Source organism: Myiozetetes cayanensis, unplaced genomic scaffold (assembly GCF_022539395.1).
Source record: "Myiozetetes cayanensis isolate MyiCay16 unplaced genomic scaffold, myiCay2020 scf5-8, whole genome shotgun sequence".
NCBI classification, from domain to species: Eukaryota; Metazoa; Chordata; class Aves; order Passeriformes; family Tyrannidae; genus Myiozetetes; species Myiozetetes cayanensis.
This window is the reverse complement of record NW_026087742.1, coordinates 25,988,855-26,107,780: the sequence shown is the minus strand read 5'-3', so window position 1 is coordinate 26,107,780 and position 118,926 is coordinate 25,988,855. Positions and strand designations below refer to the sequence as shown.

The 118,926-nt window shown below is 41.5% G+C and overlaps 1 protein-coding gene across 1 annotated transcript; it reads left to right on the top strand.

Moving 5' to 3' along the window:
- Positions 1 to 4,359: 4,359 nt before the first annotated feature.
- TBX15 (T-box transcription factor 15) lies at positions 4,360 to 95,900 on the top strand. The gene is made up of 8 exons (XM_050332649.1): positions 4,360 to 4,647; positions 56,972 to 57,185; positions 65,355 to 65,456; positions 67,216 to 67,387; positions 67,752 to 67,919; positions 71,837 to 71,901; positions 79,317 to 79,414; positions 93,801 to 95,900. Exons 1-8 carry the CDS (start codon positions 4,446 to 4,448, stop codon positions 94,583 to 94,585), a joined length of 1,806 nt encoding a protein of 601 aa, XP_050188606.1. The 5' UTR covers positions 4,360 to 4,445; the 3' UTR covers positions 94,586 to 95,900.
- Positions 95,901 to 118,926: the final 23,026 nt, after the last annotated feature.

Here is a 118,926-nt window from a genome sequence, read left to right as displayed (position 1 = left end):
TTAATGGGGGGAGAGGCCAGGGGACATAGAGCTTTTTTTTTTTTTTTTTTTTTTTGCCTTAAGACCAGGAAACCTGCTGATTTCTTTCTGATCTGCCTACTCTCTTTGTGCTACCCCGAAAACAGGAGTAACAAAAAAAATGTAGGCGTCTTGGTCTACAGTGCTGAAACTAGGGCGAGAGAACTCCCGGTAAAATGAAGGGAAAGTAGTGGCTGTTTTTTATAGTCCAAGTGTATAATCGGATTTTTTTTTCTTCCCTGATAGAAAGCAGATAAATTTAGGAAGGGAGAGCTAAGAGAATAATTACAGGGTGAAGGTAGTTAAATTTTATTTCAAGTCCCAAAGGCAAAACCTGACATTTTATTGCAAACATCTGGAAGGCTTAAGAGACTGGCATGGTGTTTGTTTAAACACTAATAGAGATTTTTATTCTGTAAAACGCAAACAAAGCCCATTTAAAAACACTTCAGACTGTAAATATTTTGCAGTGGTTCAATTCTCAAAGCCTGAGAAAACCGGGAGAAGGGGAGGGGGAAGGAATCGACAGCATAATAAAGGTATAATTATGAATTAGTTAATATACGCAACAATACCGTTTGTGCAGACCATAAAAATAAATTGCAGGCGTATTTTTTTTTCCCGCAGTCACGATAACTGACCCCGCGCAGCACGGGAACATCACCTCGCTCTTGTTTCCAAGCGGCGACTTATGTTCGCTTTAAACTTGTCTCTTAAGAGAGAACCATCCTCCGATCCGCTTTAAAAGATAATCGACGCTGCGTTAAAGTCCAGTAAATCACTCGCTCACATTATCAGACAGCCTTCAACCCTCACCCACTGACTGATTTTAACGTTGTGTTCAATTACTAACTTAGAAAAAAGAAATAACAATAATAAATCCCCGGGCTAGGTCTGGATAAAGGACCTTCGGAAAGGTTTTCGTTGCTGTGAAGCAGAGTTTGAAACTGGCTCAGTCCCTATGAACAGCACATCTGGACAGCACTCCCACCCCGCAACCGGCTCCCCTTATTTCCTTTTTGCTCCCCCCACCCCCAAATATTTCCATATATAAACAAATATTTTTCAGGCTCTCTCTGCGGCAACTGGAAAGCAGGAGTGAATGATTTCTTTATAAACCCCGGGGCCTGGCCCTGCGACCCTTGCTCCTGCCACTTTATTCCAGGGAGCAGTTTCCTGGATTTAATGGGAGCTACCCCTGCGAGTAAGAGTCTGGAATAAAGACCAGGCAAAGGGACGCATTCATCTCTGGCAGCCGGGGGTCGGAGTCGGATCTGAATCCAGATTAAGCCCAGGCCTCTGGGTTAGCGGTGGGGAGAGGGGACCTTGGCCCCAGTGACGCTCCGGCTGAGAGGAGTACGGGAACCAGGTGCTGGCGGCGCAGCGCGAATGCGTTTTGCTCTGCCAGATTTTGGTGCAAAGGCTCAACCGAAATCTCATCCCCCGGCTTGGGGAGAATGGGTTATCTCTGGGCGAGCTTCCTCAGCCCAGTGGGCAGCGAACCCTGCAAGGGGGCAGCGTTGGTTCTCGGTGCCCCCCGCCCCCTCATCCCCATCCCTCCCCTTTCCCCTGGCACATCCTAGTGGAGCCGAAAGGCCGCTGCAGGGTCTGCCCTCTCCCTCCGCTCACACGGCGGAGCAGCAATGCCTCTGTGTTTACCACTTTTGCACCACCCGGTGCAGATGGGCAGAGGGAGGGAGAGCTGTCCTAAACCTGCCGGGCACCAGGGTAGGGGCAGGGAGGAGGGGGGAGAGGAGCAGTCGCCTGCCGCCGTGCGTCCCCGCGGTCCCGGGAGCGGTGTTTGGGACAGCGAGGACCTGCTCTCCCGTCCCTGGCAAAAGGGTCTGCTCCCTGGGGTCTGACAATTAGGTGCCGTATTGGCTTGGAAGCTCCGTTGTGTTTCTTCTCGCTCCTGCAGAGGCAGTTCGGCTGCCAGGGCCGGACGCGGAGTGCTCGGACATAGCTTGCAGACCTCGGATGGCACAGGGGAGTGCCCCAATGTAAGAGACCCAGAATGGGTCGGGGATGCTTTAAACTGGCCACCAGTAAAACCACACTCAATGCTATGGAAAACGGGCTTCTGAGTTCTTACATCAGCCCTCAAATTGCGTTTAAATCGCCCTGCCTTTCCAGCACCACTTCTCACTAAAACACTATAAATAATCCACTGTTTTCTTGGTCTCTTTTTTCTAAAATGCCCCTCCAACTTCTTTAAAAGCCTTCCTCGGTGTCTGTCTGGCAAGTGTTTTCGGAAATAAGGAAACGGATTTTTTTCCTTCTTCTTCTTTTTTTTTTTTTTTTTTTTTTTTTTTTTTTTTTAAAGACATTCTTTCACTGGGGGAAGGACACACAGCACACAGCCTGGGGACCCGTTGGAAACACATGTGCCCTCCTACGAGTCCCCGCTCCTCGTTCAGTACGGCTGCCGACTCTCTCCAAGCCCCTGCCTCGGCCGCTCCCTTCTTCCCGTTGCTCCCGCCCCGGCACGGCTCCCCGCGGAGTGGGGAAGTCGGCAGTGCAGGGATAGGGGACACACGACATCTCCTGAGGCAACACCGCTGTGCCCGGTGCTGAGCCTGCGGTGACTGACCTGTCAAGGAGGTGTACCGGAGCGGAAGGGAAAGGAGCGGAGAAGAGGAGGATGAGAACTGTAGCGCGGATGATGGAGACTCACAAAGCATGCTCCTCGGCCTAGATATCACGGTTTAGCTTTCCCGAGATTTAGCGAAGAAATGGCTTCTTGCCCGCTTTTCATCCGAAATCCGTTTCCGTGCGTGTGAACCTCGGTGCGCTGCTGCCAGTCAGCGCTTTAGGCCGTGGAGAGAGGGCTGAAAGGCTCCGCCGTACCATGCAGACGTGGGCACCTTGGATTCACTTTGGGAGCAAAAGGAAGTGTCTTGCCCCCTAGCACTCCCACGTGTGCTCCCTTCACTTGTGTCCAGCCCCATAGTGAAAAATCGTTTATGAAATATCTCACTCTTCCCCTGTCGCTGCCCTAAGCAGCTCTGCGCCTTCAGGGAGCAGGGGAGAAACACCGAACAAAAAATAATTTCTTCCTGAAAACTAGTCGATTTTCCACCGTCACTCGGTCCATGTTAATTTTCCCCCGCACTTCAAAATTATTTATATTTTATTTTGAACTTGTATTCGATCCTCGGGATCGAATTAACCCCCCCCTGTATTTTGCCTATATAGTGTTTTGCTTGACTTCACCTATTTTTCCGGGGTCCCATCAGTTAATGAAAACACACTCTTCCTCCACCTTCTCAAAAGAAGCGCTTATTGCTTTTCACTGAGAGCCCCCCCGCGCCACGCGTGACCGAGGGGCGTGGGAGCAGTTGCAGACCCGCCTCAGCCGGGAGGATTTCAGAGCAGAGGGAACAGGAGAGCAGAAATAAAATGCTGAATATCATTCAGGCAACCGACCGGGATCTGTACCTAGAGGGTTTGTTCTCGCTGTAGCTAAAGCGACAAAAACAAGCGAGAAAGGGGAAAAAATTATCTATATATAAAAAATCCCCTTCCCAAAGAGAAGGCGCTCCCACTACCAGTGTTTGTCTGGGTCTCTCTGCCAGCCCACGCCGGCCGGTCAGCCCCGCTGCTCCACGGACACGCATCGTTTTGAAGTGAAATTTCAACCCCCTCGAGACGTTGCTTCTGCCGGGCCAACACCGATTCCACCGGCAAGCGCAAGTAATACATGGCATAAACGACTTTTAAAAACACCCCCTCATCCTGCACTACTAGGCGGTAAAGCCCCTCTCGGGTACTTTGCGTGGGGATTAGCCAGCAGCAGTCTCTGGGAAATCTGGGTGCGGCGGCGAGAAGTGCGGGAGTTGTTACCTCTGCATTTAGAGCTATGGGTTTCCTACTGGCTCCCTGTTCTTCAAACAGTTAATTCTCCCGACCAGTGCTCCAGGACTCAGATGGCCAAAATTCCTCTCCCCGAAGCCCGAGTCTCCCTTCCCTCCCCATTGGGTCGCAGCTTTTGGGTCTCTCCCGAGCTCTCCCTCCTATTGGCCGGGGACAGTTGTTTCTTTTTTTTCCTGGTTTTTTTTTTTTTCCTTGACAGGCGCACACAGCCTGCCTAACTCTTGGAGAAAAAAAAAAAATCCCAGAAGTTTGGATCAATCAGAGAGAGACAGAAGGAAAGGGGAGAAGAAAAAAAAAAAAAAAAGAAATCCAGCCTGCAGCCCCTCTGAGCAAGTGCTGGGACCTGGGCTGAGCACACCCTCCCGGCTCTGCCTGCGGAGTATCTGCAGCCTCATGTAGTGCTTTCAGGAGACTGAGGGCTGGTTCTTCTGGGGGTGCAGCTGGGGAGGGGTGGGGGGGGGGAAAGAAGCAAGAGGCTCTGCCTCTGGTCCCCGAGCTGTGCGCTCCCAGCCACTGGTCTCTCCTCTGCCCAAGGGCCTGGGCTGGGGGTTAAGATGAGTGAGAGGCGAAGATCTGCGGTAGCCCTCAGCTCCCGAGCGCACGCTTTCTCGGTAGAAGCCTTGATCGGGACAAATAAAAAGAGGAAACTGCGAGACTGGGAGGACAAGGGGCTGGATTTGTCCATGGAAAGCCTCAGCCCCAATGGCCAGCTGGGGGACAATGAAGACCCGACTCAGTGCCTGGACCTCAACCCCGGTTAGTGCGACTCCTTTCTCTTCGGGACTCCCCCGCCCGCCCCGCTCCCTCCCCGCCACTCGCCGCTTGCTGCCCGCCGGCAGAGCGGTGCCCGGCAGCGTGTTCCGGAAAACATCCGGGACTGGGGGTAGAGGAAAAGGAAGCAGGATTTTTGCGGAGATATCTTGGATTTTTCTTCCTTTCAGTTTATGGGGACTTTTCTTCTACTCGCTGCTTCTCTTTTCCCCCCACAGCTCCATGATATCCCGGGAGGGGCGGCGTGTTCGACTCCGCTTTCTCTTTCTCCCTCTCTCCTTCCTCTCCGTGCCTGTCGGTCGCGATAGTCCTTTCCGGGTGTCTAGGGACACGCGTTACTCCTTGTCCCGGAGCTTCCCGGCCTCCGATCGCGGAATTGCCGGATGGGTCGGGGGCAAAGGAGTGAGGTGCGACATGCACCCATCTCCTCTTTCCGAGTTACCGGTCAAATCCCAGGGTCTGTTTCGCGGAGACCGTGCGCTCTAACCGGAGGTTTCTCTGGAGGAGGAGAAGGAGGTGGGCGCCCAGCATCAGCCCTGAGCCGAGGCGAGGGTCGCCGGCTCCTCAGAGTGACGGGGACGCGCTACAGACCCCTGCGGCCAGCTCCCACCCGAAGCCTCCCCGGGCCAGGCCGGGCCCGGCAGCGAGGGTGTGGGGGCCTGATCCTTCTCCCGGGATCGGGCCCTTTGGGGCTTGGCAGCGCGGCCTCGCTCCGCTCCCGGGACGGAGCGCACAAGCCACGGCGGAAGGGGTCCTACCCTCTCCTCCCTCTCCTACTGCTCCAGGCAGGGAAAAGGGCCTCAGTGGTAAGAGGGACTCCGAGGAGTCCGGCCCCGGGAACCGGGGCGTATGGAGCAGCGCCGGGGCCGCGGTCTCTTGGCCGGCGGTACAGAGCTAGGGAAGAGGGAGAATGACACTTCCCTCCTGGTGTCTGTACTTTTAATTTTAAATTTCCGTTAATTTATTCTTATTTAAAAGGGATCCAGTAGCTCGAAGCTATTATTTGGCTCCAGCGAAACCCCAGCTCCTCTTTTTCCCTCCGGTGTTTTCTCTCCGGCCTGAACGGACGGTGCTGCAAAAACAGCCGCGGACCCGCGACTACCCCGGCGGTGAAAACGCTCTGGGCCCCGTGCCCCCTACCCTCACTGCTCCCGCGCCCTTAGCACAGTCCCCACGCCCTGCTCCCCAGGGCCTTAGGAAGGGACGGAGGGACCAGTCCCGCGCTTACAATTGTAGTGTGGGGAGAAAACGAATTTTGGGTGGTTTCACTTTACTTTTAATATTCTGATAGGGGAAAAAAGTCAAGAGATTTATTTGAGCGACACTGTGAGAAAAAGTGCAGAATTTTCCTCCAATTGTGCCAAGTCCGCTCCACCGCACTTGAAGAGCAAAATTTTAAAATTTATTTCTAATTATTTTACATGACGTTCCCTGAGCCAGCAGTAGGCATCAGCTCAAGACCCAGAATTAAAAAGAAAAAAACAAACCAACAAACCACAACAAAACAAAACAAAAACAACCAAACAAACAAACAGACGGGATATAAAAAGAGAAATAATTAAAAATAGAGGTGTCAAAAATATTTGCTGAAAAAAAAATATTTAAAGTGGTTTTGAACGGAGCTAAACGACCGGCAACTCTGAAGACCTCGCCCAGCTCTCAAGGAACCGCATTTCAATTTGCTTTGAATAGCAGCAGCCTTTCCCGGTGCGGATCCCAAGGAGAAGTAGGTAAAATGTGCTACCAGGGACGTCTCTTCCAGCGGAGGGACGTGAGTAAAGGAGCGAGGACAGCAGCGATCAATCAGTAAATAGATAGCTTAGGGTTTCAAAGATTTCCCTGTTCAAAAGAAAAAATACGCGAACAAAAACCAAAAATCCACTTTCTAATAACAGAGCAGACCTATGCATCAGTCTTCTCTTTTTAGAACAGTCTTTCGTATTTTTTTAGAAGCAATAGGATATATTTTTGTACAGTCTAACAGTTTAACTTGCCCATTTCTCCACAAATTCGAAATGGAAAATTGGAAAACTCCCTCTGTGCCAAATTGGAGAGCAGGACAGAATGACTGCTAATGCCTGAAACCTCAGAAAGCAAATGTGATGTTTTTCATAAAGCAAAGGAAATCAAGAACAGTTTGAGAAATCATTTTTAGGAGGTTGATAGACTTTAAATAAAGTCCGAGACTGTAATTTGCACAGTCACTTCATTAAACCTAATTCCTCCGCGGTGTACCTTTGCTCCTGGGTGAAAATTGATTAGCGGCTCTATAATGACCACCAAATTCCATCTTTACAAGACCTAATTAAGAACAAACTTTACACCTAAAGTATTTTAAACTCGCCAAATCTCCAGCGATATAGGGAAAAAAAGTTAGAAAGGGGAATTTTTATAGCGTCCCAAAGGTTCAACACTCAAAGCCACTGCCCCCGAGTAGCGATGGGCTGTTCCTTCTGCTGTCGAAATTATTGGTACGGTGTACTCACTGAGAGTAGTACAGTACGGGCTGGAAAATTATGTGTTGATTTTGCTTGTGATAACGTAAATCGGGTTAGCCCCATTTATCGATCTTTTCGCGTAAAGTCCTTCCGTTTCAGCTCGGGAGAGTCTGAAAACCATTCGCCGCGGGGAACTAAACACGGCCAAGGGCAGAGTAAGGCTTAGCTCTCATTTTTACAGATCTTTTCCGTGCAGGCGAGTATCAGGATTTCTCTCCCACGCGCTGGCCACGTCTCGCGGGGATTTTCCTCTCCATCCTCCGGGGGTGGGGGTGAGGTGGGGCTGTCGGCGGGGTGGCCCCGTTCCGTTCCCGGTGTTGGGGTTTCGCCGCCTTCTGTGCGGCTTTGTGGTGGACGTGTACAAACTGCAGCCTTAGGGGTGCGTGGGAGGCAGCGCTCATCGTCTCCTCGTTTTGGTGAAATCCCTGCCCCCTTACTTGCCATTTTACAGCCGTGCCCAAACCCTTCGATGATGATATTGGCGATACTGACGCGCCCCGAGACACTTGCCCGCTCTCCGGGGCCGCATCTTCCTGGGAGAAGCGAGATGGCAGGCTGGGAAGTGGCGGGTTGGGTGTGGTGTGGGGAAAGGTGAGAAAAGCAAGCGGATAAATCCCCCAAGTTTGTAAAAAAATATCTCTCAAATATCCAAGTTATTTATGTCTCAACCATGAATCTTGTCGCCAGAGTTAATGCGCTTTTTTTACGAGACTCATTTAAAAAGGGGATAAATCTGGATTTTAATCACGTGCGGGTTCTAATCACGACGTTGTGAAAAGGAATTCGGGATTACAGCAGCTCTCACCGTCTGTCCCCCCACCCGATCCACCCGGGGCGCGCCGGGCATGGGGCCGCGGCCGGGCCGGCGGAAGGCAGGGCTTGCCCCGGGGCTCGGTGAAGCCTTCCTAGCTGCTGCCTCTCCATCGGGCTGGGCCGGGCTCTCCGCATCCTCTACCACTCCTCGGTTCTCGTCACCGAGAGGCGAGAGGAGCAGGAAGAATGGAGAGGTTCCCCTTCGCCCCTTGGCAGGTTTGGTTTCAGAGGGCAGCAAAACAATGGGCTCGGGTGTCTTCTGGGTATTTATAGATTTAACCTGAGCAGCTGAAAGGTCACGGGGGGCCCGGGCGTTACCTCCCTTGATGTCTATATTGTTTACCGTCATTTACGGCGGTGGCATTCGTCGACCCTTCCCTCCGCCATCCCAAGGGTCTAGGGACAGACCGAGGCAGAGACGAGAGCGCTCCTTTCCCTGTGGGCGCGTTTCCCACAAAAGAAACACGGTTGTCCCCCTAGTGGGTCGGGGTCACTTCGCTGTGAGACGAGAACAGGCGCTTCAGAGGCAGAACAAAACGGTGCGACTAAAAAGATGCAATTTTTCGGCTTTGAGACGGTCCTTTTCCTCGCAAAGAAACACACGAGAGAGTTTGTAAACGAATTTTGGCAGTGCAATCCTTGTATCACACATCCTATCGGCATTTTTGATTGCATAAATTAAAAGTGCCCATATCGCTTAAAAAAAATCCCAAACCACTTGAAAACAAACTAACAAACACCCAAACAACAAACTAAACCAAAAGAAAACAAGACATTGTTAGGAGTTTAATTTTTCGTTCCCTCTGTTTGTCTGAATCTACATTAACGAACTACTGCGAGGCTTTGACACGAGAGAAAACAACACGGCACACATTTTAAGACTTACAACGTGTTTATTACAGCTGCTTATCCATAAGATTAAGATCCGAGAGCTTGACAAAGTTTTCCGTGGCTGTCAAGAGTAAAACCTCCATCTCTTTTACTGAGGCATGTTCTCCTGCCTCTCCCGGCAGGTTGCACGGGTGTCCATCCCAATCCCTCTCCGCCGCAGGGCTCCTGCTCCTCCTTGTGTCCGGGCAAACCGCCTCCATCGGTGGGGCTGCGGAAGCCACGCAGTCCGTCTATCTTCCGGAGAGGCAAACAGATTTTAAGAGCGGGAGAAATGCTATTGATCATAAGTGACCCGTCTTTATTTTTTTGTTCAATACCTCTGCTTCTGAATGCTCATACAGATAAAGTCCCGTTCTTTGAGCAGTGGCTGTTACAGCCGTGAATAGGGAGCGACTTAATTTGATTTTTCACTTCAGCTTTTGTTTGAGTGCTCGGTGGATGGGACTAGGATTTCAAGTGCTGGCAGAGAACGTTTTCTGGTCTCGTCCCTGAGGCAGGGCGCACTGGTGTACATCGCTCTTTGCATGGTCCTGGAGGCTCGCGAATGAGCAATGCTCTGTAACAACGAGGTGCAAGACAGACTGTGAGCTTTGGCTTGGGATTGGGAGTTATTGATGTGAAGTCTTTCTAACAAATTCGTGTGTGACTGGGATTGTATTAATTCATTCCACCTGTTGAATCATCAGTTTTTCTCAAATCCATTGGTCCCTCGTGTACACGATGGAAGGAAATGCAAAAATCTGACTCTCCTAATGCCTCTGCTTCCCCCACGTTCCAGCCGCAGAGCTAATGCTCTCGCCCTTCTCAGAGGAGACAATCACAAGAGGCAGATGGAGCTGTCCAGATGAGAGCCAGGAGAGCCCTGTGGGGGCTCGGGAAAGGGTTGTCTTAGCCAAGTTCATACAACTCTTGACCTTGGAGCCAGGGGAGACTGAGAGCGAGAAGGATTTGTCCCTGTGGTAACATGTGTCTTACTGAATTGGTAAACTCCCGCTGCTGGGTTTGTGAAACTCTTCCTGCAGAGAGGTGAATTGCTCACACTGTATTAAGAGGGCAGGTAATAGAAAAATAGAGACAAACATTACAGGGCAGCAGAGCATTAGAAAAAGCGCAGCGTGTTAAGCAACTTTTCCCTCTCTTTCATACGTATTTCAAGTTTGCAGCATTTTTTACCCAGGTTTATTCCATCTGTTGGGAAGGGGAAAACTGCTGTTTCATAAGATGTTTCTTGCCTTGGACAAGAACTTCAGGAGAATCCAAAAAGCTTCTGTTACAAGTAAAAGTCAAGCAATTCCTTACGAACCATCAATCACTTCTCCCTCCTCCCATTTAGGACTGAGCACTTATATCAAATATCAGCTCAGCTAGCCTCTCCTCAATCAGAAGTGTCCTGCTTTATCTGTATCTGTCTTCAAGGAAAACTGATGCTTTTTTCAGATGGAAAAGGTGAAAGATGTCTTCCAAGAGCAGTACATTCAGGAAAGAACATTTGCATCATTTATACAACACAGTCAGTGCCACTTGAGTCACTTCTATTCACACAGATCACTGTGTGAACAAATTCTGTTACTCTTGTAATCAGTTGGATTCCTATATGAATCTTAGGTCTCCAAAGATCAAACCTTTTTTTTTTAACCTTTCTTTTTCCTGCCTTCTCATCTAGATTAATAAACTTACACTAGTTTAAATAGTGCACTAAAATCAATCTGAGAGTATTCAGAAAATTCCTGGATGTATCGAAACAGGATTATGTGGCATTTAGATCAGTTCCTTTTGCAAGTAAAATCCATTCAAGTGTGATTTAAATCACCCTGTACTGAGACCTGTACTTTACACTGATGATGTAAAATCAAGTTCAGTAAAAAAAGCTTACATTTTCTAAAGCTAACAATGTTTCAGAGACCAACAGAGTTTCTAGGAGACGCTGAGCCTTTTAGTACCTTCTGATGGAATTACAGGATTTTATGCTAACTCTTAGCTCTCTGACAGTGCAATTGCTTTACAATAAGGGATGAGAAGTTGTGTTTAAATCCTGACAGCAAAAGGAGGACGGATATACATGCAAATGGGCAGTAATTGTCAGCCTGGGAGCTGTGTGGCTCCACTGGGAAGAGCAGCAGTGGGCACCTGGGTGTACAGGAAAAGGCAGGCAACTAGGATCTTCCCAGTGCTCCAGTTCCTAATCTCACCCAGAACAGCTCTACGTAGCAGGAGATTGAAAGATTTGGCTTTTCTGGTTTTTTATTCGAACCAGTGTTTCCACAGGGAGAGAGTACCGTGCAGCACTGCTGAGACCTTTTTGTTTCCAGAGGAAAAAAAAGGTGTAGCTTTTTGTTGCTTATATCCAATACTGTTTAAAATAGGTTATGATTGCAACCTTTACGCCTCTGAAATATCTGCTGTCTAAAACTACAATCCTGTTGCATTTCTTGTGTTAAAAGCTGCTGCATGCTCTGGTGAGAAGTTCTAGGGAAAGATAACATAGTAGTATGGTAAAATTAAATCTAAATATCCTTGAAAGAAGATTAAGAATTTTTAAAACTCTGTAAGGAAACATAGTGCCAGTTCAAGTTCAAGCAACAATATTCGTGCCAGGGGCATCTTTTAATTGCCTATTTTGCAAGGTCAGAAAACAATGAATCAATAAATCAATCTAAGAAGTGACAAAAGCACTTGCTATAATAATATTTACAAAAATATTTCCATATACCGTTTACTCAATTGAGCTATTGATCTGACTGTATTTTGAAGATGGTGAAAGGACTGTCTGAGTCAGACCGCTGTGACAGTGGGTTCTCTGATGTTTGCTACATATTTGCAAATGCAGCCTTACAGTAGTTGGAGGGAAGGATTCACCTAGCAAACATCTTAGGCCAGAACATACCAATTTGCAGCAATAGAGGATTTCTGAGGATTTTTCATTTTGGGATGCATTAGAAAAAAAAAAAGTGAAGACTGTGAGGATTCATTTAGATTGAGTTTAATAAAAAGTTTTTTTTTTTTTTTTTTTACTTCACTGAGAATCAGAAAAAATTAGGATTTGGACAGCCTTTAAATATTTATTTTTGTATCATCAAACTACCTAAAATTTTTTTAAGTTATGCAACCATTTTAAAATTAGATATCAAACATCTTTGTTTAAAATAATTTAAAAATAGTATTAAAATAAATTATAAAATTAATTTTCAGTTAAAAAATATAAGGCATTTTTATTTATATATAGTATTCAAATAAAGCATTTGGCCCTTCAAAACTGCTTCCCAATTTTTATATTTCTAAAAATCAAAGTTCTTTGCCAACTTCTGCAGGATTTAATGAAGTTTTCTTTTCTCCAAAGCTGTGTTTTTGTTGTTGATTCACTACATACGTACTTATATACCTATATATATATTTATGTTCAGCTAAACTCTTGCACGGTAGAACTCAGTCCCTGTCATAGTGGATGGTTTCACTTCACTGCCTCTGCACCGCTTCATTCTTCTCAAGACTTTTGCTTTTTGGGAGGGAACTCTTCCAGTATTGTTAAATGGACATTTTCAGCTATGTGTACATGTGCAGTTCTTGGGAAAGAACTTCAGAAGAAATTATTGCCAACCACCTTTAAAAGAACCAATTTAGAGTTTCTAACAAGTACTTAACCAACTCGTTAAAAACTGACACAAATCATATTAATAATCAGCACATTTATATGAATGCAGCCACAGCAAAAATTGTTTGAAAATCAGTGGGCCAGAGCACACAGAATAGTTATGAATGACTTACAGTTCTTTGACTTCACTCAGGGATTGGATGTACTCTTGGCTAGCGCTGACATTTTTCCCATGACCAATGAATTAATAAACCCAAGCCTCTTCTTTTAGGTGCTTCAGGAAATAGAGAACTCCCTGATCAGAAAACTGCCCCAAAACTAAGGGGAAAATTGAAGACACCACGGTGTCTTTGCTTTTAATAAGACCAAAGAACTGTGAATTGTATACTTATTAAGATGCTGCACTAGATATAGCAAAATCCTTAAATAAGATACCAGCAATGTTGGTATCTTATGACACCATCATCTGTGAGGATGCCCATACATATAAAATAATTCTAATGAGAACACATGATAACATTTAGAAATTCATGGTGCATATGATGAGAAGATTAGGGAGTCTTCAAAAATAGGTTCTTCTTGGTTTATCCCTGAAATGTCTGTAGATCAGTTTTGTAAATCTGAGTCTGCAAGGAAGAAGGGACCTTGGGAATAGATGGAGAAATTCACTGATAGATTTTTTTTTTTTTCTCACCTAATTTGCTGCACTGGATTGTCCTCAATCCTTCTCTGATGAATTCTATTAAAAGGTCAATTATTAAATGTTCCTAGATGTTATTGTCTTCACATTTGTCCACTTTTACAAGCATCACTTCATTTGATGAAGAAATTATCCCGGTGTTGCTCTGTCATCCCTCTTTTATCTTTGAATGTAGATGCACTTTGCACAGAAAAATATTGCCAATTTATTTTTGTTATGCTTTAAGCAGTCTTTCTTGTCAGGGTGACAAAATAGTAGAAGAAGACCTGTTAAGCATTCCCTTGTACCCTCTCAGACCTTAATGGAAATACTCTCACTGCTTTTTTTGAAAGCAAAGTTCATCCTCGAGGTTCTGCTAGACTCTGCTGCCGCCTTAACTTGTAATAAAATACTGTGCAAGAATTGGGATTAACAATCTTAAATTTTTGGTTGACATATCCTCTTGTGAAATTGTGTATTGCCCCTGAGTTGGTTCTTTTATTTAATAAAGACCTTGGAAGTGTCCTATGACATTGCATAAAACAATAGCATGAAGGCTGTTGGAACCACGCTTAGGAGGCAGTTGCTAAAGGAGGGCCTGCTTCCATGAGATGCCAAGTCACTGCATTTTGAAGGGTTTTACAGTGCTGATTTTCAAGGGTGCAGCTTTTGTGACCTTATTTTCAGTGGTGTTAAGAACTTGTAATTGTCATGGAGATCTTGGCCTCTCGTTTGATTTCTGCTCTGAGATGCCCTAAACAGAACGTCATAGGCAGAAGGTAACTTTCCCCTCAGCACAACTGTCAGGACTGAAGTGATTTTGACTTATATGTGGGGATTTCTTTTTCATACCAATCTGTAGGAGTTAAATAATCGTGACAGTGAGGTTAATGCCTGGGACATCACTTTTATGCTATAGATGGATCTTGTTGGCTCTTCAGATTTGTTGCAAATGCCTGATGGTGTGAAAACTATTAGGTTGGATCAGATACAGGTTTCTGGATTATGCCCGTCTTTGCAATTTCTAAGTGCTCCTGCCCTTTCATTGTACAATAAAATAAAACAGTGCTCCATACAAGGCAACAAGGCTGTTATTTTTAAACTGAGAAGTAGTTTTTTTGCTTAAGAAAGCTTAATCTTTTTTATGCCAGAAGGTTGTAGGAAGCTAGGAAAATATAGAATACAGCCCATGACTGTGGGTGCCTAATGGTTTTTATTTTGCTCCAGAATTTAAAAGATAAATAGAAGATTTATTATTGTAGGATTTGGGGGTTTCCTGTGCCAAGCTCCTTGGAGCAAATAAAAAAAGTCTTCATTTACCATCAAACAACCCCTGTAAAGTCTCCATCTGCCTAGTGGCAAGCCAGGCATATTATTCACTTCAATGCTGGGGAGTGTTAGCCATGTAAAACTGTAACATCACAGTTCTGTTATGCAGGTCCCTGCAATGCTGACAGAGCAGCAGAGAGCCTACACTGCCCCATTAGAGACTGCTTGGATTATTCTGTAACAGTAATTCTGTTTACCCCATAACTCAGGAAATTGTGCCTGGGCTGGGGAAAGGGAGGGCAGCTGTGGAAGTGCCTAGCAGTGTGCAGTAACAGAAATGGACAATAATTAATAGCTTTTGTGAAAATATGGTCATATAATGCAACTTCAGGAAGAAAAACTCCCTCATTCTGCTTCTTGGAATCAAAGATTCGATTGTGAATCGACTGTTTATTAAGAGTGTTTCAAGATTGATTGCTTAAGTTACATTAAGGTGCTGAGCTTCATTTATCTGGGGTAATTTGGGAATAACTGATTTAGAAAAAGTGGAAAAAAGCTGGACTGAGTATATATGGGGCACATAAAGAAGTAAACCAGTATGGTTACAGCCCTTAACAGAAAAGCAGTTGAGACCCAAAATAGGTATTTTTTGGCTCTGTTCTTTTGCATTGTGAGATGCCCTGCCCTGGTCATGTTCTCAGACACCTTCTGGGTTGGGATGTCTCTGTGCTGCTGTAGGTGCTGACTTGTCCTTGGTCTGAGAAAAGATAGTAAAATAGTAAATCAAGAATAAGAGTGCTGTAGCTCAGACTAGATGAGGACTGGATGCCCCATATTGCTCCGAGGGGCTCACTCAACCAGGACAGGGGACATAATGCACCAGGGAATGCACTGGGTCACTGCTGTGTTTGCACTGTGCACGTTATCCTCCTAGGAATTAAGTGAAATCAGGTAAAATCAGGAAGAGATGAGTTAATAGGGGTAAAGGAGTAGAAAACCAGGCAGAAAGGGGAATCACCATTGGGAAAGCAGAGGAGAACGAGGCAGGAAAGGGAGTAGTTCAGGCCTTCATTTCCTACCCACCAGCTGCTCTCGGCATGAGGAGAAATTAGAAACTGTTTTCAGACTTTCTCCCTGCATCTGGGTACCTTCCTGGTTCATTTCCCCCCTGCCCCCCCGCCCCCAGAATAATGAATAACATGGTTCCTATAAATGAAATATACTGTTCAAAATGGTTTCTGAAGGTAACTTAGTACATTATATGAGTAAATGTAATAATTTGGTGTAGCTTAGATATGTAAGAGGGGGGAAACAGTAAACCTCTCAAATAAGCAGAATTTTTCATGAAAAAGAGCAGGGTTTCTTCCCATGGTCCTTGTTCTCCATGGTTTAATGTGAAAAAGTTAGGAATTTTAGGAAAAATTATAAAGGTCTTTTAGAGGAAATATTTTCTTTTACAGCAAACTCCACATGATTTTTTAGAATAATATTTAAAATCCTATTTGCAACTTTTATTACTTTATTCAGGCCTGCAGCCTTTTTATGGTCAGTAGATGTTACACATGGAGTTGTCTGCTATGCAGTTGCATCGGCTGTACATTATTGATTTCCACTGCATATAAACATCATATATTTCAGTAATTTATGGTATTAGTATTTCAGTTGTCAGTATGCAGAAGTTTTTTATGTGCCTGAGAGACTATGTTAGTCATTATTGCTACGAGTGTAGTTATTTATTCTATAGGTATTCCTAGAGGCAATTTCTAATTGCTAATTAAATAATGTGTAGCACATTTCTTACTGTTAAAGACATAATTAAACTCAGTTTATGATAATCAAGCACTATAGACAGTTTAGTCTTCTCCCCCTACTCAGAATTTCTACTTATTATTTTATTTCTGTGTTTTTCCTGGGGGCATGGTTGGAGGGAAGAGGGAAGGAGATTTTTTTAAGATGTCTGTCTGATTACGACCCCATAACTCAAATCAAGAGTTACAAATAGTAGTAATGGTTTCTTGTTACAATTATTTGTATTGGAATGAGAAATTTATTTGTGAGCTCACCCTCAATCATTTCATTTATGAATATTCAAATAGCTACTGAGTATTCATGAAAATGCTCAGTTGAATTAAAATATAAGTAATTACATCTCAGATAGTTGCTATTTGCTGTAGCATTTATACAGTGATGTTTACTTTGCAGATAAATGGGAAGAAAAACCTTATTATTATGGTCATCTAATGAAGTATATATCAGTTATTTTGTATTTCTTTCCTGAAATTGTGCGGGTTTTTTCAATCTTTTGTTTTTTGTCCTATTCCTGCTTCTTTTTTTTCTTTATTCCAAGTTCACAGTTGTAGTATTTTCGACTTGTCTGAGTCATGATTTTTCTGCTGTGTGTCAGGATGCTTGTCCAGCTCTATTTCTAAAGCAAGAGGTGATTCATTGTTAGCACTTGGGCCGTTGCACGTACTTAGACTGTTGATTCTTTGTGAGAGCCTGATGATCTCCCTTGCTTACATTTAGCAGTACAGCAGAGCATCAATTCACATCCAGGGCTTCAGGATACTGTAGTTGCACAAAGAACAATATTTTTAAGGTGTTGCTGATTACTCACCCTTCTTTTATAAGACAACACTCACACCAATGGTTTACACTGTGGTTGGCTACGTTTTTTCCCATGTACATACTAAGATGGGATTTTCATTGCACATGCCAGACTTTGCTTCTTTGAGCACAGCAGGTCAAACGCTCATAACTCTTCCCCTGTACCTCCACCATAGGGGAAAAAGGGACTTCAATCAGGGTTTGTCATTATTTTACTTGTGGTCTGAGTTTGACATAATTTAATAATAAATTCAAAAGCATGGTTGATGATATTTGAGTAGGAACTCAAATTTCAGTACGGTGAAAACCCTAAATGAAGAAATAATGAAAGTGGAGTTTTGTGAGGTAGAACAGAGGTCTTGTTTTGTTTCAGTGAACAATCAGTTACAGGTGAAATTGCCATTTATAAAGGAATATTTTGTTTAAAAAAAAAAAAAAAAAGAAATTCCTGAGCTGTGTTTCCTCATCGTATACCTAAAATGTTGGGGGAAAAACCCTTTTCTTCTTGTATGTTTTAACAATAAACCAGGGAATAGAAAACAGTAATTTCTTTTTTGGAAAGGCAGAGGAATCTGAAGATTAAGGTCTAGTTTGCAGAGTTTGTAGGGCAATTAAAAATAACAGGATTCCCAATTCGTATGGTTGGCTCAAAATGCAACCTTATTTAGGAAGGAAATCATAGGAATAAGTCAGTGATTGAGTCCCTTGCACAAGGAATTTGCCAAATTGGAGGTCTAACATTCTCATTTTCTTCAATTAATTTTTGACTACCCTCACGAAAATATAAAGTTGTGGGTTTTTTTTGTTTTTGTTTTTGTTTTTGGTTTTTTTTTGTTTGTTTTTTTGTTTTTTGTTTTTAAATAAGGACATGATTTTCAAAAGCTATTTTAAAATATTTTTTCTTTGTTTCACTTCAGAAGAGTGTGTAGATGCCTATTTGTGGCCAAATTCTGCAAGCAGCTGAGAACTCTAAGCCATTCTGTTTTAAAAACAAGCACAAGAGTGACAATGGCATATACAAAGTATTTAATACTCCCCATTTTTAATAAATATAGTTCTCCCTCTCTCCTTTTGCTTTTGTTCTAGGATTTCTTTTGTTTAAGAATTGAGGATTTTTTTTCAGGGACAACTTTCCAGCTACTCTTAACAGCTCAGAAAAAGTGACTGTTGAATGTTGATCAGAGTCCTAATTCCATTTTACTTGCTATACACTTTCTCCACATTGTACCCATGTATAAGTCTCTTTCTCTATAGATAGATTTATAGTATGTACATGTATATATTATACATATAATATATATTATCACATATATGTATTACATATGGTACTATACTAATATTTTTTTATAGGAATATAGTATAATCTTTTCCTAAGGCAACTAAAACACCAAATTTAATAATTTAACATATTTAAAGTATTTTAGAAATACCAGTCTTCTCTGTTCCTATTTTGCACTTACGGTTTTTTATGGCAACTAGTATTAGATACCCATGCTACATTTGGTGGCTAAAAATAAGAGAATCATGCTCTGCAAGAGGTTTCATGCATTTGATAATGAAAACTCCTTTCATTTTGCAATGGAATTTTCACACCTGGTTTTGTATAGAGCAGGAAAAGAAGGCCTTGCTTTTTAATTTGAGAAGCATTGTTTTATGTATTGATTTATCCAATTAAGTCTGCAGCAAGCACCTAATGTTCAGAAGTTGAGTCTTTGCTGTCTTTGGTGAGAAGCACTCAAAACCAAGAACATTTCCGTTCATCTAGCAGATATATTTGTGGCAACAAGGGTTTCCCTCTGGGCAAAAGTGTATTTGAAATCCTCTTTTAGAAGGGCAATTCAAAAAATTCTGTGTTAAACAGAAGTGCAAAAAACTCTTTTAATGAAAGACAGATTGTAAGCATTTGCCTAAGATTATCACGCTGCTAAACTGAAGCAGAGCAGCCGAAATTCCTGCATCATTTACATCCCATGAGCAAGGAGAGGGCAAAAGCTGGAGGGAAAATATTTGATAATGTCAGAGCAAACAGCTGTGAGGAAGAAAAAGCTGCACTTTCAGTCACTGAATCTCTTAGCAAAAGAAAATAATAGTTTAATCAAAGCCAAATGAAGCCAACCCTGGGCTGTGTGATGCCGTTAATCGTTACAGGGACACTCTCGACACTCTCGAAAGAAAGATTGATTCTGATTTCCTCCAGTTTCTGCTCTCTTTAAATACTCTGGCTGGCACTTAGAAGTGTATAAAACTTTAATTTTTGTTCCTGGGACCTTTCCCTCTTTATGTTTGCAAAGGTGGTTTCTGTTAGCCGGTTTCCTCCTTGCTATCTGAGGCCCCGATCCTGCCAAAATGTATTCATGTCCTCTATTGCAGCCAGTCTCCCATCCAAACCCTCCCAGCAGGAAAGGTGAGCTCACATTTATGTGTTTGTAGGAGCAGCGCCTAATTGTAAGGGAAATGGAAACTGTACAGAGTTCTGTCTGTGGCACAAAATAAATAATAGAGAATATGGAGGAAAAGGTATTTCTTTAATACTTCAATTATAAAAGCAATAGAATTAATTTGTAACTTTAGTAGGAGATACACCCTTCAGAGAGAAATGTAATTTTTCATGTTCTAAGTATATAGTTTTAAGCAGAAATACCTATTAAAATAGTATATATTGAAATTATTTTACTTGTGAAATGAGGAATCAGGTTCTTTATTTTCATCCTATATCTTCTTTTCAACGTAAAACTGTCAAGCCTTCTTGTTGTTTGCCATTGAACACCAGTGGGACTTTGATTTTATTTCCCTTATGCATGATCTTATTTTGCACATTTAGCAGTTCTGATGGAGGAACTTTAGTCCACTCAGAAATTGCAGTATTTATTAAATAATTTTTTATGGTAGTAACAAAAGACAGAATGTTGAAAAAATTTAGATTGCAACCCCTTATATGTCTCTGTGAGCTGAAAAGTAGATCAGATGCAATTTAAGTATTTACTTGAACCTAAAAGCCTAACTGGCATATGAAAATGGATGAGGGTCAAAAAAGAATGAGCTTAATTTATTTGCACACCTTCAAAATTACTATCAAGTTTTGAAGTATGATGTTGTCATGTATGACCATAATTGAAAAACCTAGTCTAGCCATGACATGCTACCTTTACCTTGTGCTTGATCTGGTTGGGATAAAGACTGCAAACCTGCCGTCCTCTTACAAAGCTTGGTAAAGTTACTCCACAAACTGCTATTAGACCCAACACGAAGAATGGGAATGATAGAGGACTGAGATGTTAGGTGAGAAATTATTTCTTTCTGGCTATCAGCCTGGGGTAGAAGTTGAGGAAAGGTGTTTTGTTATTACTCAGTGTTTGGACTGCAACTGCAGCAAAGTTATGGCAAAGAGAAGTAATCTTTGTTTCTTATTCTCTCTTCTTGCACGCTGGTGCAGCTATTTTACTGACAGTCATTTGCAGAGCACAGGCAAGATGTCATTATTTAGACCTTGTAAAATAAAATATGAAGGACCTCATAGCAGCACTCCAGTAAGATTTTATAAGCATTTTCCATTCCAAAGGCCTAATTTTGCTCTTCCTCCGGGTCCTGAGTTCCTGATTGCTTTTAAAGAGTGTTTCAGAGGGAGAAACAATCTTCTTGCAAGAAACTGGTCAAATGACTTTCCTCATGTCCTGATGTCACCAGAAATGTTAGTTCCTCCTGCCCTTTCCACGATGTTCATATCCTACTGTTTACCAATATTTTTGCTTCACATTCATTTCCCTGAATACCCCATAGCATCCCAATTTCAGTCCCAACTCTTCTACTACAGCCAGGCACAGGAATGTATTTTTTCCATCTGGCTCCTGTCTTAGGATATTTTGCCAGGATAAGCACATAGAGCAAGTAGCCAAGAGGGCCTCTTCATTGAGGGTGCTAATTTGTTTAGTCATTCATTTGCAGAAAATGTGAATTGTAATTCATTTGAGACCTCTATCCCTTTGTCAAAGTTGTTTGAAGCTAGTTTGGATTAGTGGGTCCAGAATATTAAGGGGAAAAGGAAAATTAATCAGCTGATAGCATTCTGTGAGGCTAATTTCCTAAGAAATAGAGATAAAATGTTTGATACATATACAGACAATCTACCCCCTTGCTTTTTACAACCCATTGTTCAAAAGAGGTGCTTTAGGCTAGAGTTATTTTATGTGCTTATGAAAGGATGATGAAAAATAATTCTTCACACATTTTTTTGCCATTTGTATAGCTTCATTCTTCGACTTTCAGACCCAAGTGCCACTTAAGGAAACAAAACTAACTACACAATGTTTATGCATATGCTGCTAAGAGGCACTGCTTCTCTCCACCACTTTTTTCCTGACATGGGTCTTTTAAACAACATTTCCTCTTCTTTCCCACAATATTTGATAAGGAGAGAGCTGTCAAAAATCAGTATATCACAATTAGCAAACAAATTAGCACCTGAAGGTATAAACAGAAGATCAAAAGTCAAACCAATAACTTTAGAGATTGCAGATTATCCAGATATCCATAAGGTCCAGACTTCTATGGCACCTTTGTTTAAAGGATATGGGGCTTCATTTTTCCAGAAGGTGATACTGTAACAGTGCCATAACGCTAATTGTGACAAACTGATCAGGAACATTTTCCCAGAGATTGCTGTGTCTCAGTTGCTGCTCCTTCTCTCAGGCTGTTTTAGAAGCCCTGACAACTCAGAAGGAAATGTTTCCCCTTATTTGGTAAATGGTAACGTTTTTCTTATGATAATTAATACAGAATTAAGCTTTCATAATTTTTTCATTGGTTTGGTATAAATAGTTACACTGTCTGAGTGAAAATCACCCTGACAGGGAACCTAGATTAAGAACCCATTTACCAACTAAGACTAATTTAAAAACCCATATTAAGGGTTTAGTATAGCTTCTTGGCTCTTGTGTGGAACACTGGGTATGAATTTCATCAGAATATATATAGATACAACATTCCTCCTTTGTATCACCATCTGCTCACCACCTCTGATTCTCTAGCTGAGCTTCAGGGTCTGTACCAATGTCAGCGGAAGCTTTAAAATCTGCCATTAAAATAGCAACAACATCAGAGATCTGCTGTTAAAATAATAGCAACAACATCCCTCTGTGGGATGCTAGGGAACACACAACTATGGACAGGCCTGATCCAGCATTCCTTTCCTGCCCTGGGAGGTTTTTAGAGGGGGGGGGTGGGAAGAAAAAAGAGTTCACAGGCTGACTCCGTTTGTGTATAGATAGATGGAAATGTGGAACTACTTTCTCCCATTGTCCTTCTAGCTGAACACTGGGGAGAGAGTGGAACAATGCATGGAAATACCATGGAGGGAACGTAAAGGGATGCTCAGCAGATGAATTCAATGCAGACAAAGCTAAAGTCACTGATAATGTTAATTTATACATTTATACATTTATACATGTATAAATGACTTTCCATATAACTGTGACTGAGCGAGCTTCTTCACATATTGCAGTTAATTATAGTTAATAGGAGCAGTCCTGATATCGAGTAGCAGTGGGACTGAACTTATGGGTCATGTGTGAAACACCCTGAATACACAAGTACAGTTGTGAGTTACAAAATAATATATGAAATTAAAAATAGTAAATAAACATTCGATGTCTGGCAAATTTTTAGTTGATTTTAAGGGAAAAACATTGAGCAAAGTCATCTGGTTTGATCCATTAGTTGTTCTTTTTTCAAAGGGTCTAGGTGGCCAGTGATATAGAAATTGAGAAATATTTCTGAATATCATTTCAGCACGTGCACATGTCTAATGAATTCACATCACATTCATCAGCACAACTTCTTAGCAATTTTTCATTTGTTAGTCTAGCAGAACTTCAGTGTTATTTCTGACACAAAAATAAGATTGTGGTGGCTAGTAAGAAAGAATAAGTTTATCAGTCTGATCACTAATATATCTTGAGAGGTTTTACTTTTTATAAAAGCTTTTTGATGCTGCTTCGATAAGAAATTAGTCTGAAATGTAACATAATGAGCTTTTTCAAACAGAGAGAAACTAAGGGCTTTAAAAATTGCCTTTTTTCACAGAAGAGTAATTTAGAGCTGAGAAATTAGGCTAACCATGACTAAAGGATAAAAAAGGACAAATCTGCAAGACAGAAAATGGATTTGGACAATTTCTTATCTTGAAAAGTATGTGAACGACCATTTGCAATGAACATTAACAGTGTAAAATCAATGGGCATTTTTAGGTGCTTGGAGTGAGATAGAACAAAGGACATCTCTGGTGCAACAAAACTTGTGAATTCTCATCTTTCACTAAAGAAACCTACTATACTCAATTTACATATAGAAATAGAAGGAGGTTTGCTGATTTTGATGCAACAATTCTGTGTGTTATAGTGCAATCTGCAAAGTGTAATGCTCGCTGGAGGAAGCATAAAGAATACAGTCTGGAGGACTATTAAGAATCAGCAGTATGTCAATGAAGTGACTGTGTTGAATATGTTAGTGATAATGGGTAACTCATTAGAACAACTATTGTATGGTACAAATAGATACTTGCAGTTTCATGGCACTGGAGGAATACACACAGAATTAATTAACAAAGAGCAACACAAAATGGCAGCATGATAAAAAATCAATTAACGTTTCAACAATGGTGAAACGTACTTGGAATACCATCTTTGTACACAAATTTATTTCCTCTTGTATTGTACAGGATTTTTTGTCTTGCTTCCCTTGTGCGTTCAGAGAGTGCTATTGGTTAAGTGGAACATTAGATGAAGGTGTGAACTGCTCGTGTCTCTGCTGTCAGTGGGGAAAAGGCTGCTGCATTTTGTTTTAATCTAAACTGTGTGAGTCTGTCAGCAAGGCTATGGGGAAATGAACAGGAGACCAAAACAGGAGGGGAAAAAAAAGAGATCTCCATGAGATAAGGGAACCCAATTTATTATTTTTAATGACAGGCATATGGAAGAGACACGTATACCACAGTAGTAACAAGAAACAGTCTACCATTTAATAACTGCAGAAGATAGCATTTATTTTTATGGCAGGTCAAGAGCCCAATCCGCAAAACAGATGAAACTTTGCTTTCATGAGCTCAGCAGGCCAAACCCATACCATGCAAGCCATGACTGCAGTTGGACTGGCCTTTGAAGTTAGTTGTATCTGCCTTTGCAGTATCAGGCACATGAAGCCCAAGAACTTTGCAGGAAAAAATCTTAAAAAATTTACCTTAAAGGGAAGTAGCATACAGGGGAAAAAAAACCAAAAACAAAACCAAACCAAACCCAAAAGACAAAATCCACATTCTTGTGGCTATAAATCAGTTCCAGTGACCTGAGTGAATTTTCCCTTGTTGATATTATGTGAGACTGACCCAGAAAGACAGAAGTATGAATATACAGTAGCTACTCAGCCAGAACAGCAGTGAGATAAGCATTATCTGTATAATTTGAGATAAATTCCTTTTTTTTTTGTTCAATAAAGGTAAGAATTGCATAGTGCAAGCCATACAGAGGTCGGACTGCTCTGCATCTCTTCTGTGTGACTATGACTGCCTGTCAGTTACCTATAAGAGCTTAAGATGTGGGTTAAAGGCTCGAATTTGATCTCACATACGTAGAGCCTTTTACTTCCTTGGTCTATTAAGATCTCTCTGTGGGATCTCTTCTAGTCCCTCTGGGTTTTGCAGAGAAGCAAATTGGGACGAAAAGCACAGAAGAATTTCCTGGCTAGACACACATTTTCTCTCAAGTATATACCTGCCTGACTAGGAAGAAATAACAATTTATTTGGGCATATCAACCCTTCTCCTTCTTGCTTATTCCTGGCTGCTTTCAGCTATTTTCTGTTCAGTTGATTTCTTACAGTATCTTTCCCAGCTGTTCAGCTTCTCCCTTTCGTTTCAGAATCCTCTTTCTTTGCTTTTCCCTAGAAAACTCACCATGCTTAGACTATCTCGCCTACAGGAACATTACTCTGATAATTCTCCCCAGATGCTGTCTGGCACACGATCATCAGGCCAGGCACTTCCTAACCTATTTACCTTCCATTAAAAAAACACCAAAACCAAAACCAAAAACAATTTTCTGTTTAGACAACTAAAAAATCCCAGTCAAAACACAGCTAGAACATGCAGAAATTGCAAAATGAGATATTCAAGATGCATAAAAATATTAACATGATGTGAGTCACTTAATGGAAGAACTATGTTTGTTAGCAAATGTGAAAAAAAAGTAGCATAAATCTGCAATATGTAAATGATCAATATTACTCATAAAAAATGTAATGGCTAAGAATTTGGGCTTACTACCTTCTGAATTTCTGCCTTCTGTGTGAGTAAAAAATAGAAATTGGATGTAAAAACACTTTTTCCCCTTCTGACTAATTTTTGAAGATGTGAACCGATGGACTTCTCCATCTGGTACCAAGGTGTCCCAGAACTAGTAGGCTGCATCTTTAAGGAGGAAAGGAGAGGGCAGTTGGATGGAAGGATGAAACGATATTTTCCAGGTTTGATCATTCCACACTTAGGGTCTCCCAGCAAGAGGGATATCATCTCTTCCTTCTGCACCACGTGAACTCCATGCAAGGGGCAGGCAGAAGGCAGCCCAGCAGGTCCAAGGGGATATTGCATATCCAAGGATATACAAGGACTGTGGTCAAGTCCTCTCAGAATATTTCTGCCACCCTGGGTCCCTGGCCCAACCCAGGATGACAGGAAAGGAGCTTGCATCTCAAGGGGTTTTCCCGTAGAAAAAGTCACCACCACAGAATATACATTGAATTGCTACTGAGACAGATACATAGATAGAACTTTGTTAAGATTGGTTTTGAGCAAATCATGCCTGGGAGCTCATGTTTCTCCCTCTCATTACCTATGCTGATGTATTTATTCCTTCATTAAAATTACACGTGTTTTATTCCATTTTTTGTTGTGTTCACCTACATCAGTTGCTCAAAAGTGCAAAAAGGTCAGACGAGAGCTCTTATATGATTATTGCTGATTGTTATTGCTGGTAGAAGAGAGTACTTTTTAAATTATCACAAATTTTTAAATAATATTTGATATCTACCTCTGAAACGGTTAATCTAAATGGATGACAGCTGTCATAATGCAAAGAGAAATAAACATTGGAATGAGTGAAGAATTCTTTATTTTTAAGATTACCAAGATGGTAAAGGGAGAAAGATGAAGGGAAAAGAGTGTTTTCCTATTTATCTTTATCTTAAGGAAGGCCAAGTAAAAAAAGGTGGCTTTATTTTTTTTCTTTTGTCCTTAATCTCTTTCTTATGCAGTACTCATCTCAGAAATTTTCTCACACCATTCTCATTCTATATTAGCCTACAAATATGGCTTTGTCCTGAAATATAAAGCATCCTTCAGCCGAATCCTTTATTTCAGCTGAGCTCTGTAACAATGTGCTAGCCTTTCAGCCCTGTAAGATTTCCCATTGTGGGAGGCCTTAATAGTATGGAACTGTTTGGTTGTGGCTCTGTCTATTGCCAGATGAAATTAATGACAACAGCTTTTCAAGTCTTTAAAGTGCTGTCTGGTACACATACAAGTATGTGGTGAAACAGGAAAGGAATGTGAGGGAGTATATTAATTTTCACAATTTTTTTTCAGCCGATCTGAGAAATCCCTGATCTTACCCCATTTCTTAAAGTTCCTGAGGACTTGGGACATACAAATATTTCATTGAATCTTTAATCCACGGTAATTATGTACCTGAGCGTATTTTGAAAATGCATAAATCCAACACTTTCTTTCTCTCTTGACTAATAATTTTATGTGTAGGAGCTGAGTTGTATCTCCACTGCTTATGAGGCATCCTGTGCTGAATGTTACCCAGAGAGTTCGCACAGGTCGTACCTCTGATCTGTCCTTCAGTTGCTTAATCTTGATAATTCTGCTTAAATCCTCATGGTCAAAATGAGCAGCTTTCAGCTACCAGCAGGACCTCATCAACTGTCTTCCCCTTGAAGACATTCGACCCACTAACAGATGAGCTGTGGGATCTTTAGAGACAGTAAGTGTCAGTCCTTGACATGTCTTCAGAATCGTATTTTTAGTGTCGTGACTGTAAGTTCCTGTTACTTAATTATTTCTACATCCAGAGAGTAGAAGCCTAACCTTTATAATTTCAAGCTTTGCAATTTTTTGCATTTTAAAATTTTAGTTTATTTATTTCTTCTGGAAGAGAAAGTATCCTTTCATTGCACATGATATTGGTAAATATGTCTGAGGACATTGTATTTGGTCATAAACCCATCTGTTCCTGCTGCCTTATTTGCATTCAGACTTTCTGTGATAGAACTCACTTCCTCCTTTTAAGTGGGTTACCCAAGAATTCTCTCTCTAAATATATATATATAATTTTTCCTTTTTGGTTCTGTGGGAAAAAAGTCCTTAAAGCAATTTAAAAATTGTTGGCTTTTGGAGAGCTGACCCACAATAAATAAAACCTTTTTGTCTCAAATCACCCAGCATCTCTTCTCAGCATGGTACCAGATGTCCTTTGCTGTCCCTTTTGAAGAAACTACCATATTATCCACTTTTTAAAAAGCCTGTCCACCATCTTTCCCTTATATAATGTTTTGGTCTATGCATTTTTAGGTTGATTCTGTTTAACAGATTTGCAGAAATCCAGTCTTTCCAAGCCCTGTGGATTTATGCATATTTTAACAAAACCTTTCAGTAACTTTCTGCTTACCTCAGACTGAAAGAGATCACCCGGCTTTTCCTTCACTGGTTCTTGATTTTTTAAGATGGAAAGTTTTACTGGTACCTTCACCACTTATCTTTGCCTTTCAAGCAACCCACAGAGGTCTCTTACCCCTATGAGTTTACTGGGATATTTTTAGATAACCCAGAAAAAGTTATAGATATTTCTTTTGCCCTGTGTTCTAAGTAAAGTTTCTTCCAGTTGCCATCAATACAATTTCGTTTAAATTTCACTCTTTTAAAATTCAGTACAGGGGGTGAGGATACTGGATAATTACATCCAGAGAGTTCAAAATAACTGTATTTAGCAGGTTACTAATGACAGGAAACACATCAGTGCCTCGAATATGCATCACACGGTTGACAACAGTAAGAGCACCCCCTGAGTTAAGAGCTTACCACCTTTTGAACATAGCCAGCATCTAACAAGGTGACTAGCTTTAAGTTACCTTCTTATCTGCAAATCCTGATCAATTTGCTCTATCAAGAACTGGGTTAATGTACTGACTACAGTTTTCTCTTTTGTTCTAAATTTTATTAAAAATTCTTAAAAAAGAAAGAAAGGGAAATGAAAGAAGCTTTTCCCTGCATGAAACAGTATGAAGTGTACACTCTTTTAAGTTAACATTTTAGAAGTCTTTGATCAGAATTTATCTGCCGTCTTCAAACACTAAGCTTTTAGGATGAAAAGGAGGTGTTTGACTAATAAAACTGCCACCTCTGCTCCTGGTGGCCTGATGAGCAGTATGGTGTATATTCTCATATTGCATCTCAAGAAGCTTTCATTATTGGTCTGCAAAGGAGCTTCTTGTAATTGCCCAGTCGTGTTATTAATTTTTAAAATTTTCTTTTAATTGTTTGTAAAACGTGTTGACCTAAGCTGGCCAATCATTTAGCCTTTTAAGGATATCATTTGAACTGATTCATCTATTCTGCTGGCTTTCTGTTGCTTTTCCAACATTTAAACTTACAGGCTGTTATTCTAGTCCTTTCAGCTAATACTCTCATAAACAATTCAATATTGCCTGTTGCAATAACTGAAGACAGGTCTCAAATAGATGGATATGACAGTGATTTTGCAGCAAAGACTGTGAGAGTAATTTAATGTTTGCATTAGCTTCTGAGTTAGGTTGCTTTGCCATTCTCTTTTGCATCCTGGAGTGTTTACTGTTCTAACCTATCCTATACTCTCCTCGACAGGCTCAGATGGAAAGAACAGGGTGAGGTATAGGTAGACCAGATGACAAAACTTTGAATAACTTTTCAGGCTTCTGCACTTGTTTATTTTGTTGCTACCTGTGTTTCATACCACAGCACTGGCCCAACATTCATTAACTTTAGCCATTCTGAATTTCTCCAGTCTTAAATAACTTATTGCAAGCCTTTTGGATCTTCAAGCTCTGCTGTGCCCTTTGGAGCACAAATACTTCAAATGACCAGAAATTACTTGTTAACAGAAGGCATTGACCAATAAAGTGGAAAGCACTTGCAAAATGGAGAGACATGATGGGAGAGCAGGGAAGGGAGGACATAATTATTTGAGAAGTTCTTCTGTCCTGACCAGGGAGCTAATTGCTATCATGCCTGACAGCCTACACACAAAGCAGCTCTTTGCCTGCCAGTCTGTGCAAATCATTCAAATAAAATGAAGGAAAAGATTTAAAACACTGCCTGAACGCAGGTGGCAACATGCCGTTCTCAAGATGGTGCTTCTGCGTGTCACGAACCCACTGTTGAGAGGATGGTGTCCACTAGGAGTTTTATTTCATACATATGGAGGGGGCCACACTATCCGGGGTAACTTGGCAGCACAGAAATGTTTGGGTGTCCCCAAAGCTTTTGCTCTCTTTGAAAGTCAAGGCAAGGAAGGCACCCTGCCTCGCTAGAGAGATTTCTGCTGCCCAGACGGGGGAAGTGTTGCTTGTTATTAAGTCTCTTGAAACTGTGAGCAGTTGTGAAAGCATGTTTGAAAGCATGATATGCTCCACAGTGGTATCCTGGGTTCATAAGAGGTTTTAAAGGGGTTTAAAGAGGAAATCAGACTTGATCAAGAGAGCTTGAAGATGATAATTTAACAGGGGAACTCTATATTGTCTGAGGGTGTTGCTTTCCTGTGTATTGATTTTTCTGTGATTCTGAACTAAAAAAATGCATTAGGATATTAAAACCAGAACTTCTGGAATATGGTTTGGATGAAATCATGAAGTGAGAGAATCTGGCAAATTTGCCCATGCAAAGCCCAGTGTAAGCTTTTCCTTAAAAAGCCACATCAAAGCCATAAACATTGCAAGATGTAAAGGATGACAAATGTGCAAGCAGAAGTACCTCTCCCTGTTCTTTCCATCTGAGCCTATTGAGGACCATATAGGATAGGCTAGAACAGTAAACACCATAGGATGCAAAAAAAAAAAAAAAAGCAAATTAACCTAATTCAGAACCTCATGCAAACATGAAATTACTCTCACAGACTTTGCTGCAAAATTACTGTCATATCCATCTATTCGAGATCTGTGTTCAGCATGGACACAGGTGCAGATAGTACTCCTGATAATACCTCTCCTGTCAACAGACTTCCTCTGGATTCATGCCACTGGCAGGGGAGATTGAAGGGCATTATGGAATTTGGTCCATCTGCATTGGAGGAAGAGGTTGCTTTACTTCTTAGATTTTTTCAGCTTTATTTCTGATTCAAACTGCCTCTGGTTTTGAAGCTCAGAGGAGCTAAGTAGGATAGACAACTGATGTTTGCATCCCCTTTGTAGTGAAATCTAGCAAGATCTTTTTTCTTTCTGGCTTTAATAACATTCTTTCCCAAGAGTGGATTTTTTTTTTCAATGCAAATAAAAGCATTTATACTTTAACTCTGCAGATCACCTTTTCCACTAGCAGCTGTAAACCACCATATGTTGTAAACCACAAGGAGTTTGGACTGAATACCCTTCCAGTGGTCTTTGTAGGATTTTCTTCATATTATGCTGATTAGCTACAACATTTTACAATTTTCTACCAATAAATGATATTAGCAGCTTGTATTTTATTTTACAGCATAAAGTGGTATTCACCATTCCTATATTGGCAATCACATGGCATTAGGGAAAATACACATGTCGAACTTCTATTTGTTTGTTTTAATATTAAGAAGATCAAAGCTTCAGACAGAAAATGGGCTGTGAAACACCCTTGAAGCCATCATCATTATCCAAACCCCAAGCTTTCCCTTGTTCAATGCTTTAGTATAAAAGCCTCTAAGTTCAATTAAAAGAAGGACTAAAAGACCTACTTCCTCTTAATGAAATCATCTGAGATACCTGTAGCTTTGCATTTTCTTGTGTGTAGTAAGGAATAGTCTTTGGCCTTAACAACTTTCTTGGTTACTTTGTTGAAAATCCACAGAGATCCAAGTACCTTCTAATCGTGATAAATAACAGCAGTGTAGATACACAGATTTCAAGGACCAAAGAGAACATTAGATTGTCCCATTACCTTACCATCTATCAGAATTGCAACATGTTAGTAAGCATCTTATTTGGCTAAAGATTATCTTCTAGAAAAGCACAAAGGCTTCATCTGAAAGGTTCAGAAGGTGGAGAATTCAGTACCACCTGCAGCAGGAGATATCACCCAACTGCTAAGAACATGTCTTCAGTCTCCTGCATTGGTTCTTGTCATGCTTTCTTCCAGGAAATGAAAGGGTTCTCTTATGTTTAATGTTTTATATTGTATGCATATTCCTGCACTGTAATAATCTCACCCTGTCTTCCTTTGGTATATGAAGTAGACAGAGGTCCTTGCATCTTCCTCTAGAACACATTTTTCTCTAAACCAGAAGTAATTTTGCTGTTTGTTTTCTCTATCCCATTGAACTTTTAAACATCCTTTAAAAAGTATGTGCACAGGGCTGTATTAAGTATTCCATTAGTAGTACCTCTACTTTTTAAAACTTTGAAAATCTAAATTAAAACTACCTCGAATACCACTCAATACTCCCCAGTTTAAACAGAGTTGTATGGTTTGCTTCCAGACTGTTACACTGGGAATGTGTAATGCTCTTGTTATAAGGTATTCTTGTCACTGTGACACCCCATCCCTTTTCAGACACACCACTGTTCAAAACACAACCCTCAGTTTGTAGGTTTGGCTCCCATTCTTTGTTCCTAAACACACAACTTTGCATTTGCCTTCTTTAGCATACCCTGTTTAACTAACAAGATTTATGTTCCATTGAAATATGTGATATAGCTTTATTTATATCTTTATTCTTTGGCTATTTTATGAATGGGATCCCTTCCCAGCTTTTGCATTTTTCTTGCCCAGAAAAAATATCAGACTCGTCAGCAGAGCTCCTCTGTTCATCCCATTCACTTAATACTGACACTGTTCTAGTCTTTCAGTGTTCCCCTGCAATTCCAAGACACTTCAAGACCATCACAGCAGGCCAGAGATCTCTTCAGCCAAGTCTTTTAGAATTGTTATGCACAAGTGGCCTTGGCCTGCCAACTTGAATATGCTTATTCCTAGGGGACTGATCTGAATTTATGTAGCATCCTCCTCTGTTACTAATAAATATAAATGTTCTTCAGCATTCTTACATGGTGTTGTCTTACTTCTGAGACCTAGACATGAGTAATTGTTATTTTGTATTTATATTAATGTATCTGAGTGCATTGATCCTATTAATTCAGCATTCTAAGTTTTATAGGCTACAAGCTAATATTTATTACTGTTTTCTGATGAAGAATTTTATCCCTGTAAATTCCCTGACACATTTAGTACTTCCTAATGCAGTCTTTCTTGCTGATTTTGGCTTGACTTGGTCAGATCATTTAAAGCTCTAGCCAAAATTGCCTCCTTTACTCATTGCTTCTTTCATGCTTTGTGTTCCTATGGACCCCTACTCTTTTCCTCCAGAATTTTACTGGGACAGTGAAATGAGTTATTTCTAAATATACATACCCATGGAGTTTTAACCAGTTTTCAGGTCAGGCTTGAGAACACAGTTCGACCCTTAAACTGTTAACCACGAGGAGTGTTAATCTTTTGTGTGTCCCCTCCCCCCCACTGAAAACTATTTTTATGAAAGCAATTATCTCAGTGGAAGCACTCACACCTGCTATCAGGAAGCTTTGGTGCGTGCTAATGGTTTGCTGTAATACTAGAATTGCAGCTGCTTCGGGACTGGGGGCTCTCGGTCCTGCTGTCATTCATGTGGACACGGGGCCTTCACTATTTGGTCCTGTGACCTGGGGTTGGTGGCTACCAGGTCACCCCTGCTGCATGTCAGGGTGCTATCTCCATCTTCGTGATCTGGAGGAGATCCTGATATTTGCTCAGTTCACGGAACAAAACATCATTTCCATATGTTTGAATTCTTCCTGAGTCTGTTCTTCCCACCCACGACTGGGAATCCAGCTACTGCTACAGTTGCATGCATTTAAACATTTATGAGAGGGAACCATTTTTCTTCAGGTCAGTGTTAGAAGATAATGACAGGTGAAAGGAAGAAATAGGGGGAACATTCGCTTACAATCAACAACCACCTGAATGATGCATGTTAATCTCTGCTCAGTCCCCTGGCAAAAAAAATAAATAAATAAATAAATAAAAAATTGGCCAATGTCAATTATTTTTGACATACAAGCCTACAGAGGCTGGGAGACTGAAAAACTGCAACTACTTAGTGTAGAGAAAAACATAAAAACCACCAAATGAATAGGAGACCAAAGGTGAATTTTTAGCTCTAGCAATACAAAACCAGGGAGACAAATTTAAGAAAAAAATGCCTGCTGATGTAGCAGAGATCAAAACTGAACTGAGGGCTCCAAGTATGTCTGCTGTAAAAAACAAAGAGCATGCATAAAATGTAGAATAGAGGTTTTTTACCACATGAAATGATTCAAAATGTTGGTATGTGACTGTGTGAAATATCGTATTACGTGAATTGTTACATAGCACCATTATCTCTAATCTTAAAACAGAAATCTCCAAATCTCTCTCTTTTCCTCAAGGCCTATAAGTTAGAACAAGAACTGGACATTTTGCAGAGAGGTATCTCCATTCCATTCAGATTTGGTACAAATTACCAACATTAAAGCTTTCTCTAGGCTTGTCCCATGAGCATGCAGCTTTGGTGGGCAGACTCCAGCCATACAACTCCTTTACTGTGCCATGGGAAGGAGCTTGGAAAGATGCAGCAGTATCTTGTTTTTCCTAGGGGAAGACAAGAACTGGGGAAGGAGAAAATGTGTGCTACCAGAGCTTCTTTTGAATTTTTTAGTTTGAACTGGACATGTGTCCATGAATGTGAGTATACATTTGGATTTGCACAGAACAATGAAATGTAGGGAAACAAATGGATTTTCTGAGATTGTTTCCTTAGAAAGCATTAGCTAATTTACACAAAAATCCTGGGTATCTATTCTTTAGAGATGAACTAAGTGAAATCAAGTCAAGGTCATCCTAATTCTCAGTAGGGATTTCAACTTATGTAGTTTATAGCATTTTAGAAAATCCACTTTAAATTACCAACTTCGTTGGTTAGTATAGTTTTCCTGAACATCTCTGTGTAGATAGTGCCTTGAAGAATTTCTGTAAAGATGGTAAGTATTAAAGCAGCATGGATATTTTTTTCAGTTTTCTGGAATCATTGAATCAACTGGGTGGAAAAAGACCTCCAAGATCATCAAGTCCAACCCTTGATCCAACACTGCCGTGGTTACTAGACCATGGCACTCAGTGCCACATCCAGTCTCATCTTGAAAACCTCTAGGGATGGTGAATCCGCCACCTCCCTGGGCAACCCATTCCAATATCTGATTACTCTCTCTGTAAAAAATTTCTTTCTAATATCCAGCCTTGAGACTGGCTTAAAAAATAAGATAAGGTAAAGCGAAATAATTTACTTTTTACCTAGTTTGGAGAGTGTAAGATTTAGTGCTGGCCTGCTTAGTAACATTGTTTAAATAATTCTTTCTTTTAGAATCTTTCTAAAGCCCAAGAAGGAATTCTTCAAATACAGAGAACACCCAGGCAAGTTTCTGGTGATAAAAGCTAAGCTAATATAAGCAAGATGGGAATCTGTTGGGACTGCATGGAGCTGGAGGAAGGAGGCTAAGTGAGACATTTTGCAGAAAGGACAATGCATTTTGAAGTGCAGTTTGCTGTCCTGATAAAGGAGGAGAGGCATGAAAACCACTGTAATTAACATGTTCAGAATTTTTCTTCATGAAAAAAAAGGTCATCATGCAAAGAAAAGTGACACCATCATAAAAATAATGGAAAACTGGGGGTTGGGAAGACTGTAGTGCAAAACTACTTTTGCACAAGGGAAGCATAAGGAAGGCATAGTTCAGGTCACAGTGACTCTGTAGAAATGAATTACAGAACAAAACCAAACCTGAACTGGAAAGATTTTCTGTACTAAGTATACCAGTGGTTGCTGATGGCTCTAAATTGGAAGTCAGTTTAAGCTAATATGTTGCTAATTTTTTCCTGCTCTGTTAAAATGTTTTTCATTTTCTGGTGTGCTGAAAATATCCTTGAATAGGACCTTACAAATATATGAACTTCTACCACAAACCTTGCAGGCGGTGGTAGAAGAATGTTGGAGAAAATTGCTTTTGGCCTGAGGGACACAGAAGACAATGAGAAGTTTCTTTAAAAAACAAAACCCAAAAAACAATCTAGTCTGCATTTTGTTGTGGAGCAGACCATAGGATCTGGTCATGGGAATCATCCCACAAAGAAACCCAGCCAGTATCTCTTGTTACAGATTTGCACTGTGCAGCAAAAGAGGAATCAGTATTTTCTGTGGCATTGATTGGGAAAAAGAAGTGTAAGTGAGCAAACTATCACACACTGCTTTAAAAGAGGAGGACAGCTTCAATCCTTCAGTTTCCCAAGACAAAGTAAATGACTGGAAGCCTTCTGCCCACTAGAAGTGGAAAAAAACCTTGCCCATCACCTTAGAGCTAGGGACAACAGTATCATGATGGAAAAAATAAGAAACTAGAAGTTTATAGCTGGACTGGGCAGTATATTGCCCACATGTGATATTCAGAACAGAACACTTTTCTGTCAGTGTTCACAGAATAGCTGTTATTGGCCTTTAATAGGAACAAACACAATTTGGAATAACTATTATGTAGAAGCTAAATGTGCAGAGGCTTAAACCCAGACTTCATCTCCTAGTCTGAACAGTTGGGTCAAGCGGTAGGCAGGGGAATGGGGTGGAAGGAGTGGAGGAAAGGAAACTCTAGGAACTACCTTGAACCTTCTCCACAGCATGCCCACAGCTGAGCAAGCCCTGCGGGCAGTAGTGTCTCTGTTTATCCTCCTTTCCACCTTTGTCTGCTTTTCCACAGGGCCCCACCAAGCTTTGGGTCGTGCAAGCCTCTGTTTGGGCTCCTTTGTACTGAGCAAGTGCAGTGATGATACTGGGTGGGGATTTTTGCCCATGAGTCATGAAGCATGACATTTACAATTCACCAAGTCCTTTTGCAATTAGATTTTTCTTTCTGAATACCTGTTATGCCATTCTTTCTTTTTGTTCATTTTCTGCTTTGATTTGCTCTTTCCATTTGGTAACGTACTTCAAGCAGCGTTTTGTCAGCCTGGCTAACACTTGCTTTCTCTGTCTTCTCTATGGCTTAGGACTTCATCCAGTGCTTTGTGTCTTCTGCTGTTTTTCATCCAGGCACTCTCCAGCATTTTAGGGAAGGTGAACTCCCCACCTTGCACACACTAGCCATCATACATAGACCTGAGGCTTCTCTTAGGAGGCTGAAAATCTAAAAACAAGGGGGAAAGACCTTCTTAAAAACAACTTCCTCAATCAATAAATCAAGGCATACATTTTTCAAAACTGCCTGTAGGTGTTTTTGGAGGAAAAACCTGAATTGCTGTGTGTGTGTATTTGGTTTGCTTGGCGTTTTATAGATTTCTCAGTGTTTGCCTTAAAAAGATGTCAAGATGTCATGCAGTCAGACGAACTGCAGTTACAAATATTTGTATGGCCAACACCCTGTGCAATGCTCAGAATACAGACCACACGGTTTACCTCTGAAATTCTCCCCCTTTCAAAAAAAAAAAAAAAAAAAAGAAAAAAATAAAGATGAGGTGAAGCTGTTGTCATGAATTGAAATGCTTGCTGTAAACTGTGCCCTGCTTCTGCCTTGGAGCCCATAAATGCAGCTTCTAATGACATTGCTCCAGCTGCAGGAATCTGCTCAGTGAAAGAGGAGGAGGAGAGGGAGAATGGCTGCTGGCCATTTTTGTTTTCTAACGTACATGGGTCGAAGAAAGAGGAATCCCTCATGGGACTTGATTTAGATGGTTTTGGCAGCTGTAAATTACTCACAGCATGCTGCAGTTTGCGCTACGAGATATTTTCAGTTCCGTTGAAATCTCATGCTAAAAAAAAAACCAGCCTCGCTAAACCCGAACAAAAATAAGGCAGCGGGACAGAAGATTGCTGCAGATGACTTTCAGCTGGCTCATGCCTGCCTTCTCCATAGGAGGAGTTTCAAGGAGCTAGATTCAACACATAGGGAATTTTGGAGAAACAACAGTGAATAACATTGAAATACTGTTTTTCACCCTTAATGGCTAAGAAAGAGCTTTTCTTTAGACTTTGCATTACATGAGGGTATACTTACAGGTAGTATTGTTTGTTTGTCTTAACATAATGCTACAGTACAGGTTTTTAGGTGAATTGAATTAGTACTTTATAAAAGATTGTTTACTTCTGTGGTTATGTCCTCACATTTAAGAGTGAATCAGTCAGAGAGCAAAACTACTACTTATAAATTCTACCTCCACAAATAAACAAAAACCTGTGCTAAAATTAAAAATCTCTTGTAATCTTAGGAGCATTGTGTGCAAATACCTCTATGTTTTGGAGGGCTGCTCTTAGAGAGAAGTGAGATTACTTTCCATTAAGAAAGGTGTTGGTGGAATTGAAAGAATAATGTCTGTTTCAGTGGTGGGGAAGCTTTTGGAAGTAGCTCAGCTTGGGTCTCAAAGCCCAGGCCAGCTTGCAAGGTTAGACTTCCCCCAAAAGTCAAGAGAAACAATTGAGAAATTGATAGGATTTGACCTAGAGATGATCGAGGAGCAGGCAACATAGCTGTCCTTGGTGACCTGTAGGTTTTTTGGAGCAGTTGTGCTTTGTCGGGTTATTTTACACTGTAACAGGCATGGGGTCATACGGTCTTCCCACACCAAATGGAGCCTGCAGCAGCCTGCAAAATCGAGTTATGGTGAAATGGGAACAAGGGCTGCTCACCTTTCTTTCCATTGGCTGGATTATTCCAACATCTGTTCTTACTCCACAGCTCTCCCCGGTATCTACATTATTTTTCTATTTCCCCTCTCAATGTATATAGTACAGAGTAAAATATTTTAGTAAGTGGGAAAATACAAGACATTTCAGAAAAATATATGGACATTTTAATATTGACATTTTTGCAATTGTCAGTACAAAAAGGATTGTAATCATCGAAATGAAACAGCGAATTAGACATAGTTTCAGATATGAAACTATAGTAATAGCTCTTTGATACAATTCTACTTTTAATGGCATGTTATGAAGAAAAACTCTTTAATCAGTAGGTTTTCACCAGCTTCAGTCATAGTTTCATTTTGCCATCACTTTTTCAGGTGGAGTAGAACAGCAAAGAGTCAAAAAAAATGCAGGTATCTTGAATTTCTAAATTACTGTCTAGTGCCCTTACTGCCTTCCTTCTCTCGGTGGGTTCTTTGCTGCAGACACAAATGCACACACAACCCCACACCCAACCCCATGGCTGGGCTACAGGCAGCCAGTTAGATTTAGGTCTTGCTTGATGACAAGAACTTGGTGTCGTGGAACATCTGTTCCCACCTCCGCTTTCCTCTCTGTGCACTCTCAGGCAGAAGAGGAAGCATTTCAGGAAAAAAGCTTGATCCCTGAAGGGTTCTTCTGCAGGCTGAACAAAAAGCCAAAGCTGAAATTGCATGTGAGGTATTCATCCCACATTTTACAGTTGGGGCCAGGGCAGGACTTCCAAAGCTAGTTTGGTCCTGTGAGTTATGGTGGCTATGCGGGGTGAACAGGGTCATTGTGGTCCACAGTTCCATGGTTCAGCACTGTGCTGAAGGTGCATAGATATTTAAAGATGATTTTAGGCATCCTGGAGGTTTCAGTCACAATCCCTGTTTTACAAAGGCTCCTAAATATTTCTGCTGCTGAGAGTCCCCATATGGTACAAGAGGACAGCATGTGTGGAGGGGTTGTGATTACCCTGTAGCCTGATAAGACACCATGATTATAGTCTTCTCCTCAAGAAACTGATGTTAGAGGACCATGGGACCCAGCCAAGCTTTCTGCTGGCAGTGCCTCAACCTGCTTTGATCTGGTGGTATTGTTGGATGAGGAAACAGGGAAAAAAGAACATGGACTGCAATAAATTCTGTAGTTAATATTCATTTTGTATAAGGCATCTTGACCTGCCCTCTCTCTATCAGGGGAATTTTGATGGCCGTGCATAATGTTTTCTCCTGTTCCTCTGCTGGATTAACAGCTGCAAAAACTGGAGCAGCTCAGAAGTTTTAATCCCTGGGTTCCTGTGTGTACTTTCTGGTATTGGAGGCCTCTGTTGATAGAGAAGGGAGAAGACATACCTCTGGGGCCAAATGAGATGACAGTGGTTATGTGATGTCATCAGTTGTCTTGCACATTATCTTTGTATGTTTTCCAAACCAATCCATAATTGCTTCTATGTGACCTTCCACAGGACAGTATGGAAACTCCTGGCTTTGGCTGTCTGTGTAAGTCCATTTCAAGGTCCTCTGCAAGAGCATTTGAATTTGAGATATGATGTAGGAATATTTTCTCTAGTCTATTATGCTGCAGAGCTCGTTCTCCTTTTTTTCTTTTGCTATTTGAGCTATACCTGTGCAGAAAGAAAGCACAGTGGAGAACAATTAAAAATCTCTAGTATCACTGTTAATGAGGAAAAATGCCATTGAAGTACATAATGTAACAGCTGTGATTGAGGTGAGAACAGGAATTATTTTGTACTGAATTAAAAGCACACAGAGAAATACACTGGTGGGTTAAGATTCAATATTAGAGGAGTTTCACAGATTTCCTCCATAATCCAGCATATGTGGCTTTGTGCCCACCTGCATGTGGTTGTCTGTTTCACCCAATGTGGGTATCTCACAGAGGTATAGAAATTATACCTAGGGAGTGCTAGGAAGGTGTTCAAACCATTGAGCGTGTCAAAGTAATTTCTGAATTTCAGCTTGCATTTTCACACTTGCATTTCCCATAATCTGTTTTCTCTTTACGCTTTTCTTTCACGTTGTTACATCTTTCTAATGTTCTTTTAATGTCTTTGTTTATTTGACTTTATTATTTGCTCTATTCTTTTTTAAAAATGTGCTGTTATAGATCTTTATGGTGTTTTCTTCTTCTAATCTCTTCTCCCACTGATTTCTTCAGCTTTTTTCCATTCTTCTCCTGTGCTTTCTCCCCTTTCTTACTATTGCAACCTACAGTGTTTCTACCTGTTTCCCCTGCAAACACCTGGACTCAGGATGGTCTGAAGAGTTTAGGGGTGAATATGAGCCAACAGGTCTTTTAGGGATTCTTATAGTTGAAGCCTTAATTTTAGTAAATAAAAAGTATTGTAGCCTTCCCTGTGACAAAGAGGTGTCTCCTGAGCGCTTGCATTAGCTTTCAAGCCACTCAGGAAATTCTTGAGAATGTTTTCAGTGATTTAATTTCTTAGTAAATCTGCAGTCACTGAATTATTTTGTGTACGTGTGGGTAGATTTTCTCTTCTTGCTTTATTTTTCCCCTATTCCTTTATTTCATCAAGCCCTTGGTCTTTTGTTTTTATTTTCTTGTCCTCTTTCTTAAATTAGTTCTCTCCCCACAACCTCACCACATCATCTATTTCCATCCACAATGTCCTTCTAGGTCCTTTTCATCTTGCTTTTTCTACTCTCTTTCTCTTTGTTTTCTTCTTGCTGTTACTGTCCCTAACAGACTTTATTTGCTCCACCTAAAACTATTGGGAGCAAAGAGCCTTACACCTCTAAAAAACAGGTTCTATGATATTAAAAATTAAAATCTGGAGTGTTTGGCATAGGAGGTCTGAAGATTAACTTTCCCAAGACAGTAACTGGTTTGAATCTGAAATTCACCTTTGTTTCTCCTGCAATGTTCCCTGCTGGATGCTCTGACTGTAGGAGCAGAGCAAGAAAACTTCCTGTTGTGTCTGTTTACTTTGCTGAACACTCAAGTGCAGCCTTCAAAAGCATCAGTGACTGCCACTTACTATTGCCTATGGTAGAGAAGAGTGTGGAGGGATACAGGCTGGGAGAAGGGATTTGCTGACCAGTCTCCTCCTGTCTGTAGCTGCTTTCATATCTCTTTTCCCTTGGAGCCTGTCTTCCTCGTTCCACACCCTGTGCAGGATGTCCTTTCTGAGTGAAATACATGGGTGCAAATGCTGTTGAATTGGTTCTAGCATTAACAAGGTGAAATTGTTTCAGGAGTGTGTGGTGGATCTATCTGCTGTAAAGCTGAGAGTGGTGCAGTAAGCAATAACTTGAGACAGCCTGTGCAAGTCCTCAGGCATTGTCAGTGAGCCCGACTTCTGGGTGAGGGTTTTGTGTTTATACAGGAAGGCTTCCTGGCCAATGGTGAATGTTAATGAATTTACTGTTGCTTTGAGGTAGCAACTGTGAATTAATCATGGCCCCTATGAGGGAATGACTCAGATCTGAGCAATTCTCCAAAGTGGGATTCAGCTTGGTCTTCCCCAGGATGCTTTTAGCACAGCTGACTGAGCAGGCACTCCTGGCAGTGGCTTGAGGACATTGTATGTAAGTAGATGTGTCTTTTCTCTTGCACATGTGTAACTCTTGTGCAAACGCCCTAAAACTAAACTTGGTCTAAAATAAGTAAGAATTTGCTTGAGCAATTGAATTGAAGGGACTGGAAATAATAGTTTTCTGTCAGAAATTCTGCACAGAATTGATTTAAATTGTATGAGAAAAATAAAGCAGTTATTGGGATACTGGGATCTGTACTAAAACAGTCAGTGCTACCACAGAGGTTTTTGCTTTCTGGTTGTTTGAACTATCAAGGCAACTGTGTTGCCTTATAAAGTTTAAAAGCCCTGTTCATTCTTAGACATACTGTGCTGGCCTGTGTGACTGGTTTCTATGAAGTGTAATATGCTTTTTACTCAAGAGCTCTACCTTTCTGGCAGATTCTTTTGAGTGTTTTTCAAACCTTTGAAATAAAAAGTTGAGGAGTATTTGAGTACATAAATAAATGGGAGGAAATCACATGCAGTAAATCACTGGGAGTGCACAGTCTAAGGACTGTGAAAGAAATAAAGTGTGAAATAGCAATGATACTGTAAAAGGGATATAATAAAATCAGAAAAAAAACGGTGGGTCAAATGCTAAGCAGCATCAAGGCTGCTTTGCTCCACTCCAGCAGCTCAGTATAGCAGTTAAACAAACATTTTAGCTGTAAGTACACATACTGTAGTTCCTCTGAAGCTGGGTGCTGTGCCACTCTCTCTCTGAGGGTGAAAGAGTAGCACACAGTCCTTGCACCGACAGTCTGCAGAACTCATTTAGTGGGTCAGTGTGTGGGGATGGGACAGAAACACTATTCACTGCCGGTAGGTTTGCATGTTCGGAGTTCCCGCTTAGTTCCCTGCCAGTTCCCAAGCTCCTCTGCCCAGTCCTGTTTACAGCAAGACTGGGGGAACGACAAAGTGATGCTGAATGCTATGGTGCATCTCCTAACTTAATTGATACAAAACTGGGAGTTATTCTTTCTCTTTTAAATACATCGCCTCCTGCAAGCAAATACTGTTTTTTAAGTATTAGAGGAATGTCATAGGAAGTTAGGCCTTAAAAGCAAAAAATACATGGAAAAGTTTGTAAGGGTGATCTCAGTTTCCCCTGGCGCCTATGCATTACAGTGTGACCCCAGTGCCATCATTTGTCAGCTAATGAGACTAAGTGGCACACTTTTTGCAGCTCATCTCCTTCATTCACAGATGCTGGTCTGCATGTGTGTTCATGGAAATCATGCATAAACTAGACTGTTTATGTGGTCTAAACTGTTTAGCTAAACTCCTAGACTATAGGAGTTTAATTACAGGGACATGATTATGCCAGAACGTTTTCCCCTTTAGATGACACTGATTAGTGGGTGACTGTGATGAGCTGGGCTGTACAATAACTGTTCCCAAGACTTTCAAATGGGTCTGGTGGGGACAAGTATGAAGGAAGAATTGAAGGGAGAAGAGTGATCTGTCTGTGTAAATGTTTCCTCCTGGGTGTGAAAGGTGCCATAGGAGAAGTCACAGAGATGCTTGGAGAGGTCTGTAGCACTCTGGAAATAGCTGCTGGTGCTGAGAGCCTTTCAATACCTTCAGTGGGTATGGGGGGACACAGTAAAGTTCCATCAGGTTTTTGAAAGATTTTAATTTTTTGTATGATGTGCCAGAAAAGGGGAAGAGAGTAGAAGAATATGGTACAGCAGAGAGGTCAGGTGGGACCATTAGAATAAAGTGAGAAGTTTATTCTTGCAATGGTGTTTTACACAAATGTAACTGTAGAAAGGCTATGTTAGATTCCATAAAAAATTATTTAGCAGTGAACAACATTCCAGTACTGACAAATCTTACAATTACTGGTGCTGATGAATCTTACAGATAATGGTCGAGCTGTGAGTGATGGCACTAATGCCTCTGTGACAACATATTTAGGAAGGGAAAAAATCATTGATCAGAAGTAATTGTGGCCAGAGAAGAGCATAGTGAGAATATGTGAGAGAAACAGCTCTGCAGGCACCAAGGTCAGTGAAGAAGGAGGCAGAGAAGGTGCTTCAGGTGCTGGAGCAGAGTCCATGGGGAAGACCGTAGTGAAGCGGGTTATCCCCATACAGCCCATGGAGGTCCACAGGGGAGCAGAGATTCACCTGCAGTCTGTGGAGGACCCCACACCAGAGCAGGTGAATGCCTGAAAGAAGGGCGTAATCCTGTAGGGAGCCCCGTCAGAACCTGTGGATCCATGGAAAGAGAAGCCTACGCTGGAGCATAGGCTTCTTCACATAGCATTCTTCACATTGGTAGGACTTGTGACTCTGTGGGGACCCACACTGAGCAGCCTGTTCCTAAAGGACTGCACTCTGTGTAAAGGGACCCACACTTGGAGCAATGCATGAAGAACTGCACCCTGTGATAAGGGCTTATGTTGGAGAACCTCGTGAAGGACTGTATCCCTCAGGAGGGACTCCAAGCTAGAGCAGGGAAAGGATTCCTCTCCTGGAGGAGGAAGCAGTGGTAGGAACACGTGATGAACTGCCCATAAGCCCCATTCCCATCTCCCTTCACTGTTGTATATCTGACAACACTTGCTGCTGTGTAACGGGTTATTGCAGGGTAGCAAGGGAACAGCATGATGCCACATTTGGAGGTGCAGCACACCTGGCTGGTTGCAGGAGGCATGTGCTGGTGTATGTGCCCTGTGTTACATGCAGGAGGGAACCATGGTCTTCCCTGGGATGAGGGATCATCGCTCTTTGTTGTAGCCTTTCCAGAAGGAGGGGATTGCTGTGGCTCAGGTTTCAGTGTGGGGGACAGCACTTGCCTCCTGGTTGTGCTGTGGAACGGGAGGCACTCTGCCACCTGTCCCTCCAGAAAGTGCTCAGTGACCTCTTGATGCTTGAAACACAAGGGACCTGAGATGTACAAGTTTTGGGGGTGTGAGGCTGGATGAGTGGGTGGGGTGGAGGGAGGTGGGACACCATAGCTTGGCCTAGCAATATCCTGCACAGGATACTTGCTCTGTACTCTGAGGGCTTCTCTGCACAGGAAGTTCATACAGAATATTTGTTAGATTGTCAGTCGATGTAAGATATTCTTTATTCAAGAAAAAACACAGAGTCATGCCTGCTAACTAAATAACCCTGTAAGTCCACATGGAGATGCCTTCCTGGATTTAGAAGCACCACAAGGCATCTCTTATGGATCTGACCTTCCCAGTTTCTTCCACTAAGTAAATGGTGGAATTGGTTATTCTCTAGCTGTGTCTTCCTTGCAAGAAAGGCACATTTTTTTAGAGTAAATTACATAAAAGTAAGTCTTTCTGTGAAATATTCAATATAATGAGCTTGTGAGGAGCTTGCCTTGGTTGCATAGAGAGTTAGGGAGAGGTAGGGGATGTGATAGATGAAATCCTGGATTTGCCTTGCTGCTTTCTGGGGAAAATGCATTGCTCCTATTTTCCAGTGAGGCCGACAAAATTCATTAGTTTACATTTCTTTAAATGTCGTGACTTGTTTTAGTAGTAGAAAGGCAACAGTGGCTACAAAACTGGCATTTTTCAAAGACATCATGAGATTCAGCCTTGGAAATAGTAACTTAACTTCAGTCTAGCCACTTATATTTTATTTATTTTATTTTATTTTTTTTATTTAGTTTTGTTTTTTATCTCTATGCCTCAGTGGAACTTGCCAGCAATTGAACTTTGCTGTTAGTAAGGAGGGTTGTGAGGCATGTTGTCTCCTCAGAGAAAGGTTTTTTAGTACTAGTTTCTTTAGCCCTAAACACCATAAAATTTAAGTAAAAGCCAGAATCTCAAAAGTAACAAAACAGATTCCCAGTCAGGATTTTGGGTGCTTTAAGCAACCAAGAGTGTCCTGTTGAAGCAACTACCTATTATGTTAATATTTTTATCCATCATGAAATCTAAGTTGTCAAGAAAGCTGCTGAGAGGGGTTAATAGATCCCTTCTTACCTCATGCACTCAGGAGGAAATGAGCTGATCTGCTCAGCAGATCAGACCTGCAGTCAGAAAGCAATGAGCCATGGAAAGGGAGGGAAAGAACTGTGTGGTATTGAGGACATTAGACTGGCTCGCTAGCATTCTTTCTGCTGGTGCATTTTGTGAGAAGGTGACAGGTTGTGATGCTTCCTGGACTGTCCTCTCTTTACAGCATTTGGTGCCAAGAAGCCAATTCCAATAAGCTGTCTTAATCCCCAGCCTCTTCCTCCTTCTTTCTTACTCTGCATATCTGTTTAACTTCTGTTTTAGCCTTGTCCTTTCCCTCCCTCTCCTTCTCTGCCTTCCATAACACATCTCACTGCAGAGCAGCTCAGCTGCTTCTCAGACCCTGTTGGGCTCCAGGCTGGAAGGGGTGGGTCACAGCTTCACTTTGAAGCATCGCTGTGGGGCTTCGAGACTGTACTGGGAGAGGAAATTGCTGCCTCCTCCTGTAACCACATGGTCAAGCTTAGCAGCATCAGAGGCAAGCACGGGCTGCTTTTCACATCAAATTTTACCACACAAGAAGAAGGTGATAGAAGTATGATTGAAGGGCAAGCTGGGAGAGGGGGAGGAAAATATGTTCTTTTGAAACTGTCTTTTCCCACACGAAAATGGGTGGATCTCTTATTAGTTCAGTGCTTCTCTCCAACCATTTCATGCTGTAGGATGGGAAGGGCTGAAAGGAAGTCTTGAGCCACAGATGGCAGCATTTCAGCAGTAAGGAGGGCATGGGAGGACGCACAAAAGCACCAGAGAGAATAAATTTAATGATGAAATACTATGTTTAGAAGCATAATAAGGGATATGCTACATGGCTGCTTGTGCTCTTATACCTTGCTCTAAATGAAACCCCAATGACAGATTAAACTCTGCTTCTCCTCTGTGTTCTTCTTGAGCTGAGCAGTAAGAAAAATCTACACCAGAGTCTTGGAAGAACGTGAGGAATCATATGGATACCAGGAAAGTCACACATTTTTTCATTCAGACCTTTCATGTGGGATATGCTAAATGGTAACAAGTACTAATAGGACTGGCAGGCACCTAATTCTTGGTGTGTCAGTGTCCATAGGGGTCTTTCCATCTCTAGGCTCTAGCCTGAATGATTTTGACACTCCATTCTGTGCATTTTCTGCAGTAGTACACCATCAGCTTTCTCTATGCCACAGTTGTTTGTGATAGAAACCCCTAAGTGTGGTAGGAATGTCTCAGTGTGCAAGTTCTAATGCTGGATGGCAGAGTGAGGCTGAACGGGGCATTTTGGGAAACATATGGAGACTGCAAATTCAATGTGCTATCGCATATCTGTTGATATTATTTTAAACTCACATCAAGAAGGCTAAAATAGAAGTTAATGGTGATGTAAATTCTTGTTTTCTACTTCAGAAATATACAGAATATTTGCATTCTTACTTGTAGTTCTGATTGAAAAGTTTGAGGATTTTGCAGATATCCCTTCCACATGAAAATGTTCATCCTCATCTTCTAACAAGAAGTTCCAGAGTAATTCAGTAGAATTTCTTCTTTGCATATGCAGTAAGATACAGTTCTTTCCACTGTCAAAAACCCTAACTTTTTTAGAGAAAAGATAGTTGGAAAAAAACCCTCAATAAACTCAAAATGTGCATATAATTTTCCAAGTGTAGTACATGCTTTTAAAGGTTTCAAAAGAATGGGTTACAAAATAGTTTAGTTCTGCATGGTTGAAAATGTGTGGGTATTCATATACAGAAAATTACTAGCCCTGTTTTTGACAGCCCTAGAGGGTGCTATCTGAGGTCACAGAAGCCAACGAGTTTCTGAGGTCACCACTGATGCATTGACATTACCAGTGGGGGAATCAGGCAAACCTGAGACCTTTTGCAACTTCAATGCCTCCACACTGTGCACTTACAGCATATTTTGCTGTAAGGTAAAGTTTGCTGAGAATATCACTGTGGGGCATCCCATTGTTTCCAGTGTCCTGAACTGAGAGTCAGGCAGGCACAAGCATTCTGAATTAGAGTATTTTTCATAAAATAACAAACACAAACTATTAGAAGGTTTTGCCCATGTTCTCCTTGAATATATAACTTTAGATTAGACGTGAATGAGAGAAACTAAGGAAAACAGACTGGAAATTTCCGATAACCAGAAATGGTAAACTATGCAAGTATCAATTTTAGTGTTAAGCAGTGGAATGTTAACAGATATTTGGATATCATTCTCCATTTCCTTTTATCAGTTTTATTCTGGCGTGACTTCTAACTAGGAAGTGAAAAAGTGAGTCTCATAGCAGTAAGGGCATGCAGGCACATGCACAGGTATAACTGAGAGAGATGTATGCACATTGTGTGCTACACCTGCGAAGTGTTTATGTCAAGAGCCATTCATGCCCTGTTGTTCAGAAGGACTAAATATGTGCTTTTAGAAAAACTGCAAGTGATTGCTTGTATTTCCCCGTGTGTGACTGTAAATGCCACATTAAAAGTATATACTTCTTTCAGTGAAGTGAAAAAGGTTAGGCACCTCTTCAGTGGTTCTTTAGATGAAGTGTTTGTGAGTTTTGTAAAGATGAATGAAGTTCATGGAGTTATTACAGTTAGCTGTGATCTCCAGATGTTGGTATATGTGCATGAATGCATGCTGGTGCATCTGTTGTTTGGATAATAGGACATACACATGTGGGACAACTGTGGAGTGTAGGTGTTATCACACTCAGGACCAGAGCTTCAGCAGGCGTAAATCAGGATGGCTCAGTGGAAGGCAACAAAGTCCAGCAGCGTGCGCTTCCTGGAATCAATGTGTGCGATTGCATGCAGGGACTTTGACATGTGGGATTGCGGTTGGCAGAGTGTGTCAGGATGTGACTTTGGGAGCTTGAGCTGAAGACAGTTACTAAAAGAAAAGAAAAAAAAGCCAAGCCACAAATACACATCTAAGGAGCATGGATGTTAAGGAAAAAGGACAGAATACATGCACTGAGACTGATCCTTCTTGCTAAGTCAACAGTTTTGTGCTACTTTTCCTCTGTTAAAGTACACGGGAGCCACAGGATTTTAGGGTACCTTTGGGGTGGAAATTCCATTTATGGCTTGGCATGTGTGTGTGATATTTCAGATTTCAAATTAAATTGTGTTTATATGACACAGTTGCCTTTCATAGCACAGGCTTGATCTTTTCCTGGTCCATGCACCATACCCCTGCAATGCAGTGCTGTAACCTATTCAGTCTCTCACGGTTCTGTTTCCCCTGAACTCATACCAAGTCTATCCCCCATTTTGTTGCTTTTAAAAATATTTTTTTGTGTTTCTGGCTTGGTCTTAAAACATTAGAAGCTAAAAAACAGTAGCACCATACTCAGATGCTTCTGGAGAATCTTCTTGCAGCCCTACCTGCAACGCTACATAGTCAGAGGCAGGAAAATTGGCTGGTTTGGATGCAAGCCGGTTTTGTGTGTAGCAAATAAAAGGAAGAATATGTTTATCACTTATGAAAAATATCCCAGGTTCATTGTTTCATTAAAAACATCTGGTTACTCTGCAGAGGTGATCAAAACAAGAAATGGAACATTAGGTTGAGAGAAATTCACGATGGAAAGTACCATTAAAAATACTGTAATTTCTGCTATGTAAGCCAGTGGTAGATCATTGATTTAAAACCTAAATGCATTTTTAGGAATTCAATCCCATACATATATTTATGTCTCTGTGTGTGTGTACGCATGCATGTAACAAAAATAGGACAGATTCAGCCAGCAAGCAATTAAAATGTTTAGAGTCGAGAAGAAGCTTTGTTATGAATAAAATCTGAAAGGATTTGGATTACAGTCAAGAAGTTTAGATAGAGGGCAATCAAAATTGTGTGAGGGCAGATAGTCTTCCCAAGTCTGGCTCAGAAAGGGGTGTGGGAGGTCTGAAAGACAGCTTGGCTAATGTAGCACGTGGAGGAAAAAAATGTACTCTAATGATTTGTTGAACTATTACAAACCCAAACATCAGTTCAACAGGACTAGCCTGATAATAACTGTTTTCCCCAAAGAAAACGGTAGATTGTGAATGAAATGAACAACTTAAACTTGAAACTTCAGCTTAATGGAGATGCATTTTTTCTTGTGAAATCGTTCCTGTGGAAACTTTTGGATTATTTCCTTCTGAAATAGTTGAACTTAGAAAGGAAACATATAGAGTAATATTTATCTTGTTATAACACTGCAGCAAATGGACAGTCATATCATAAAGGCAATGCATTTTAAAGTGAAAAAGTACTTTTTGTCTTCTTGTGTGCACAGTTAAATGGTGGGACTCACTGACAGCAATATCAAGAGTTCAGGACTCAGGAAAGGGTTGGACTTGTTATTAAGATGCCATCTGGCTCCCTAATACTGCTGTCCTGATAACCCCCATGGTACAGGGAAACATATATGGTTTCTCTTTACCTGTGTTTTGTAGGCCACCAAATATCAGCTAGATATTAATGTACTTAAAATGTTAAGCTTCATTTGTTTGTGCTCTGTTTATGCCTACAAAAAGGTCAGTATTTTCTGGACTTTGCAGGCATTCTGAATTTCTCAACAATTTCACATTGGTCTCAGACAGAATAGATACCTCTGCAGCATTAATCTTGTGTCATGTTTTCTTTTTTTTTATGAACGTTTTTTTTCCCCCTATATGGCAGAGAGCAGTCCAAGCCACAAAATCCAGAAACAGACTGTCCCAGATTTGGTGCCCGTTTCCATCAGGGAAGGGCCTGCCACAGAGCTGGGATCTAGTTTCAGACTCCTGCACAGTTTGTGGTTATTTAGAGTCAACATTTTCATTTGGGTTGGTCTCTAAATATTTGTTGTATGGTTTTATTTATAAGAATAATGACTCCATGTTTACAGGCTACAGCATATAATGTATCTAATGCCTGGTCTCTTATTTTCTGTAGCTTTTCCTAACTTTCAAGAGCATTTCCACTCTTAAATTTTACACAAACTCTTGGATATGGGCCAAACAAATTCTTTGTAGTCTGTACAGTTCAGGATCTTGGCCAGATTAAAGTTGACATCAATTTCACCTCCTTCTTCTAATAACATCCCACTTTCTCCCTATTACTTCTTAAATTTTGAAAGATTGCTGTTCTCTCTGTTCTACTGCATTTTTTCAGTATTATACTCTTTAATTTTTTCTTCTCATTTCACTGAATCTTGCTTTTCTGCATGCTCATTTTAAGGCCTGTACTATTTTAAGTATGGGCTTTCTAAGTATTTGCTACTGAGCAGTCTTTTTGTGAGGCTGTGCTGGTGATTCCTTGCCTTAAGTCAATTCTGACTGACAGCTGCAGAGAATCTCCTCCGGGAATTTTAGGAATCTCTTGGTTTCCTCTACATTTAAATTTCAAATTGCATTTTCCTCAAAGCTAATCTGACATGCTGAAGACCCAAGCTATTTTTGTTTTCCAGAAAACAATAATACAACATCAAACGCTGAGTCCAAGTTTTGCTATTTCAGTGGATTTTTTTCTCCTGAAATATGATTGGACAGAAGCCTCTACTGGGAAAGATATGCTTATAAGCTACTTTTAAACAAGGTTAGAAAAGTTTATAGGACAGGTTTTTTGTTGACATCTATTTGGTGTGATATTTTTAGTCATGATAGATAGTCTAAGGCATGGACTGATGAGTTGCAGGCAGTTTTCCTGAGAGAATACAGTGGGATTTCATATGAAGTCTACAAAGAACTCCTATGCTGTGACACTACTCAGAACACTCTTGGCCACCTAGCTTACACTTCTGTAGTGAAAATTTGTATTTGCCAAAGATGAGTTCAGAGCCCAGCAGTTATCATCCCTATTTTCAGCGGATGCAGCTCAGGACTGGATCTGGTCTCTTGAAAATATGGTCCTAAATTTTATGTTGGCATAATGTGTAAGTTTTCTTTTTCTTGGTATTCTTAAAAAGTTACAATAGATTGTGAGATAAAAACCCATTTTAAAGTTTAATTGTGGCTGATATTCTTTCTTCTGGCTGGAGCAAAAGTTAACTTTTAAGGGCAAACCCCCAGGATTAAGTATACTAGTAAGCACCAGCTGCTTTGTACTTCTTTGCCAATACCAAGAAGCCATAAACCCAATTTAACTTGCTAGTTAAACCAGGTTTACAGCTGTTTTGCATTGCTGCAGTGGAGCAGAGCAGCTGGAGCATACCAGTGAATCAGAGTGATTTTTAATTTACTGGATCTTATGTCTATCTTGAGTCTTACATAGAATAAAGCAGTATAAGTCAGTTCTTGGCAGTGCATAGTCAAGTTGATGCAAGATTTGCATTTAGAGACAAAGCCACCATGGGGTTTTTTTGTCTTTCTGTTTGTTTTTATATTTTCCTACTAGTTCTATTTACCACAGGGATATAGATGTGCAACAACTCCACTGGCCTTATACTCAGCCTTAGTTTTTGTAAGAGCAGCCTTTGTTTTGGTAAGAGCAGCCTTTTTTAAATGTATCTTACATGTTTTTTTGGTCTTACAAAAACACCTTATAGAACTATATTTCAGGAGGGTGAAGAAGCCTTAGAGGTTAAAGTGCTGGAACAATCCTTCAGAATCAGCTAGTCTCATACTGATTTCACTTGTGTCTGTTATCAGATCTCTTCATTTGCCACATTTCCCCATCTCTACAACATCTTCCAGTTTTGTCTTTTTGAGTCTTGCTGATATTAATGTCATTTTGTCCTGCTGTGGTTTCACAAAAAGGTCTTAGGCTGGAAATGAATTACTTGAATGCTTCCTGCCTGAGATTGCAATATAGCAGAAGTACGGAGGAAGTTCTTGTTTTGGAAAAGCTTCAGTAAAATACTGATACTGATACTGGTTGCAGCTTGTAGTCACAAATATAATAATAATGAATATTATTGGGGGATAAAAAAGATGATCTTTTAAAGGTCCCTTTGAGCCCAAATCATTCTATAGCTCTATTATCTGTAGTAAACAGGTTATAAATTCTAGCTATATGAAGTTGTTAATGGGCCTAGTGCTGGAAGAAGAGATGATTAATGTAGTAGGGTATGTGAGTGAATGGAAAAGTTCAGGGGGATGAAATAATATATAAGAACACCTGCAGAACTATCTTTGTGTTATTTGTTGTGTGTAGTAGGTCCATATGGTTACAATCACCAAGTGTTTAGAAACCTTTGCCTACAGCAAGAGCAATTGCTGGATCAGCTGTGCAAAATATACCATGCTAATTTGAATGGCTCTGTTGAACTCCAAACTTTTCTGCAGTTTGCTTCACCTCTGCTGCTCCTGCTGTCTTTGCCACAGCCAGACTTCTCGTGTATTTTTGAAGTTACTGAGTTTTTATTTTTAAGCTTTTGCCCAAGGATTACTAATCAGGGGAAAGCTCTTGTGTACCTGAACTAGTTGCACCAGCAGCTGCCTCACCACAGTTGGATGAATTTGCACTCTTCCAAAGTGCTTGGACCTAGTGAGTTTCTGTTCTTTCACTTTCCTATGGTTGTGATATTTTGTTTCAAGATTCCAGTATGGTCACAATTCTATGTACATGGTTTTATGCTTCTGACTTTGTGGGGTGGCAGTAAGCCAGCTTGAAAATTAGAAATCTAAAAAGAACCATGAGATCTATCTGCAACCAGCAGCAAAAGCAAGGTGTCAGCTCTGCTAATTTCTGCTGAGTTGATAAGAGAAAACCCTCCCCAACCCCCCTCAAAGTCCTCCAAATTTTCTTAGCCCTTACATGTTCGGGACTGTGGACCTTCTTTGTAGTTTGCAGGTCCTAATGGCCAGCAAGTCAACTATAGGGGAGACTGAAAGACCACCTGTTGCACTAAATGTTCACGAACCTTGCAAACAAAAATAAACAGTAAAAAACCAAACCCTTAACAGCTTGTAACAGCTGCCACATTCCACCCAAGAGAAATCTTTATGCTAATGGAATCTGACAGGATCTACATTAGATATATACATGCATAGAAAAAAAAAAAAAAAGAAAGAAAAAGTAATGAAAGGAAGAGACTAAATCTGCTGGGCTCCTCTGGGTAGGTGGTGTTTTATATATATAAGGTTTTTGTGATTTTTCTCACTCCTGTAGTTTACATTCTTTGATAGTTTGGAGTAAAACATTTGTTGAGTTCATGAGCTGCATGGTATGGCCAAGGACTAAATTGAGCTCTTTTTATTTTATTGGTTAAATAAAGGGAGCATTATCCCTGCTGTGCTCCAGCTGCATTGAAAATTCTTCTGAAGATTCATGTATGAAATTGCTTAGAAAATTAATATCTTTTAACATTTCACACGCCCGTTTGCCTCTTGTACCAGATTGCTGAAAACCCAGGGAATTTACATGAGGAACACTAGCCCATTGAGTTGTAGAAAGAAGTTAGGCAGTGGCACCTCACTGATTTGTGTAAGAGGGTTCTGATCCCAGGACACACGGTATTGGTGCAGGAAACTGGTTGGGGTTATTGTCCATTATCTTGGGACACTCAGTGGGGATGCTGACCTCAGAGTCACCACGCTTGTGAGAATGGTGTTTACTTCCTATCTGCCAACAAGAAGCCTGGGAATTTGTGGATGAAAAGAAATTATGAGTTGAGGATTTCCAGGGTGATCTGGAGACAGTAGAAACGGGAAAGGGATTAATAAAGGAAAGGTTGTGGCTCTCCTTCCACTTCCATAATAATAACAAAAAAACCTCCAAAGGTCTGTAAAGTCAGAGAGATATCAGCATAAAATCAGTGAGAGGGGGGCTTAAGCCTCTGATATTTTATTTTCCGCAGTGTGCAATTTTGCTTAATTCCCAGGGATCCCCAAGGCTCCAGCCACATGCCCAGTTTGAAAGGTTGTCCAGGAAATGCTGGAATGGTGTGGGGACAGCATCTAGCCAAGTGCCATCTGTTGGCCATTTACCGTACTGCTTCAGAGGACGCACTGAGTTTCTGAGTGCCTGAACCAAGCACAAGTGATGTGGCCTAAACCAGTCTCTTTAGATTCAAATCTACAGTTTGGTACCTCGTTTCAGAAGGAGGACTCCGTAATGGAAGGTTTTCCCTAGGTCCAGCCTCTTTAGATTCTCAGTGTAGTTTAGCTTTGTTTTAGGTTAACAATTAGGAAGAACTTCTTCACAGAAAGAGTGGTTAGATATTGGAATGGACTGCCTAGGGAAGTGATGGGGTCACTGTTCCTGGAGGTGTCTAAGGAAAGACTGGATGTGGCACTTAGTGCCAGGGTCTAGTTGACATGGGATGATGATCAGTTGTAGTTGGACTTGATGATCTCAGAGGTCTTTTCCAACCTAGTGGATTCTGTGATTCTATGACCTTGAGAAGATGTAAGACTGCTGGTTCAGCACATGAGCAGATATACAGAAGGGTCTTACTGTGATTTGTGAAGCATCCTCTTCCTTTTTGTTGAAGAACAAAGTGATTAACCATCCCTAGGAAGATGTAAGCATAGTGATCTCTACTCAGGCTTACCTTCTCCAACCCTTTTAGGTAGAATAATTTAATCTAGAGGAGACAGATAAGGATCACCCCATTCCTACATCCCTGGGGTAATGAAACAGGGAGCAAATGTCTCAGCACCTCTATATGCTCAGATTGATTATCTGTCTTGTGGCCACAGAACCTCAGCAAGTACCCTGTATTATCTTGAATCACTCTGTGCCTAGGACATCAGTTTTGAGCGTAGTACTTGCCTCTATATAACAAACCTACATTGGTAAGTTTATGCTATTCCTTTAGAGGGATGGACCTATTAAGGCTTCAGCCCAACTTGGAAGTCTGTGAGAGACATAAGGACTCCCTGTTCAAAATGGATCGGGAGCAATACATCCTTAACCTTTCTAGTGTCCTACAGAATTTCTACATTGTACTGGTAGATTGCCTAAATAATTGACAAAGCTTTCTGGAAACATCCTTTGAGCAAAATGTCCACTGTCCAGTGATGTCACCTAGGGCTCTTAGAAAAGATAAATGCTTCCTGCTGACACTTGGGGCTGGAAGTTTCTCTTATACTATCAGCCAAAATTTATGTCCATACCACTGCAGCAAAATGGATTTTCCAGAAATGTTTTTATGTGGCAGGAGGTGGGGATGGTGATTCCACAGGTGGTGTCTTCACCACCTGCATCTTAGTGACTGTAGCCCTCTGCACTGATGTGCAACCTTGCTCCTGCAGACACTGTCTCTCAGAAACACTGTAAATCTGAGACAGCCTTCATGACCTCAGGGTTTTTAAAGGCATTTGCTTGGTATGGAAGGAATTTTAGATGGTGTGATTTAATCACATTTTTAGCACAGATTGTTACTTTTTGTCTCCTTAGGTTTCCCTTGCAGACAGGGATATCTCTTTCCTTCTGTAAGTGCAGAGAACACATGTAAATAGCCGTTTTATTCCTTCACTGAGATTGCTTGTACTTATGTGATCAGTGAGGACCCTCAAAAATAGTGTTTCTGAATCTTGTTAGAAATCCATAGAGCTCTTCCTGAGCCTTTTGGTGGAGTGCCTCACATCACTTTATTCTACTGCTAATCATCTATATAACACTAGTGCAAATTTGTCAAAAATCAGGCTCAAGGCATAAATGTCTCCCTGACCCAATATGACAGCCTGGACTATTGAACTAGTTGAACCTCACTTTTTTTGTTTGGTTGCTTGTTTTTTGAGCAAGCCTTTTCCTTCTTCTCCCCCATAGAGGTAGTTGTGTCATGCACTCTTTTCTGCACTTTTCTTCAATTACTTTCCTTGGTTATGTATTCCATATGTTTACTATAATCTTTTTTGTCCTTCAGTAGCCTAGAGCATTTCTTTCACCAAAAGCTGCATGGTTATCTTCTCAGAAAATATCATTCTTAAAAAAAAAGTTATTTAAGGAGCAAATAAAACATTTCCAAAATGGTGTTGCAACATAACAAAATAAAAAAAATATTCATTGTTTTTGATGAAAAAGATACTAAATGAAAAAAGAAAATGTTGTTTAAAAATAACCAATTCTTCAACAGTAGTGTGGGACAATACTCAATTAAATGGAATGTAGTTTTCCAGTAAGCCCATCTAATTTTAGATTGAAACTATGGAATTTTTGAATTAATTTTTTCTTTTTTATTTTTAATCTATATTTTGTACTTCATCCCCTCAATTGCTTGCTACTATTTTTATTTTATGCTGAGGGTCCTTTTCTCAACTGTTTCTAAAACTTTACAAAAATGCCAGATATCCTGTTGGAAACCCAAAGACCTAAATCAGACTATAAATCACAAAAAACCATAAATATATATGTGTTATATATATACACACACCTTATAAAAGGCATTGTACTATTCTTTAGCACTTTCTGTATTGATTTCCCTCTTCCCTCCTTTTAACACTCACAGTGGATAGAACTGTGGTGTCTTACCTGACTTCTTTACTTTGCAGACTCAGAGCAGAGCACTGGGTCAGACACAGAAGTGCTGGCAGAAAGGACATCCTGCTCATTTGGCTCCCATTCTGACCTTACCTCTGGTGGCTCAGGCCCTCAGCCTCCTCAGCCTTCATCCATGGAAGAGATCCAGGTAGAGCTGCAGTGTGCTGACCTCTGGAAAAGATTTCATGACATTGGGACAGAGATGATCATCACAAAAGCAGGCAGGTAAGACGTCTCTGGATTTCTATCTAGTTAGAAAAGAAATCATAACCAAACAAACTAAAAGTAAATTTTTTTTGAGGAAAGAAACATTTCTTTTGCCTTCTTGATAAGCCCAAGGAATAAATATACAGGGAAAATTAAATGGCTCTCAGAGTTTCAGAGCTGTATCTCCTACTAGCTTTCTTAAGACAAGCAAAGTTGTTTCACATTACTACTTGAATTAGTGGCTCCAAAGGAGAACTCACAGCTGCAGGAAACTGTTGAGAATGGTCTTTTCTTTGAGCAAATAAATCAGGAAATGATCCTGATTGTTGGCTGTACCGAATTTAAGATGATTTATGAATTTGAGGGTAAGCCGTTTGAGTTTCCTTTAAAGTTTCCATAGGCGCTTCATGAGCCAGTTGATTTAATCTCAAATATAGTGACATTCAAACTCATCTTTGCACCAAATGAATGTCTTCCTGCAGTTCCAAATAGATAAAGCATTAATGACTTCCTGTATAAAAAATGTGCAGGTCTAATGTTTTCTTCGGCTATTGCAGCTGATACTACATCAGCTGAGATTAGGAAAAGCCCCTAAGAAACCAGATTATTTTAGAGAGAAAACCCCACTCTGCCATGATGTTAACCAAGGGGAAGATCTTCATTGCTGTCCACTCTTAAAAAATATCTAGACGTCTGTTTGCCAAAAGAAAACCTGAACCTAGCTGTACATTTCTAGATCCCCCAAACTAGGATTTTTAGCCACGTTTACGTTGACAGTCTGATCCTTACCTCCACCTAATGAGGTTTTAATTCCGATTGACGGAGTGAGGGAAGATGTCAGCACCACGGACAGAGCACGCCACGGCGAGCAGATCCCGTGATTGCCCCGGGAGCTGTCCCGACCCTGCTTCAAGGATGCAAAAAGATTTTCCCCCAAGTTCTGGGGAAAACTCACGGTGTTCTATTGTTTCTAGCGTTGTTTTATATCTGTGCTTTCAGAATTTTCCAGAACAGCTAGGCTTGTTGTTTTCTGTTCTTGTAAAGTCAGTGCTATTGCTCTGTAGCCCTATGAAGTCCAGATAATTTGAGAAAAGATATATTGAGCAAATGACCCAGATGATCCCTAAAAGAGATTATCAGAGCCAGATAAGCTCCCAGTGTTGGATATACGATCTCAGTGGCACAGGGAACATCTGTGGGTGGGTTGCTGATTTTACCCTTCTGCCTCAAATGGAAGAGGCAAAGTAACAGGAATTATATCACTTGCTATTGTTCAACACCTTTTCTCTGGAGATGTTGAAGCAAACACAGAAAAAATGTATTATTATCCCCTTTTCACAGGGGGGAAATCAAGACCTAAACAGATTAGGTGTTCTTTCCAGCATCATTAAATTTGGCACTGGAAGAACCAACTTCCTTGCTTCTGTCTTTATTGTCCTGGTGTCTGGACCACGCTGTTTCAGAAACGTAAAATAATACATTATTGCCTGTTGGATAAACCATATTTAATTCTCTTATGATACCTGGAGTAGATAAACAGCAGCATAAATATCTCAAAGCCCAGCAACACCAGTTCAAACTAAAATGCCCAGAATTTAGTGGTATGAAGATGATCTCATAAGCTCACACTTTTCTGAATGAAGTAGCTGACCTTTCTGACATCTTAAAAAAGCCTTTTTTTTTTTTTAACTCACTAGAAAAGTTGAAACATCAATGCCGCTGGAGTTTTGCAAATAGTTCAATGCAACTTCTCACAGAAGCTTTGACATCATTGGCAGGGATCCTGGAAAAGGAAGGGTTCTGGAATAAAAACCACAGTGAAACATTCTGGAGAGATATAATGAAATTAAATACTTTTGGAAGAGTTTGGTCAGCCTGATGTACATATATATAAAAAAAATTCTGTAGTTCCTTAAAAGTTTTTAAGAAAATACATGGCATTAAATACACTGCTAGCTTTATTGGTTTTGTTTTTTTTTTAAACAACTCTCAGTTGGAAATTTTCATCAGCTCTCCCTGAGCTGTAAACTCCGATTTGTTGACTGGAACTATGTATTTTGACACTTTTGATATAAAACTATTGTTCTGACATATATGAATTGAAATGTTTAATGTCAGCAATGGTTCTTGTAATTTGCCATTGATGTTGCTTTTTAGACAAATACATCTTCCTACCATACCAAACAACAGACACCTATCCCTAATTACACAGTAGTAAGAGAAAGCTGATTAAGAATTATTGTGAGGTATACATAGTTCCTTCCATGTGGGTACATGGTGGAGCTGAACTACAATTTCACAGAAGCACCATGCCAGGAAAAACAAGCCCCATTTAGTAAAGAAACGTTGCAAAGCCAAACATTCAAATTCACTTCTCTCATCTGACTTTTTTTTCTATTTGTTTTAACCTGGCCCCAAGTAAAAAAAAAAAAAAAAAAAAGAGTTTTTATTTTCTTAGATTTTGGCTCATTTTTTAGAGGAGAGGTCTCTATTCTCTGGTCAAAATCTTGCTCTGCATCTTCTGATGAAATACCTCTTTTCTTATTCATGCAACTGTCAGAGGTGTTTAATAGCACATGTGAAGAAAGACACACTAACTTTATTTAAGGAGTCCAAAGCAATAGGTATTTTGATAATTTTTAGAAGGGAATAGACATAGGAAAACCTGTATGGACTGTAAAGAATACTTCCCTTTCCGAGACTTTTTTCGTATAACACCATTAAAAATATTCTCAAGTGCCTTTGCAAGCTCCAGTCTGGATAATTTTTCCACTTACGGAAGATCATGTATCACTTACACGTCTTACTGTGCAAATCATAAATTCTTTATAATCCTAAATAATATTCTTTCTCCTTGAAAGGAGATGCTTACTGGAATTCTGATGGCCAGCTGTCTCATCACTGGCTACCCACAGAAAATCTACGTAGCTGTAGCTACTAAATATATTTTTTTTTCTGCTTGATGATATTCTTCTCCAGAAGTGATGTTAATAATATTGAAGAGTTTTGGTTTGTTTGTTTGTGTGGTTTTTCCCTGTTGACTATATTTGTAGGTTGACTGTTGCAAAGCAAAATGAAGAGCAGGGCAGTTTCTTTAGGTAATATGCCTGTTTGTTGAGGATGGAGCTTACAGATATGATAAAATTCACAAATTAGATGTTCAACTTCTCTGATTAAACATTTTTGTTTCAGAGAAGATGTGTCAGTGATGGATGGGAGCTGACTCAGGTAGTCCTGTTTCTCAATGTGGGATGCATGATATATGATGCATTCCATAGATTAGTATGTATAATTTCCAGAAAAAAATGGCAGAACTTGTGTTCTTTTGTCAAGATTTCCTACTACTTATTGAAATTGTGAGAGACGTACAGTGTAATTTCCATTTGCTTCCTTCCCCACAGAAGATTTTGGTCTTGTTGCTTTCTCTTTGGAAACCCTGTTTGAATCCTGTAAGACCTTCTTGTTTTGGAAGCCATTATAATTGCAGATTCAGTTGCCTAAAACTACAGCTACTCCTTAATTTTCTATGACTTGTAAGGCACTGCTTGGTTCCTCCCTGACCACACAATGTCTTTCTGCTCTTGCTATGTAATGCTAGTTTCTAACCTACGTTCTCATTTCAAACATATTTCTGGAGCTATATCCTGACTACGTCAGGATATATACACTTTTTGACTTTTAGACTCCCAGTTCTCACTCATATTTAATTCTGTTTCGTTTTTTCTTTTCTTGATGTTATATTTATAGATGTCTTTTTTTTTTGTCTGTTTCTATAAACTTACTCCAGTCCTCTTATGACTTTACCTTTCTTCTCTTCCATCACAACGTTGTTACTGAGATTTTGGTTGGATGCTTACAACAAGATACCTTTGTTCCTTGTGCAAAAGATGCAAATGGCTGTCAGCTGCAGTGCATTAAAATCTGCAATCACCTTTATCTTCTTTTTGTTTGAAAGGCAATGTTAGACCCTGTATAAAATGAAATAAATTCAGCTTAAGCACCAAGCCATATTGATTTGAGCAGCTTGTCCTAAAACCATCTTTAACTCTTTTAACCTACACTCCTTTACTAACAGTGATCATGCTTGTACTCTGGCAACATCAACAGAGGAATTTGAATCCCTCCTGTCATCCTTCAAATCCCTATCTAAAGTCTATGGTCATCTGAGTTGCAGGGGTAACTGTTAACTGATGCGTAGAAGTGCTGCTTAAACTGGGAAACAGTGTGCACTTATTCCAGTGGGAATACACTATAAAGAGTGCTTGGAGTGCTCCTCTGGGAGGGAATGGCTGCCTACTGTTTATGGAGATGGTTATATGAGTGTGACCACGCATACCAGTGTATCCACATTGCTCTGGGAACCCAGGTTTTACCTGTCACAGAACCAGGATCTCATCTCAACAGTGGGGGAAATGATTTCATCTGTCATATCACGGTTATCATATCTGTACTGCAGGATGGCTCAAACCAAAGTCCTGAGGCCTGGCTTGGTAATAAGAGTGGAAAAAGCCAGCAGCGAGTGGAACTTGTGATCTTATGACCTTGTCCTCTTCTTCTGTATGCAAAATGGTATTTTGCATGGAGTTTCCTTGCCTTCCTGAAATCATGAGTCTGAGTTGTTTGAAACATGTTTTTAGGGCTGTTTACATTACCAAGCATTATTTTTTATTTCCAGTGCTCTTCAGTTAGTGACAGCAGCAGGGATTTTGTAATGAAGCTCTATTGATGCTGAAGGGGCCCATGGAGAGGACTTCTCAGTGCAAGGGTTGGCAGGCTACAGCTACCAAACTGCTGCTTAGAGGTTCTGGCCCAGTGGGTCAGATAAGCTTTCTCCAGCTTCCAGAAAAATGTCCCCTTTGGGAGCAACTGAGAAGATCTGCTAATCTCCCTCCCACTCATAAACAATAAATCCTTTTGCTCCCAAGCCCTGCCCTCAGCTTTTCCTCTCAAAACAAACAGCTCCTCTACATGATCCCATGCTGCAGAGGGAAACAGAAAGGCATTCCTCTGTTACCTTGCCTTGCCCTGCCTTGCCTCGCCTTGCATTGCCTTTCTTTCCCTCACACATCACAGATTTGTTTTTTATAAGGAAATATCATCAGTCTCAAATGCAAGGAAATATGAGATATGAAATAGCAGTGATAACTTCAGGCTGCCCTGTAAGCTCACACACACTGTACACACTGTACACGCTAAATCTGCAAACCCAAACCAGATTATTTTGTGGAGTTTCTCAATCAGATTTTTTTATGACTGAGAAATCACTACTGTGTTACTGTCAGTAGATAAATTGTCTTTTGCTACAATTGAAGAGCCCTTCATTTTAGGGTTTGTATTTAACAGATGTCACCTTTATGCAAATCTAGTGTTATTTAAGTTTCTAATTTAAGGGTTGAAAACTGAAGCTTTATTCTATTGGGAGAAAAAAAATCCAGTTTGGGGATACACCTGTTACAACTGATATATCTTCTTTGAACAATTTTCACAAAGGAATATCAAACTCTTTTTTTTTTTTTGGTAAATGAAAATTTTAAACAACAACAACAACAACAACAATATAGTGCTAGTTGCCAAAATCCAACTACTTCTTTCTTTTGTTGAAAGTTCTCAAACATGGTTCTAAATATCAGTACACTGCAGTGCTGGATAATACTATTTTGATCAAGTTTTAGGGATGCTTATATATAATTAGTTTTCTTCACATTTGATGTTCTATAAACCTCACTCTCATTATGGAAGGAAGTAGAAATTGAGTAGATTGAGGCACATAGTTGTTACTAAAATGCTTTTAAAAACACTTCTAAGTGGTCCTAAAGTAATAACTTATTTCATATCACATCGTATTTCTCCTAAAAGGGTACTGTGTGTAAGTTCACAGTCTAAGTTTAGGAAGACTTGTTTTCCTGCTGAGTGGCAAAGCTAACATATAAATAACTTGATCATCCCAAACTGCTGCTGATATAAAACCTCTTCCTAAAATATATCAGATGTCATCAGATGTTCCCTATGAAAACAGGCAGACTTCGTGTCTGTAGCTGTTGACTATAAAGCCAGCTGATACCTCCTAGATGAAAGATTCTTGACTGTTTATTAATATCATATTCATAAGCAATATTCAAATGGCCTGAATTCCTTCCAAACCTTTGAGCCCCTTGTCTTCTATAAGGCTGGTGCCTCTGGGGGACCAAGAGCCAGCCAAGAGGAAATGCAGAGAACAGGGACTTTACCAGGATTACACATGGTGCATCCCTAAGTCACCCCTGTTTGCCTCTGCCTTTTCCATTTTCCCCTTTCCGTGCAGCAGTGCTGCTGGAGACCTGCTGTGACAGTTCCAGGCCACATCCCTATTGCAAAGAAACCTAAGTTACTTTTACACCCACAGAAAAAGAAAAACAGTAATAATTTACAAAACTTTAAAAGTACACTTAAACCTTAGAGAGAGCAATGGGATCAGCCGAGCTCTCTCCGATCGTTTTAGAGATTAGCCTCTAAGCCTGCTGAATGGTCTGCGGTAATCTTTTACAAGGTATTTCACCATCAACAACCCCACAGGCTATACTGCAGCTTTACAAGGGGCTGCAGATTTGGAGAGAGCTTCTTGGGACACACAGAGCATTCAATTTTCCCTATACAGTGCATAGTCTTGGACACAGAGAGACTCAGATTTAATCCTGGGTTTCTCATCAACCCTCTGAAACATGATCTGCCTCTTTAGCTGCTCCCAAGCCACCTCTCTCTAATTAAGGAGAGCTGGACTGTAAAATGCCACATCCTGTACCCACTTGGCCTGGCAGATTTAATGAGCTATTGTGGTAGAAACAAGGTAATGCCCTCAAGCCACCAAAGGCTAATCCATTATTCTCCACCCACCCTCTCCCCCACCCCCCCCAGTCATTCCACTAGTAAACTCACACCATCAGTTGCACTAATCTGCTTTGTCCTTGAAGGGTTTCTGCAGACTATTTTTCTGACAGTTTTATGTCTCTCATAACTCGGGTTAGCTGTGCTGTGGCAGCTGTGCTGTGGTGCTCTCCCCACTCCCCATGAGAAATGCCCTTCTGCAAAGCAGTTGCACTTACTAATAGATCAGAACTTATCTTCTAAGTGAAAGAACTGTGACTAAAATAAAGGCTGAACATCAACCTCCTCCTCCCACTCTCTTCTGCAAGTGGCTCTACGTGGCTTGGATTGGAAAGAATAAAATATCTTCTCATGATCACACCCCTGCAGTGAAAAGTTTGAGAGACATGTCTGGAGACGCTGACATGAAATTTCCTGTTTTCTCCCTCCTCCAGGCTGTGTCCACTAGTGATACCTTGAGAAACAGACATTCTGGGAGAATTAAATCTTCTTCTCTGATGTTTCACTGCTTCTCACTAAATAGAAAGTGTCCTGATGGTTTCTAGGGGTGGCTCCTGGAAAAAAGCAGACAACATTACTTGTACTCTTTTCCACTATTTTGGCATTATGACTTTAAACTCCTCTTTAATATCCTCCTTCCCTCCAAATACCTTCATCCCATAAGGATCTGCCTACTTGTCAGAGGAGTAAAATGTAATTTTGTATGATCATGCAGTACTTTTGGAGTGTCTCCTATCAAAGCTTTGCATTTTCTAGGTGGGAGTCATGCAATTGAGTAACACCATCTTATAGGACTTCTGCTCAAGTTTTTCCTAGATAAGGGTTAAGAAGCCAGTCAAGTAGAGCTCAGGCTTGAGTTAACAGCCAGTGAAACAAAGCAGGATTTCTTTCAGTGCTCTGCTCTGCTGCTTGATTTCTTCTTCACTTCACCCAGTTCTGCTCCTCAGATTTCATGAAGACATAAAAATATCACATTACTTGCAAATATAATACGGCATAAGCACTTCCCTTAGCATGCTGTTTGAGGGAGGTATAGAATGGAAGCTGGCCTACTGGCCACCATAAAGTTTTTAAGAATGACAAGTTATGCCATAGCCACACTATCACTGACATCTTGCTACTCCTTTTTCTAAGTTGGAAAAATCTGAAGATTCAAACCACTGCTAGCACAGTCTTTTCTACCCACACCAAGTACACAGGAGTCATAGCAAGTACTGACTGGGCTGTGTAAAGTAGCATACTCCTGGTGTCAGAAAAAGGTATGAGGACCCACTTCAGTGTCTTTATTCACCATTTTTTTCCTTGTTTCTACTCTTACTTTCCTAGGAGAATGTTTCCAGCCATGAGGGTGAAAATTACAGGCTTGGATCCCCACCAGCAGTATTATATCGCCATGGACATTGTCCCTGTGGATAACAAGAGATACAGGTAAGCTTTTTAGTGCAGAGGTAGGAATCTTGTAATAACTTACTGTTAATGACAGCCTAGCAAGGACACCTGCCATTATACACCATTGCAAAGATCTGCTGGAGGAGACCATGTTGATTTATGCCAACGTGGTTGATTTGACCAGAATCATGAGACACAAATCCAGAGGTTTAATATACTCTCTTGCAATTTTGGATTTAAGTCTTTCTCTTTTCAAATAGCAGTTTTTTAATTGAGGAGTTCCTTGTCATGCGTTTCCTAATTGTCATGATTCACTACAACTTTCTGAGGGAACTGATAACTGGAGTTATCAGTGGGGAGTCTGCAGCCTCTGAAACTACTTCAGCAAGAAAGGAATGGGCAAGCAGCAGCTGAACTAAAACAGGAACCTCAGGTCTGGCCTGAACTGAATTGGGTGATTTCAGTTTTAAAAAGATTCACTGTCCAGCCCAGCAGCCACAGTGAAGATTGGTCCCTGACCTACCATGTGGAGTCATTGAGAAACCCCCTACCACTGAGCTGAAAGACAGGAAGAAGAGATTTCTCTAATAATAATGGGTTTCTGACCCTAAAAAGTTCTCCGAAAAACTCATGGTCCTCTACATCCCAGAAAACTATCCAGACAGAGGTGATTTATGTATTCTTATTAAAAGACCCCTGAGAGCAAGTCTTTGCCCCAAACAGTCTTGACTGAACTACATTTCAAGGATTCAGAATTGACCCTCTGCTTCAAATGCTAAATACTACATTTTTGCTCTCAAATTGTGCAGAGTGATTCTCAGGAAACAGCTTTTCCTGGAGAAGCATCAAGACAGTGTTTGATACTCAGCTGGATGCTTTTTTTCTTTCTTTGAGTGTGGTTCTGACAATATTAACATTGAAAATAAATATATTGTTTTACCCTTTGTTTCTGTCCTTTGAGCAAACTGTCAGTTAAAGGAACAGACTTTTTTTTCTTTTCATTTTTTGTGAAAATACAGGAAATTAGTCACTCTTGTAGGTAAAGACTGAAACAGCTTAGCAGATCTGAGTGGAGACCCAATGAGGGGCAGCACAGGGTAGAACTTAGAGGTGTTAGCAGGACTCTTTGTGAAATGCCTTAGATGGAAGGAGCAACAGGACAGAAAAAAACGTGTCTAGGCAAAGCTAAGGTAGAAAAATTTATGGCATATATAGGATGGCTAGATCAGGAACACAAAAGATCACAAAAGGTCAGGAATACAAAAATAATATTTTCCTTTAATCCCAATGTATATAATACCATATGGAATTTCCTGTCTCGCAACATTTCAAACCAGAAATTCTGTTTTAGCAATTGTTCTAGTGGTATCTATTGGCTTTTGCTCTTTCTAGGTGAAGCCACACGTGTTTTGCAAAATCTGGTGTGGGATCCAGTGCAGATTTCCAAAAATTACAGGGCATTTATTAATATTTTCAGAGAGCACTTTGTTTATCCATATTTTCCAGCTTCTTACCCTGGCTCAGAAGGGTTAAGGAGTTGAGAAGGCACATGTGGCAGAGTTTTACAGGGAAAATAACTGCAAGGTGGTTTTAATAAGGGATCAAGTCTGAACAAGTGGCTCAGGGATAATCTGGCTTTCATTTAGAAGGTAGGAGGTTGCAATAAAGCACATTCTCCCCTGACTGCAAATGAGAGCTTGGGGTGCATGTGGTAGGGTGGCAGTAGAGGAGGAGCTCAGGACATATTCCTACAGTGAGTGAGTGACAACTTCCCTTAGGTCTACCCTTCCTTTTTCAGGTATGTGTATCACAGCTCCAAGTGGATGGTGGCTGGCAACGCTGACTCTCCAGTGCCTCCAAGGGTTTACATCCACCCCGACTCACTGGCTTCTGGAGACACCTGGATGAGGCAGGTGGTCAGTTTTGACAAGCTCAAACTGACCAACAACGAGCTTGATGATCAAGGCCATGTAAGTTAGAGGTTAATTGTGGTGCCTGCTGTCCTAGCCCTGCTCCTCTCAGTCTTGAAAGGGCGCTGCTGCTTGTTTGATGTTCCTCTGTCTTAATGGGCACATGTCTGTAGCTGCTCTCCAGAGTTATGGAGCTTTTTCCCTATTTTAGTGCTTTTCCTTGAAATGTTGCCTGATCCTATAAAGCAATAAAGTAGTTTTCTCTCTGCACCTAGCACAAACTTTGTCTCATACATTCTTGTAAGAAAAGGGTAGTTTTCTTCATATTAGCTCTTACTCCATCCCTGCTTTCTTGAACATCTCGATGTGGTATAAAATACTTGGGGGGAAAAAAAAAGTCATTTTCCTTTTGTTTTCTCTTCAGATAATCTTACATTCAATGCATAAATACCAGCCCCGTGTTCATGTCATCCGCAAGGATTTCAGCAGTGATCTTTCTCCTACAAAACCAGTTCCTTCAGGAGATGGGGTGAAAACTTTTAACTTCCCTGAGACAGTCTTCACCACAGTGACAGCCTACCAAAATCAACAGGTAAAGATGTGTGCCTTCAGGCTCCTTTTATGTTGTGTGCTCATAAAAACACCAGTGTGCCCTTTGTGATTGAGACATTAACTTCTCTAAGAAACAAAGCAAAAGAAGAGTGTATGTTTTACAGGCTGAAAAAGAAAATGCTTGCTATGGGGTAGTGTGTAGACATCAAGTATCTAGTCAGAAAACCACCTTGGAGATAAGATGGCTGTAGCTTCTTCTGTCAAGTAAGTAGGTGAGATCAATCATAAAGAGATGTATTGTGTTCAAATTTCCTTGATGTCTCATGATACAAATTACAGTGTCCTGTCCCTGCTACAATTTTAAGGCAGTACAACTAATCCAGATCTGTTGTCTCAGAGAGAAAACACATAGTTGCGTTTTTTATAGCAGTGAAGAAAAAACTTTTAAAGAAGTGCAATCTCGTCAGTTTGTTGACAAAATAAGTCTTTGAACACCTGTATTGCATATGAACTGAAAACCTCATGCATAAATGTCCTAAGGTAAGGAGTCAAGTTAGGCCCCTGAGCTTTAGGAAAACAAACTTTCAGCACTTCTAGAAGTTAGTCAATAGGGTCCCCTTTGAGACTGTCCTCAGGGACAAGGGATAGAACAGAGATGGCAGATCTCTAAGGAAGTCTTCTATATAGCCAAGGGTTAGTAATTCCTGGGAGTAAGAAAGTCAAGAGACAGGCATAGCTGAGTAGGGACCTCAAACTGAAGGGAAAGAAGCAAATGCACAGGCAGTGAAAACAAGGACAGGTGACCTGGGAAGAGGAAGGAGATTAAGTATGGTTGTGTAGGGATCGGGTGAGGAAGGCCAAGGCAAAGCTGGAAGTGAACATGGCAAGGGACACAAAAAATAACAAGAAGGGCTTCTACAGGTATGTTAGCCAGTAAAGGAAGGTCAAAGAAGGTGTACCTCTCCAACAAACAGTGCTGGAGAACTGATAACAACAGAGGAGAAGAAAGCTGAGGTACTAAACTTTTTTGCATCAGTCTTCAATGGCAACATCTCTTCTGACCTCTTGAGTGGGTGGACAGCAGGATGGGAACTGGGAAACAAAATGCTTCCCACTGTGAAAAAAAGGTCAGAAGAAATGGCTTTGGGTGACCAAATTGTGCCCTTCCAGTGCCTGAAGGGAGCCTACAAGAAAGAGGTAGAGCGATTTTTACAAGGGTGTGGTGTAGTGACAGGACAAGGGGGATTAGATTCAAACAAAAAGAGAGTAGGTTTAGATTAGATATTAGGAAAAAAATTCTTGGCTGTGGTCAAGTGGACAAGTGAGGCACTGGGACAGGTTGCCTAAGAGAACCTGTGGATGTCCCATCCCTGGTGGTGTTCAAGGCCAGATTGGGGGGACTCTGCACACATTTGCTCTCCCTTCTCCTTCAGTGGCCAGTGAAAGATCGTATCCTACTCTCTGATGAGGTGTCCTGCTTCACCACTTCTTCAGGCACATTCTTTGCACACATTGACAGCTCCTTATATCCATCCATTCTTTTTGTAGTCTTCCTATGTACTGCTCATCTCCAGCTGCCCTTGCCCCAGGGATTCTCATTGCTTTCACAGCACCTCTGTCATGCTGTGGGTTCAGGGAGCTTCCCTTCTCTTGTTTGTCTACACACATTCCCTATTTTATTCTCAGGTGAGAGGCACATTCCATTTCCCTTTCCCGCCATTCTCCTCCTCACTGGTGTAGGGGTTGTGATGGCATTAAAAGGGCTGCATAAGGTAATTTTTTTTCCCCAGCCATGTGAAACAGAATGTCAGTTGTTGAAGATTTTTGCTGCGTTAATAGTGTGTCCACTTAGAGAGTGCAAGGTACTGTTGTAAAACTAGAATGAGGGTACAAACCCACTTGGAATAAAAATAATATATTATCAAACCTGTTAGGGCAATAGATTATACAGTTTCCTGCCATGAATTGGAGAGGATTCTTGAACGTAAAAAAGCTGGTGAAGAAAAACGATGAAGTTAATATTTTTTCCATGACAACAACTGTGCTTGTGGAGAATGACTTCATGAACTCAGTGGATGCCATTATGTTTAGTATTTTTGGACTGAGGGACAGACCTGTATTAAATCACCTTAAAGCAGATTGTAATATTTAAGCATTTTCTAACAATTTTGAATTGTAACAGTTTAGTGAAATGTCATAATCTGGGTTTTTTTGCAACATATGAGACAGCATACGTGCTGACAATGCTCCCATAACTGCTTCTTTTTCTTCCCATTACTACTAACTTTTTTCCTCAGTCTGGTCCCCTTGAACTGACTTCAATAAGGATCCGAAGTGGATCAAAAATACTGCAACATGATGGTGGGTTTTCTGTAATTGCAGTATGGGAAATTTCCTGCCCCTCTCACCCAAATGCGTATACTCCAAAAACTTTAGCTGTAACCCAGACATGAAAAGAGAATAGAGAAAGGAGAAGAAAAGACAGGAAATAAGCCTGTCATTTTTCCTTCATGACTAGATCTATAGCCATAATTACGCAAGTAAGGGAGGTGCTAAGGGAGGGATCCCTGTCACGGACTGGTACCATAGGCAGCTGCCTCACTGTAAAGAAGCACTAAAACTTCTGTCTCTCTGAATTCCAAACATTTGGAGATTTTGTCCAGAAAAATTTGGGGGACACAACCACATTTTTATAATACCAGTAGGGAGATTCTGGTGGGCTGGAGAAACCTCTTCATTAAAACCAAATTTAAATCCCTTGAATCTGCCGGCATGCCCTCCAGTGGCTGTAAAACTTTGTCTTACTGGGAGAAGTGTCTCTGGAAACAATTGTAAAATGTTAGCAAATCCACCACAGGGAATCCCTCTGCTGTAATTCCATCCTCCACAGAACATATCTGTCTCTGTACACACAAGTCCCAGGACAGCTGCAAAGTCAGGGCAGCGGAAATTAAGTTCACAAATTAAGCTTCTGCAAAAATAGGAGCTGCATTCCAGATCTGAGGTTAATATTCAGAGTAAAGGCTTGGTTCTGACAGAAGCAAAACACCTGCAAATCCACTTCAAATCAGACTGTATTAAACTAGTCCCTTCTGAGCAATTTCAGCAAAAACACCTCAAATTTGATAGGGTCTGGAGATCTCACTCTCCTTTCACTCCAGAGATAGAATCTCCAGGACAAGGTTAGGCAGGCAGAGGAAAGCTCTCGTGCTACACCAGGTTGTGGAATAGCCAACAGTGAGTAGAATACCATGGGCTGCAATGTCAAAATCCTCATGCTATTTTTCATATTTACTAACATGGAATTCATGCTTAAAAATAAATCATGAAGGAAGATCCCCCCAAAGCACTTAGTCTGGCTATCCTCTCCTTTATTTAAAGGAGAAAAAAAAAAAAAAGATTTCCAGACTGGAAAACTCTTGAGGGGCTACCCAGATGCTGACAAGAACAACAGCAACCTGTACGTGTGACCAGGTGGCCAAATGCCATCTCTGGGGGCTGTAGCCTGTGCTTTGCTGGGCCTTTTCTCCTTAACATTGTTTGAAGGTTCATGAGTGCATCCAGCTGCTGGATATCTAGGGTGTTGAGGATAGGATAACTCAGATGCCAGCCAAACCTGAGCAGTATGCCTGCTTCCCAGACACTGATAAATTACAGCTCCTGGGGTTTTGCACCTGTTTCCAAGGTGTACTTCTCCCTCAGGAACAACTTCTAAGCCCCAGTGCTGTGCCAGGTTTCCTAATGCTGCCATGGTTTCTGTCTCTGGTGCCATTCTCTGGTAAGCAGATAGTGTGTTCATGGATAATGGAAGGGCAACTTTAATAGAAGTCTGGGGAGGTAAGTATGAAAGATCACTGTACAGGTGGCTTGGGTGAGAGTGATAATCATCTGTAGTTTTCATTTGTTTAAAGAGAAAAATTTGAAGACTTCAGCTAATTCTCTTTTTCTTCCTTTTAGATCACCAGATTAAAAATTGACAGAAATCCCTTTGCTAAAGGTTTCAGAGATTCTGGGAGAAACAGGTAATAGGAACTTGTTTGTGTTTCCTCACTGATCTCTTCCCTCCTTTCCCTGATGAGTGCATAGAGCATGTGTCTAAGGTTGAGGAAGGCATCTTGTGATCCTAATTACTTTTTACAGGAGAAATTTGCTGTAGACTAGTTCTTAGAGGAATTAAAAGGACTGTTTTATTTTACCTAAACAGATTTAATGTATAATGATGACTTATTTGGGAAATACTTTCCAGGTTAGCCAGCCAGACTGACCCCATTTCTTTTCAGAAGTCTCCTCCAGTGCTGCCCTTACCTCTGTCTGGATCCTGCAGTCCCAAACCCTACAAAGGGGTTTAGATATTCTTAGACAATATATCTATAAAGACAGCTTATAGCTTTCCTGTTCGATAACTTTTTTTTTTGGTGACTGTAATTTTTTACTGCTGTATATTTAGTTCTGTTTGCTTCTACTTTAGTGTCCCTTCTGTTTTTTGTATATATGTTTTGCTGGTGGTTTTTTTCCATTGTTTTTCATGTCCTGGATAATTAATTTATTTATGCTCATTTCTATGATTCTGATGTTTTCAAACATTCTTTAGCATCTCTGATAAGTTATGAGTAAACTGTTCATGTATTGCTGATGTGGTGCCATGATATCTAAAGAATTAGGTAAAATTAATTAACTTCTAAAGATACTATAGTTTCTTAAATTTTGTTTGTTTGTTTTTTGTTATTAAAATGAAGAACAGAGACAGAAAAATGGGGATTGCAGACTGTAAAACAGACAAATAGGTCACAGTCTAACACTGTGCAAAATAAGAGCTCATTCTTTATTATATATAGAGCTGGCTGAAGGGCATTTTTTAATTTTAATTTTCACAGGAAATGCCAAAACTTGGAGTGCAAATACTTGCTTTACATTAGAAGAAAAGATGACATTCCAATACGTTTGCAGGATAAGAGTGCAAAAATGTTCTCATTTCAAACAATTCCTGTTTTTATCCAGTGTTGTCAGATTGTTTCACTTTGATTGTGTCACTTGATTTTTGTCAGAATTTTAATGAAATTATTAAATAAAACACCTTGAGCATTATTTAGAATAAAAAAAGTATTTTAACAGGACAATAGTTAAACAGGAGCTTTAATCAAAAACCCCTATTGTGATAGTAAAAACATTACAGAGTTATCAAAAAAGAAAAAGAAAAGCAAAACAAAGTTTCAACTTTTTCTGCCATTCATGAATCCTGAAGAATTTGCAGCAGATCTGAGTATTTCAGGTCTAAATCAGTGTGACAAAGGCTTTAAACATTAAATTAATTATAGAATTAGACATATATGAGTACATTACAAGAAGCCTAGGGTTGTAAAGCAAGACTCTGAATGTGCAGGCCAGAGTGAAAGTCATGTGCATAACCCTCATTTGCTGTCCCCATGGGCACTGTAATTCAGTTTTTACTTGCATGCTCCTGTTGTGTGTGTTCCCCAGGACCACTATGTCTTTCATGGTTCAGTAAGGACAGTGTTCAGTCCCTGTGTTTTCCACCACACGTTTTAAAGCTACACTCTCTATGATCACAAAGTCACCTAACCGACCTGGAGACTTCCTAGCCCAGCTCCTCTGTTCTCATCTTACAGAAGCTGTACAAAAAGATGTTACAGCACTCATTTAATCCCCACTGGGAGCACTAGTTCTCCTTGAGGTATATGTGACTTTTATTCTGCTCTCCTCTCTCGAGTGTGGGAAGTAGGATGTGCCCCAGGTACAAGATCCTCCCTGTGTGCAGAGATACAGCTGCACTGGGGGCTGGGTTTGGAAGAGGGATTGATGCAGTTCCAGGTACATGGCGGGCTATATTAACATGGAAGGCATTAAAAAGGTCCTAACTCAGTGAATTTGGACAGTTTCCTGAAAAGGTTGGGAATTACTGATCTTTGTAGCTCATTGATTTAAGAAAGGGCAGGAAATTGCTACACGGCTGCAGCTGTGGGGAGGGCTCAGTAAAGCTTTCTGCTGATGTAAAGAGGAATTAAAATCTTTAAGGTATTACACATCAAAGAGAGCAGCCTGAGGCTTTAGGAAGAAAAAAACAGGCAAAGGTATTTGCAAGCATATATAGCAGTCAGGCGCCTGCCTCACAAGCAGTGGTCTGGCTAAGGTTGCACTGCTGTTGTCAGCTAGTGGAGGACACTAATGCTCAGCTGCTCCCTTTCAAGAGGGCACATATATAGATGTACATGTACACGTAGGAGGGAGAAAAACATTCAGGTCCAAGCTGTGTGGGGAAAGGACTCTCCAAATGGGACTTTTCTTAACTATGCTGGGTGGCTCTTCTTCCCCTTGGGAATTTGTCATTTCATCAGGGTCACTGGTCAGCTGGATTATCAGTTGTGATGCTCTGCAAATTCCACAGCCTCAAACATCATTCTCATATCCTTCCCACAACTTTGGTCAACTGCAGTGCATCAGACTGTGGCTGGAGAATGTCCCACTGAAATTGTAGACCTTCTTTGAAAAAGAAATAGGTTAATTTGAAGAAGGGGCTGTTTGTGAAGCAGACAAGTGAATAGTATATGTCCAAGAGGTTTTAAGGTTTTTAGACGTTTTTAGAAGGTCCTAAAAAAAAAAAAAAAAAAAAAAGTGGCAGCAACAGGAGACACAAAATTCTGAGGCAGCTCTCCAGGACATCATATTCGAGTGACATCAGGATACTGAATCAGAGCCATGGTTAGAGTTTGCCAGCAAATGATGGAGGAAAGAATCCCCCTGGAAAAAGCAGAGCATGTTGGGAAAAAAGCAACTCTAAGGCCACTTCTTCGCTAGGACATTGCCTTTCTGCTTTGTGTGGAGGCTCTTCCATTAAATGGAGGTAGATATTTTCCCTCCACTTAGTTATTCTCTTATTGTTTCACTGTCGTTGCTTGCTGCAGAAATTATGGAGTTAACTGGTTAACTGTTGCTTTTAAAAATAGTTTCCCTTTTAAATCTTTCACTTCCATCAGCTCACAGCTTTCGCCTATGTTTCCTTATGACTGTGGTCTCACTTCATTAGTACAAGAGACTGCTAAAACCCTGCTGCTCTGGGGACACCCCATCATGATGTAAATGCCTGTATCCATATGGGGGAGCAACCTTTTCCCAGATCCTTTCTTAGATCTCTTTCAGTTATTTGCATGAGTATCTCATAGCTCACTGCCTCAGTCTTTGAGCTGGGAGAAGGAGCAGTGAGGTATTTCAGAGGGAAGGATGCTCAGCAGCTGGACAATATTTTGCAGTCTTTGAGCACTCAAACCTTTCTAAGTAATGGTGTTCAGCCATCTAGCCATTCTCCTTGTTGGATTAGGGCTTTAGCCTGTGTTTGAAGGCTGAGTCTTAGTTCCTACTTCTTAGAGATTCCATCTACCTGATTTTTGGTCCCTCTTCACTCTTTGAAAAGGCCCATGGAACATCTGAAAAATGCAGCAAGAGAAGCTCTTGGTGGTGAAAGGATACCTACATAATGTATGTACAAGTTAGGTTATTACTTGGTTTCTTTCCTGAACTTCAAGGGATTGAGAAACTAGAGGTTTTGAGATATGGAGCTCAGCTAGCCAAATGTTTGGGTAGCAAGGATGCAGGTTTAATGCCACACAGCCTATTTTTGGAAACCAACTAAAGTTCATTTGACAGTGGGATGCTTGCATGACCTCCTTATCCAGGAGGAAGCCAGAAGGGACAACAGTCAGGAAACTCAGCAGGGTGACAGAAGATAAAAACCCTAGGCTGAAAGCAAATAACAGCACTTTACTTTCAGATGTGGGCAGCTGAAGTGAATACGAGTTGCCTGTGCTGGAAATGCTCTTTGAGCTTTTGTCTAGGATAAAAAAACCAGGAGGGCACTTGGAGCCAATTGTTTGGCTTCCTCAGTGAACAATGAAACGATGACCTGAATCCTCCATGCAGTGGGAATGGCAAGATCGGCCATATGGGATGGATTATGGAGGTGCACAGATAGTTCCTTTCATTTTTCAGACAATGGAACTGTTTCATTTATTGCCTATTATTAAAACTTTATAGCACTAAAAATAAAAGAATGAATGAAAAAGAGAGAGCAAATTTTGGATACCTTTTAAAGGACTGACCTTATTAAAAAAAAAAAAAAGCTGGCAGTGAGTCCTCTTCTGATACTTTTTTTTTTAATTCCTTCATAAAGATGGTGTGAGAGGGGAGGGTTTATGAACTGATAGATAGTTTGAAGTTAATTTTTCAGTGCAGCTCTTTGGAAGAGAAAATAGATGCCACATGGATTATGTTCAACACACTTGGTACCAGCAGCCCTCACCAAAGCTCCCCTCAAATTGCTGAGATTTCAGGAATGCTGCAAACAATTATTTTTTTGTCAGCATTTATTGCTATCCCAAAAGGTCTCTTCATTGGTCAGGTGGGATTTCTTTTCCCTGTTAGGGGGTGGAACACACACACATAATAGCACTCCAGTATTTCTGCTGACTAGGAGAGCACACCAATGCCATAAATTGCTACGTAAGAGACAGTTATTAGAGTTGATAGGGATGAAATTTCTTGATTCCTGCCTCACAGCCTCAACATTTTCTTTCAAAAATAGGAATACATCACAGACAGAAGAAAGGGAGGGGAGAGGATTGTAGAATCAGTCACACAAAGGTGGTGTACCTTCTCACCAAAAGCTGGGTCTTAGCATGGCTTCATGTTCTTCTTTTGCAAGACTCCATACATGGGGTGGTAGATGCCTAGCAGGTTAGCACATGAAGCTGCTGTCTCATGGATCTTGTCTTATGCATGGAAGGATGTGAAAATTCAGTAAGGATGCATTTTGCTTAGATACTATTTCAAAAACACCCACAACATTTTTTTCTGCACAAAGCAAAAGAGGCCCCCAAAAACATAAACCAAAGAAAAAAAAACCCAAACAAACCATAAACCAATGGGAATTTTTTTTTCTAGTATATAGGGACTTAAGTTTATGCATACGAGAACTGTACATAACTTTGAGCTCTGTCATCCACATACTCAGAGAGGATGTTCTGTAATGCATGTTCCACATGTGTTCTGGGGGAGTAAAGGTCTCACATTAGTGAGAACCAGCTGTGGAGTTTGGCATCCGTTCTTCAGGTACCTGTTTCTACCACGCCGCCCTCAGCATTTCAGGGCAACCTGTGAGTCTGGCAAAGCCACAGTGTTGCTTCCAGCAGCTGCAGTGTGGAAAGGGAAGGGTGACAGGGGCTGTGTTTGCAGCAAAGACGCTGCTGTAGAACAGCTCTCCTGGAGCAAGAGGATGTGGGTCCCTGGTGGCATCTTTCCCTGACATACAGGGCAGAAATAGAAGAGCTTTACAAGCTGGTACTCTCAGTGCTGCCAATTACCCTCTATCAGGTCACAGACACAGTGGAGTCTAAACCTTGAAAGCAGTGTATTATTCCTGATTTACTGTTTTATTTCTTCCTTTTATTATCTCCTGACTATTTTATTCTTTCCTTTTCAAATTATATGGTACCTGTGAGAGCTGTATTGATACAGTGAAAGGTGGTAGATGGAAAGCTAGAAACTTTGAATAGTGAGTCAATTGCTGAGCAGACAATGATGCAGGCTCCAGGGAGAGGCATTTGTAATAGCTTTAACCTGCTTTTACTGTCTCCCTGAGCCACCTCCCATTAGGATTTGGATTTTACTGGAAGGCAGTCATGAGAGCAGAGCTAGAAGTCTGACACTGAGGATCTAATGACTGAGTCAGACTGTGTGTCCACTGGTTTTAACTGGCCTCCCTCACATGATCCTGTGGAAGACACAAGCACAGCTGGAACTTTCAGCCTGCATTTCTGGATATATTACATGGTTTTAATCACCAAGGCACATCCTTTCAACAGCAGGTCTAGTTGCACTGCAACTTGCTCTGGACACTTTTTTGCCCCCAGATTTTTTGGTACCAGAAAGTCCTCCCTTGATGTTTGGGCCGGGGAGCATTTCATGAGGCTGCAAAAAAGGTGCTGTTCTCTTCCCAGTTGTGAGAGTTGAGAAGCAGATGCAGTCTGAAAATGTGTGACTTTCACACATCAGGGAGCAGAGGAAATCCTGGGGGTGATACCGGTAGCTGAAGGGCAGCTTTTGCACACAGAGCCCAGCTTAGCAGATGGGTTCAAATTCTGCACTGCCTTGTTGTCTCTGAGCTCCATGAGCTGGCAGAGGCCACTGTATTAACCAAATAGTTTTGTTGTAATGTGCTCAGCACTAGTGTGAGACTGCTATGCAGATATGTCTTCTGTTTCTACTTCTAACAGCTTAGCAGCTAATAAACACCATGCAACAACCTCTCTTCTAAACCTCCTCTTAAAATACAGAGTTTGGTTTGCCAACTCCAATGTATTTAAAGCATCCAAGCTTCCGGGGAGACTTTGGAAAGTTAACTGAGTGAGTGGAGGCACGTGCAGAAAGACATTTTCAGAAGCAAAAGGCAGCTCCAGTGTCAGTTCAACATCTGATGAGAGGCTCTGGGGATGTTAGTGCCTTTTGCTTTGAAAGGGGATATGTTCTCACATTTGACAAAGAATCTCTAGTAGTATACAGTCAGTGCAAGGGCTATAACCTGCTGCTGGAAAAGAGGCAAGGGAAGGCGAGGAATGGAGAACAGAGCAGTGTGCAGCTTCCACAGAGAAGAGCCTTTCCTGGGAAGAAACTCCAGGGGTTTATCCCGTAAGGAACATAGGATCTTTTCCTGATAATGTGCCTATGTCCTCACTGAGGCTGTGGAGCTAAGAGACTTCAAGCAGAGCTAGCATTTTATGGTGAAAAGAAGAATAAATCTGAGACCCGAGTCCTTCAAGAAAAAATGTTTTCACCAAATTTTTTTGCTTTTTCTTTTTGTTATGTCACTGTGTCTTTATGTCTTTAAGGACCTAAAGCAGAGATGCCACCGATCATTTTTAAAGAGCATCTTATGCATTTCTAGTCAAAGTCCAAAACCAAGAAGATTCCCTTTTGATGGCTTCCCAAAGCACTTCAGAACAATGTCCAGAAGTAGGAAGCTGCATGGAAAGGCAATTCACAAAATCTCTGATTCTGTAGGCTGCATCCCAGACCTCCTTTTTTTGCATCCACCAAGTGTGGGGGTCTGTTCAATGATAAAGTATGCTTTGAGGAGCTGACAGGCATGTGTCTCCTGCAAAGCAGACACGAGGTTTGAGATTCTTGTTAGAAAGGAAAAAGACATTGAGAGACTTTTAGGGGCTTTTGAAACCCTGGATTGGGGAAACTTTATTTTACTCTGGTGCCCAGCACCTGTGCGGGAAGACTTGAGGAATTCACAGATGCCAAGGTGACCTTTTGGTAGCCGCTGGCAGCCTGTCAGAAAAGGTTGGAGCCTTCTTTCCTCAGAGCCTATGCCCCCAGCTGACTGACATTCTTATTCTCTCCTTGTTTTATTTTCTTTGCATAGGACGGGGCTGGAGGCCATTATGGAGACCTACGCCTTCTGGAGGCCCCCCGTGCGCACTCTCACCTTTGAAGACTTCACTACCATGCAGAAGCAGCAAGGTGAGCATACAGAGGGAATGCAAAGAGCTGTAGAAAGAGCAGGAGAAGACGGCATAAGAGTAGCAACACACTTTGCCACGTGTCCAGCGACTGGAATGGGGATGTCACACACATCACTGAGCTCTTGACTGCAGTGAAAGGGCACAGAGCAGAGAGGGTAGATGGAAACGGTGGGCAGGTCATGCCTTATGACGTGCAGTGGAATCACTTGATCTCCCTGGCCTCACCAGTGCTGGAGCTAGAGTCCTAAGAGCTAGAAGGAGGAGTAGGAAGAAGTGTAGTGTTAGGTGAACCAGCCTAACAACACAGCACAAGTTAAGTGTGAAGAGAGCACAGAGAGACTGAGGAAATGCTCAAGCATGTCAGACATGTTGTTCTTCATTTACAGTTAACACTTGCTATTTTGTAGAAACACAAGGGGAATAGGATTGTGTCCTCTGGAAGTTTTAGGAGACCAAGAATGTGCCTCCCTCCAGGATCATGCTACCTTGGTTTCAAAACCCAGTAGTCTTGCTGGAGAGACTTTGTGTTAGTAAGAATCTGGAAAGAATTACTGGATAGGCCAAGTGTTATCCACTTGTTCATGCAGTGTCTTTTCATAGCTTCTGCCCTTTACATTGCTCACTTGTTAAGTAGGGCTTTCATCTCTAGTTTCAGGCTGTGTTGCTATTTTGCTTTTTGCAGGGATAGATCTTTCCCATTCACTTTATTGCCGCTATGTCTAGTTAAAAACACACTGATCATTGAGAATGGAGGTATCAAGGCAGCCCATTTTTTTTTCATTCCAACATATATGCAAGAAAAGAAACAATTCAAAATGAGGTTAAACAATCAAAACCAAATGCCTGCCCTGTGGAACAGATTCTCCAACCTCTCACACTTAAGCTTGACATCACCTCTAAAACTTCCCTCCAGATCCTGAATCCATCTGGATGGTATTGTCTCCTCCAGAGGCAGGGAAGCCATGGTGGCTGTTGGGGCTGCCCATCACTGGGGCAGAATCAGAAGAGCATCCAGTGCAGGAATCTCTTCTTGCTGACTGTCCTCTACCTCAGTTCCACATGCAACACCCCAGAGCCAGGTCACCTGCAGAATCCTTTTTCTAATGGCACAGCATCAGAGAAGGATAGAGCACACTCCAGTCAGCTGTGTGAGACTCCCCATGTGTGGTCTTTACACGGCCACAAAACTCTTCTTAAATGGCACAACATGGGGCAGGAGAGATTTTGCACAAGCTCAGGGGCTTGTGTTGAGGAGTACTTGTCGTGGGAGATGTGGTCAGAGATGGGTTAAAGAAGGCACTCAGGAATGTTTTCATCACCCACCTAAATAGAAACATAACAGCTTCTCCTCCTGGTCACAGTCACTGAAGCAGCCTCTCTCCAATGTCTCACCCCCTCTTTGGGCTCAACCCCTCCCTCCCCTTGGTTATCAGATAACATCCTAGTGGCAAGTCCAGTGATTGCTTACGTGGTAAGGTAATACTAGGAAAGGAAAATATTTAGTGTATTTTTAGCTTGCTATAATATAGTTTGGCAGCTGAAAAACCAGGAAGCAAGCCAGTACCCTGTGACCAGCTGGCTCTGTGCAGACCACCACCACTGCACTACAGACCTCTAGGCTTAGGGCAGTCCGTAACTAAAGTTGTGTTCACAGGTCAATCTCAAAAGCTTAGTAAGTCACTACAAAAAAGTACTTTGAGCTCTGCATTTGGCCATGTCCAGTGAGGTTGAGATAATGAATCAGAAATATTTCAACCATCATAGTGCTCACCTCTCAGTAGCTGCTGTAAAGATCTGACCCCTGGTCTCAAAAATAGGTGCAAAGCCAAGGGTACAGACACACTCTATTTTAATTTCTGGCTGCTGGGACAGTCCCCAAAGGCCAGCACAAATGGTCTGGTCTGGAGGCCTTGGAATTGCTGGCAGAAAGAGCAAGAAATGCTGGAATGGCTTTAAGCCACATGTGATTCTTCCCTCCAAATGTAAGACAACCAGGGTATACCATGCTCATACCTCTTCATCTCCTTGCTTTCAAGCACATGAATTAGGTGACAGGTGAGTAAATCACTGGTGTTTAAAAGCTGACATCATTAATAAGCTCTTGCACCTTAGATTCTCCCAGCCTTAGAGAGTCTTTACATGAAAATGACTTGCCTTGGACTTTCCTTCTCTCTCCCACCTGAAGCTTCAGTGCTTTGAGTTGCATGCTGTTATCTCATACCCTTGTATATTTGTGAATTAGAAGTTTTCAGGGTATTATTTTAATAAATAGATACTTTAATTCTAAATCACATTGTTGTCTCCAAAACTGGGTGAACATGTGACATTTCTGAATAAATATTTGAAGAATTGCAAGCCTTTACCCCTTGAATTGTGAGTTCAGAGATTGCCCTGGGGCTACTGGAGGCTTTAGGGACTAGATGACTCCACTGCAGCAAAAAAGGAATGCATACTTACTGCAGAGAGACAAGGTGAGAGCAGCAAAAGCAGCTGCTTCATGAGGAGGAAGTTTTGGTTATCCGGCTTGTGAGGAGGGAGAGCATAGTGGTAGATAGGAAAAAAGTGATAAGTTCCAGTAATATGAAATCTAGCAAAGTTGCTGGACCAGTTCCCCTGTAAGAACTGTGGAATTCAACTTTGATTTTATAGAGATGAGTCCCTCTTACTGTAGTAGGAAAAATTATGTTTTCTGGGGCAAGAGCTTGAGATGTCAGCAGCATAAATATGGTGCATTTATTGCTTGCTAGCTAAATTTTTCTGTGCTATGAACTGCTACAGATTCTTAGCTTACATACCAAATGGTTATGGTCTCTACTATCTTGCAGAGATGATAGCTTTGTGTTCCTCACTCTTGATACTCTTGTGACTGTAATTTTCATGTTTTTATGAAACAACTGTATGGAACATGCTTCATTTGTGTGGCTCTGATTTTTCTATTCCAACTAATGTCCATCCCTTTCTGTGGAATATTAAGAGAGAAGGAGAAGTTCTCCCTCATCCACCTTCTTTATACATTGAATTGTTTTACAGGTTTTTGTGTCCCTCTTCTGTGCCTCTCAAAGTGAATAGCACCAGTCATTTAATTTCTCTCCTAGTGGGAAATTTTCCAGGTTCTTAATAGTTTCTTTTTAAAAAGTCTGCACAGGGTATTCCAGATGCATCCACATGATACAACTATCTAAAGGTATAATTTTTTCCATATTATCCTTTCTGCCATTCAACATGCATCCTAGTGCTTTGCTCATTTGTTTGGCCCAAGCTGTGCATTGAACAAGGGGCCCAATGACACATCAAAATCAATACTCAGTGTGCTGGATGCAGCTGTTTCATACAGGGATTAAATAACTCTCTAATCTGCACAATGATAGGTTTCAGCTGCCACACAAACTGGTCAGCTTGATATCACAACCAGTCGCACGGATGCCTCGTGCAGCTGAGTGTAACGGTCCATGAGCTTTATTTGCATGTGCTGCCATCGAAGTAAAGCACATCAGTAAGCCTGTGCAGGTCTGTGACCTGTCTGATGACCACATTGTCCTACCAAAGGGAAGAGCATGCTCTTTCTCTAAGTGAAACCCTCTGGCTTGAGAACAAAACCTCTCTTTTGGAGCATGCAATCCAAAAGTCATCTCAGCTTTGCAAGAGCAAACACCATATTTGACAGTCACAGCAGATCTGCAGCCAGTTTGGAAAAAGAAAGTTCCCCCTGAACAAAACATTTGCAAGAAATGCTCAGAAAATGGAAGCCCAGGGGAGGCTGACCTTCTGGAGAGTGATGTCACCCACACTGCAGTCTACTTACTACTAGAGAAAAAGGGGGCTTGGGATTATTGAATGCACATGTCAATGGGATGTAGGGAAAGCCAAAAGTCTATTAAAGTCTTTAATTGGAATATATTTTCAAAATTTAGATTGAACCACATCCAGATTCTCATTATTAAAAATATGTGGCTCAGTTTCTTGATTATAAAAGGGAACATAAAAAAAGAAGAGAGCGGAGGGAAAAGAAGAAAAGAGTTCCAGTAACTCTGGATTATGTCACTTTCTAAGAGTAAAAAGAGCTATTGCTAGCTTCTATGTGATATCCAGTTTCCCACAGGATATTGTGATGAGCAGATCACTATCAGTGACTGTAAGTTTTGCCAGGACATAGAGATTAGAAAGGCACTGGGACAATAGTAGAATAGTGATCAGTATCTGATCCTTCCTACAAAAGCTGGTGACTTATGCAAGAAGTGAAATCAAAGGTACCCTGGCAGTTGACAAAAAGAACTGCCTCCTAAGCAGAATTTCAGGACCAGTATGGGAGTTACATGATGTGGTATATCAGCAGGCTTGCAGCACCTAAAAATTTACTTTACCGTTAAATTGCTGTTTTGGTACATGCATACCAAATCTGCAAGACTCAAACATCTTAACCTTGACTGGTTAGTTTCCAAGGCAGCTTTCCTTTCCAAAGTGAATAAGTACCTTTGCTGAAGACTCCACCAAAGAGTAGATTCAGTAGATTCAACCCTATCTTCATCAGCTGGAGCATCTGTGTTGATCTTGGACTGCAGACCTGAGGTAAAGAGTCCACCTCTCAGAGAATCTGCAAAATTGGCATTAATGGTTCTTGAGATTAACATTAAGAGCTTGAAAATTGTCTAAAAGACTACTGAAGACAAAGAGGGATGTGTGTTCCTCTCTGGCAAGACAGCTGTTGCTGTCTCTGGTAGCAACAGGTATACTGCTATATACACGCTAGGGCAGCATGCACGTACACACTGACAATTGAATACAGGTCCTACTATCTTCTTCTTAGAGGGGAACACCTTAACCCTGCAGTCCTCTGTCAACAAAGATATGCACAAAAGGATATGCACCCTGTCCTCGGTATGGAAGAGATTCAAATGTCCCATTTACTGCTGGAAAGGAACAATGTTTTCTTGTAGGAATGGTGTTTCATGGCAGAACTTAAGTCTGCATGGCAGGTCAGCAGATGGGAGACAGATACCCTGAACTGAGGTGGTGCTGCTTTTCCAGCTTCTCTGTCTGTAAACATTACGCTTTTTGGTCAGGCAACACCTCTGTCTTGCCAAGGTTTGTCTGTACTGCTTGTTACTTATTCGGTATAATACACTTCACTCAGAGGGGTGGTGCTCAGAGAGCTGCCCTGATTGCACCCATATGCAAACAAAATCCTGAGTGCACAAATGTGTGCTGGTGTCAAGTGGAAGGAAAACTGAGCCCTCTAGAACTTCATCTGAAGGCATCACAGATGCCTGGAGACAGAAAGAAATAAATAACTATTAAGATCCTTTTGGCTTTATCTGAGATCCTAAATCCCAAAAATAGTGTCTCCCAAAAGAGACATTATGCCAAAGGAGGTTGGACAACCTACAAATTCATCTGCTTGGCCCCTTGCCTCCCAATGGCAGCCATCAGTTCTCTCATCACTGCCACCAGGATAATCTGGATGCTGCTTTCCTTTCGAAATCAATTGTGAGCAGCCTAGGCTATTGGCAGAGGTCAGATATCTGGGTTTGGTCTCAATTATCTTCTTGATTCTTTTGACCTTGAAGAGCAGATTGGAAACAGAGCAGTTGTTGCCAGAGTTATTGGGATCAAGTGCTGGTTTCTGCTACATACTTCAAATGGCTTGTAGATTGCCTCATTTAAACAAAGCAACAGGGAACAAACTGTTCCAGTTTCTTCTTTGTTGAGTTGCAAACAGTTTTTCTTTAGAGAAGGGACATTTTTGATGCTTCAATGTCTCATCTTTCACACTGAAAATGAAAATACCCTCCCAGATGCGACAGGAGTGGCTGCTGCCACTCCCTGATGACCTGAAAGGAGCCTGAAGTATTTTGTTACTCCAGCAAGGTGTTTACCCTGAATTCCAATGACTGAAGTCTCATCATCACGGCTAGGCTTCACAAACAAAGATTTGGGAAGGGCTCTACCCACACTTGCTACAAGCGTGCTGATGGCTAGACAGGCCAATGCAAGATAGACAAGTCCGGTTGCAGAAGGCACAGCAGAAAGACTCCCCAGGTGATATCGACGAGACGCGATTCTTTCTGCGTTGTCTTTTCTCCTCGAGAGTGATCCTGCGTGTGTTCTCAAAAGCAACAGCAGCGTTATAGATGGTGTGTCTCCAGGCCTCCCGATTGGAGGCCAGGGTAGACCAGTGGTGATGATCGATATGGCCAAGGCTGAGGGACTGATTCAGACCTTCTTGAGGTGCAGGCTGATATAAAACTTCTGTCTTCTTCAAGCTGACTTCCAGTCCAAACAGCTCAGCAGCCTCTGCAAAGCAGGATGTTAAACGCTGCAGAGCTACTTCTGTGTGGGCAACAAGGGCGGCATCATCAGCGTAAAGCAGCTCACGGACAAGATGATTTAAGGTCTTAGAGTGGGCCTTCAGTCCCCTTAGGTTGAACAGGCTCCCATCGGTACGATATCAAATGTAGATACCGTTGTCTTCATCAAGGTCTGCCGTGGCCCTTTGGAGCATCATACTGAAGAAGATTGACTGAAGTCTAAATCTCTGTTATTGGCTGAGTGGTGATCAGATTTCACATGAATGAGTGGAAGTGGGCAATAGTACTTTAAAATATTGTACAATTTCCTCAGAGTAGCATATTATTTTGTTGTGAATAGAAAATGAATGTTCTCTGAGCTTGCCACAGTACTGTGACATTTTTTCTCAATTCAGAAATTCTGAACCTTGGTATTTCTGGATTTTATAGCTTTTTTATTATTTAATGTGCAGGAGCTTGCAAGGCCAGTGTCAGCCCAAAGCAGACTCCCTCCAGATTGGCAGAAGTTTTCATTCAGGTTACTTCTGTGACAGAAGTGAAGAAAAAATGATCACCATTTCGGTTAATCTCAGCTGTAAAGTTGCAGAAGCTTCTGTTGTGACTTTCTGAAAGATTTATACCACAGGGAGTCCTTTTCTGCATCCTATTTTCATTCTGTGTCCTCTCTTAGAGTAGCTTTTGCTACATGACCCCCTTGTCAATGTCTGTGTTCAGTTGATGGTCGTAAATGTGAAGGACCATGCACGATTATCACTCATCATCCTCCGAGTTGATTTCATCTGTACTTGAAGAAAGGGAACAGGAGGAGCTGATATAAAGCTCATGGAACTGTTGTGTGTGCCACATTACAACTCTCTGCGTATAAAACAGAAGGTAATGTCCAACAGGCCTTCCCCTGAGACAGTGTGGATCTGGCCCAAGAGTACCATGTGTTTATGTGAGGAGCAAAAACCTTTACATTAAAGACAGTCTGCAGGTCCTGGAAAGGGGATACTGTCTTTTACTTTTGGGAAAGTTCTCTTGGTGCTCTGGATATTGATGGGAATTGAAATCAGATGTCCCGAATTCTACTTTTTTCCACATTAGAATAAAAGCGTTGCTTTTTACCATCAGATCTTGAAAATCTTGGAGGGTGAGTGAGGTAAGTTTTATCTCTAACTTTCTGACTGCTCTGTTTGTGTTGCAGAAATCTGTAAGAGCTAAAGGGAAGTAAAGTATTATTCTGAGTTGTCTAGATCTCCCATTAATTCCATTAATACAAGTGATTCTTGTAATTTGAGGCAAACTTATAAAAAAAAGGCCTTCTTTATAATTTGTCAACCTTCACCAAAATTTCTTTTCATTCCTCACCTCTGTGCCATACAGTACATGCTTTCCCCCTTCAGTCTATTGCTGTAATAATTTTTTTTGTGCCCTGTGAACTGTATCCCAAAGAACTACAAAGCACTCTTTATGTTTCCTCTACAACCCAGCAACTTGGCATGTGGTAGATTTTGAGTCTCATTTGGGCCTTTTAAAGATTTTACCAGCGGATTCATAACTTGATAATTGGTCAAGGGCTCTAGAGAGAGAAAAACGTATTTACACTCTGCAAAGACAGAAATGGCTCTCATTCCTATGAAAAAGGGAAGTTTTCTTTCCTAGAAAAGAGGAAAGAATGAAGAGAGAATGTCACAAACCAGGTGGTCCTGCCCTTGCTCAGTGAGAAGGAAGAGGCATCAAAGCTGTTTAGTTTTGCAAGGAGCTGAATTGATAACTTCAGTAATGATGGCGAAAGAAGGATGTGGTGAAGAATCCTTCAGTCCTTCTAAAGGTTTTAGACTTGAGTTTTGGACAGTTAGGAATGGGAGGAGAGACCTTGGACTGCTAGTTACACTTGCAAGGTTAAAGTTGTCATGATAGGTGAGACCAGAAGTAATACCTAATTTTGTGCCATTTAGATGCTTGGAGGCATCGAGTAGGACTGAGGCATGTGCTCCCTGAAGCAGAAATGGATCCAGGTTTGTGCTAGGGCTGTCTATTAAAGGACATGAGATCATATGGTTACAGAGTGGCACACTCTGCCTCATAAGCTTTCAGTCAGACCACCTGGCAATTGGCACAAACCCTCCCTCCTTACTTTATTATTCCCTCAGATTCCCATCTTTAGGGAATTAGCAAATTTAATTTTTGTTCTGCAACCAAAGGTGAAGTAACTTGGAAGACAGAGAGTAAGTTTCATAAGGCACATTTAGCATGCATGCATATACAGCTGCACAGAAAGGGAATGGGATTTTACATTTTGTTCTGATTTGTTTTCCTGCACGCACACCATCACATTTATTTACTGTTGTGTCCAAGGCTAGAACACTACAAAAAACTGTGAAGAGTTGTTCTTTCCTGTACTTTAGAAATGCTCTTTACATATGTGTACAAGTCTGTAGAGTCCTCACAAAAACCAGACCTTTCAGGAGTGACTTAGAGTACATCTGCATGGACAGGCTCCTCTGCGCTCCTTGCTGGCCAGACACATGCCAGCTCCTTGCCAGCTCCATTTGGAAAGCTGGAGAATTGCATTAGCATGGCTTTATGCCCAAGTGAATATAAACTGCCTCTCAGGAGGGCTTATTCACTCAAGTTAAACCAGGAGGAAAGCTGTGAGCCAGATGAATAACTGGTGGCCACAGACTCTTTTTTGCTGCACCCTCAGGTGCTTGGACACATGCCTATCATACAATGAAGACATCAACATCTTGGGCATGTGTCAGAAGAGTGGTTGTGGCTCCTCCAGGAGATGGATACGTGAGGTCGTGCACCGATCGATCCAAGCATCTGGCTTTTGGGTTAGGTTCTGCTCACATATGAAGGTGGAAGATGGCTTAGCTGAGGCTGTGGGTCAGACACTGTCCTGCTGGGCTGATCCAAACAGCCCCTAGGCCATAGGTTGGCCACGCTGAACATGCAGTGCATCTCCAGCCATAAACTAAACTAGCTTGTAAGTGGAAGAATTACTAGCTTGTAAGTCAAATAATAACTCTGTGCTGCCTGACCCATCAAAACATAAAATATGAAGACAAATCATCTTGCTGTTCCCACTGTTAGAAAGTCAAGGCACAAGCTCTGAGGACCCACAGCCACACCTGTTCATAGTGTTTGAGACCAGATATGCTAAGAGTTGCAGGCTGCAACCAAGTTGCCCAAACTGCTCTGAAGCTCTTGCCTGTTGGATGAGACTCTGCCATTGCGCAGGGCATGGTATTCATGTTCAGACATCCTGTGCTGGCTGCAACTTCACCTTGCACTTCCTCTCCTCCTTTGCATTAAGAAAGGACTTCAAGGACCTAGAGGTTTGTATGGAGGCGCTGCAGGTTATGGTAACAACCAATGGCTGGAAACATTAGCAAGGAAAATATGTTGCAGTAGAGTCCAAAACTTGATTTATGTGCACCTTTCAGATAAAGGAGGTTGGGATAAGTTCTGGGTCAACTAAATAGTATGATGTCATTCGTAAAAGAGATCTCAGAAAATTTTCCATGCACAATTGCTTCAGACTCCCTTGGCACTGATGCTCTCCCCACTATCTTGCAGTTGCCAGAAACCTCCTTTGGCTAGTGCTGGCTGCTGGCAGATGTATTTTCCATATACCCTGCAGTGTTATAAGTTCTCTACGTGACCTGCCCTGTGTGGAAGAGGTCCCTGTTGCCTTTCAGACACCCTGGTATGCTGAATCCTTCAAGAATACTCTGATCCCTCATTTTAAGGCACATCATACTTACGGACTGAGGCAGTTTACCATGGGCTTGCAGTTCACCCTGATACTGTCCTTAACTCAGTCCAGGTAAAAGCAAAAGCAAGGGTCTGTTGGGAACATATGGGGAGACAGCACTGTTACCAAGGCTTAGATGGACACAGGTAACAGGAAGGAAAGACCAGTCATAAGCTACTTCAGACAATGTTTTAATGGCAGTTCTTGTTGATACTCAGGCGAAAAGCTGTAATTTCTTCCCTAACCCTTGTGGGCATATATTTGCCACCAGCACACAACCAGCATTTGTATATGGTGTCACAAGAGGAAATGCTGGCATGAGGAAGAAGGCTTGTTTTTACATCCCACCTTCTTAACAGGGTCTCCCTGTCTTCCACCATGATTTCATTCTTCTTTTTCCCACCTTCCATCCTTACCAATGATTTTTCACTTCTCAGTACAATTTGCAAATTTTGACTTCTCTTACATTAGGTCACTCTCTACTCTCCCTATTTGAAAATGTTTCTGTTCTTTTGATAAAGTCAACTTAGTTATCACTTGTATGCCCAGACAAAGAGCAGACTTCCTTCAGGATGCCACCTTGCTTGGCTAAGCCCTGGACATAGCAGCAGGATACTGTGAGGACAGACAGTTTTATCTGGCGTGGGGTGCAGGGCTCAGATACAAAGGAGCAGGTTTTGAAGTTCTGAACCTTGTATTTTATACAAATGTGGAATGTATGGGACTGATGTCTGCAGAGCAAAAATGTTCTTCTGGCCATAGTAGTAATTAATCACTTTGGAATCATGCTGACAGTGGAGGTGAGAGATACTGTGACACGACTTGTAAATGCTTTTGGTATTGACAACTATTTCCATGGGAAACAGTGGGTAGAGAAAAAGAACATAGGACAATTATTGAGAGATTCATTTTGTTCTTGCTTGAATGAGGTTTCAGTTGAATTAAACCAGACCTAAACATAGTGTTGCTATCAGTTTAACTAGCTTTTTTGTATCCATTACTTCCAGTAAAATGACATATACGTCTGTGTATCGAAGGCTATAGTATGGTGTGGATATACTTGCTGGGCTTGCTGCCATCTCTAGGGGTATTTGGCTGACTTTTTAACTACAGACCAAGTTGTAACTTCACAAAATCCAGTTTGCATTTGGCCTATACTTAGTGCTGCCAGAAAAGATGGATAAGAAATAGCATTCAGAGCAGAGTGGAGCTGTTTGCCTTCTGAAGAGAATTACTTGAGAAGGGCCTTGCTTTGTTTCTCATTCCACTTAAAAGTATAAAGATTATTCTGCAAATGGTCAGGAACTTCATGCTTCTGTGTTATTCTCTGTTGCAGCAGAAGTGTGGTGTGTCCTGTGCTTGTGGTTGGCATTGATAGCAAAGCATTCCTAAAAGATAGTTGTCAGGTTTGGTTTTAACTCCTGTCGATGGATCTCTTACCTCCTCATCATTTTGAAGTTACAGAGAAAAAGAACAAACTTTGTTTCCTAACTGTTGTGTTGTGACTTCAGGGTTTTTCTGTTGGCCTGAAAATAGGGATAATTCAAAGCAGAATCACTTCAGTCTCTCTTTGAGAGCAACCTCAAATGTGCAATTCTCAGTTTTGGAGACATTAGGCAATCCTTGCAATTGCTAATTAGCAATCTCTACTTACTGTATGAAAGCCTCAGTTATGGGTACGACTCTGTCATAGCTCCTTAGCAGATGAATAAAGTCTAATGCTTGAGGTAACTGGTATGTGCACTCTTCTCCTACACAGTTTTTAAAGGTTAACTATGGGGTAAAGGAAGACTGAAATGAAGACATTTCATTTAATAATTTATTCTACATATTTTATTTCAAAGAGACCATTAAATACTCATATATATATATATACATATGCATTTTTATTTATTCCCTGGACACTGTCAGCAACTAAGTCACTATCAGTTTGTTCATGAAATATGTGGTGCGAAGAATCAAGTATGGGTTTACTGTGAGTTAAATGCCCTCACTTTGTGCTATATTTGTTTTGTGATTACGTGACCTCTGGATTTTGGGCTTGGATAACTAAAAGATGATGCACGAACTCAGCTGTCTGCCTGTCCTCCCTGCTGGTTGCGCTCTTTAAGTGTAGGGCTGACAGAAATATGTCTGTCTGTAGCTGCGTACCTCAGTTCAATCTCAACTTTATCAGCAATTTCAATTACTTTCAAACAACAGACTGCAATGAAACTACTTGTGTAGAGGCAGACATTTCCTTCTGCTGACCCTGCTGCATTATTGACAATTCGTAACAGAGAGACAGGGAGAAAGGCTGTAGGAGGTACCAACTTAACTTACCACAACAAAACTAGCCCGAGATTGTTTGTCAGAGACTTTAAATGGAACTGAAATGTACCCTTTAAAATAAATTGGAAATTCACACAAAAAGCTTTTGATCTCTGGACCTAAAAGACAAGAGCAAGTTTGAACTTTTCAGTATTGTCAAGAAACAAATACAGAGGCCATGATGCCATCTGAAACTTCAAATTTTCTCATTAACTTTAATGGATATTTAATCCAATGCTTCTCTTTTATGCTTTTGAATGAATGACAAAAGGAGTCAGTGGCCTAGCAATAAGCAATAACCAATAACCATTCCTCCCCATGGCTGGTAATGGGAATGACTGCTTTGATTTAGCAACACAGAAACATGCATTTTGTTAATGCTGCTTGGGTCAACAGCAATCACTCCAAGTTGTGCTTGCCCAAGGCTGTTTTTCTTCTTTTTATTGGGTCTGACTTCAGAAAAAAATTTAAATTAAAAAATCAAAAATATTATTGATGTCTCAAGAGTACATTTTCACTTCCCATTCTGTTTCATCCTAGATGCGTTAGAAAAAGTCAGATATAATCTTACTTATATTCTCGCCTCATATACTGACACAGAACCTGTCTTTCTAGTGCATTTCTTAACCATTAGCATCACCTATTCTCTTTCTGTCCTGCAGTAGTGCATTCAGTTCCTCCCCTGTTTTGCAGCAGACCTAGACTAGTCTCAAAGTCCTGATGCTTTTTTTTCCCACAAGGCAACACAAGAAAAAACTGTCCCTTATTTTTGATGCTAAATTTGCAATCTCTGCTTTGGTTAAATTTCATCTACTCACTCTTTTCCATTCCCTTTGCACCTCATCTGTCATCTTCAAGCTTGTCGAAAATGCTGCTTCACCAGTTGTCTTCCCAGTTCCTCTGATTCTGCTTATTCCTTAGTCAATGTCTTCACCAGCACCTCTTTTCTCCTTTTACAAGACTGTTAGTTGCCCTAATGCAGAAAGGGGATTTCACACAAAGAGAATAATTCAAATGAAAATAAAAGGTTTCACATCAGAAAACTGAATTCCCTTAAGCACAGAACTCACTTATTTTCCTGGTTGCTCAAGGAAACTTCCTCTTACTCAGAATGTTGCCAATAAATAACCTCTTCTCAAGCTCAAAACTGTGCCATCAGCTTCTTCATATCACTTACTTTCAGTTTTGTTACCATTCTTGGTAGTATTACACAGTATTATTTTCCCAGGTCAGAATATGTGAGCATTCCTGCTGTGCAAAATGGTCAATTCCATAATTCATAGCATAAATATTGCATAATGTGTTGATACTACCAACATGGATATATATCAATATTTTGTTAACACCAGTGGTACAACATATGGAATCCCTTTTAAAGTTTAAGCACATGATTGAAAATCCTGACAGATCGCCTTTATCTGCTCTGTGGAACAGGCTATAGCTTGGAACTCTGTCCCTTCATTTTAGTGTTACTTCTGGCTTAAATCAGTCCCGCTGCACCATGAGCCATCGGAAAAAAACGTTGAATGGTGCAGAAGTCCAACATGCTTTCAACCACTTCCCTCCACAAGCCCGTGAGCAGATGGTAAAGCATGTTTGCAGTGGGACCAGACTAGTGGTCTTCCTGCAGACCTGGAGAGAGGAGAAAGACACTATTTTTTCCCCCATAAAAAGAACTAGGCACACATGCATGGAAATGGCAGATCTCTTGGCTGATGGAGCAATGCTTTCTCACACCTTTTCCCAATGCCTTGAGTTGCTCTGTGGCAGGCTTGCTTCCCTCTCCCATTTTAAAAGGGAATAATCCTCAGTTGAAAAACAAAGTCATCACAAAAAAGCAGAAGGAAAGACCGAGGAATACTATTAATAAAGTGAGGGCCCATGCCAAGAAAGACTGAGTTTTCCAGCAACCATTTTAACACCCTTGTTCCTTTATTAAACTAAGCTGTTTTCTTATGAGACCGTCTCATTTTGCTGATGTGATTCTGGGCTCTGAATATCCTCCCATGTGTTTTGTTTTGCAGGAGGCAGCACAGGAACCTCCCCAACCACCTCCAGCACAGGGACCCCATCACCATCTGCTTCCTCTCACCTTCTCTCTCCATCCTGCTCTCCTCCAGCCTTTCATCTGGCCCCCAACACTTTCAATGTTGGCTGCCGGGAGAGTCAGCTTTGCAACCTCAACTTGTCTGATTATCCCCCGTGTGCCAGAAGCAACATGGCTGCACTGCAGAGCTACCCAGGGCTGAGTGATGGTGGCTACAATCGACTGCAGAGCAGCACTGCTTCTGCTTCGCAGCCCTCTGAAACCTTCATGCCTCAGAGGACTCCATCCTTGATCTCAGGAATGCCAGCTCCTTCCTCCCTGCCCAGCAACAGCAAGATGGAGGCATACAGTGGCCAGCTGGGATCTTTCCCCAGCTCTCAGTTTCAGTATGTCATGCAAGCAGGCAACCCTGCCTCCACCTCCTCCTCTTCACACATGTTTGGTGGTGGCCACATGCAGCAGAGCTCTTACAATGCCTTCTCCCTGCACAATCCCTACAACCTCTATGGATACAATTTCCCTGCTTCCCCCAGGCTGGCAGCGAGCCCAGAGAAACTCACCACCTCCCAAAGCACTTTACTCTGCTCTTCCCCATCCAGTGGGGCCTTTGGAGAGAGGCAATACCTTTCCACAGGAATGGATCACGGGATGCACATGATCAGCCCTCCCTCCAGCAACCAGCAGACAGCCAACGCCTGTGACAACAGACAGTATGGTGCAGTTCAGGGCTCCTCCTCACAGATGTCTGTGCACATGGTCTAACAAGCCATGCCTCTCCTTGGCATCGAAGGCAGACAGACCTTCGTCGTTTCCAGGGGTGAAACCATCCCAGTACCCTTGTGCCTTCAAACTTATAGTGGAACTAGTATTGTAATGATAATTAAGAATATGAGCCACCTAGGTATGTGCCACAAGAACCTTGTGGAAAGCCTTGACTGACAGCCATCGCAGCTTGTTGTAGCCCAGGGCTCCAGACCTGCCACAGAGCATCTGCTTTTTCTGGACATTGCAGAGAGAAGGGCATGACTTCAACAAGAAGCTGGAGAGAAGCAGCCAAATATACTGTCTATGCATTAACTTTCAGCTGGCGTGAGCTTTCAGCGTGGAGGGACCCATATCCCTGTGCAGTCTCCTCTGGGTGTTGAAGAAGGGCAGTCTCCCAGGGCTTCATCCTCTGAAGCTGCACTGCCCATGGCTTTAAAGACCTCCCCCTTTCCAAATAGATCCTCGCTGCTGGAGTGGCTCAGCCCATTTCTGAAGCAAACAGTGGCCTATGGGTCCTTCCTCCACTGTATCACAGGAATAGCACTGCTGGGCTAGAGCTTCTTCCAAAAAGGTTTCTGCATTTTTGCCATGGCTCTGCCCTGGGGTTTCTTCATGAGGGTTGAGCTCACCAGTACCCAGCCTGCAGATGGAGATGAAAAAAAGAGGAGAGAGAAAAGTTTTAACCCACAAAAGAGCCTCCGACATTAGCAGGGACTGAACTTTCAGAAAGGTGCACAAGGAAGAGGAGTGCTCAGCTCCTGTTGACTTGGCCAGAAGTAATGCAGGCAAACTGAATGGATGACAGCCTTTGTGGGGAATGTGTGTCCCACAGCACTCATCCCAACAGGAGGAAACTGTCCAGACTGAGCTCAAAGGGAAGAACAATGAAAAAAGAGGGTTATGCTCTACAGGAGCGCAGCTGTCCTTGCATGCAAGAGTTGCCATAGAAAACCATTAGCATTTCAGAAACAGTGAGGTTGAGTATTTGCCAACTTCTCAACTGCCACATGATCTCTGTTTAACCAAATAGATCATTGCCTTTTGACATCTTTCTTTTCTGTTTTTTTTTCCTTTTTCCTTTTTTTTCCCTCCCCCTTCTCCAAATCCTTTAAAAATAAGAAAACAATTGTAGCTTGGTGCAAGCTATGCATTTAAGTTGTGTGAAAATGCAAATACCAAGTAACAGAATACAGATATTATTGAGATTTGTTGTGAGGTGTTGTAGATAAATGTATTTATATGCCTAGTGGGGTATTCATTATTATGAGTATAAAAGAGGGCAATAAAAATGTTATGTAAAATATGTATGAAGAAAAAGGTGTATAAAGATTTGCCCTAAGCACGGAACTCTGTTTCTAAGTGCCAAGCACAGAATGCGCTAAATAAATCTTTGCAATTGTTCCCTCTGTGTTTTTCTCTGTCTGTGAGGCTTCTCAGGGGTCTTCTAGAGACAGACATTTCTGACATACTGTCATGTGTGTTTGCACAATAGAGGAAGTCAAGACATGGTATTAGATTGTGAAGTCCAGGCAATATTACAATAAAAAAAAAAAATTCTGTCTTCTCAAGGAATTTTAAAAATTGAGTGCTTGGAATTTGTAAGATGCATTCTTCACAAGAAGTGTGTCTTAAAGACAGTTGGAGATGTTATTTTGATTATTGAAGGCTAATAAAAAGCTCTTCAGAGTAATTTTTTACAGTCAGTATAGACAATAATGCCTAAAAATAACAGTACAATTTATTTCTCGTTTTAAAGTGTAACTTTGTGGTGTATGTCAGTTTTTCATTTGCACTATAATTCTAATATGAGATTGAGACATTAACACTGAAAGCCATGGGGAAGCTGAAGCCCCCTCAAAACTGGCTGGAATTTGTGGCTGCAGAGTTTACAGCTTTTCCTGTGTCAATAAACTTTTTTTTTTCTTTTCCTGAATTGAAAAGGTGCCAGAAAGGTAGAAAGACCTTTAAAGATAAATTCTGCAAGCATTTCTTAATTTTTGTTTTTACAAGAGAAGATAAATATACCAATGCCATTCCCAGTTCTGTGCCTACTTTGTCCTTCTGTATTCTGGCTTTTACTGTGTCCAGCCGTGGATGCTGCTGAAAAGTGTAGGGGGGCTGTGGATGGCAGACAATCTGTCCCTCACCTTGCTGTCTTTTTTTTATCCCTAATAATGAATTATTGGTTTAATCTTGAAACAGGTAGTTTTAGAGCCTTTCTAAAATCTTTCAGATCTGTGCTTTGACGTTTGCTGTGCTTTTGGGTGTAATTCCATCTAATGGAAACAATTTCTGCAGGTTAATAGTATGTTGTGTGAACCAGTATTTCTTTCTACTGGCTGTTTAAATTAGATTATTCTTTCTTATTTATTCCATTTAGTTCTTTGTGAGTGAGTCTTTGTGAGTACTTCAGCTAAGAAGGGACTCAACAAAATCAAAATCATTCTGTATCAAAATATATATTTCTAATATTGATTAAACGAAAAAAAATAATGTAATCAAAAAGTACCACTGGAAACATTTGCTGAGAAAAGCAGAAGACACATGTAGGGCACAATCTTCTGTATTAGTATGAGAACCTGGTATCCCAGTTTCCAGGCAAATTAGTAGGAATCCTTGGGTAAGAGCTTTGAAATTTTCATCCACACTTTTCAGCAGTGTGATCCTTCCAGTTACTGAGCATCTGGTCCCTGATAAAAAAGCTCTTCACCAAACTGAGATAATGTTGCTGCATCAGTATGAAGTTGCTTTCAGCATGAAACTTACTGACCTCAGGGTGAGCATTTATTGACTCTATTTATAGACATATTTATTTAGCTCTTATGGGACACCTATACAAAATGAGAGACCTTAGTTAGATAGATAGTTATTCCTTAGTGTTTTGTTGCTGAGGGATCAGAGTATTCAACATCAAGACTGAAAAAGAATAAGAAAAAAACCTCAGAGAGGCTTCCCTGTCCCAAGATGTAAAGTTGTAAGAACACAAATAGTACTCAGTGTGAAAGTTACACTGACAGTCTATGAGGATTAAAAACATGCTATCCCTGAAATGGGTAAAAATATTACACTTTTTCCATGGTTGTCACTGTGCAAAGCAAGAGTAGAGCTGGCTCTCGAGGGTATTATCAAAAATAATGGGCCAAAGCTTGTTAAAATGATTTACTTAGTGTTGGTTTAGGTGCACAGCTGAAATCCTCACGCAGGAACAGTCCCCTGAGCAGACAACCTGCCTCAAGCCCTGATACCACCCCAGAAACAAGAGGTGAGCATTGAATTTGAGGAGGACCCAGGCGGGACAGGTATCTCACGTACAGCAGCGGCTCTTCTCCCCCTGCCATCCATGTATGGACACAAGGTCCTGAGCCATTTGCCACTTTTTGTTGGGGCTTCCCAGAGAGAGGAGATGGCAATGGGCAGTGGGAGAGGTGCCCTGGGAGCAGCCTGGGAGTTCCACTTGGGACCAGCTGGCCTGGTGGGCAGCCCGGGTTCCAGTGCACACAGCAGCCACCCCTGGAAGGCTCCCTTTCCTTGGGTGACTGCCCTAACCACAGGACTTGAGAGCCCTCCTGGCAGAGCCATACTCTCATCCAGGAGCCCTTTGATTGCTCATTTGCAAAGCATGTGTGTGTGTGGGCGGCAGAGGCAGCAGTGGTCTGTTTACTCTCCCCTTCCTTCCTTCCCTACTTCACCACGAACATTTGAACCCTTTGGCCAGCTTTGAGCAGCTTTGGGATGTAAGTTCTCCCATGTTTCTTTAGAAGAGACAGTGGAGGAGGACAGGGACCTTTTTAATTTTCCCAGTGCAGGAAAGGCCGCAGTGTAACATCTCATTCAAAGAAGCCACACAAGGAACAGGTGTTCTGCATGCAAGCCCCCAACCACAAGCATCATCTGGCATATGGATGTTATTAGACACCAGAGAATCTGTTCAGAGCTGCCGAAATCAGGGGGTCTCAAATCCACCACTGGGTTGACCCACTTGGTCTTAGCCAATGCAGGCTTCTGGCTTCCAGTGCAGGAGAAGAGAAGGTTCTACATCTCCCAGTTGGATGCTGCAAATTTAAAAGGTGAATCGCATACCTCTTTGGAGAAACACTCTTTTTTAAAAGCCCAGTCCAAATCACAGGAAGGGTAGTGGAAATCTCAATGATAGGAGATCCCTCATCTTGCAGCACAGGCTGTTCCAAGTGCAAACCTGGCAACTTGTTACACAAATGAAAAGAATGGTGCAAAAATAATCAGAGTGGGTTTACCAGCTTTGCAAAGTTTATTTGGCTTCATTCCTTAGCACACTGACAGGCACAGGACATAAATATTACCGTGACCACAGTCAGTGCAGCTCAGCAACACCAGGACATTGCATTCCAATGCACCACAGTGTTTTTGAAGGTAGTGTAAGCACTGTGTGCTAAAGCAAAATGCTCAGGGCACAAACATAAATTACAAATTAGGTGCATAGCCATTATCTGAAATAGACTACAGTGAAAATTACAGTAGATGATCTGCTATAGTGATGCATTTATTACATACTGGGAGAAGCTTTACTGAGGTACGTGAGGGCCGACAGATAGCATTTGCCACTACAAAAATTGAAAAAATGTTCAGATTATTTTTGCCCCAACCCAACCAGGTTCATTGACCCAGAGCACATGTCCCATGTAAGATCAACAACAGCAGATGAGTTTTGCTGAATGCTGCTCTCGGACATCATTCTGAACAAAACAATAACAAGATGAAAATGCTCCCAAGGACCGGGCAGAGGAACACCTGAGCACACCCATTTCATGCTACAGATGTACTAGAAATGCAGCTATAAAAGCAGTGCCAGAATTTCATGAGGAAGGTGCTAGTGTGGCCAAGGGATAATTTGCTATAAATAAGACTATTCCTGTTGAGGGAACAACTGACTCCTTCAGCACTTTTTCTTCCAGAAAGAAGCAGCCTGCAGGACCAGGCATTTTGGTCAGGTCCATAGCCCAGCACTTTGAGTCCACAGAAGTGACCATTTCTGAGAGTTTGTCTGTCGGTCAGCTGGGAGGGGTTTCTGTAGCCTGTTGCTGACCCATTAATCTTCTGCTGGAAAAGTAACTCAGTTTTCTGACTGCTTCTTCTAATTTGTTTGTAATCACTATCTAGGAAACTGCATAGAATACATTCTGAATAATAATACATAAAATATAATTAGATATACATAAAAATAAAATACATAGAATACATAGAATAAAATTCCTGGAACTCTTTTCCAGGCTTGCTTTTCCATGTCAGTAACTGTTGCTTATCACCCCAGAAGAGCAACATGGTCACTAATTACAGGAACAGTGTATGGAGCACACCTCTTCAAATATTAGCTCCTTTCTACAACAAAAATCTCCAACAATTCTAGCCTGTCTGAATAGAGGACTAGTCTGGAAAAGAGCAGTTCACAAGGTTGTATGCTGTTGTGTTCCGACAGCACATTGATGAGCGTGGCTTCTGTGCTAGGTAGTGATTGGCACTAGCTGATTCAGGGAGGAGTAATAAACCTCCACAGTAGGGTAGTTGTGCAATAATCTATCTCTGGAGCACTGAGCTCGTCTATTTTTCTGACTCAGTGTGGAACTCATTGCGTGCTGTGGGGGAGAAGGATTAGGAGCATGTAATTTTACACTGGCTGAAGTTCCTACAAATGCTGTTCTTATTCTAGTAATGTTCTGAATTTGTTGAGCATTTTGGAAGCTCTGACATTCAGCTGGATAATGCCCTTATTTGCTGGGATAGGCTGACTTCTGTGGGATACCCTTGGATGCTTCCAGAAGCAGTCCTAGGCTCTGTTTGGCCATGTCTGCCCTTGACCATCTAGCAATGTACACACCTCAGGACACTGTTTTCCAGCAGACTGGGTGCAGCAGTACTGCCGAGACACAAATCTGGCCTGAGTAGGACTGTGCGTAGAGAACATTAGCCCTTCTCTCAGGATGATGGGGAGGGCAGTGCTGCTTCAGCCCATAAGCTGGTGTAGCTGTTAAACTGGAGGTTTACTCCCATAGTCATTCTCAGTGAAGGTGCCCGTGACTGGGAAGGACTTTTCCCTCCAGACTACACTGATGACCGTCCTATGGACATGCTGCAGCACCCACAGTCTTCCCAGTGTTTCCTTTGTAAGAATCAGGGGGGCTTGGGGAGTTACAGGAGAGGTGACAGGGCCTTGAGTTGCTGTTCTACCTGAGCTGGTTTCTAACATTTCCCTCAATGTGTAGTCAAGTAATTGCACATGAACACTGTTGCATTAAGTTGGCATAACTGGCCCAGGAGCCACTGCAAAGGAAAACTGCCTGCTGCCAGGGTGCTACATTAAACAGATGATGTGGTCTAGTGATTGGAGACATGATGTAATTATCTGCATCCAACTTTCCCAATAAAGCTGGAATAAGTTGCAGTACAATTAACCCGGCATACACTTAACTACAGCCTACCAACCATCCAAACCAGGGCCAGCACTGTACCTCGTGGTTGATATTACATTGCTATGCAAGGGTCTGTATACAGAAATATTAAGATCAGTTAGAAAGAAGTATGAGTGCTGATGTGTGTGTAAAACACTAGAGGAACACGAGAGAAAGGAAGCAAAGAACAGCCTGTACTGGTAGCCAGGGATATGATCCATGGCAGTGAAACTGGTAAACACTTTCTGTGCTGCTTTCAACAAGATCACAGCACAGGTGACTCGACAGCAGAAACCCTGCAGAATAGGAATGTGAGAATGGCAGCAAGATTACAGCACACTGTGGGTATCATTTCTCTTAAAGTAATCCCAACAAGAAGTCCAGATTTACTAGTAACTACCCAAAATGAAGAAGGAAAAGACAAGTGCAGCAATGTCACACAGGATTTACAATGGATAATTAATAAAGATTCCAAGGTTAAAGTACAATACCTGTGGCTCCTGAGACATATAAAAGATTCATCCAAACACCAATACATTATCACTAGTGAAAAGCAAGACAGAAGACAAAGTAAAAGTTCAATGGCAAACACTCCAGACTACTTGGAGACCATTAATTTTGGAGTTTGTGACTCCCACATGTGCACTGGCAGTGTCACGTTTTTTAGAAAATGAAATAAAAATCACTTCCCCTTCTATACACTATCACTCTTTTTTACCTGAGTTACCATAGTTGTAGTATTACCCATGAGAATACTTCAACTCCTAACTCTGTGAACATTACAAAGTCAAGTTTTACAGAAGACCAGAGGAAATCAACACCAAAAAAATTGTGAACTGAAGAAAGAAAAGAAATTAAGATAATGTAAAAGGAGGTTGAGCTAACCTGAAGAAACCTATATAAAAAAATAATTAAAAAAATGCACACATCTAAAATAAAAAGGAACTGGTCATGCACACACAGCAAAAGAGACAACATAGAGTCTGTAAAGACGTTCTGTGAATAGCTCAGTTACTTTGGATAATGAATAATAAGCTCCTTCTTCTTGAATGGAGAATTTGAATTTATCTGAAAGAGCTTGAGATGTTCCAGATTCCTACCGCATAGATAAAAACCATAACAAAAAAAAATGAGCCTTTGAAAGGAAGCATTCACTTCTTCAACTTAAAATGTGCTGTATTAAATTTGTTGTTTACATTGTATACAGTATTGTATGCAATGTTTATAGCTACTAAATATATCCAGCAATTAATCATTAAACACTCACACCTGAAAGCTCATTAAACTGGTTACATTGTCTATACACCAACATAAATGGCTTTAGGCAATGCCTAGTAGTTCATTCTTTATTTAGGGAGACACACCACCATGAAATGTTAGGAGTTATCTCAGCTGTCTGCCCCTGTTACTTGGGAAGTTTTTTCCATCACTGCCATGATCTGGGAAGGAAACAATCTGATCCAAAGAACTTGCAGAGTTAAAGACCTGTTTAATAGTAATTCTTGATTTATTGTACTTGGTTTCTGTTGAAAAAAATGAAGACCCTGGCTCCTATCTTAGGTCTACTTATGCACAAATCCAAACTGGGGAACAAAATAATTCTGGAATCTGTGTTTTCCACCACATAGGACATGGTGGGGAGGTTCTGTAATGTCATAGGAGAAATGTAAGCCTGGAAATATCTGCCTAACGTGACCGTAGTTCAAGCTGTCAACTCAGGCTTATAAATAGTACAAAGTGAAAGAGGCAGAGAGAGGGAGCAAGGCTTAGCTCTCATGTGGCCTTAGTTCTTTGCCTTCTTGTTTCTAATATCCAGGTCATATTCACCTTGTGAGTGTGTAAGCGTGCCATGAGACCGGATGTGAAGGGATCTCTTGATGTCCATCACTTTCAGGTCTAAGCTGGTATGTTTGCTGTATTGGCAGCAAGGAACAATATATAAAAAAATATAAAAAAAGCAGCCATAGCCTTTTACAAATCGATGTGACCTATGTTCAGGGAAGTTGGACACCCTTTGATACTGACTTTTGGCAGTGATCTAAAATTTGTGAAGAGAAGATAGAGGAAGAAACGGGAAATTCAAGGGGAATACCGAATAAAACTTCAAATTCAGCTGTGGAACACTGTTGCAGCTCTAAAGATCAGGAAAGTCCTGCAGGCTCGGTCCAGGGTGGGCTGTGAACTAGATGCCCAGTGTTAATACTATTTGCCATTCCTAAGACCCACAGTTCTACAACAGAAGGAGCAACATGCAACACCTATGAGTTCCCCAACAAGGCAAGCAGGCAATCTCTATTTCAGTTGAGCTTGAATCCAAACCTAAAAAATTCTCTTGGTTCATCTGTCCATAATATCTCTATTTTTTTCTCCCTTCATCTGTTGCCATAATTGTGCCACAAGGGATTTCTTTAACTCAGTTCTCCACTGCTTTTATCCATATTTTCCAGAATGCTACCAGATGCAATATAATGCGATTATTTATGATTTCTAAATATCATCTTCTAATGTATCTCCCAGGCCAACAAAGCAGCAGCACAAAAAGTTGTCCTTGACCCAGCAGCCCCTGAAAGAGAGTCTGTAGTGATGTGGGTGGATGTGCTCCCAAATCCTTCTGGTCTGGTCTCAGCAGCTTCATTTTCTTCACCCGCTTGGGGCTTTGCCTATTCAGATAGGTACATGCTCTTGGGTGAGCACATTTCTAATGCAGCAAATGAAAACTAATCTCCTTCAATGTGAGAATGAGTTGACTGCTTTCATCAGACTTGTTGGGCATTTGTGTCTAAATAAAGACTTGCATATAGCACCAGAATAGAATTTCAAAATTTCTATTAAATTCTATGTTATGTTGTTTAATTTTTAAAGACCTTTTGCTGCTTTATATATCCAATAAAAAAACCCCAAACCTCCCATAAACTCCTCTTTGTGACAGTTCTTGAAAATTTATCCTCTGCTTTCCATGGCCAAGGCAGTTAGAGAGTAACTATGAAATCCCTTGCTAGTACCTCCCTTGCTAGTCAAGGCAGTGTAGCCCCATTTTACAGAGAGGAAACTGAACAAAGGACTTGCCCTTTGCGATCTGTACCCAATACCAGTCTCTCCTCCATTTTTTGTAAAACTCTAAACACTGGTAGAAACAATGACAAAGTCCCCATCTTTGCCATTTTAGTACTGTATTTAAGGTCATATTCCTCTATTTATACTTTCAAAATTTAAGTCAAATGAGAAGAAGAGCACGCGGTGTGATAACTGACACCACCAAGCATAGGTGGTCTGAGTTCTATTTCTCCTGTCGCTGCTGCAACATCACCCAGACATGCTTAGTGGGACCAAGCTTAGTATTTTATCACCGACTCATGGCCAGGTGGTGGTGGAAGAGTTTCCAGCTGAGGCTGCAAGGGCTGTGGGTTGCATAGGCAGGAAAACTTCACCGCTGCCTGCTGCTCCGGAGCAGTCCTGCTGCTGGCCAGCAGAAATCTCCGGGGCAGGATTGCTAGCTCCTTACCAGCACACGGAGATGAAAAGTGCACCCTGGGAACACAGTGCCTGTGCCGACGGTGCTCTTCAGTTTGGTTTTACTCTCCCTCTGTGTGCAGACAAACACAGCTCTGTGCCAGCAGCTGCATGTAGGTGCACAGAGAAAAAGAGGCAGTTGCTCAAACAATGTGGTATGGAGGGCTGGGGAAAAGGCAGGTTGTAAATGTAAAGGACATTTACGTTAAAGGAAGGTGTGAGAGCTGCAGGAAGAGCCAAATTACAGAAAAAAAAAAAAAAAAGAGTACTTCAAGCAGCCAAATTAAACAAGACACAATGGGGGCCAATTTTGCCTCCCAGGCATTTCACAAGCCCACACCCCAGAGTTCAGGGAGTGCTGGGGGGGGAACCATGTGTCCCTCCAGGTCTTATTTAACTTGGCCAGGTGTAAGGAACTTTAACTCTTTTGTGACTTGATGGTTTCCACAGTACTGGCATCTTCCCATTTTTTTTTTCTTTGTTTCTGGGTGCTTTTTACTGGATAAGTTTTAAATCCTTTTGAAAAGAAATAATTTCTTTTGATTTAGAAAAATAATCATTAGAGGCAAAGCATAAAGTCATTTCAGTCATACTGTCTTGAAGGAAAATAGATACAGTATTTTGGAAAGAATTTGAAATGAAAACACAAAGCCTGATGGGATTTAAATGTAGAAAACCAAAAACTCAGTCTCGCCTCCTCTTTTCCCTTCCCCTATTCATGAGATCACCATTTCTCAACTCACAGATCATGGCAACTTGCCGGGATACTGAGGCAGCCACCAGAACTATTCTTGCTCCTATGAGCACTAAGCGGGATCAAACTGGCCAAGAGAAAATAATCAGAGTGGTTTATTGAAGCTACAAAAAAGAAACTTTTTAGAACTATCAAGTAAAACACATCCAGAAAATACAGGTGACCTTTTTATCCCTCAAAAATTTGTTGCATAAGAATTTGAGAAAAAGGAGACTGAGTGAAAATGTGTGAAATAGAGAATGTGAATTGACATTCAGCACTGTTGCTTGCAAGTAGCTTGATTGTAGAGGGATTGTGTATGCATGTGTGCATGTCCATACAAAGGATGTGTGCAGGTCCCTGCACACGCACGACATGGCAGACCTCAGTCCAACAAAGTTTAACTAATTCTCCTTGCAAGAACTTCATTGTGGCAGGCTGGGTCTCTAAAGAGAGAGGGTTGACACTGTTGACATGCCAGCTCTTCTGCTTCTGGGGCAAATGATTTTTCTCATGGCCTTACTCTTACTGGCTGCACTCAGACCTCAGAAGATGGTCCTTTGTTCAGCACTGGCACAGTGTGAGCAAGCCCTAAGCTTTGCATACCACATAACTCTTGGCCCACCTGAAGAAGAAATGATCACTCTCTGACATTGCATTGGTCTCGCTTAGTTACAGGTATTTCCCTTTTTAAATAAATCGTGACCCCTTTGGGGGTAAATCAAGAGCATGAGGGGAGTAGGGATTGTGAATATTCTTCTTCCCAGTAGATTTCTCTGCAGTAAGACCCTGCAAACTCAAAGGACCTCCTGGGCATATTGATGGCTCCTACTTGCTCTACCATAGCTCAGAAGCATAGAATATCTCAACTTGGAAGGAACCACCAACAAAGTTCATCGATTCCAGTTCCCTGCTCCTCTCAGGAATACCTAAAACTAAACCATATGACTAAGAGCATCATCCAGATGCCCCTTTTAGAGGCTTGATGCTGTGATCACTTCCCTGTGGAGCCTCTTTCCAGTGACTGACCATCTTGTCAGTGAAGAACCTTTCCCTAATATCCAATCTGAATTTCACTTGATGCAGTTTCATTCCATTTCAATAAGAGCAGAGTGGTGAACAAATACGTTAACAGTCATGGCTCACATTAAAAGCTTATCTGTGAAAGCAACAATCTGCTGGTCTCTGGTGTTTATTTCAGATTCCAAAAACTGTCCAAATATACTTAATATAGAATGATAGAATGGTTGGGCTTGGAAGTGACCTTTAAAGTTCATCTGGTCAAACTCCTTGCAATAAGCATGGACATCTTCCACTAGATCAGGTTGCTCAGTCCTGTCCAACCCGACCTTGAATATTTCCATGGAAGGAGCATCCACCACCTTTCTGGGCAACCTCTTTCAGTATATCACCACCTTCACTGTGAAAAAATTCTTACTTATCTAGTCTATATCTAACCTCTTTTAGTCTAAAACCATTACCTCCTGTAGTATCGCAACAGATCCTATTAAAAAGTCTGTCCCCACCTTTTTTGCAGGCCCACTTCAGGTACTGAAAGGCTGCTACAAGGTCTCCCTGGAGCCTTCTCTTCTCCAGGATCAACAACTTCAACTCTCAACTTTTCCTCACAGGAGAGGTGTTCCGTGTCTCTGAAAACTCATCTCAGCTTTTGGGACAACAGTGGTAAAGTGAATGCTTTAACTCTTACTGAAGTCAGGCTGCAGCACAATTATTTTCAGTGTACATTTCTGAGTCATTTTGTTGCTAATTAAGTCTAATGTCAAATTGAGTTGAAGATCCAGTTCAAAAATGTGTCTTCATGACAATTCGCCCAATGTGAGAAAGAAGGAGAAATAACTACAAAGGAAAAATTGTGCCCATTAGAGAGAAGATTTGTTGAATTTTGGCTCTGGATCTGAATTGTCTCCAAGGAGTGACATTAGCACATGGAGTCAGTTTGGCTAGATGGGATAATCCTCTGGAATATGGGAAACATGCTCATCATCAAGATGCAGCTTCTTAGAAATCCAGGCAGGGAATTAGGGGGAGCCTGAGGAGCAGGGGCAGGGAATGGGGGTAGTTAGCTAAGGTCACAGCTTGGAGACACACAAGAGAGTCCAGGGTGCAGGAGAGAAGAAGCCACCATCAAGAACATTCCTAACATTCTGTCCATACCAATATGGATGTCCAGTGCCAAAGCCAGCAGCCGAAGTCTTCAGGTCAGTCGAAGCACATCTGACTCCCACGGGCATGAATCAGCGGTGAGGAGCTCAGCTCCTGCCTGCATACCAACAGAGCTCTGTCTAAACACTACCATTCAGTGATCTAACACCATGCTGACTTCGTTGCTCAGGACAAGACAAGCTCACGCTGTACCTGACAAGACTTCCAGCCCACCATGGTGTTAATCACATAATTCAGCATAGTATTAGGGGATACTCCTCTTAATTTTCCTTTCCAATCTGAAAGCTTCCACCAACCATGTTCTCAGCTCCTTAAGAGCAAACAGGTGCTTATTTCTGTGCAGTGCCATGCAGCACCTTGGCTTGAAGCTGTCCCATACATCTCCTAGACTACACACCGGGACTTTTACCCAGGTTTGCAGAGGTTCACAGTGTCTCTGGAAGCCAAATAATTTGGGTTTTATTCTTTTCTCATTCTCTACTGTTACTTGTATCCTGAATCAGATGGAGCTCCTCAGTCTTGTAGTGATATTATTCTCCTTACACCACTTGCAGGAATGTAGGGATGAGCACAGAATGTCTGGCTCTGACACTGACAGATCTCATACTGCTCCCAGGGAGTTGCCTAAATGCTACAAAGATGAACCATATGGGCCGCCCCAGCACTTGAGGCCATTAATAGGAATTTTTGAGCAACTGTGATTGATGAGGCAGCTCTTACAAGTCTGAGATCAATGAAAATGCAACTTGATCTTTTGAACCCAACTCCTTAATTTTTTTGTTCCTTTTTCTGCAGAGAATCCCATAAAAACATTTCTGTGCAGACAAAAGCTGTCTGGGACACTTCATGTGAATTTGTCATGCATTTTCCTTCTGCTCCCCCCTCTGCTCCTTTTGCAGTTTCATATGCAGTTTGTTTTTGAGTTTTTCTCCAAAACCTGTACAGTCACACCATGATCAGCTTTTTCTATAATTGTGATTGGACATTGTCTTGAGGATGTTTTTTGAGACTCATTATTTTTCTTTTGTTTTCAATTTAATTAATTTACCCCTCACTATTATCTGAACACCAAGGAGAAAATAATGGTTAGAAAAAAGAAAAACAAAAATCACTGAGGAGGAGAAAGGCTGAACAACCTTCCTGGGAAAGCATGGAGCCCAAGAAAAGAACAAGAGAGACGATCACGTCTAATGAGTCTTGAATCATGCAATACTGACATTTTTCCCTCAGGATTTGCTGACACAAATCAACAGTAATCAAAACTGCTCCATCTTCCAACATTCTCTATCAGAGAGACCAACAGGACAGTCATTCCCAGTAAATTTGGATTGAGAGAGTCCTCAGCCAAGATATCAATAGTCTTCCATCGGCTGAATGCTCCTGGAAGTCAAAACATTTGAGAGGCAGGCAGGTCACTTCTAACTAGAGGAGAAAGAGCCTTGAAAGGCAGAGAGAAGGGGCAGCTTCTTACAATTCCAGATGGGGAATTAGTGGGATCCTGAGGAGCAGGAGTAGGGAGTGAGGGCAACATGGGGAGCTGTATTTATCTAAGGTCACAGCTTGGATACACAAAAAGGGTCCAGGGTGCAGGAGGGAAGAGGCTAAAACCAATGCAGTGACATGGGTGGGTCTGATGGAGCACAGAGAAGTGCAAGGTGCAGCAAGAAAAGAGTGGTCCAGAGTGAGGATGTGAAAGGCAAAGGGCTGCAGAGGAGAGGAGGGGTGCACAGCATTAAGGGAAATTGTGAGAAACGTGAGGGGTTGGGAGGGATGCAGTGGGAGAGAGTGGAAAGCAGAGACAGACAACAACTCTCCCCTCTCCAGGGAGGGGGAAGAGCAGGAAATGGAGCACATTTCATGAAGGACTGACAGCTATATTTTGAACTTGAAACAACAGCATGTAAATCAGGAGTTGGGAAAATGTCCCTTTAGCCACTAGAAAGAAGAAGAAAGAAATAGGTGAAAGCATTGAAAGTCATGTTCAGTTGCACAATGCTTAAACCAATGCCAGTGCAAAAGGGATTTGGAGAAGAGGTGATATTCATTCCTGGATTAGTAGTGCCTGGGGTGGGACATCTTCCCTTCCTTTTATTACCTGTGGGCTCAACCAACTCACTGCGTGGCTCAAGGCAGAAAGGTTTTAGCAGAGTTTTGGGGCAGAGTGTGCATACTGGGCTTCCGGGAAGTGTGAGGATCTGCTCCCAGAAATATCAGTTTGAATGCATTTTCTGGAGCACACCAAGCCTTAATGGAGCAACACTCTACATACAAGTGGGGAGGACTTTTTTGCTGCCCTTCCGACTTGACTCCTTGTCATAGAATTGGGCATACTCACCAGCTGACTATGACAAATTGCAACAAACAGGAGCATTGGTGGGGGATGATGCATTGCAGTCCCTTGGAATTATTCAGCACTTCTGAATCACTGTTTTTGCCTTTCTTTAGGGCTGTTGGTGTAAGGCTCGGCTAAGAGAAGCACAGAGGTGAAATGAACTGGTTGAGAATGGCATGAGGTCTAGGACTGGGGATTTTTCAGGCTCATTTGCAGGCTTAACCCACCCTGTCTCATGTTGCTTTCCTACTATTAACCACCATTGTGAAGGAGTGAGTAACTTGGCAGAGCACATAGCCAACTTGGAAAACGAGTGTGCTGAGGGCATTGACAGGATTGAAAGCACCCAGCTTTCCACTGCCTATCAAAAGCAGAAGAAAAACTGAAGATGTTCCCAGGACACATCAACACAGCTCAGCTCCAGACAGCCAGTTACCAAAGTCACCTGGTAACTTACAGCAGGTGACCAAAATTCCACTACATTCTGTGTCTCTTTTCCTAGGGAAAGAGTAAAACCTTTCATGTGAACAACACCTGGGATTCTCTCTTACATTATTAGGTTTTCAAAACCAGTGCCTCCAGGACACGATCCTGGACAGGCAGAACGATGGGTGGTTACAGCTGCAGCATAGGAATTCTGGGTCCAGTGCACTCCTCTGGAGTTTGCACCCAATTCTGACAGAAGGATAAGCAACAGCTAAGCAATGGAAAGTACTCGTGCATTCTCCAGACCTGAAGCACCCTGAAGTGTCTGACATTTTGATACCTTCTAGCATTGGGCACAGGTCTGACTGCAGCTGTGTGCAACCTGGAGGCTTTCATCTTCAAATGAGCTCTCCAGTGGTGTCACAATGTGGGTGACTCCCTCACTGTCTCTCCAGAGTCTTCTGGAGTAGCCAGATCTCCGTTTTTCAGTCCATGTTTGACAACATGATATCCACAGAGATGCACTCACACTAGTTGGGTTCTTCCAGTAAAACCTTATTATTTGCAAAATGCAAAACTCCCTCGATAGAAATGTTGCACTCGTTTAACTGAGGGTGGTGACTCAGATGTGCTGTAAGCTCAGGAATATGCCAGTAACAATGCTACTGACCTGAGTAGTTTGGACTTCACAGTCCTTTCTTTGTAACTAATACGTGTGATTAACATTTTCCTTAAAACCGGTCAGTGGAGCAGCGAGGCATAGCAACCTGGCAGCATTAGAAACTGGAGCTGCGTCCCCAGAGAGCAGATGCAGGCTGACAAAAGAACAGGGCCAGCTTCTCACACCCACACAGGGCTCTGGCCACACAGCTTGGCCTCACACCCAACTTCGAGTGACAGCTTGAGAAGTGAATGGCGAGCTCAGTTGCCACGATTTCCTCAGATGCTGCCTGCAATTACTGAGTCTGCCAAAAGCCACGAAAAGGCAGCCAGATGGCATCACCACATGCTGTCAGAGCTTGTCTCTTGCAAACCTCTACCAACTGGAAGCCCATTTATTGCCATCCCCCACTTTTCTGGGTCAACTGCAGCACTGGGCTGAGCTTTAGCAGGAGACCCAAAACAACCATGCACTGACCTAACTCACCTCCCCTTGCAGACCTTTCCTTAGCTGGGCACTACTTAAACAGTGTTTGCTTCATTGAAACTGTACATGGTCTAATGCAGTCTCTGTGACTGGTCACATTTAGTCTTTCCCCACCATGAGCATTAGGGAAAGACTGAATGGTTGCAGGGAAGTTCCTTTCAGCCTTGCTCTCTCTAAACCTCTGATTTTTTTCTTTCTTTCCCATCTTCTATTCCATTTTCAAAACTTCCTTTAAAATGACACTGACCCTCCTACTTACAGTCACTGCTCTGGAGCTCAGTCAGCCTTGTTGATCCTAGCTGCAAGTGACAACACTTCTCACTCTTTTATATATCAGCTTAACAGCCTGATAACAACTGGGCAGCACAGGATATTCCTGGCACTCTGTGTGTATACTGTGCAAGGCTTGTAGTATGGCACTAGCTATATTTTGCTGTCTCTTGCTCTTGAGCTGTTACCTTCTGATTGATTGAAAATGACTCATGAGATTCATATGGTCCAAATTAAGTGAATGGCTAAAGACTCGTGATGCTGTAGATTCCTTAAAGGATTTTAGGCAGAATCTTAATATTTCATTGCATGCCTGCGAACTGCTGAGATCTTTTAGCAGGAAACAAAATGCAAATTTTGCAAACTACAGAAATGTCTCATCAGCTAATGAACCCTAATTCCAAGCTCATTTAATAACTTTTGTAGCACACTGTGGTTAATGCTGCTATAAAGTAATATTGTTATGGAAACTTTCAGTTTCTTAAGGACATCTCTCCATTTTTCTGCTCTATTTCAAGACTAGAATTGTTCTTCAACAGTGGAGCATTTTCACTAGGTGTTTCTTTAAAATGCATGGTAACCATCTATGGGACATTGCCATTACCTTGTGTCGCATAAGATGCTATGTGTATACAAATATCCATTTTGAGCTCTGCCTGGCAGAGTAATCTCTATTGTCAATAGTTCTTTTACAAGTCATCCTAAGACCTCCTCACCAACCACTGTCTCTACTCTCAGCCTACCCCCATTTGCAGCATTGGCCCTACACTCCTGGTCCATCAGTTCTGCTCCTCATCTCCAAAGCAATGCTCGAGTATTTTCCAGAGCACATTTGGTGACATGAGCTGCTGAAGAATAGACAAATATGGCTCCTGGTGTGCAAACTGTTACTGCACTCAACAACACTTTCTCAGAGCTGCTGCTAAGTATGTGAGACTCAAAAAGCTTTGGACAAGAGTCTTGGCTTCTCTAATCTTTATTACCCTAAAACCCTGAACTATGTACTGCTTTGGGGAGCTGTACTGTTTGTCTGAAAGTCATCCTTACACCCCAGAATTTGTTGTGTAAAAAAAAATTTACCTTTCCTCAAGTCTTCATTCTTTTATGTTTGAGTCCCCAGCATTCCCACAGGATGTTCAAACTGTCTTTAACTCTTGGGCTGTCCTTTTTGAATTTTAGCAAAGGCTGGAGGGCTTGCCAGTGGTTTTGCTTTCCCAATATGAGACAAACATGCCTGCCAGATTTCTCGTGAGGGGATGTAAGATTTTCCAATTTCTAAATAGGCCAATGAAGCATTGAAATATCAAAATGTAAAATAAATGTGTTTTATGAAAGGATTCTCTGTTGTCAAGGAAGGAGGGTTGGTTAACACCTGAGGGTGCCGGGAACTTTTCTGTTCTGTGACCTGAGGCTCACGGGAACTGACCTTTACCAGCCTGGAGGTGCAGGAATGCGGTGGCGCCAAATTTCCCCTCCACGTGCTGTGGGCAACTTAATGGAAAATCCTGTAAATATTGCAAAATGTCATGAATTGTTGCTAGTATTACTATGCCTTTAGATAGAGGCAGGTACTGTGCATTTTATTCTCTGTAACTCTCTTTTCATAACAGTTAACCACTATCTAACAAGGAAAGAAAAGTCAGAGGTTTCATGCTTACAGGAAGTATATAGTGTCGATGGATTTGCATAGTATTTAGAAGAGCTAGAGTTACATTGCAGTGACGCAGTTCTACAGAACTTGCTAATTCCCTCTTCTCCCCAGATACTTCCTCCTGCCTCCTACCTTTGGTTTTTTGGACATTCCCAGTCTTTTATTCCTCTCTCTATGGGCAGTGTCCACAAATACCAAACAGTTGCACCAGGTATGGTCATCCAGACTCTCCGAATGGGAACCTAGACATTTGTTTCTTGGCATGTCTTGCCATTTCCTTTCCATATCAATCTGTGTCTCTCCATTCATGTATCTATTCCAGTAACTGCAATAAAACAGGTCTTAAAATCCCACTTGACTGCCTAGCAAAGCAGAGTGTGAAGTCTTCCCAGAAGAGTTTGTGTGACGGTGATCTCCACGTCAGCGACGTGGTTTTATATTTGTCATGTTTCTATCCAGAGTTCAGGCTTCACATAGATATTGGTCCATCTTTACACACACATGACAGCCTGTTACTCTGCAAAGTGCCTGACAGAAGCAGCACAGCTGCTGTACCATCTTCAGCTCTGATTCTGGTAAAGGGGCAAACCTCCCATGAACCATCTAAGAGTTTTGCAAGGGTGACCCTGGAAAACTCCCTGGAAATCCCCTTTCCTCTTTCCACCTTGAGAGCTGGTTTCAATTGCTCTCCTTCTGTGGCAAATGGGGGTAGAGGTGGTGACATCAGGCCCTTCTTGGCAGCTCTCTTTTCACAAGGAAGCATGCATTCAATTAAAGGATTTTAATTAAAATACTTTTCTGTAGCATCCTGTTTCCAGGCTGTGCTGTAAATTTAACTTGACGTTCTCTCATTTAACAGGTGGGTGAGATTATTCTGAGAGCTGCCAGATGGAAGAAAGCAAAAACAGGGCTGGCTGCTGAGATAGAAGAATGAAGAGAGGAAGAGAGAGAGCACAAGAAAGGAGTGGGACAGATATCTGCTGCATATCTGTCAATATTTACTATGTAACATACTATCCTTTTCTGTGATGGTTCTTCATTGCCATATGCGCGTGACTTCTTAAATTTCTTTTGAAGCATGAAAGCAGCAAATCCAGGATCAACGCAGTTGCATTTGATTTCCTTTCCTTTTAGATTGGAGCAGTTCAGGAATAACCAATGAATTGCAACTGACGCAAAATTCAAAATAACCCTACGACTGTGGCCAAAAAACAAAAAACCTCACACTTTAACCTGGAAGCTGGGGAGCAGAGTAACAGCTGTGAGGTTGCAGTGGCAGCCATGGGAGTGGGCAGTTTGCTAGCAGGTCCTTCTGCCACTGAAGCTGTGTCACCACCAGCTTCCAGATGCAACAGCCTAAAGGATATGGGAGAGAAGAGACTGTTTTCAAGAGATTGAAACTCAGCAGCTAGCAGGAGCAAGGATGAGGAATGTGGAAACCTGCCATCGGGTAGTCTCTGAGGTAGAAAGGCTGGAGACAAGGGGTAGGTGACTAGGAAAGGAAAATGAAAGGGACACAAGGAAGAGAAAAAACAGGAAGGACAGTCTGGGAAGAGGGAACCTTATGGAATAGGGTTGCTGAGGGTAGTGAGATGACTGAGAAAGCCACAGAGGGAACAAGGAGAGGAACGGGAAGGAAGAGGAACAAGGATCCCTATGCTCTCTGTTTCCCTTCAAAAGCAAAAAAACCATAAGGAATTAAAGCCCAAACTTCAAGCTAATGTGGAGGTGTAACAGAACTGATCTCTCTCCACTGTGCTGTGTTGGACTGTAGTACTCTAACTCATCCACCACACAGCATGTGCTGCCAGGGGTGAGACCTCCAGAACAACACAGGGTTGGAGGCTGCCTGAGACAGTACCAAGCTGTGGTGCAAGCAAAGAAGATGTTATAAATTCTCAGAAGCATTGAACGCTGCTGTCAGAACTCATAGCAGTACTGCACCTAGTCTCACTTTGCATTGATTGCCTGAACCAGCTGTTTTCAAAGGAGACTTTCGCAGCATCAGATTTAGCAGATAAGGTGCTACTGGGGAAAAAGTCTGGTAAGCCCTGTCTTTCCTCCTTCATTTGGTGTAGACTGGTCTAGGCTCCAGCTTCAGAGGTCTGAAGCTTTCAAAGCTGTTGATTCCCTATTTAGATTTGCTGTTCTAACTCCACAGACTTGCTAAATAAATCCACCATCTGCATGATTTGGTTGCAAATTGATAAACTTGAAATTGTCCAGGTAAGTGCTGAGAGTCCTCATGTTTTCCTCATGAAGAATGTGATTTCAGACAAGAGCTGTGGTCGGGCTTTTCCTCCATTAAGCAAACTGAAATATTTCAATATACACCCAAACTGAAACATATGGTTTTGATTCACCAAACAGGAAAAATCCTGTACAAAACAAACTCCCATTAAAAAAAAAAAAAAAATTAAAAAATCCACAGTTTCAGAGGAAGATTCTTTATCAAAAGGACAGTACAGACATTTGTAAAAGCTGAAACTTACATCAGAAAGTCATCACACAACATCAAGTGCTTTGGCCAGTGAACATACTTTTATCAGTCACATTGTAATCACTGCCTAAAAAGAGACCTTATTTTTTCCAACAGGATCTGCTGTCCATATTATTACACCAATGGTATTTAATTGCATCAGTATCCTTTAGTTCTTTACCAGTCATGTCTCCTAGGTGTCTTTCTATAAATTTCCCTTGGATTGATGCCAGGTTAATGTGCCTGCGTTTGCTTGAGCAACTCAATTTATCCTCTTGAAAAGGAGGATAGGAACAACAGGAACAACAGGTAGCATTCTTTCCAGTTGCATCTAGAAGTGTCTCACTCTTCCAGGATCCACAAAATACCAACAGGAATAGCTCAGAGTGCACTTCAGCAAGTCTCTTTTAAGGTCTTTGGGAAAATGTACCTGGTCTGTGGGCCTTAAAATGTTTAATTATAGTAATTGTTCAGAACCTTCTCAAATTACTCTTGGAAGTATTTTCAGAGATTCACAGGGATGACTGACTTGTATCACTGACTTGTGATACACATGTTGCCCAGATAATTTCACATTAAGTTCCAAGACTAAGACTAAAGCCTGACCAAAGCCAAGGAGAAGGCAAGGCAGAAGCCTCTGACAAGCTCTGTGCCCACAACCCAGCAGGAGCAGGAAAACCCTCTATGAACATAACTGACAGCCCTGCAAACAAAGGGCAGTTTGTACTGCAGTAGAAGGTGAAACTACCTCCAAGCCTATGCCAGTGTGACCTTGGCGAAGCCTCATTTTCACCTCTAGTAAATCAGTGATTATGTCCCTGAACAAAGTGGTACAGGTTTTCATCCTCAGGCATCTGCAATAGAAGTGCTTTGGAGCAAAACTAGCTCCCAATCAAAGAGCTATCTTCACTTTTGATGATTTCTCAGCCCACAGGAAAAAGCAGAGCAAGAAAACAAACCTTACTTCTTTCCCCAAAAGCGTGAAAGTGCATCAGAACATGTCTGGTCAGTGGAACATCAAAGAGAAACACCCTCCTGGTACCTGAGGAACTAGAGGAAAATCAGACAAACTATTTCCTTTCAGCTTCTGCTTGTTTAGAGAGTTATACAGAACCAAATGGGTTTTCAGTATTCTGAGGGCAAAGGGAGATAATTTTTTACTGAGAACTTCAATGCATGTGACTTTGAGCAGCTGATTTACAAACTGTGGGCTCTCATGCTGGAAACTAAATGGGCATCTGCAAATCAAAATATTCCCATAGCTCTATCCTTTGTTAATCCCCAGAGCAAAAGAATCCTTCAAAACTTCAAAATTTTCGAGATTCACAAGATTTGTAAAACGAATATGATTCAGGATGTTCCCTTCACTACTTCAAAAAACTGTTCATTAATTTAAGTAGCTTCTGTCTCGCACCTTTCTTTGCTACAGACTGAAAACTTTTAATGTAATATCATAAATAATAAATCCCACCACCCTGCTTTATTTTGACTGTATAACTGGAATAGAATGTGAACTGAACACTTCTGACTTTAAAGTTTTGCTGTTAAAGAGGTCTGAATTCAAGCAAGGCTTCGAGAGATTTTTTGGATGTTGTTTTTGTTGTCATCGTTGTTTTTTGTTGTTGTTTGGTTTGGTTTGTTTTTTCTTTTCCTTATATATTTTTAAATGTTCTCTTTAAAACCTCATTGGTCATTTTTATTTTATACACAGCATTATTTTGACTTCTCATACATGTAATTTTAATTTATAAATCATATTAACTCCCTGCTGCTTTCTCTTCATCTATTATATTATCTTACAGATTGTTATTTAATCATTGCTTTCAGGTAGCCTTTTGACCAGGGTGATTTCCGTTCTTCTATATTTCCATCCATATCCAACAAAATAGCATTTTACACATGCTCAGAGTGATTTCTTGTGAGCATTCATCTGGTAGGAGTTCCCCAAAGGGCTCCCAGACTTCACTGGGCTTTTAAAAGTTCTTCACTCTGAAACACTTACAAGCATGGGAAATGACCTTTAGAGTTTTAATTTAAATTAAGTTACTATTTCATGCAATGCTGTTTGCATGTGACAAATACACTTTTGCCACCACTGGTGATTGAGGCTACCACTGACCTTTAGGTTATTTATTAACTCCTTGTCCAGTATAAAAGTTGATACTGAACTATCTCATCCCGGATGCAGCACACTGCATGTAAAGAAATTAGCACCTATTATTTTTAGAAACTCTTAGAAGTTTTGTCACTAGTAACATGAGAAGTCCAGCAAATACTCCCCAAGTTCTTCTAGGGCAGATGGTTGTCATTCCCTATCCTTAGTGAAACCAGTTAGACCTTTAGCCCACATGAATTCAAATTTTGTGATTCTGAAACAACAGTGACTCTTCAGTACTTTACAGCCTCTCTGATGTCTGGAGACACAGCCTCTCTGCTGCTATCCCTGTGGAACAAGTTGTAGCTGTAAATTTTAAAGCCTTTGTTTGGTTATTATCTCATACATAAGTGGAATATAGAAAGTTTCATCCATGCACACAGAGGCATCTTAGAACTTGGATCCCATCAACTTGTTTGAGAAAGGTGCCTCAACATCTTTACTTTTACATGCCACTGCTGAGTGTACAGTCATCTCAGGTCAACCATTGCCATCCTGGTCTGACTTCATACTCACCCATCTCCTTTGGAGACAGATTTGTGGATCTGGAGACAGGCAGTCTGTGGCCAAAGCTCAAAGGGGTACAGCTTGGAAGATTTCCTATAATTTTGTATGTACAAATGTCAGCTAAAATAATTTTTTGAAGTTTATCTGAACACAAGTTATATTTCTGATGCTGTTGCTGTAAAAAGATTGCCTACTGGATTAGTTACTTCAGACGCTGCCAGTTTTTGAACATTTGGACTCTCTTATGTGACACAGACCACTGCTCAAACCTCTTCATCTCCCCATAACCTTGTTTTTTCTAAGGAAAAAAAAAAGGGATAAAGTGATTTAGGAAGAGTTAATGCCCCTGAACAGATGCACCAGCAAGAGATGTGACAAAATGTCAAGTGGAATGTGCCTGAGGGCTTGGAATTTGGCCGTGGAAGCAGCAGATGAGTCCCCAGGATGGCATGTCCCCCAGAGGCCTGGCATGCTTTGGTGACAGCTGTGATTTTTATGACCCGGCTTCGATGACAGTTTGGG

What these genes read in the sequence shown, in the direction of transcription:
- TBX15 (XM_050332649.1), top strand. Translation starts at nt 4,446, where the DNA reads ATGAGTGAGAGGCGAAGATCTGCGGTAGCCCTCAGCTCCCGAGCGCAC. An exon ending in GTGCCTGGACCTCAACCCCG is followed by an intron (nt 4,648 to 56,971) that starts GTTAGTGCGACT and finishes TTTACTTTGCAG; the next exon opens with ACTCAGAGCAGAGCACTGGG. An exon ending in CAGCCTACCAAAATCAACAG is followed by an intron (nt 67,920 to 71,836) that starts GTAAAGATGTGT and finishes TCTTCCTTTTAG; the next exon opens with ATCACCAGATTAAAAATTGA.